The sequence below is a fragment of the Galleria mellonella genome, unplaced genomic scaffold, assembly GCF_026898425.1.
Source record: "Galleria mellonella isolate WM207_F2 unplaced genomic scaffold, CSIRO_AGI_GalMel_v1 utg21, whole genome shotgun sequence".
NCBI lineage: Eukaryota > Metazoa > Arthropoda > Insecta > Lepidoptera > Pyralidae > Galleria > Galleria mellonella.
Window position 1 is genome coordinate 3,832,067 of NW_026442037.1, and position 144,179 is coordinate 3,976,245.

General features: G+C 34.1%; 1 protein-coding gene across 1 annotated transcript; it reads left to right on the forward strand.

Annotated features, from left to right (window-relative positions):
• The first annotated feature begins 42,672 nt into the window (after window positions 1–42,672).
• On the forward strand, window positions 42,673–105,499 carry LOC113516479 (uncharacterized). Its single transcript, XM_026900899.3, has 4 exons — window positions 42,673–43,155; window positions 101,009–101,068; window positions 103,154–103,228; window positions 103,338–105,499. Exons 1-4 carry the CDS (start codon window positions 43,027–43,029, stop codon window positions 104,331–104,333), a joined length of 1,260 nt encoding a protein of 419 aa, XP_026756700.1. The 5' UTR covers window positions 42,673–43,026; the 3' UTR covers window positions 104,334–105,499.
• Window positions 105,500–144,179: the final 38,680 nt, after the last annotated feature.

Here is a 144,179-nt window from a genome sequence, read left to right on the forward strand (position 1 = left end):
GTAAAAAAACTGTCAAACAGGGACAGCGATTTTACTTTATACTAGCGACTTCGACCCGGTTTCGCATGGCCTTTTGTAAATAAAACACATCCCGCATTACTCGTTGATAATGCAGCTATATATATAGGAGGAGAAATAATTTTAAAATTGATTAAGTAATTTTTGAGTTTATATATTACAAGCAAAAAATAAAATCTTTTCTTTCTTTTTAGTTCAAAAGATTATTTTGAGTAATGAAAGTGTGCTTCTTAAGTATTGCCAAATTGTATTACAGTTTGCTCAACTATTATCAATTTGGCATTTATTTAGTATTCGGGATGAAGAAGGCCAGTGGCGTAACTATATCATTTGGGGCCTGTGACAAATTCTTCTGATGGGGCCCTATCAATAAAAAAAAAAAAACTTTTCACGTAAAATAAAATACTCAGGTACAATGCAAAAAAAATTTCTGAGCTCGCGGCTTCTTGAGCCCCCCGGCCCCTTTTGGGTCGGGGGCCCGTGGCATTTTGTCAGCTTTGCCACCCTATTGTTACGTCACTGTTATAGGCTATTTTCAATCAACCAATTTATCCTCTTTACGCAGACAAAGTTGCGGGTATAAACTAGTCAGTGACAATTAGTCGGTCCATAATTTGTGCTCGATCATGTGGAAAATCGTTATTATTTTGTATGTCTGTCAATTTCATGGTTGACGCTTACGTTTCGAATGTGTGGTTTCATTTCTAGCGGGTTACGTTGATTTAACAAAAATAATAACTAATAACAATGCATAAAAGAACAAAAAAAAAAACTTTTTTGGATGAATAATTCAAAATAAAAATTACCTCACAAAGATGTTTCGCTATATTTCTAAATAAATACATGGACGTATTATATATATATATATATATATATATATATATATATATATATATATATATATATATATATATATATATATATATATATATATATATATATATATATATATATATATATATATATATATATATATATATATATATATATATAGAAGGCTCCTTGAAAGTCCTCTGGTTGTATCAGCTGCCCCGTCGTAGCTTTTTTTATCTCATATGTCCCCCAAAGAAGTACCAATTTGGTTTTTTCACACGGGGCCAAATCCGGCGAGGGGGGGTGTTCGGTCACCGTTAATTTTTATCAAAAACTCACGGAACGATTTGGCGCAAATTTTTTTCATTTGAAGTTCGTTTCTTAGAATTTCGTGGACCACGGTTTTGCCCAAATTAAGCTCTTCAGCCACCTGTCTGACCGTTAAACGACGGTCCCCATTAACACAAGTTCGAATTCTTTCCACGTTTTCGTCGGAATGTGAAGTGGAAGGACGTCCTGAACGTGGGTCATCTTGAACGCTTTCTCGGCCCTCTCTGAATCTTTTTAGCCACTTGTGGACGGTTGGTTCCTTCACAGCATCATCCCCATAAACTGTTCTGAGATCGGCAAAAATCATTCTTGCCGAGTTTAACTTTTACGACGCGCTGCTCTTCAACGGAAGCGGGCTCCATGCCGACGGGGTTTAAGGTAACTTCACAGATAACGGCGGTCAGACCAGAACTGAAGCATTGTTAGGGACATAAGGAAGGGGTCCTGCGCTTATAATCGCATTCCAGAACACTTTTATACGAACTTTCCGGACAGACCTGTACTATTGACGAATACTTGAATGACAAGCAGAATTTATCTTGTAATTTATAAATAAATAACTAATTATGAATTGATAATGATTTAAGACATAGCTAAAACTGACATTGCTGAAATTTTATTATCAAACTATTTATTGATTAATTTTACAATATGAATATAAATAATTATAAACTACAGAATATATTAAAGCTTAAATAACTATATAATACTAATAATAATTACGATATGAATAGATACACACCAATACTTAAATAATGAGTAATAATAATAAGAAAATACGTACTTATCGTGATATACTATTTCGAAAGTGAAAAAAGTGTTGTCCTCCTCTCTCCTACTTGCTGTGCCCAACAGGGTCCATAATTGAAACCTTATGTAATAATTATGTATTATGTATTAATTAATTATTATGGAATGCAATAAATAAATAAATAAATAAATAATTCGCCGTGTGGTCCCGGCATAGAATAGGTCACCCCTTCCTTTCCCGTAAGCGTCGAAAGAAGAGACTAAGCGAACTTATGATCGGAGGATGGGCAGCAGCATCTCTCTGAAACTTTGATTATTTTTTCTTTTATATAATTCATATTCTTCTTCCATCTGTTCTCCTTTAACCAAAGGTTGTTTGTAAGAGATTGCTCTAGCGAGAATACCGCCTTTTGTACCTTTATGTGTATATTTCAATCTGTATTTATGTTACTGCATTTCACTTGAATTATTCACTTGTCATTGTATATTTTTGTTTGTGGTACAATAAAGAGTTAAATAAATAAATAAATTATAACAGACTTACTTACACAAGGACCCCACCCAAAATTCTCCACTTCCTTTTGTTCTAGTCCATTTGAGTGGAAGAAAATAATTATTAAGTAATAATGGCGACAGTTTTCGGTTCAATGGAAAATAATTATCATGTCCACAAATTGTGACCACTTCGAGAACTCCGCCTTTGAGACACTGACAATATTTCGAAGCTTAATTTGTCGATGATTAAAGAAATGTGTAAATTTTAAAAGTTATAATTCAATATGATTTTCGTTTGAAAGTTTAATGAATGATTTTAATGAACGGCGACGAAGTAAGAATATAATGGGGTCGACTCGAAGTGACTCTTCAATGATGCATCTATATCTTTCTTGATAGATATTTTAATTTCATTGTTTTACGAATTTACTATTTTGTGGACAATAAAAACAAAATTTATAATAATTGTGAAATTTTTATAATTTAGGAGTTTTCTCTTGTCGTGGTAACTAATTCGTCTATTGTCTTCCAGCCAGTTCTATTCCAGGCCATATCGCTGACATCCATATTTGACGTGACATCTGACATGTGTTTTTCTTTTTTATAAAACTTTATTTAGAATAAATTATAACAATGTAATGTTATATATATATTGTATGTGTTATATATATATATTATATTGTATATATATATATATATATATATATATATATATATTATGTTCAGTTCAGTGGACGTAGTATGACGACGCTTCTGATGGAATGTGAATAACTATCACCTGTGTACATGAATAATGGATATGACTTCAGATAAATTCCTTCGAACCCTAAAATTAGATGAATACTAAAAATAACCAATACACTTCCGTGTGTTTTTTCTCTCTTAATTTAAATCTTTAAGCGGTCTGTTTGATCGACGATGTAAAATAACGCGTACACTTAACCATTGTCGATGGTGAGCCGCTGAAAGCTTTATTTTATTCTAAGCTTTGTTATTGTCAGGATGGGCTTTGATGTACTAGAGATGGGTTTGGAATCGATTTATCGATTTATGCATGCTGGATCTTGCTTATAAGATACAAAGATATTACATAATACAAATTAAACTACGATCCCTTTTATTGGAAACATGTTATTACTCCGTTGATGACTTTTGTTTTAATGATTAAAGCAAATACTGCAATGTAAAATAAGTTAACGTATGTAGAATAGAATAGAGTAAAATAGGCTAAAATAGAAAATATTTATTGCCAGTAAAATTTTAACGCCATAAATATATGTATATATATAAGAAAGGTCTCGTAGCAGGCAAAAGGAACTGGCCCAGCTGATGCTGCAAGTGTCCCAGTGCAATGTGAACAGCTGCACAGCACTGATTCTCAGCCAGTCCTTCTTTTAAAAAAATACAACAATATACTTCATGGGTGTATTTGATACTTTTAATTGTAAAATGAAAATGTATTTTTTATTATTAATAAATAACTTCTAATATTCAATTTAATTTAATGTGTGTTTTTTTTTTATAAAATAATACATAATTTCAGACGGGATGTATATATATTTTTTTTAATAAATAACTAATGACTACTAGCGAGTTGTAGTAACAAAATATCAATATAATAAACACACAACGTGCACGCATGCACGCATGCACACACGCACGCACGCACACACATACACACACAAACGTTCAAGACTAGCAATAAAAGTTCTTAGACCAAATGAAAATAAAGTGCCATGATGGTTTATCGGCAGTAACACAGATATATAAACGGTATTTAAAATAAATCCTACCAACAAATTACAATTTAACGTTTTCCAATATAAAAGTGGGATCTAAAATGGTACTTTGATGATTCGAAGTAAATAGACAATATCTTTAATCTTGAGAAATTAGCAGACATAGTATATAGTGTGTGTGTGAGTGTATGTGAGCGTGTGCGTGAGTGCGTGCGTGCGTGCGTGCATGCGTACGTGCGTGTGTGTGTATGGGAAGAATTCTTATTTTGTTAAATCAGCTGTTAACTGTCCATTGCTGAATATAGGCCTTCCCAATAAGGGTAGTTTTGTTCGTAGTTGACACGCTTGGCAGGCGAGTTAGCGGCTGCAGTTAGACTTTGGTGATGTTTTAAGAGGGACGCTGCTGTCCATCCCTCGAGCATTAAGTTCCCTTAGTTGCCTCTTGCGATACCCACGGAAAAGTGGTGGCCGAGACCACACGGCAAATATGATAGTAATTCCTCTGTTTAATAATAGATTTTGTTTCATAAAGAAGTACTCCATCAAAATAATCAATTTTAACGTTTGAAGTTAAAGTAAACGTCATAATTGATTATTTTGATTAAAAACTACTAATTTAAAATCGGTTTAATCTTGATAAAATATGTTCGAGACCAATCTAAAAGTATATACTTTTAGGATAAAAATATTATAAAAATAATATTTTCTAATTGAAATCACAAATAACAGAGTTCTGAGGTAATAAAGCAAAAAACAACGAAAATTGTCTGGCTATTTTCTATATATAATATACATGTATACATATGTCGTACATATACTGTCTAGTAACCATAGTATCTCTAACTCTTTGTCTGGAATTACTAATATTAAAAAGAGAAAAGATTAGATTTTCTGTATATTTGTTTGTAATTGTTAAACTCAAAAACTACTTAACTAATTATGAAAATTATTTCACCTATAGACATTTACGTTATCAGAGAAATGATATGAATATATGAAATAGGCTATATTTAATTAATTTAATGCAACTTAGAATGACAAACAAACTGACGGTCAACCTGATGGAAAGTGGTAACCGTCGCCTATAAACATGAGCAGTATCATGGACATAACAGAGTATACTGTTTCGCCCATGATACCTCCCATGCGTTGCCATTCCTGAGGACTCAGGTGTTATTCATCTGTACCCAGTAAATTCACAGCCATATTCCACCCTTCAAACTTAATTATCGAAAACTGTACATTAATGAGGCGGGACGCTAGTAACTTCATAAAATTAAATGGATTACAAAATTTTGATCGTTTTAGTATCACGTTACAGACCATCAAACTGACTTATCCTAGGCCGTTAATAAAGGACTATCACATCGATTATAAGATTAACAAACTTCAAAACCCTAAAGACCCCACCTTCCAGCGTTTGATAATATTCGCCTTTAAATTATCGGCGGGCAGCTATCGACGGTAGAAGATTGCAATCTTTCGATGGGCACGTTTAATCCGCAGATTTATAGCTCTAGCTTCCACACTTTAATCCGTTAAAGAGAAAAACTATCTGTTTGCTTTGGTGCCGTGATCGTAATTTAGTGGTTCCAGAAACTGTGATTGGAGGCTTGTTTTTGGATTGATCTGGAGTTGTTTTTACCATTTTAATTAATTACAGTGTTTCAACATCAAAAACGAAATATATCTTTTATTTTTTTTTTATACAACTTAGAATGGCAAACAAGCTGACGGGCCACCTGATGGAAAGTGGTAACCGTCGCCTATAGACATGAGCAGTACCATGGACATAACAGAGTATACTGTTTCGCCCATGATACCCCCCATGCGTTACCATTCCTGAGGACTCAGGTGTTATTCCTCCGTACCCAGTAAATTCACGCCATATCCCACCCTTCAAACCGAAACACAGTCATGCAAACACAACTGCTTCACGGTTGAAACACAAATGGGACAGAGGTACCCAAACAATCGACTTTGTACGATACCATATGTTATACACTTATATGATACGTCCTTTTTTACTTCGCAATAGTGCGTGCGTATGTGTGGGGGTAAATGCGTGTGTGGGAGAGGGTGTGCATGCATGTATACGTACGTACGGGCATGTGTGCGTGTTTTCGTCCCTGTGTATATATGTAGGTGAATGCGCGCGTGTATGTGTATATGTATTTGGTAGATTCACACATATACACTATAATCTTAATATGACTTTTTAAATTTTGTACTATTTATCAATAATAACAGCAATGTGCCTAGCAGAGCATAGTTCTTTGATACGTGTATAACTAACTAGATACATTGACGAGTGTGAAAAAACAGAACTGCGTCATTTCATATCGAATGTCCAAATTCTACTATTACTATTTTACTCAATAAAATCGCTAAATATGTATTGAATATCTGTTTATGGCAATTTTAATATTTTTATGGTAAAACGTTTTATAATTTGAATCTCATGGGAAAATCGTGAGAGACTTCTAGTTAGTGATATGTCGTATCGTTAGAAATGCAGATTCACAGATACGGATACAAATACGGATCCTATAATAGTGTCTAGAATACTAAATACAAATAAGAATCTCTGTTTGTTTTTTACAATTTAATGTATTCTAATTAGTATTTTTAATGTAATTTATTGGTAACTCACAACAATAAATGTTTAAATATTTAATGAACATAAAATAAATGTTTATTTGTAAAATAAATAAACAATAGAGAATAGAAGAAGCAAAATGCTGCGCCATCTTATACGACATGACGACTTTTTAAAGAGCATAGTAGAAGGAAAAATAGAGAGCAACCAGAGGGAGACTTTGTACAAAAGTCGATTGCTTGGGTACCTCTGTCTCATTCGTGTTTCAACTGTGAAGCAGTTGTGTTTGCATGGCTGTGTTTCGGTTTGAAGGGTGGGATATGGCGTGAATTTACTGGGTACAGAGGAATAACACCTGAGTCCTCAGGAATGGCAACGCATGGGGGGGTATCATGGGCGAAACAGTATATTCTGTTATGTCCATGGTACTGCTTATGTTTATAGGCGACGGTTACCACTTTCCATCAGGTGGGCCGTCAGCTTGTTTGCCATTCTAAGTTGTATAAAAAAAAAAAAAAAAAAAAGAGGAACAGGAAGACCGAGAAATAACTACATGGGACAGATAAAGAAACACTAGGCGTCATGTCGTATAGGGAGATAAAGGATATGGCCTCGGATAGAGCTGGCTGGAAGAAAATGCATATATATATATATATATATATATATATATATATATATATATATATATATATATATATATATATATATATAATAAACAGTGGCAAAACGTTGAATATTAGAATTTTAGTTTTTTCCAAAATACAAGTTAATAGAAATGTAATCAATTTTTATTACATCCTATTATATTATTTTTATGATGGAAATCATCAATTGATAGATACATATTAAAGTTTTTCGAAAAATGGCTATTTATGTAAGTATTTGAAGTGAAATACTACATCTGGATATCATTGATCTATGCCTTATCCATAGTTCTGTAAACATAGATATACAATATATAGATAGACCGAAGATAATAGAGAACAAGTCCGTATTAAAGAAACTGGTAATGCTCTCACAAAAGGCACTAATGGCGTTTATAAACTCTTGTAGGAAATTGTTTGCAGTTCCGGTTTTAACTATTAGTTCTTTTACGCTATTTTAGATTAACCGGATTATTCTCATTAGTACATCCTCTTAAGTTTGATGCCATGTTAAATTCTACAGTGAGTCAGAATTTTATGTACCGTTAATTTTTTTCCTGGGAACGACAAATAAGCTAATGACTTGCCTAATTGAATAGTGATCATAGATATCCGTGTTGCTGATCTTAATATCTTAATACTAGCTATGTCTTACGGCTTCGCCCATGTGAATTAGTACGTAAAGTGTTTTATGTACTAAGTTAGGATATAAACTACTTGTCTACCAAATCCATTCAATATTTTTTGAGTGAAAGAGTAACAAACATTCACTCACTTATCTGTCGAACAGTACAAACATATATATATATATATATATATATATATATATATATATATATATATATATATATATATATATATATATATATATATAAAATCCGCATAGCCGGAATATATTTACTTAATTTACTGGAATATAAGTAAATATATGTCTTTCATTTAAAATACCTTAAATAAATATATATAGACACTCTTTATTGTTTCCTCCAAAAGATTACAATAGTAAACTTATTATAAATATAAACAATAATTTATATTCTTTATATTTATTTTTTATATTTTTATTTTTATTATATTTACCTTTTTTTTTTTTTTTTTTTACAACACAGGGGGCAAACGAGCATGCGGCTCACCTGATGGTAAGTGACTACCGCCGCCCATGATCACCCACAACACCAGCGGCATTGCAGGTGTGCTGCCGGCCTTTTAAAAAGGAATATACTCTTTTCTTGAAGGTTATGTTGTCGTATCGGTTCGGAAATACTGCTGCTGGAAGTTGATTCCAAAGAATGGTTGTGCGTGGAAGAAAGTGCCTTGAAAAACGCACGGTGGAAGACCGCCACTCGTCCAGATGATTGGGATGAAACTTTAGTTTGTGGCGGGTTGTACGGTGGTGAAAATCAGCAGCAGGTATCAATCCGAACAATTCCTCAGAACACTCCCCATGATAAATTCGGTAGAAGATGCACAGAGATGCAACATCTCTGCGCAGCTTCAGTGGATCAAGTCGGACAGTAAGGCGTTGACTATCGATAATTCGAGCCGCCCGACTTTGAATGCGGTCTAACGGAAGGAGTTGGTACTGTGGCGCTCCTGCCCACAGGTGAGAACAGTATTCCATATGCGGCCTGACTTGGGCTTTATATAATTTCAGGCGGTGTTCTGGCATGAAATATCGTCTCACCCTATTGAGCACTCCTAACTTCTTGGAAGCTATCTTAGCCTTCTCCTCCAGATGACCGCAAAACTGGACGTCGCAAGATATATCAACGCCCAGAATTCCTAGACTCGACTTTTTATCAAGGGAAGTGCCCTGAAAGTGAGGAGATACGACAAACGGCGTCTTTTTTGCGGTAAACGCGCAGACTTGTGTCTTTTTGGGGTTAAATTGGACAAGATTTTGTTCACCCCAGATCGAAACTTGATGGAGTGAAGTTTCGATTTCAGACACAAGTCTATTCCGGCACTCATCGGTATGTGCCCGCGAGATCCTTGCATGACCGGTATATAATGTATCTCCTGTACTGTCGTCTGCATAGCAATGAATATTACTTATCTGTAACATATCATTGATATGCAGAAGAAACAGAGTCGGAGATAGTACACAGCCTTGCGGGACACCAGCATTCAAAGGTTTTAAATCAGAGCATGCTCCGTCGACTACGACCTTAATGCTACGTTCCTTGAGAAAACTGGCGACCCAAATGCACAGTCTCGCAGGCAACCCAAATGAAGGTAGCTTTGAAAGCAGCGCTCTATGCCACACCCGATCAAAGGCCTTCGCGATATCCAGACTAACTGCTAAGGCCTCTCCCTTACTCTCGATAGCCACTGCCCATCGGTGTGTTAAGTAAGCTAAAAGATCACCGGCCGAACGTCCCTGTCGAAAGCCGTACTGGCGATCACAGATCAGCTGGTGTTCTTCTAGGTACCGGAGCAGTTGACGGTTAATGATGGATTCCATAACCTTCGAGAATAAGGAAGTGATAGCTATGGGCCTATAGTTAGCTGGATCTGAGCGATCTCCTTTTTAGGGATCGGATGCACCAGAGCAGTCTTCCAAAACTTTGGGACTATGCCCGATGAGTAGCTAAGCCGAAAAAGACGCGTAAGAACCGGAGCCAACTCTGGAGCGCACGTCCTAAGCACAATTGGAGGAATACCATCGGGCCCACTCGATTTATGGATTTCGAGGGAGAAAAGTGCTCTACGCACTGAGCTATGCGTGAATTTAATGTCAGGCATAGAGCTCCTACAACACGTGATGGTCGGTGGTGATTTCTCCCCGTCATCCAATGTCGAGTTTAACGCAAAGATGGATCCAAGAAGATCGGCCTTTTCCTTAGCGTTCTGGGCCAACGAGTCATCCTCCCTGCGCAATGGTGGAAAAGATGACTTACAGAAATTCCCTTGTGCAGCTTTGGCAAGAGACCAGAAAGCTCGAGTTCCAGAGGGCAAACTAGCCAATCTCTTGCCAATTCCACTAATATGCTCTGACTTCGCTGTGGCTATAACTCTTTTGAAAGACCTAGAGGCAGAGTATATACTTTATATTTACTGTAACTGTACTGTATTGTATTATCAAAATATGTTTAAAATTACAAAGTAATATACACACATATAAAAAAAATACATGCAAATTGAGAAGCTCGACCTTTTTAGAGTCTCCTAGTCGTAAGAACATTTTATCCCATCACAAAGTGTACAGTCTTACTTTAATCATTGTAGCATTGTGATGGAATCACCGATGGAATCTAACTCGTTGGACATTTGAAATAAAAGGTGATTGTGATATAACGAAGCGGCTACAGAACAAGATTAGTACAAAACATCGTGGGCAGATTGAGGTGTGTTCACACTTTTATATATATATATATATATATATATATATATATACATATACAAATCTTTGAAATTTAAAATATTACTGTAGTCTATTTATTGTATAACTAGTATTGTAGTTTTTATAAATTTTCTTACTAATAATAATATATTATGAATACGCGTGTCGTGGCGGCCTTTAATTGAGGCAGCATTTTACAATGTAACTATATTATCATGTATTTTAAGTAAATATAAATGTATGCTTTGTTGGTTGTCCTTAAATAAATAAATAAATAATAAAATAAAGAAACTACATCGCGAATTCGCATTTCCAGTATTTCCTCATTTAATTTTTACCATAATATTATAAAATAGCAGTGTTCGTTACATAGAAATTTAAAATTTCTAATTATTTTTCTCAGTGTAACTAGTTGGTACCAAACTGATCAATTTCAATATAGAATACAAATCTATGATTTATTAAGTTATTTATTAACCAATTTATTGTACAAATCGTTGCTATATATTTGAGTCCTCTGCACCAATTATTGGTAGTGAAATTAAATAAATAATAAGAAAATTTTGACACGCAAAAACAAAAGTGCAATACAAATAGTTAGAAAAACAAATTTTTGTAAAAATATGTGATGCCAGGATTAAAAAAATAAAACAAAAAAAATATAATACCATAATTATGTACTGCAAAATTGCTGTGTAGTCCTAACATAAAATGAGCCACCCCTTTCTTTCCCGTGGATGTCGTAAGAGACGTCTCATCATCAGCCCATAACCACTGCTGAACATAAACCTCCCCCTTGGAAGGTTTTGCCAGTAGTTGCCACGCTTAGCAGGCGTATTGGCAACCGCAGTCAGGGTTTAGAGATGTTTTAAGAAAGACGCTGCTGTCCATCCCTCGCTGTCTCTTAGTCGTCTATTATGACACCCACGGGAAAGAAAGAGGTGGCCTATTCTATGTCACATGGCCTTGTCACGGTGAAGAGGCGTCTAAGGAAATTTAACCCTTCTTTACATAATGGAGGAATTTTCTACCATAACGTTGAATGCCTAAAAATTATATAAAAGACCAAGTTCACTTTAAGTTGATCGTGTCTGGATATCTTTTTAATGTCCATTGCAAAAAACAAAACATAGCTGTCAAATTTGCTTTTTTAACCATTTTCCCATTAATTTTGAACATGAATTATCACCTTGATTTATTTCACCAATAAAAAAAATTATGCAAAGAAGGGTTACTGGTCGAGGAAGAGGAAAAAGTGTCACTCTTAAAAAATCACCAAAAGCCTAACTGTAGTTACCAATCTGCCTGCCAAGCGCGACAACTACTGGCAAAACTCTCCTTATGGGGACGATCTATGTTTAGCAATGGATAGTTAACGAATGGAAGATTATCCCCATAAGGGGGATTTGCAAATAATTGCCACGCTTGACAGGCGAGTTGGCAAATGCAGTTTGGCTATTTTTGACGCTCCTGCCCATACCTCCACCATGAGTTCCCTTAATCACATCCTACGACACCCACAGGAAAGGATGTGGTGACCTATTCTATGCTGGGATCTACATATTAGTATATATTAGATATTAAATTTTGATATAATATGATATACTGTGTACAAGCCTTTATCATTTCAAGCCCAGAAATGTTCAATGCAGCTATGTCGACTCCAGATATCTTTACGTAACTGTTAGTATCGTGAACTATCAAGATACTGTGAAGGTTTGCAGTCTGATAACGGATACATTTCGATACACGTAACAGAAATAGTTTATATAAAATAAATATTATGCAAATATAGGTAAAGTTATTTATATAAATAAATAAATATGTTAAAGTTAAATAACATTAGAATTTTTCCAGAGGGAGACTTTGTACAAAAGTCGATTGCTTGGGTAATTCTGTCCTATTCGTGTTTCAACCGTGAAGCAGTTGTGTTTGGGTTTGTTTCGGTTTGAAGGGTGGGATATGGCGTTAATTTACATAGTACAGAGGAATAACACCTGAGTCCTCAGGAATGGCAACGCATGGGGGGTATCATGGGCGAAACAGTATACTCTGTTATGTCCATGGTACTGCTCATGTCTATAGGCGACGGTTACCACTTTCCATCAGGTGGGCTGTCAGCTTGTTTGCCATTCTAAGTTGTATAAAAAAATATGTATGTTATCTTTTTTAGAGCATCTTAGTCGTATGCTGAGATTGTAGAAAAAGGAGGTATTTTTTTGATAGGTGAAAATGGAATGTAACCCCGCCTGCGCTAACGGGATACGCTGGCGGAGCACCAGTGAAGAGTGATAGATGAGAATGAAAATAGGCCATTTACCATGATGAATAGATCAGGAATTAACCATGATAGTTTCCAGGGAGAACCGCGAGGAGATCGACCTGGTTGGGTATATTGCTAGCAATGGGATTCTCAGTCTCCATTACTAACAATCCCTTTCACCCCGAAAAGGAGATATTTTTAAAGTACACTTTTTTTTTGGTGTACATTGGTTGCTATACTGTCGTAACGTATTAATTGATTAACATTACTGTCCTTACTTCCTTAGTAATATTAACACGTTAACGGCTTAACCAATCGCTAAGAAATTAGTCATGCTACGTGCATACCTAATTACTTATTACACGGGACCCTTCTTCTATATAGAATGGATACAGGGATTCTTATTTTCATTTAAGAGTCTCCTCTTGTCGGTGCGACTAATTCATGCATCTTCCTCCAGCCAGCTCTGTCCCAGGCCATATCCTTTATCTCCCTATACGACATGACACCTAGTGTTTCCTTTATCTGTCCCATGTAGTTATTCCTCGGGATACAGGGATACGCGTGTTTTTTGGGGAACAATGTTCTACTCGTATTTTATTGAGAAAATACGTAATTAAGATCATAATACTAGGGCGCGTCTAGCACGAAACCTCAGAATTTTTTGTTTTTTTAGAATTTTTTAGAGGGAGACTTTGTACAAAAGTTGATTGCTTGCGTACCTCTGTCCCATTCGTGTTTCTACCATTAAGCAGTTGTATTTGCATGGCTGTGTTTCGGTTTGAAGGGTGGGGATATGGCAGTGAATTTACAGGGTACAGAGGAATAACACCTGAGTTCTCAGGAATGGCAACGCATGGGAGGTTTAATGGGCGAAACAGTATACTCTGTTATGTCCATTCTACTGCTCATGTCTATAGGTGACGGTCATGTCTATAGGTATACGTAAAGACTTCAATTCTACCATATAAGTATGTATACATTTTCAATTATGTCGATTCGCATGCCTATACGCAATCACAACAGCCATGAAACACAATAATATATAGCGGCAATAAAATGCTCTTCTTAAACAATCCGAATGCGTTCGTAAATCCTTCTGCCATATTGAAATAAATTGCTTGTAATCTTATATCCAAACAAATGAGCAATATCAGGTTACTTCGCCGAAAAAGAATGGCAGTGTTTTTGTTTCTTACGTTCCTTTCTGATATTTTGTCATACGATTCATTTATAGGACACGAAAGAACTTAAATTCGATTAAATATTATTATTATTTCACGGCGACGGTTAACCACTAATACCTTCTAACTAATATTTATAAAATAGCAACAAAAAATTTTCAATGTCGCCACGTTTCTTTTCTATGTTACGGAGACAAATATTTATTACAAAAACATATTGAGAATTGATTTTGTAAAATAGATTCGGCATTAGGAGTTTTCTGTATTAGTTAGGAGATATTCTCGATTTGGAAATTATTTTATAATTTATCATAATACGGTATGATATCGTAGTATTTTACCGTTACGGTACAATAGGTAAGCGAAATGTATGCACTAATATGTCACTTGTCTCCTTATTATTGCAATATTATGGAGTTATGTTTACTATTGTAATCTGATGGAGAAAATAATAAAGAGTATTTATCTATTTATTTATTTATCCATTGCGTATATTTTGATCTTTTTGTTAACAAACACTTACATCGTCATCATAGACGTCCATGTTGCGACGTTATCGTGGACGTGACAGGAAATTTTAAAAAGTGTCCATATAATTTCATTTTCTTCACCTTTTATATCGTAACGGTAAAATAGTACGGTTATAGTACGATATAGTATCGTAAGATGATAAATCATACAAAAGTTGCAATCATATACATAAAGTAAATTGTAATTTTAAATTAAATTTTAAAGTGCCTTCTTTTATTTTGGTTTCCTTTAACTTGTATTATAACAATTTAATCGAAAACTCAAGTATCAAAATTGTTCTCAAAATACTTGTAATATCAATTTTTTCATGAAACTCTTAACTAAATTTATTGTGTGTGTTTACGTGCGCTCGTGTAAGCTCGTGTGCGTGCGTGCGTGCGTTTGTGTGTGTGTGTGTGTGTGTGTGTGTATGTGTGTGTGTGTTTGCGCGTGTGCGCATGTGTGTGCATGTGGGTTTGCATGCGTGCATGTGCGTGGGTATGTTTATTATTTGATATATTTGTCAAATTTGATATGATTTTATTTATATTTATTTTTACTTAATTGTATTTTTTTTTTATTGTATTAGATCTTTAATAATATTTTTCTTGCCGTTGAATTTTCCATTGCTTTTTTAACGAAGTTAAATATGAACTTATCGCGACATAAATATCCGATAATTCGATTCTATTTATTTAAATAAGTATATACAATCTAGATTATGCATTATTTAAACTCTTAAAGCGTCGAGGTAGAAAGTGAAATCACATTGATTATTATATATTTTTATTATTATTATTATTATTAAATAAAAACAGTAAACAAAAACAACCAAAGATACAAAAAAAAAGTCCTGAATTTGCATGACATAGTTATTATCTTAAAATACGCGGACAAAGCTACGGAATACTGCAAGTGAATTGAGATAAACTAAAATATAACAATAAACTTTAAGGGAAACGTATCCCTAATTACCCTGTCATTTTTTTAAACCGTCTAAAACTGCTTAATTGGCAAGAGCTGATTATTATTATTATTATTATTATTAAATAAAAACAGTAAACAAAAACAACCAAAGATACAAAAAAAAGTTATTGACATAGATTAAAATATATAAACTTAGCGGCTAAAGTTTATTGTTGAAAAAAAAAAACCATTAAGGTTGGAATTTTTGTATGGAAGTCGATTGCTGCTATTAGCTTCACTAATTATGAAATTTTACAGCCACAATTCGTTTTTATGGCTATTGGAACATTTTCTATTGGTGAACTGAAATACAAAGCACCAGCGGATCATAAAGAAATTATTACAGTATCCCATAATTTTGAGTAATAAAATTGCCCGAGCGAAAATCAGGTGAGGTTCTAACGTTGTGTGGTGGAATTGATGCAATTAGCGAGTACTTATATTAATATTGTACCTAGCCACGACATAATGTACGGTATAGTCCTTACGTTATAATATGGTGAGGGTGACAGCCAGCGTCATGAGCGCCACTGGTAAGATCTGAACTTATTTATCTAGATTTATTTTCTAATATGTACTTATACACATGTAGTATACCAGAAGTTTTTTTTTTATATATATACAATTTAGAATGGCAAACAAGCTGACGGCCCACCTGATGGAAAGTGGTAACCCTCGCCTATAGACATGAGCAGTACGATGGACATAACAGAGTATACTGTTTCGTCCATAATACCCCCAATGCATTGCCATTCCTGAGGACTCAGGTGTTTATCCTCTGTACCCAGTAAATTCACGCCATATCCCAGCCTCCAAACCGAAAGACAGCCATGCAAACACAACTACTTCACGGTTGAAACACGAATAGGACAGAGGTATCCAAGCAATCGAGTTTTATACAAAGTCTCCCTCTGGTAAAAAGTAAAGTATATACTCGTATAAGGAACGATCTCGTCCCTTAAGACAGTATATAAGGGAGGCCTATGTACAACTGTAGATAGATAACAGCTGATATGATAGTAATAATGGTATCAGTAAATATACAGGTCAGTATTACGGCTACAGGAGTATGGGTAGAAAATTTTTGAGCTTGACCCCTAATTAATGGGTATTTTTAACGCTTTGCACTCGAAAAAACTGGGAAAATTCAAGGATGTACTGCAAAGTTAATCTTCTTTTCTGTTTTTTTTTTATCTGCCTTAGTACCATGTTTTAATTGTGTGTACCTGAACCCCAGTAGCCCGTATTTGTATCAACCGTTAACTGTCCACTGCTGAACATAGCTTTCACTATAAGGGTGGTTTTGCTAGTAGTTGCCACGCTTAGCAGTCGGGTTGGCAACAGCAGTTAGGTTTTGGTGTGATTTTTTTTAATTCTCCCTCTAGTAGAAACTTCCACAGTTCTATTGATTTTCTAATGAAGTTTAATCCAAAGAAAACTAATTTTAAGCGCTAAAACATTTTTTTTTAATTTGTTTTAAATAAAATGCATATCACAAAATATAAACCATTGGCTGCTGCGAATATTAAATAAAAAGTTGGCAAACTTTGAATAAGGTAAACGTGGGCGTTCTGACAATGAGCACGTCACTGGCCAGCCTTTGAGCTGTCAGGCCCTTGAAGGAACCGGGGCAATTACATTGAAAACCCCCGCAATGCTATCTTTTAAGAAAAATAATACTAGCATTACAGTGTTGCCAGCGTTCATTGTTCAAATTTGGCGATTCAAATAATTAAAATACAAATAATTTAAAATTTTATTACACAAAAAAATGTATAAACAAGAAAAAAAGTTTCCTTTGTTCTCCAAATAAAATATGCATTTCAATTTACAAAATTTGTATAGAATATGGTTTTCTGAAAAGTGTATTTGATTAAATTTTAATATGGGCAATAAAAAACTTATTGTAAAAAAATTAAACTCGGCTTTATTTCAGAAAAAAAAGATAAGCCTCATCTGTTATAATATTTTACTACCTTATTAATTTCTCGGTACCGTAAACTGAACTGAATTTTATTTATATTTAAATATTTTCATAATTTACAAAGAAAACTTCTTAAATACACAATGGGATCAAAAGTTACAAAAATATATAAAAAAATATATGCACCTGGCAACACTTCAGTAGGCCAACTGACATAAGGGGCTTATTAGCACGCTCGCTGTTGGCTGAGTACGTTTCGTTTTGTCTTAGCCCCATTATTATTAAGCGGTCCTGTTTTTATTTATTTTTTTGTTATATTTTTTTAATCTTTGGAGAGCGTTGTCACCACCTCGGCTCATAATGTAAGATTTAATCGTAATACTGAGTGATGGTGGCAGATGACAAACGGATAAAGTAAAATATTTTTAATTTATTTATTGTAATGAATAATAAAAAGATTTACTTTTAAAACCACGTGATGCTTAGCAGCTTATCTCTCGTGAATAATACAAGTATAACATTATATCAGCATTTAACTGTCCACCACTGCTGAGGAGTTTTGCCTGTAGTCGCCACACTTGGCAGGCGGATTGGTAACCGTAGTTAGCTTTTGGAGATGTTAAGGAGCCTCCTTTAGTTGTCTCTTACGACACCCACGGGAAAGGAAGGGGTGGCCCATTCTATGCCGGGACCACATGGCGTTGTACTATGTTGTAAATTGTTATTAATATCTAATCAAATTAAAAATCATAACAACGTGTTAATCGATATTAATTTTGTTGTCAAAACACCGAGCCTTCTAGAATTATTGATGAACTACCTAAATATTTGATGAGGTAATTGTATGGTAATTCCATTAACACCGTTCATATATATATATATAAATGTAAGTAAATTATAGGAAACCCAATAACTGTTAATTACTATGTAGAATCAGTGAAGCCGTTGAAATTTGGTGTTCGGTGATTGGTCAGCGCGAAGTAGGAGGTTAAACCGAAGCCGGTGTAAAGTCATTAAAATCTCAAATTACCCACTACGCCTTAACCGTGGATCGTGTGACTAATCGGAATTAAAGTTGCTGTTATGTCTTAATTAAATTATTCCCATAATAACCTAGTAATACTGTTTTGGTCCATGAATTTTATAACGTTACAAATTTTATACAATTGATTATATTTCTGAGGCGAATGGAAGATCGGGCGGTGTTCATTGTTAAGAGTAAAGCTATATGTGGAATTTCAGATACCTTAGTGCATGATAGATGAGTTAACTTCGACAATAAAAAATAATAAGGCGTAAATGCTTTAAGCACGAAGTAAAGATTTTATAAAGAAGATGTAATATTACAAATACACTAATAGTTTACATTGGCGATGACATATGAAGGATGAAATGATGAAGATGAAGTCCAACCCAATTTATTTAACGCAACAAATTCATTAGGAATTAATTAGATTGATTTCCAAGGACATCGAAGAAGTTGGAAGTCTAATAGGGTATATTACCAACAATAGAGATACGACTCACTATTGCAAACATTTCATTCCCGTCAATATAATGTACAGTTTATCCAATTTATAAAAATAGCAGTAAAATACAGTAGAAATGTTTTAGTAAAGTTTGACAAATGAGATATGGAATTGTTGGATTGATTAAGATGAGACTAAAGATTTGTAAATAATGAGGGTGGGCTAAGTGCGACTGATCCTCTTAGCATTAGAAGCACCCAAATACAGAGGAGGTCATTTGGCATCAAGCGAACCGTATGCTTAATTACAACACCACTCTTATAGTACGAAAAAATATTGTGTTTGTTAGAGCAAAATTGATTTATGCCGGTACTCCTTAATAGTAATAAGGATTTCTATTACTCATAAAAGGGATAGTTTCGCTGGCTCAACCGCAGGAATAGTCCGGGGAAATAAGGATTCTTTCGACCGTTAAATTTACGACTTGTCCCGGCCGAGACTTGTCTCTGCCCGCGATCTCTTTTTATAATTTATTTGGTTTGTTGCTAGCACGAGCTTGTGTCCCTGTTGCTTCACAAATGTATGTTTGGATGCATTGAAAAATTCACCTCTCGGGGAAATTGTTACTTGTCTAGTTTCAAATATACTGCACCTTATCTTCATTTAATGAAATGAAATGAAATGAAATATTTATTTGCTTTAAACAGACATTTGACATTATAAGGGCCATGTGACACAACTTTTTGGCATCTGTCTAATTGCCTTAAAATTGTAGGCATGCAAATCTAATTTATTCCTTAAATAAGGATACAATTTAATTTATACTAATACATTATTATGATCATAGAATAATAAAAAAAAGAAAACAATGCTCAAACAATAATATGTACATTAATATGTACATTATGTAATATACATAGTTTAGTATTCTATTCGTGTATTATGGAATGTAAATTATTTATTAAACAATTACGTAAAATAAGCTTTCTAATACAGATTTTTGTTTTAAACACAAGGAGCATGCGACTTACCTGATGGTAAGTGACTACCGTTATTACTTATTTTCCTGACTTATATTGTATTCAGGTACAGCACATTTTAATTCTGACTACATTCACTCTGTCAATAATTTCAACAAGACTTACAATGACTGCTCTTTTACGTTAGTTGATTTATAGGTTGCATAATGCATTATATTAAGATTGCATAGTGCACTTGTATTATAGTAAAATAAAGCGATATCCGTATATTTAACAAGTCACGCAAGCGCCATCACATGACATATCCTCATCCAATATTATAGAATGGGGACCATGCTCAGTGTGTGTAAAATTTATGGAAATTGCATACCCACATTATGTCCGCGGGGTGAGACGCTAGCGGGAAAATATTTAGAAGTGGTGGAACTTAGATATATTATTATAAATGTTATGATAATTTTATTTCATACTTATTTTATTAATTTCTTTATTTACACTTTATTACTCTATTTATACCTACTTCCTTTCCCGTCGGTCTTGTACGAGGTGACTAACGGAACTTAATAAAAAGGGATGGACAGTAGCGTCTCTTTTAAAACATCACAAAATCCTAACTGCGGTTCCCAACCTGCCTGCCGATCGTGGCAACTTTTTTTTTATACGACTTAGAATGGCAAACAAGCTAACGACTCACCTGATAGAAAGTGGCAACCGTCGCCCACAGACATGAGCAGCACCACGGACATAACAGTACACACATATACTGTTTCGCCCATGATACCCCCCATGCGTTGCCATTCCTGAGGACTCAGGTGTTATTCCTCTGTACCCAGTAAATTCACGCCATATCCTACCCTTCAAACTGAAACACAGTCATGCAAACACAACTGCTTCACGGTAGAAACACGAATGGGACAGAAGTATCCAAGCAATCGACTTTTGTACAAAGTTTCCCTCTGGTCAACCCCCCCCCTTTGTGGGGGAGGCTTATGTTTACCAGTGGACAGCTAAAGGCTGATATGGTGACGATGACATCATTTACAAAAATATTAATACTATAATATAATATTAGTATTTGAAATCTTTTGATGTTTTATTTTTACTTTCTTGTGTATAACATTTAATAATCTTGATTTAAATCAAGCATCAATGACTATCTTTTTACAATGATTTCCATAAAAACAGCTAATGGTTTTTTTTCTTTGTAAAATATGTAGATAAATTTCAAAAATTCTATGAGTAATACAATTTTGATTTTTTTTTTTTATTATAATGTACTCTCATAACGACAATGAACGATATTTAAAATTTTCAAAACGTAATTTCAGAAAAACAGTACCCAAACACTTAACTTTATTACCTGTATTTCTATTTAAAAGAATATTACTTTCTGTACAAACCCTTCGTCTTAGTTCTATCGTAAATATAGTCAAATCATAAAATAATGGTTGTAAAAACACTAAGGTTATGTTTGTTTTATGGCGGTTAGTTAATAAACTATAATAGAGCCAGACGCCAGTCGTCAATAAAGTTAGGTGTTAAATTAACAAACGTTATTATAAAAAGATGCGTTAGTGAGAGTTCTATTGATCAACAGAGGGATCCGTATTATAACAATAATTATCATCTTCATAAAAGCCTTTCAAGTCCTAAAAAGAGTGAACGAGAAGAGAACATTGATTGAAATAATAGAGAATAGAAGAGATAAAATGCTGGGCCACCTTATACGACATGACGATTTTTTAAGAGCATAGTAGAAGGAAAGATAGGGGGCAAAAGAGGAAGTGGAAGACCGAGGATTAACTACATGGGACAGATAAAGGAAACACTAGGTGTCATGTCGTATAGGGAGATAAAGGATATGGCCTGGGATAGAGCTGGCTGGAGGAAGATGCATGAATTAGTTGCACCGACAAGAGGAAACTCTTAAATGAAAAGAAGAAAACAGAAAAGCTTTTAACTGTCCACTGCTGAACATAAGCCTCCTTCTTGGGAAGGTTTGCTAGTAGTTGCAACGCTTGGCAGGCGGATTGGCAACCACAGTTCGGTTTTAGAGATGTTTTAAGAGGGAAAGCAACCATAGTTTGGTTTTAGACATATTTTAAAAGGGACGCTGCTGCCCATTCCTCGGCCTTCCATTAGTCGTCTCTTACAACACTCACGGGAAGGGAAGGGATGGTCTATTCAATGCCAGGACCACGGGAAATTCTATGAGACCAATCTCAAAATGTATCTTTTCAAATAAAAAAGATTTTTACCAAATAGTTTTATAAATGACAAAGTTATGAAATAACAAACATAAACCTTCAATCTTCTCCTCTCTAGTCATGGGCAATACGGATACCGGTCCGATATCTATGGTATATATTGGGTTTTTCAGGATATTGATGTCGAAAAAAAGTTCTTTACCTTTTTCAATATAACCCGTATCGGTCGGATATTTATTTTCGAATACGTTATAAGTCTGTTATCCAATATTATTTTTTTGATAACAAAATTTTAACATATTCATTATTGGACTATTATTTAGATATTGTAACTAAAATATATATATATTGCTGTATATTATATACCCTTACTCCTTTCTACGCAACACTTAACAGTTCAGTTTCTTGATCTTCGACGAATATCATTTTGAGATTTCAATTGTTTAATTCAACAAGCGAAAACGTTCTTCCCTTGTAATTTTAATGTGGAATAATATTATTTTATCAAAGTACACCCGTTCGTTGCTTTTAAATAGAGAACCGTAGAAAAAACCCCTCGGAGCGATTGCGAAATCTCTTTAAAGTTATAACAGAATCATAAACACAGAGATGCTGCGGGCTGGGGCGCTGGAGTAATAAAAGTGAACTTCATTAAAGTACGCCAAAGATACTCGTACGGATCGAGTAATTCTGGTGGCTGGCCTGTGCGGACAACGGGTTATGTCCCAACTTCAAATTGAACTTACATTGTACCGCATTCGTCTGTAGGTACTACGGGCCCTCTAGTATCTTCTTATAGCTTTTAATTTAAAAAGTTACAATTAAACAAATCTTGGAATGGCATATATACATATGGGTTTAACTAAGTTTTTAAAAATTGTTAGAGATCGAGCATACTACATAGAGGTAGAGTTAGCAGGTAGTGAGTTCTACAAACGAACAGCTTGTACAAAAAAGGATTTGTAGTAGAAAGAGGAATAACTATTAATTCTCCTTCAATTCAAAATTCCTACAAATTTTGAGTTGGAGATTGTCGTTACTATATAAAGAATAAGAATTGCTATCGCCAATAAATATAAAACGTTCTTTTAAACAATGGGATATAGTTAGATTAAAGAGAATTGAACAAGGAAGAGAAAAGATGTACCAGTTGTGATGAAGATGGATAGAGAGCCAACTTATTCGTCATTCAATGCTGAAAGAATAAAAGAAGTGGTAACTATCGCCTATAGACATGAATAGTACCATGGATATTACAGACAATACTGTGATGAATACGGTACCCTTCACACGTTACTATTCCTAAGAACTATCCACTGGTGAACATAGGCCTTCTTTTATTGGGGGGTTCTGCTAATAATTGCAATCCTTGGCAGACGGGTTGGCAGCCGCAGTTAGGCTTTAGTGATATTTAAAGAGGGACGCTGCTGCCCACCCTGGGTTATTAAGTTCACGTAGTCGCCTCTTACGACACCCACGAGAAAAGAAGGGGTGACCCCTTCTATGCCAGGACCACATGCCAACCCACCTGCCAAGCGTACTACTGGCAAGACCTTTCTTATGGGGGAGGCCTATGTTTAGAAATAGACACTTGATGGTAGACATGATGATAATGATTATTGTTGTTTGTTTATAAAGCCGCTGTTTTGTTGTGCAGTAAAATCAGTTTGAAGGGTGGGGAACATTTAGGGTATATTTTTTTTTTCTAAATATAGAAAAAAAAATCTCTTTGAAGGGTGGGGTACAGCAGTGAATTGTTTCCTACAGGTTACAGAGCCATAACACCTTAGTTCTCAGGAATGGCAACGTATTTGGGTATCATGGGCGAAACACTATACTCTGTTATGTCCATGGTACTCCTCGTGTCTATAGGCGACGGTTACCACTTTCCATCAAGTAGACCGTTAGCTTGTTTACCATTTTAAGTTGCATAAAAAAATTAGCTTGTTGAAATCTATATGGCAATACAAATTCATAGTTTTCAACTATAAAGGGTAAAACTAGTAAAGGGTTTGCTAACTGAATATCCGGTGTGGTATCGAAAATATCCGATGCCTCAATTTGTATGCGAATATTGATAACACACGGCGAAATTTTCGATACTACGCTTAGTTGAAATTGAATAAAGTTCCATTTGTATGTATCATTTATAGGCGATTTTCAAATGATAAAGATTCTCAATTAATTCGATTATTTTGTGGCCATCCAACGTAAATGCGTCACCTATTCTGAATTTTATAATTTCTTTATCAATCGATTGGAGTTTTTACTCGTGCATTGGTCCCTAATATATTAATTATGTATCTACTACTCTAACTATTCATCATAAATTTTTTTATACAACTTAGAATGGCAAACAAGCTGACGGCCCACCTGATGGAAAGTGGTAACCGTCGCCTATAGACATGAGCCGTCCCGTGGACATAACAGAGTATACTGTAACTGTCGCCCATTATACCCTCCATGCGTTGCCATTCCTGAGGACTCAGGTGTTATTCCTCTTCACCTTGTAAATTCACGCCATATTCCACCTTTCAAAGCGAAACACAGCCATGCAAACACAACTGCTTCACGGTTGAAACACGAATAGGACAGAGGTACCCAAGCAATCGACTTTTGTACAAACTGCCGGTCCACCTGATGAAAGGTATGTGCGTGGAAAATTTTGCTGGCTAAAATAATATGGTTATTCTACAGTTAGATTAATATTGCAAAGTGTATTTATGTCATATATTTTTTTATATCAGCTGTCACAGAATGAGTCACCCCTTTCTTTGCCGTGGATATCGAAAGAAGCGACTAAAGGAACTAAATGGTCGAGGGATGGACATCAGAGTCTCTCTTAAAATATCACTAAAGCCTAACCATAATTGCCAAACCACTTGCCAAGTATGGCAACTACTGGCAACCCCCCCCCCCCATCCTATTAAGGGTAGGCTTATGTTTATCAATGGACAGTTAACGACTGACATGATGAATTTTTATATGTTCTGTTACGATGATGTATTATTTGGTTAAAATGTATTGTACTGAAAAACTCTAGTACATTTCACATATATAAATATATAACGTATATTACGCTTGAAGTTCACGTGTAAGTAATTTTATCATTAACTATATACATCGTAAAAAAATTTGACCTTTCAATAAACTAATATATATATATATAATATAAAATCACCTTAATCTCTGTCTAATACCTTTGAGATAGAAAACTCTACGCCTTCAAAAAGATAAAGGGCCAAGAAAACTTTTGTAACACGAGTAATTCTTGAAATTCATAATATTATAAAAATCATATTCCTTATTTCTCGTTACAATCATTTAATATACCTACTACTTTTTTTTTAATCCACCCACACTATCGTACAAATTGGCGGACCACCAGTGAGGGATGATAGGTGAGGATGAAATGGCAGGTCTGTTAGTTCATCGCGACGAATTCTTATATTATTATCTTATAATATTATAAAAAATTAAGCACGATGGTTTCCAGGGGGGACCGCGAGAAGGTCGTCCTGACAAGGTATATTGCTTACTATGACCGCTAGTCCTCGTTACTAACAATCCATTCCTTCCAATCATCTGTATTTTTGTAAGTTGTTGTGCCACCACCCCTGAATATGTTTTGACAATTCCTTTTACAATCCATTGATTTCATATACGTATTTATTATTATCCAAATCATTGCAAAGTAAAATTTATGTCCAATGTTCACACAGACAAACACACATACACAGACACACGCGCATAGGCACCCACGCACGCACGCATCACGCGCGCACTCACGCACGCACGCACGCACGCACGCACGCACGCTCGCACGCACGCTCGCACGCACGCTCGAACTCTCGCACGCACAGGCACACTAATACGCACACACATACGCACACGCACATGGACACGCGCACGCAAACGCACACATGCACACAGATAAAAACACACACACACACACACATACAATTTCCTGTTCTAAATTGAAATAATAACGAAATATTTCGTAGACAATGAGTCTCGTAGTTAATTTGTACATTCAATCAGGATTGAAATTGCTTTTGGAAAGAAAATGTTGTATTTGTTCATAATAAACTCATTGTTTTTAATTATCCTTCAAATATGGTTAGTTGGAAAAAAAAGCAGAACATCGAGTGTACTTTAAAATTCAAAACATAACTCGCAATGAGACCGGGGCTGATTGTATTTGGGAATGTCATAAAAATAGTTAAATAAGAAGGCACTGCTCTATTTTCCTTTAGGCGTAACGATCCTGTCTCAACTATACAACTAAATGCAGAGTAATAAGAAATGTAGATACTGAGATCGATTTAAATTAAATTTAATAAAATGTAAATAAAAGAAATAATTGAATCAAACGTAGCAGTCTGCTGATGTCCAATAGTAGAAAAAATCATCATCATCCATCAGGTAGGATGTGGGCACATAAACATAAATATATCATAATATCACCAGAGGGAGACTTTGACATGACATGAGCAGTACCACGGACATAACTGAGTATATTGTTTCGCCTATGATACTCCCCATGCGTCGCCATTCCTGAGGACTCAGATGTTATTCCTCTGTACCCTGTAAATTCACTGCCATATCCCACCCTTCAAACCGAAACACAGCCATGTAAACCCAACTGCTTCACGATGGAAACACGAATGGGACTGAAGTGCTCAAGCAAACGACTTTTGTACAAAGTCTGGTCTTCTCCGGCTATTTCTAAACAACGCTATATATTTTGATACAAGTGCTTCTATTGTTTAGATATTTTGTTACGGTTCATATGTACTTAAAATAAATAATTATAACCTCAGTGGAGTATCTGTTTAACACACTGGTTTACCTATCGTTGGTCGCGAATTCGAAGCGCATATATGTATTTACAAAAAAAAGTAGGCATATCTATCAGTTGTCTATTTAGTACTCATAGTATAAGTTCTACTCGTACTTATGAAACTAGATGGCGTTAAATTGTGTTTATTTATATTATATATGCTAATTTACATCCGTGCAAAGCTAAGGCGAGGCTAATAGACAATAAGGACATCTACCTTATGTGAAAAGAGGATATTTAATAATTATCTTTATAACGCAAATAAAAGGAAATGGACGCAGTAAAATCTTCACGATGTAATTAAAGCGAATAGGCGGTTAGGATTAGATATTATTTTAGGCCATTAAGGAGGCCCATTATTTCGAGCACTAACTAAGATAACACTGTGGGACACGGATAATATTATAATACTGTTTTAAGGTACGACAATAATATATTCCTACTAATATATATTACGTTACTTCAATGCTGAGTGGCGGCCACGTTGGCAATAACAAATGTAAAGGTTTTTTTTTTCTTTTGATAATTTATATAATTTTTTTTGTTGTTGGCAATAAATGTTTTCATTCTTCTTCTTTCTTCAATTTTTATACAACAATGAAAAACCTTAATCTGGACTATTATATAATTAGTTATGATTTATATAATTATTAATTTATATTTATTTATGTACTATGTATAGTTATTTACGAGTATATGTGTATTGTATGTGATTTATGTATGTATATTTTTTGTTATCATAACTTGTTTTTATCTCTCTCTCTTGGTCGCCTATTAAGATGTCCACGGCAAAGGAGCGTGTGGCCCATTATATATATAATTTTTTTATACTTAAATTAATTCAAAAAGAATAACGGTGAGTTATTTGTGAGTATATTTTCAAGAGTAATCAACATTTCGAAATATAAAAAGTTACGATTAAATGTTTGTACTTAAGTCTCTGTTTGAATAAATTTATTAAGTTTTCATTATATTTTATTTTTACTTTTATTCTAGTACTACATACAACTAGATACTACATAATGTAACAACACTATCAACATAGTGTACATTAAAAATGCACGTGGTCTCTGAATTTTTACGGACTGTACCGCGCAGCGGGCACGGCGACTGAAATAAAAATGTTCAGACTGAAGAAATAAACGAAAGTATGCATTATTATGATGACGATTTTGAATTCGGAATGCATAGAAACTTCTTGACTTTTTTTTTATGTTTAATAATATTTATTTAATAATAATTTAAGAGATTGTATTCCACCAAAAAAATACTGACTTCAATTATAGCAACACCATTTATTTTAATTAAATGAATATTCATTTAATGAATTTAATTAAAACCGTTTTAATTAAATTTCTATAGAAGTAATTTGCAGGTATCATTCTTTCAGAAAAAAAAGAAGTTTGCAAATTGGTTTATAACTAACGTATTGCCAGTAATGAAACTACTACATGCCTTTACTAATTATCCCCCCTCCTCCATTTCCAGAGAACAGTGTGGCTGTTTTTTATTATTATTTCAGACATTAACTGTCTTACATACTACTGTTCATTACTGCCTGACTGCTGGACATAAGCCTTCTCCGTAAGGGGAGTTTTGCCAGTAGTTGCCACGTTAAACAGGCGGGTTGGCAACTGCAGTTAGGATTTTAGAAATGTTTTAAGAGGTCGCTGCAGTCCATCCCTCGACAATAAGTTCCCTTAGTTGCCTCTTACGGGAAAGGAAGCGGTGGCCTATTCTATACCGGGACACACATGGCGAAATATGACTGTGTTAATTCTAAAATGTACAAAGTTGTGGCAGCTCCAACGCATTCGCAGTTCTCACAAAATCAATGAAGAAGTAGAGGATTGCGGTCCCCAGTCTCCCGTCGTTGGTGTGCATACTAGATGTTGCTACACACACACACACATAAACACACATTTTTATACACCAACGAGAATGTAGTTTTTCTTTGGGTAGAAACAGATAAGTATTAAGTAACAGTAGTTAGTACCTACGCTGGGGCTATGATATCCCACTAGTATTGGGAATGTAAAAGAATGTAATTGCCTCACTCTGCGTGTTCTACCGCCTGTACAATGGATTGTGCTCAGAGGAATTGTTCAATATGATGCCTACAGCCACTTTCTACCATCGTACGGCTCGCCATCAATAGGGAGTTCATCCTCGTGTCCTACAGCCTCAGAGATGTTTCCTCCCACGAACACTCAGATTGTGGAATGAGCTCCCTGCCGAGGTTTTCCCAAGAGACTACAGCATGGGATTCTTCAAAAGGGGGGTAAAGAGGTTTCTTCAGGGTCGGCAACGCGCGCGTAATACCTCTGGAATTGCAGGTGTTCATAGGCTACGGTAACCGCTTACCAACATGTGAGCCGTATGCTTGTTTGCCACCTCAGTGGTATAAAAAAATTTTCTTGTTCACACAGAATTTATTACTTTTCTAATAGTAAAATTTGTCACTTCATAATTAGTGAAATTATTTGTTTATTACCTCTTTTCGCTTTAACCGATCAATGAATTGTCATGTAATTTAACATATCTACATATAGTATTTTATATAGCGAAGAATAAGCAGGCTGTAGTGGCAATAGGCTAGCTAGCAACTTAGTCCGTAGAACCGAAAACCAATTGAGAAGAAAGGTTCTTGAGTTGTGATTCCATACAGGTAAATGAAGTGTAGGACGACCACTCATTACATGGAATGACAACCTCAAATGCACTGCAGGAAGTGGGACCTTTCCTTATGGCAGTCTATAGGAGAGCGCCATGTTCACCAGTGGACAGATGACGATTGATATGATGATCATAGTGAAGAATATTAAGCACTTTTCATCCTGGTCACGCGAGCAAATTTGTGGGTACACAGTCAATAACAAACATGCGACTAGTATAAAAAATATCATAAGGCGTTATAAGTGTTCTTCTCCACGACAAATCATTGACCTCACCTTCACATCAGTGACTCGTTTTAATAGAGTACATAGGCAAATATTACAAAATTAATGCGGAAGAAATATGAAGGTTAACTGTAAACCGTTTGAAAAAAATAATTATCAAAATACATTTAGAATTAGCGACATAATAGTGGCCAAAAAAGTACAAAAATTTTATCTTCATTTTTAACTACATATATACATGAATTAATGAATTGAAAATAATTGTCTGAAACGACAAACACAGTAAGTACATAAAATTACACATCCTCGATTATCATCATCATCATCATCTCAGCCATCACCTATCAATTGTTGAATATAGGCGACTAGGAGCTATGGTCGAGCGATGGGCAGCAGCGTCCCTCTTAGAACATCTCTAAAAGCCTAACAGCAGTTGCCAACCCGCCTGTCAAGTGGCAACTACCGGCAAAACTCCCCTTATGGGCAAGGCTTATGTTCAACAATGGACAGTTAACGGCTGAAATAATAATAAATTATATATATATATATATATATATATATATATTTAAACAACTTGGCAAACAAGCTGACGGCCCACCTGATGGAAAGTGGTAACCGTCGCCTATAGACATGAGCAGTACCATGGACATAACAGTACACACACATACTGTTTCGCCCATGATACCTCCCATGTGTTGCCATTCCTGAGGACTCGGATGTTATTCCTCTGTACTCTGTAAATTCACGCCATATCCTACCCTTCAAACCGAAACACAGCCATGCAAACACAACTGCTTCACGGTAGAAACACACACATATTGAATAAAGAAGTACATTAGACTGTTTTTTATCGTCGTCAGTGATCATATCCCTGTCACGCGGACAAAGTCACTGGTCAAAGCTAGTTTAATTAGTACTGACCAATTAGATTCAGAGGAAGATCTATGTAAATTTAAATAGATCCAAGACGAGTATATAAAAAGTAATAGAGCAAGTTTTAATTAGAGACGGTCAAGCTTACAGAGCAACTCGGGGCATTAGCAATGGTGTATCTGGATTGCTGTGGAGATTTCAGTTAGAGCAACGTTGCAGGGGATTATGTTGGTACACTGCAAAGGATCTTAGATAAGGGTGCGCTACACTGTAATATAAATTAGCTTTTAATAAGGGCTTAGTAGTGTAGAAACAAGTTTACACTATTGTGCATTTTGTACGTAAGGATTTCGTGGACTCACTTTTGTGTGTAAAATTTTAACACATAGAAACTTGTAAATTTAAATCCACTTTTACGTTATAGTAGATTTTATAATAAATTACAGATATAAATTAAAAAAAAATTAAAGTTAATTAAATAACTTTATTTAATTACTGAAACACTGACTTATTAAAAAAAATACTCTTTACAGGAATATTTAATGTAGATAAATGTTTTTTTTTTTTTTTTTGTATTATTATACTGTTATTATGATAAACTAAAATGGAAAATATTTTTTCATTATTCTATATTTTTAGTTCAAAGGAAATAACTTCTAAAAGATTCTGAATATTATTGTATTTTCTTACATATATTATTAAAGCTATATCTTTAATTACTTTATATTTTTGTTTACATTTACGTTATGTGATATCTTCAACCATTTAACGTAGATTTTGATAATCAACACTAATATTATAAAGAGGAAAGGTTTGTATTTTTGTCTGTATGTTTGTAATGAATAAACTCAAAAACTACTTTGCCGTTTTCAAAAATTCTTTCACCATTAGAAAGCTAAATTCACCCTGAGTAATATATTTATTACTAGAAAAGATTAGGGATCCTTACTAAAACTTTAGTAACGTAACTCGAGGTGTAAAAAATGATATAAAATATCTTTCGTCGCGTGCGCTGCGGAAACTATTGGCGATAGAACAAAAGTATGTTCCACAATATTGAAGAAAATATCAATAACTACAAAAAACTTCGCGATACTATATGCCCAATTATTATAGTTATATCACAATAATAACTTTTTAAAATGTTGTAAAATTGTCCACCCGTGCGAAGTCGGGACGGATCGCTAGTTTCTAATAAATAGAAGAACACACATATTCTCTATTGATTAGCAAAAAGAAAATTATTAAATTCAGACCACGCGGATATGAAAATGTAGCGTTATTTTTACACATAAAATAAATACAAAATGGCGCAGGCGAATTGCGAAGTTCTTTTAATGGTAAATATTTTTCATCTTTGATATAAAAAAAATTGCCAAGTATACTTGGCACGGGGGAAAGGGATTGTTAGTAATGGCGACTGAGAACCCTATTGCTAGCAATATACCCAACCAGGCCGACCTCCTCGCGGTTCTCCCTGGAAACTGTCATGGTTAATTCCTGATGAATTTATCATGATGGACTAACTGGCCTGTTTTCGTTCTCATCTATCACCCTTCACTGGTGCTCCGCCAGCGTATCCCATTAGCGCAGGCGGGGTTACCATTCCATTATCACCCATAAAAAAAAGTATACTTGGCAAGTTTTTTTTATGGTAGTTGATATTCCTTTTTATGCTCCATTAACAACAAAGTTGAAATCTTTTCTTTAAATTAGCCGTAAGGTTAAAATAATTAGTTTATTTTTTTATCAATATTCGTCATCACTGAGTATTGACAAGTAGTATCAACATTAATTGCAAAAGTCAATATTGCGACCGCCCTCAACAGACATCTTAAGAACTTTGACCTTCCAAAACTGTTGTTTTTACGATGGCACTAAACCCTTCACTGGCAATGTGCCTCAAGCCGGTTATAAACCACCGACGGACGGATTGCGTTTGTCAACAATATAAACTTGACGTTGCTTGTAAATAGCCCACACCGGCGAATAAGGGTTTGAATACAGTTCGTGTCAAATTTTCATTATTGAAATTTATTGGTGAGGTTTTATTCCATGCAATAAAACAGGTGTATCCCTTGGGCTTATCCACGCGAATTAGAATAAAACGTGGCCTGTATATTAATCTAGGATATGGTCCATCTATATATTTTTTTATACAACTTAGAATGGCAAACAAGCTGACGGCCCACCTGATGGAATGTGGTAACCGTCGCCTATAAACATGAGCAGTACCACGGACGTAACAGAGTATACTGTTTCGCCCATGATACCCCCCCCATGCGTTGCCATTCCTGAGGACTCAGGTGTTATTCCTCTGTACCCTGTAAATTGACTGCTATATCCCACCCTTCAAACCGAAATACAGCCATGCAAACACAACTGCTTTCCGGTAGAAACACAAATGAGACAGTGGTACCCAAGCAAACGACTTTTATACAAAGTCTCTTCTTGATGTAAAGGTTATTTGGAAGTGATCTCTTTTAGCGATAAAGTCGTCCATTGTCCATAATTATTTCTTGTAATTTTTTATATTTATAATAAGTTTACTATTGTAATCTTTTGGAGGAAACAATAAAGAGTATCTATATATCTATTTAAGGTATTTTAAATGAAGGACATATATTTACTTTTATTCCAGTAAATTAAGTAAATATATTCCGGCCATGCGGATTTTATAAATATATATATAATATAATATATATATGTATACATATATATATATATATATATATATATATATATATGTATATATATATATATATATATTGAAACGGAGATAATGCTTTTGATATGCAATGAGGGGATTTTAGAATGGAAAACTACAGAAAAGTTGAGGAGACAGACTAGCAAAATATATTTTAACAATATGTAAAAACAATATGTCAAAAAAATATATAAATTTCGAATGACAATAAGAATATAAAAATGTAGCAAAGAGTTCGCTACATCCTGCCCCTCGTGCAGAACTGCACCATACTAGTTAAACTGGCCAAGGTCAGACAAACCTTAAGTGGTCAACTTTACTAGTTTTTTAAGGGGGCGCCGTAGCGTACCTCCTGCTGTGGTAACGTCCACTACTCGTGTTACCCCATCTCTGCCGGGAAACAATCTTTCGATCCGTCCTCGTGGCCAAGTACCTCGTGGTAGAGACTCGTCGACTATAAAGACTACATCTCCAACTTGCAAATCCTGCGTTCCTTTTGTTTGGACTCTTAGTTGCATTGTGGGGAGGACTTCCCGCACCCACCGATTCCAAAAATGGTCAGCCAACCTTAATGCCTTTCTCCAGTCCGAACGGCCAATTAGGTCACGATCCTCCAATGGTGGTGTTATTTGGTTTGACGACGTACCAATGAGGAAATGGAATGGTGTCAAGGTGGTTGGTTCATCAGGATCGTTTGAAACATGAGTTAATGGGTGTGAATTTACAATTGCCTCAGCTTCTGCCACAAGTGTCGTAAGTATTTCTTCTTTGGGTGACCTTTCTTTGAGAGTGGCTTTTAATGCGACCTTGACAGATCTTACAAGCCGCTTCCAACACCCTCCAAAAGTTGGCGCTGCTGGTGGAATAAAGCTCCAAGTGATACCTTTTGTAGCCGCAAAATTTTTTACATCAGATGTGTAAAATTCTTTAAGAATGCGGTTGGCTCCAATAAATGCAGTACCGTTGTCAGAAAAGCTGGTGGTTGGAGTTCCTCTTCTGGCAATAAAACGTCTAAGACTCATTATCGCAGAATCTGCGGACAGACTATGCACCACCTCCAAGTGGATAGCTCTTGAAGACAGGCATGTAAATAAGGCTATATAGCGTTTTTCGTGACGTCGCCCAATAGTCACAGTAACTGGACCGAAGTAATCCACTCCAGTATATGTAAAAGGTCGTTGATGATGTGTCAATCTTTGTTGCGGCAGGTCTCCTCTGGCAGGATCCATTGGCAAGGCCCTGCGAATTCGACAAAACGGACACTGTCTGGCTACGGATTTCACAGTATTACGAAGGCTAACTAACCAGAATTTTTGTCTTAATTCGTTTATAACCAACTCATGGTTTGCATGACCTGCACGGCAATGGTAAAAATGTACTAACAAGTGTACAACTGGGTGGCGACCATCTAGCAAAATTGGAAACTTGGTGTCTGGATTAATATCCTCTACGGCTTTAATTCTCCCAGCTAAATGTAAAAGCTTGTCTTCTCCAATAGTTGGTGAAAGTTTGCTCAGGCGACTATTCCGAGGTATTGGTGTAGAATTAAGGATCAATTTATATTCTTCTCCAAAACTATCTAGTTGCGTGCGCTGCAAGATGTGCCTTTCTGCGGTTTTAATTAAATCGGCATCTAATGGTAGCAGAATAGTGGACGTTAAGCGCCGGCGAGAACGAAAGACTTCGCCATTTAATTTAGAATTTCGAATGTTGGCCAAAATTTCTCTAAAAATAGCTACAGCTTGATGAAACCGAGCTGTGGCACGTAATAAACGAGTCCAGTCACTAAAGAAATCAAAATTTGCTGTGACTGGAAAAGCCAAATCTGAATCAAAAGAAGTGAATCCCACCAATTCATGTGGTTGACATAGCTCCTCACGAACTGGTGCGATATTAATTGGCACCTTTGGCCAGTTTTCTGGAGAATTATGTAAAAATGTTGGCTCACAAAACCAACTATGTGAACTATCAAAATTAATAGTCCTACCTAATCTAGTCGCGTCATCGGCTACATTCATATCCGTTGGTACCCATCGCCATTCATTGACGGATGAACTTTCTAATATTTCGCCTACGTGCTGGATATCATGACGCCAAGGCATGCCTACCTCGAATCGACCAGAGGGTAAGCGCCTCGAAGTGATTTCTAAAATATCAACTGCGCGTTGTTCCTGTATATTTAGTTGTGATTCCGTCTTAGAAATCCCTAAAGAATTTATTTTATACTGTTCTTTGATTAACGACTCTAAATTATCATCCTTAGATGACTCTATAAATATACCGTGATTTACAAATTCTACTAATTTTGTTTTACTTGAAGAAGCGCCATATAACGTCCAACCTAGTGATGTTAAACAGGCCACGGGTTCATACTTCTTTCCAACACGAATATCACGATTAATTGATAAATGCCAGTCCTCAGCTCCGATTAAAACGGTTGGAGTGGCATCCTCATATGATAACACATCGACTAAATCAATAAGGTGTGAAAAAGATTCGATATCTTGACGACGAATTGTTTGAGGTTGCAAGGATAACGAATCCATAGACTTAGCATTTTTTACTAAAAATGTCTCTTGTGTGTGTCTACCTTTAATGTAAAAATTAACGTGTGATACCGTAACATGTCGTTCAAGACCGCCAATACCGTTTACAGTAATCTTGCGTTGTTGCCCTGTCGCACCTATGCGCGTCGCAATACTAGAATCGATTAAAGTAGCGGTGCTTCCATCGTCAAGTAGTGCAAATACATCACAACTACCTTTAGGCCCCGAAACAGTGATAGGTATCACCTTTAAATACACGTGAGAACGGCAACTTGTAGAAGGATGTTGTGTACCTGTATGAGTCGTGGATATAAAAATGTTACCTTCAGACGACTTAAAATTGTTTGAAATTGATTGTGTACTTTCTATACCTATAACGTTATTATCTGTAACTTGTGCGACGTTTGCCTTATGTGAACTAGACGGATATTGATGAAGTAAAGGATGATGACGAACATGACAGCCGTCTATATTGCATGGCTTTACTTTACAAGTTTTCCATTGATGTGAATTAGTTCTTAGATAACGATAGCAAACCTTTGCTTGTCGTAACCATTGCCACCTTTCATCTACAGATAAAATTTTTGAAATTTGGAACATGACTTAATATTATGATCTTTTTTACAAAACGAACATACCGTTTGTATTTTTGTATTCTCGCCCTTAATATGCGTGACAGTATTAATATTTTCTCGCCTAAATGATTGTTTATCGGTATTAAATTGTTGGAACGAACTAGACTCGGGTGACAGACCAAACCGAATGTGTTGGTCTAGTTCGCGCCTCAAAAATTCAGACAACAATTCAAGCTTAGGACGTCGAGTAGTATCTTGTGTGGCAAAATCCGTCCACCTAATTTTCATTGTATGATTTAACTTTCCTAGTACGGCATAGAATAACTCAGGAGAGTATAAATACTCTGACTGATTTAACAGTTTAATTGTAGCTAAAGAATTTCGTACCCTATTGGCGAGTGTCGAGAGTTCTTTCAGATCATTGCCCAGACGTGGAAGATTTTTTAAATGAGACACTTCCCTGAACACGATAAACTCTGGACGCGCGAAGTTTTCTTCAAGTGCGCGCACTACCTCGTCCGGGTCATCTGTTGCCATTAGTAGCGTCGCGACGGCCTCATATGCGGGCCCTTTGAGTACGCTCTGAAGTCTGGATAAATTACCTACAGTAGAGAAGTTAGATTTAGTGACGTCATAAATACGTTTGAACTGTAACCATTGTAGTGGGTTACCAAAAAAAGGAAATAACTCGAGGTTAGCAACGCGACCAGAGGCAAGAGCCTTCGCTGCTGCCGCGGTGTCAGCTACAGCTTTTAAAATATTTGCGTCCGTATTAATGAGCGGAGGTGAAATGTCCACCGCTACGGGCACACCATTATTACACGGTTGTGATATACAAGCTATGACAGGGGATGCAGCTGCCCGTGTGGCAGTCGGTGGTAGTACCGAACTACCGGGTAATGGAACAAAACATTGTTGTCCACATTCTACTGCAGAAATGTCCCTGATATCTCTGTCTCCATGACTTTTAATAAATTAAGTGTTTTCTACCCACCTCTCAGTATCATTTACCACCCTAGTAGAGCTCCGATGACTTGCGCGACTTCCAGTACAGCTGCCGTTTGCTTCAATGGCAGCCAACTCTGCTCGCAGTTCGCTATTTTCAACCTCTTCCTGCAAAGCTGCCAACTGTCGTTCACGTTCGCGTTCCCGTGTGACGATGTCTAACTCACGTTCCAAGCGGCGGCGCAAAACCAGTGCTTCTGCAGCAGCCTTTTGTGCTTTAATAGTTGCGGAGGAATGCCTGGACCCACTTTTAGTGGATCTTATGCTATGAGCCGTAGCGCCCTCCACACCACCGATATTAGAGTCTGGGTTGACTTGTGGAACGTAACAACTTGGCGTAGGTTCAGATGACATGACTCTACTCTTACTACGGGTGATCATGAAAACTAAATGACGTGATAGCTACTAGAACGTAATGTAATATGAAAACGAATAAAATTATACTTACATGTAACTAGAAAATGGACTATGACAAATAGGTGCGCTGTAAATATAAGTAGGTAGAAGGACCAAATGAAACGGAGATAATGCTTTTGATATGCAATGAGAGGATTTTAGAATGGAAAACTACAGAAAAGTTGAGGAGACAGACTTTAGCAAAATATATTTTAACAATATGTAAAAACAATATGTCAAAAAAATATATAAATTTCGAATGACAATAAGAATATAAAAATGTAGCAAAGAGTTCGCTACATATATATATATATATATATATATATATATATATATATATATATATATATATATATATATATATTAGATATTAGTTATTCGATCACGTTTAAACATCTGAACCTATTTCAATAGCCTAGATTGACTGGATACCAAACTGTTCAGGATTCAAGTAAATAATGCTTTTCGTTCTTTTGGTATTACAGGCGTTTATAGGCTACGGTAACCGCTTACCATCAGGTGGGCCGTTTGCTTGTTTGCCACCTCAGTGGTATAAAAAAAAAAAAAGATAGATAAATTATTTATTCACCATTACAAGCGCATAATTAATGAAATTATAAAGGAAATAAAAAAAAATGTGATTTTATGTGCCTCTATGGTGGAAAGGCAACCAACTCAGCATGATGTTGCGGAGTACTGCGGTGTCTGGTACCGTCTAATACATGTCATAACTATACATTTAAATAATAATTTAACAGCCACTAAAGTTTACACAAATGTATAATATGTGTAGGACACACTTTGTAATGAAATGAAATGAAATGAAATGAAATGAAATTTATTGCGATGAATGTGGTAAGTTTAGGTAACATTATACATTTTGTGTAACCATGACATTCAGCCAGCTTGGCATGCAACATTTTATATGTATTATTAATAATCAACTATTAATTAGAAGTCATGTTACTAAAGCCACATTGAAGTTCAAATTATTATTGCAAAATTATACATGCATGTCATTATTTTTCAGTAGGTTACGTCCGTCATACATTTACAAATATGTAGGCAACTCTTTCTCGTATCGAGCTGTCCATTTATGGAACAAACTCCCTTCCCACATACAAGAGAGTCCCTCTATTACCTCTTTCAAGAAAAGGTTGAAATCACCTTTTCTTTCCCTTGAGTAATTTTTTATTTTTTTTTATTTTTCTAATTGAACTGTCAAATCTTAAAATCATTAAACGAAATTTCTAATGTAAGTAGTATATTCATTTATTTTAACATTTATTATATAAGTAGATAGGTATTGTATGTATTTATAGTGTATGTATTTATGTAATATTTTATTATATATTTTAATATTTTATTTAACTGTATATTTCTTTATGTATTAATAGTTATAGCACTTCAGCTGCCCGCTAACGAAATGCTTTCTCACTGTACTGGGTTGACTGGAAGAGATCTCTGTCAGAGATAAGTCCACCCTTGCTCCCAACATTTAGAAATAGATTATTTTATATGTAACATACAAGTGCAATAAAGAAATTTAAGCAGACAAAATCCGCGGATTACAGCTCATTTTAAATATACAAGACAATATCTGATAAACGTCTAATTTTATACAACACTATTCCCTAGATATGTTTCCCCTTTGAGATTTACTAGTACTACCTTACACAGCGACAATCCATTACCCTGTTGATGTGATGCAACCCAGACAAGAAACGGCGCAGTGTACAAGTACTCGATGCAAAAAGATTAAATAAAACCACCCCGCAGACTGTACGTGACGGCTTCACAGTACCCTGTGTAAAGACATTTTTCGTTCACTCCAGAATATCTAGGCTCGTTCTATTCAGCTAGACGTCTTTAATCTTCCAATCCCTTGTGCTCCGTCTGCATTGCTAATGTTCTACGTGATTTATTTTAAGGTATACGGATAGAGGTTTGTTCGAAGTTTTATATGTGAAACAATTAAAATCTAAACACGGAAAATGTTAAACCGAAAGATGAGGGGGGAAAGGGATTGTTAGTAATGGAGACTAAGAATCCCATTGCTAGCAATATACCCAATCAGGTCGACATCCTCGCGGTTCACCCTGGAAACTATCATGATTAATTCCAGATAAATTCATCATGATGGGCTAACTGGCCTGTTTTCATTCTCATCGATCACCCTTCACTGGTGCCCCGCCAGCGTATCCCATTAGCGCAGGCGGGGTTACCATTCCATTTTCATCCAATAGAAAAAAAAAACCGAAAGATGAGCAAACTAAAGTGACAATTGACTAGTTGTATAACTCGGAGATTGCTGTGATCTTGGTATAGAATAGGTCAATTCTTCCTTTCCCAAAGGAACTTAATGATCGAGGCATCGCTCGACTATTAAGAAATTGGTGTTTTAAGAAAAACTCTCAACAACACCAAAGCATAATTGCGGTTGCCAACATGCTTACCAAGCGTGGCCACTATTGACAGAATCCTATGGCCTATATTCAGCAGTGGACTGTTATATATCAGCTGTTAACTGCTAATATATCAATAAAAATGACTCGGAAAATCGATAACTTGGAAGAATTTATCATTAACAATAACGCAGTATTATCCTTACTAGATGACGCAACAAATTAAATTATGTTACAGGAAGTTAATAGATTCTGCTCATTTATTATTGTAAGGAATATTTCAATGCAATTCTTTTATTAATAGATAGATAGATAGATACTCTTTATTGTTTCCTCAAAAAGATTACAATAGTAAACTTATTATAAATATAAACAATTACAAGAAATAATCACAATGAGAAAACAACGGACGACCTTATCGCTAAGAGCGATCTCTTCCAGGCAACCTTTGGATGGAGAGGAGTAATCATAAATGTGAAAGTTTTTAATGATAGATGAATGGGTGTTTGTTAATCTTTCACGCAAAAAACTACTCAACGGATAGGAATGAAATTTAGTACACATATAGATTATATCCTAACTTTGCACATGGGATACTTTTCTCCATGAGGTAAGATCATGATAAATTGTGGTACCCTTCAATAGTAATAAAACAAAATTTTATGTACTGATCCACACGAGCGGAGCTACAGAACAATGCTAGTCTATAATAAATAGTCAGTTTCAGACATTACAGATGTTAATTATTTGTTTTTCTAATGATTTTTAAAATTCAACTATTTTCAATAGTCATAGCATTATTATTACGGGTACAGAGGAATAACACCTGAGTCCTCAGGAATGGCAACGTACGGGGGGTATCATGGGCGAAACAGTATACTCTGTTATGTCCATGGTACTGCACATGTCTATAGGCGACGGTTATTACTTTCCATCAGGTGGGCCGTCAACTTGTTTATCATTCTAAGTTGCATAAAAAAACATTGCAATTATAAGAATTCATCATTCCGCCTCTGCAATGATAAGTGATAGTTCCGGTCATTCAAGAAACTGCACTCCCATAGGTGATTGGTTCTTCAAATTAGGTAGATGGCTACATTGCTACTTCAGATAAAAACACAGTTTTGCGTACATTTACAACTGAAACAGGCCAGACAGTGGTCTCAATACAAGTATACAGATCAATCATGAAATTTTACAATTTACACAGATCAATAATTATGAAATACGTCGTTCTATTTATATTCATCATCATCATCATCATCATATCAGCTGTTAATTATCCGCTGCTGAACATAGACCTCTCTTATAAGGAGGTTTTGCCAGTAGCTACCACGCTTGTTAGGCGGGTTGAGAACCGCAGTAAGGCTTAGCTGATGTTTTAATAGGCCATAATTATAATGATGTTAGAACTTTTTGTATCATATTTTAAAAATTTTTAGTTAAATAATATCAGTGATTTAGATTTAATTCAATATTTTGATTCATTAATTTTTTTATAGACCAAAAGAAATTGTGGTACAAACGACGCACTTAAAGCTAAAAGTATCATTCTTTACCAGTCAATCTTTTGGAATGAACATTCAATAATCATATAAGAATAATAGTTTTTATCAAAATTTAATGTACCTTTATATAAATCACAAGATATTCCGAACACACTGAATCAAAATGGAGCAAACTACGACATAAACAATAATAAAATTAAAAATTCATAAACCCTTTTACTATAAAAAAAACACATTATAAATAGTTGATGTGGCTGCCATTAATATTATTAATATGGCTTCACGAAGCGAGAATCATAAAGTTGTACAAACGAGAGAGGCGGGATACTTTTTACCGCCCGGGCTCCCATAAAAACGCAAGCCCTGAATTAGCTCGATTCTTTGTCACCCCTTTTGAACAACCCTAAAATTTCTACTACCACCGTCTTTGTCTAACAATAACCACTACATTCCCATCCGTTAAACTGCATCAAGGAAAAACAACGTGAAACCGCCCGAGATGAAACGAGATGGAATAATATATATGCACTAGTAGAGGCGACAGAGAGCGGCATACGTAGTAGTAGCCATGGACGCAAGCTTCGCTGAGAGTGGAAAAGAGAGGGGAGCGGTGAGTGAGAGGGAAACAAAAATTAACTAACAGAGGGGAGAGGAATCGAGCTTCTTCAAGCGGGGTAGTTAGTACGCATTCGACCGCGCTCACGGCAGGGTCGCTCTCGGAAATCTTTCTACGGATAACGATTCGAGTTGTGATTTTTTTTTATGGTGATTCCTTCGATACTGACTTCGTTTTGTGTTATCGTATAATATTGTACAGACATGTTACACCGTCTCAAGAATCTTGGATCACCTGCTATTGGAATTGTAGAAAAAACTTTTTTCTATTGAATTATGTTAACGTGACGCAAGTGAAGACCGTTTGAAAATCGTAGAAGTTATTATGACCAATATTTTGCTACGATTCGGGTGTCGATTATGATAAGCGAGGAGCTTTGACCGAAAGTTGCAAAATCGAAGCAGGAATACCAAAGAAAATGTGTGCCAAAATGTTATCGTATAGTTTTTCCCTATTTTCTATCTTATTGTGGATTGGAGTGTCAGCAGAGGAGGAAGTGTCGTCTCCATTGCGAGTAGCACAATGCAGAGCCACTTGTTTGCAAAAGGTAAGCTATATCGCATCTGTGTTATCATTCATATTTTACAGATAATCTCTATCATTATTTAAGCCAGTCCATATTCATTAGATTAATAATATACTATTATTTTTGCTGTAAACAGCTTTTATTATTTATAAACACAATCAGTTGTTAAAAATATGGTCCTAGTAACTAAATAGTGTCATACGATTGATATAATGAAGTACTATCATATAATCACAACACAAAAATGAATATTTCATTACGTTGCCTACTATAAATAAAGAAAATTTACAATTCTGTATTGAACAGTGTAAACATTGTTCGAAATAAGTTCACTCGGAAACAAGAAAATTATCCGCAAAGATCTTGTAAACAAAATAAGCGACAGTTCTTGGAACTCTCGGCTTAAATGGAAACTGCGAAGATATTTTGACCAAACTTTTGTAATTGCCAAAACCAATTACGATGGTTGAATGTCAATTTTAATGACAATCTAGCATCAAAAGAAGTTAGTTAGAAACGAAGTTACCAAATACAAATTGTAAGAAGAAATTTTTCAAGTAATAGTGAACGAAGGCAGAAATACAAAAGCGGATACTACTAAGACATCTACTTACGTATTCAAGTTTCATATTTTTAAGGCTTATCTTGGAATGATTATAGCAAAAGAGATGCTTGTCTTACCAAACATGGCGTGTCTTGTAAACCCAAGTTTAAAGCATCCCTTTCCATACAAACTGACGCCCACGTGTTAACCATCATCTAATTTGTATCTCGTTCAAATAACTACATCTAGAATAGAATTAAGGTAAGCCTATTAATATTGTAAACTCTGATGTAATTAAAGCCCGAATATTGTTCGTAAATACAGAATTGGAATAATGGATGAATGTGCTTTGTTCGTTTGTGCCCCAATCAATCACTGGATCCCGCTCGAAAATTTAACCCATATTCCAACTCAACTGGACATTCAATGTATAATTGATATAGTGGATAGATTTTGTAACTAAAATATAATCTGTAAATATTTGTTTCATTTCATGTCCATAAAATAAACTTTTTAATGTTATTTGTAGGTATTTGTTTTATATATATATTTGTATTTATATATTTGTTAGTTTAGTGTTAAAAATTGTTATTTTATTAATATTCTTAAAACGAGTCGATGTAACCAGATTATCAAGTATATGAATTAAGTTTTCAGAAATGTCCATCATTTATATTTCAATTAAATTTACTCTAATACTTAGGCTATCAAGATAAAGCCTTTAATAGGTACCTTTATTATTAAAATTCTTTTAGTCGTTTAGCTAATACGAAAGATTAATGATACACTAATAAAACTCCACTACCTTTAATTTCACAATATATTGTAGTATAATTAAACGTATCTTTATACGATTGCAAACTGTTCACTTTCCTATTATGTGCATGGTAATTTTGACGATATAATTGTGTCAATACGTGTCATGCTACAGTAAAATGCGCATATTGTTTTAATTTTTTTTTATACAACTTAGAATGGCAAATAAGCTGACGGCCCACCTGATGGAAAGTAGTAACCGTCGCCTATAGACATTAGCAGTATCATAGACACGACAGAGTATACTGTTTCGCCCATGATACCCCCCATGCGTTGCCATTCCTGAGGACTCATGTTATTTCTCTGTACCCAGTAAATTAACGCCATATCCCACCACTCAAACCGAAACACAGCCATGCAAACACAACTGCTTCACGGTTGAAACACGAATGGTACAGAGTTACCCAAGCAATCGACTTTTGTACAAAGTCTCCCTCTATACTATCATAATCGTACTCGTACTAACACCAGCTATTGGGTTAAATTAAATGCCACAATAAATATATTGATCATTAATATTGAGCAATATTTACAGACGCAGTTTATCTAAACTGGTTATTTATTTGTTTCCATCGAGCAGGTTACCAGTTGGGTTATCGCCATCGGTCTGTATTCCCATAAATGTAATTTGTGTCGGCTATCCCTTTTAAATTGGAATTAACTTATTTGTTTCAGCTTACGGCTATGGATTAAACAATAAATTATTATTGTTTAGTAATGAATTCTCTTAGTTTAAATCCATATTGAGTATAGTATTGATATTGGATACAGTTTTGTAGATTCTTTTAATGTATTCTTTCTATGTTTATTAAATCATCTTAATATTTGATTGAAGTGAGTGATTTTATAGTGTTTTAAAATTTGGAAAAAAAAATTACGTTTTGTACTATTAAGTTTGATAAAATTCGTTTATTTATTTCAACGATCAATAACGTTTCGTTAAGGTATTTATTTCGGTAACTATCTCATTTGGAATTAATATCATAAATTGTAAAATTAAATTGTTTCTTTCCTCTTATCCTCTTAAAAGCACGGTAATGGCTTCCAAATTTAACATATAATTAATATGAAAATTGAAAAAGGACATAAGTTTTATAGCAGTCAGTATGTTCTGAGGGCATACCATCAAATGTTTTCCGAATTTCGGAGCCAAACGAAACAGAAATTTTATGTTAAAATTACATAATACATACCGTTTGGAAATATTAAAAATGTTAAAATATTGTTCCTTTGGACTTTTATGATAGGATGTATGACGAACGAAATGTTAAACTCCATTTATTGGTCTGATATTGGTATAAACAAAGACACGATTGAGTCCGAAATTTAGGAATTCATTACATTGTATTAGACTGTGATTTATGGTAGCATTTGATATATCATTATTTTAACCATTAGCTACATTTTTGTCCAATGTGACATCGAGTCTTTTGTATTCATATATATGACACTTTTCACGCTAAATACAAAGTCGTTTCAGTTATTAGTGCTGAGTAACTTTATGAACCACTTAAATCCTTTAAGCACCATTTCAATGGAACCATAAATCGGCAGCCGGAGCTCCCATATACCATGTGAAATCAAATTACTTGAAATACTCCCTTAATCGAGGCTTTTGTAGAAGTAAATTAATGCCCTTTGTATACGACTACACATCTACAGTAAATATTATTTACGTATGTTTGGATTTATTTTCGAGTAATTGTAGACTTTAAAATACAATAGAATTACAAAATACAATGTACTTTATGATAGTATTCTTAAATGTTGAAATAATAATAAAAAATGTAAAGTATAGATTTTTATTCCATAACCATAATAACGCATTAACTTTTAGCTACAAGTCTCTCATAAGAGAAAGATATAGCCTACTACTAGACTACGGGCCAAATGGCCAGGTATAAGTTTTTGCTTTAAGTTTTCTTTTGCTTGAACTACTAATTAGATTAAGTACCCTTTGTCGGCTCTATTATTATTATTATTTCATAAGCTTCTGCTTTTATAAACCTAATTCTTGAATAATGCAACTTTTGAAATATATTCATAATAGTGTATTTCACTGTTATTAATTTTTTTTTTTTACTATTATACTATTTATATAAATTTTACAATGCATTCAAATTAAAGGGACCTCTATTACCAATATTCAATACGTCTGTTTACATTCTCAGGTAAAAGATTATAAAAACCAGCACCCGTATCATGCACGTCATCTACATTTCCAAAATCGGCATCTGCTCTTAATCCGCGAAGCATATGGTGTGATCACGCATTGGCATTTTGTTATTTAGCTAATGCATTTTCTTCGTTGAACGTTTTTTAGTAGATTCTACCTGTGACAATGATTACAATGAGTCAGGCATTAGCTTTTTTCACGAGGATGTGCGTGACGTTTCGGGGGGCGGAAGGATAGCCGTTATCGACTGCTGCTTTGTTCGCATCATTAGGATGTCGTGAGGAAATGCGCCAAATTACGACGAGGTTCAGGTATAATCGATATTTTCTACCTGGAGGTGAGCAACCTTTTTTAATGTGACTATAATTACAGATTATGAAATCACTATTAAACCACTGCACTGCAAAAACTCTGAAGTGCTAGCAAAATTATTGCCGGAGGATATGGGCGTTTTTTATTGTAACAATTAATTTTAGGTGCAATTCTTTGTTTTGGGTTTTGCCTCACACTTATTATTCCATGAATATAAATTTCTCAATACTCATAAAATATGCCAGGTTGTTTCAACAGTAATTTAAAAAAATAACATAGAAGCAGTAAATCTTATTAAAATTTTACAAATTCAACTAATTTCAAAGTCCTCATTTAGGTTGACTTCCAAAAAAATGCAGACGCTTTGTAACCATTCTGTCGCCAGAAACTATACGTCTATTGTGTAAGGAACATGGACCTTTTTAAATGTATTGCCTTGTGCTTTTTCTGTTTCTCTTTAAACTTTTTTGATAGCTTTTTTGTGGGAAGCGTGCCTCCCTCGACGCAGGCATCGGTACACGTGATGAATTTTAAAAAGTACCTTAAGTGCCAAGATATAGATATGGTTATGACTACATTAAGCATGTAAGTTGGCTTGTCATGTAAATTTTATGTGTCCCCTTTATACGAATTTGTTCTGAGCGCTTTCTAGCTGTGTGTATTATCATTCAGAAAATTGTTATGGTATGCTTTTAGAATTTGAATTGTGTTGTTTTTTTAAATTATTTGTTTAAATCAGTTATAATGTGCCGTTTAATATTCTATTGCAGTTTGGTTAAGACTCTCTAAACCCATAATATTATCATAAGGAGTAAACTGTTCATACCCACATGTTAAATGTAGTGATTACTAACTATGTATGACAAATATATTATTTTCTTATTCTGTATTACATATATATAAAACTAATTATTATAATGTGAATTTGTGGGTTCAATTCAAAGTTTTATCAAACTTAAAACTGTTGTTCAAAATTTTTATAGCAAATAAATAATGTGAATATAAATATTGGTATACCATATCATAATTTTACCTGTAATTTGTGTCGTACGAATTTATTACCTATTCCCATGAATACATAAAAAGTGGGCATCCATCATTTTACACTTAAAACATTGGGCAAATGACCAATAGCCCTTTTATCATTTTAAAAATACCGTTACACTTTTACATTTTTAGCGAAACCATTAGCAGATTGTTGGCAGTGTTACAAAAAATTGCGTACTTCTATTACTTACAGTTTTTCATTTATTACTGTGCAAATTTTAAACGGTGCGTTATTCATTCCAAAAACAAAAACCGTTCAGAATAGACCTTGAGCCCTAAAATATTGCAAAAAAGAAACCATAAAGAATTGGGTCGGCTGATCGCAAAATAAAAATGTCGATTAGAAGTTTAGGAACGCTCTGGCCTTCGTTTACGGTCCCTTTTCGCTTCAACCTGGGCATTATTATTTTATCGCTGTTCAGCCATGCACAAGACGTAGAATAAAAATTGTCCGTCGAAAAAGTGGAAAAAAAAAACTTCAAGGTTTCGGATGCACGTCCCGAGGCCAAGAAGCGCTTAGAAAAAAATAAACAAGAAGAAAGTCCACGCCGAAATGACCTGCGTTTTTGTCCACGGTTTGTTTTCGTTTTTGTTACGTTTGAGTTCATTTGGAAGTAGCCATGTCTGCTGCTTACTGAATTAACTTAAATTGCCTTCGCTTTTTGTGTTTAAGATGATTGCTTGTTTCTTTTGCCGCTATGTTCGAGGCGGTCGGTATAATTGAAAATATGGTTTAATTTTGTTCTTTCAAATATTGTAATGACATTTTGGATACGGTGGATGTCTCACAATTTTTATTACTTTGCTATAGGTATAATCAATTCGAGGAAATGTAAAAGATATATTATTATCATGAATGGCATTATTGCATAACTCTGCTTTTTTTTCAATTATTTGGTGAATCACTTATAAAATTTTCGTCTCGTATATAACCTTTTAAACTTATACTCGCTATCTTAAATGTGTGTAAGTTTGAATTTTAAAAAAACCAAATATTACAAGATACGAAATCACATCAAGCTGTGTGGTAGTCACTACAGTATATTCTCAAAGTTGATAAGTTGGCTGTCAGCTTGTTTGCTGTTTCAAATAGGATAAGAAAAAGCTTAGACTGAAATGCGAATATTCATTGTACACACCTGTTTAATCACGGCGTATGAGTTGCAAGAAGGAAAAGAGCAAGAGGCTCGCAGGCTCACCTCGCTGGGACTTATCCGGCGAGGCATTCGTAATAGAGCCGTAGACTAGAGGGCACGATTAATGATTCATGACCCCTCGCAGCGCACTGTCATCAATATTATTCTGTTTGTATCCAGCCTTGGCCCACCCTCGCCCGCGCCCCTTTCATACATAAATAAGCGCGACACGTCGTCTTCTCTGATTACATCGCCCCGATGTAGTGAGAAATAGTGTACTCGGATGCTGGGCCCGTCTTTTGTTCAATATATTCCCAAGTGACACAGAATGAATAGTTAACACCGTATGCTCAACGTGCATGTTCACGGTTTCGGGTTTCTTTAAGATTTCTGATAAGGTTGTAGAAATTTATTTGTTTGGTGGCAATAAGCTGTTCCAATCGGCTTTGGTGTGAAGTTATGGGTTTCTTATAACAACTTGATTCGTATCGGTATAACAAAATATATGCTGGTACGCAAAGGTATTGCGCTTTACACCAGCGTGTTCGCTTCGGGATTGTGTTGTTTGTAATAAATTTATTTAAAAATACATTTTAGGAATAAGTTTAGACAATTTCATAAATTAAAAATTACTAGATATTTTAATTTTTTTTTTTATACAACTTAAAATGGCAAACAAGCTGATGGCCCACCTGATGGAAAGTGGTAACCGTCGCCTTTAGACATGAGCAGTACCATGGACATAACAGAGTATACTGTTTCGTTCATGATACCCCCCATGCGTTGCCATTCCTGAGGACTCAGGTGTTATTCCTCTGTACCCAATAAATTCACGCCATATCCCACCCTTCAAACCGAAACACAGCCATGCAAACACAACTGCTTCACGGTTGAAACACGAGTGGGACAGAGGTACCCAAGCAATCGACTTTTGTACAAAGTCTCTCTCTGGTAAATAAGATGAAAATAAAATATTGTCAGTTATAACCTCAATACGGTAATCAATGCCACCGGATAACAGGTTATTATCACTAACTAAACCGAAAGTATTAGATGTTGGTATTGATAAGTAACTTTATTTAAATCATAAATATATTTCATGTTCTTAGTTTTCCATACTTTTTCTCGTAAATCTAAGCATTGTACTGATAGGTGAAGCTTATATTTTTATTACAATATATAGAATATATTTAAATGACAAGGCCACACCACACGGTAATTTACGACGGAGTCATTTTAAAATATTTGGTCAAGAACAAAGATTAAACAATATTTTACAACAAATAATGTCATCATAATTGCTTATAGTGCCAAGATATCTAATAAAAGAAACACATCGTTACCAGAAATTACATGATATACCGTTAGCTGGGCTTGATATAGGGACCGTTGTCACGCAATCTAACGATAAAGCACGATTGAGGCTAAACCAAACTGAAATGTGGACACTGTCAGGATTCCAAGACAAGAATACTAATATCGATAAACTCATTGATAATATTTCAAATCAGTTCAACGAACTCATAAAATTTTATAATGTTGTCTTTTAAAATACAATTTCATAAAACAACAAATTGGACGAACATTAATTTCAATTTATATTGATGTTATTAGGTACTAGTATTAATTGTGATTAATCTATCAATAAATCTCACGAGGACAAAATTAATATGGACGTTAGAAATAAAGTTAATACTTTTATATTACATGTGATTTGTTATACTCGAACACGCTTTAAAATCTACAACAGCAAAAAATGTGTGTGCACACTATATTTTTTTTATTGATCGTACGGTAAATTTAATTGGAAATATAAAAAGGAATGTCTTGTTACTTGGTTAGAGGAAAATATATTTTTGTGAGGCTCGAAGGCGCAGTTAAAGCGCGCGGAAGAGCATCTTGTGTTCTGATAAATGATGTGTCCGCTACTGCTACATCGGTTCGCTTTTAATCCTCGAGCCACCATTGTGTCGCCATCCAATTTTGACGTCGACCGTTCTCTTTTTCTATAGACACCTACGTTATTCTGAGTTTCGTAAATAAGAAATTAATAGCTCGCTTCCCTTATCTATGTTTACAATCAATCAGCCGAATACACGCTTTGTTTACTTTATTCTCATACAGGCTCGAAAATTTTAAACGATTTTTTTATGCAAATAGAAAAAAGAACTCGTATAAACATATCATGAAATTGAAATAGCAGCATTATTGTCCACATTCGTTATCTTTATGCTTTCTACTTCATTACTGTTGCCATAAACAAAGAATAAAGCCACACTGAACGATTCTTGAGGTTGTAAACATTTTAAGTTATGAAACGGTTTATCACTGTTAATAGTTTTGAGCGCAAGCGGCCGTTTTGATTATGCATTTAATGTTTCAGTAAACTATTTTACATCGTTTCTGAGTTGATTGGGATTCGATTAGAGGCAGCTGGTCCCGGTATAATGCGGTCTAAGCCCTACAGGCTGCGATGAAATGGAGATAGTTTTAATGCTCATAAATTTCATTTCGAGACTCCCATAGTCCGATCGTCTCTCCCTTTCGTCGGGTGTTCACAGACGCTTCTAAACTTCTATAAAATGTTTGAAATATATATTTTTAACTTTCCGTTTACTTTTATCTTCTATAGTTTTTGATATATCATTAACAAGATTAAAATTTAAGTACAAGACACGATTCCGTATAAAGATATAGAACCATAGAAAAGATTAGAAAAATATACCTCTAATTCAGTTTGTTTCAATAAAGATCATTTCTATTTATGTGATTATATTTGGAACATCTCTCTTTGAAAGTAAAATATTCATCATAAAACAACAATAGAAAGAAAAACAGTGAAAGTAAATACGCAAATATACAAGCCTAAGTATTTAATCTGATCATCTGATTGATCACAAGTAATAAATTATTGTAACTTGGACATTACGTAATGTTATCTCCTGCATCAAGATTGTAATAATGCTGGAGTCTATTTTAATTCATCAATATTATTGGATTATAGCAATCTTATTAGAATACTAGCTTTTTGATAGGTGTTTCGATGATTTTGATAACGTGTATTTTGGGAGTAGAAAGGTTGTACCGTATATAACCGTACAATCGTACATATTGTCCGATTAGCATTTTTCTTTAATTTAATTTATAATATTCTTAATAAAATTAGTTCATGTAATAAAGTCATCGCGCCCGTGTACTTATACCTCATTAGCATAATAGTTATCAACGTTATATTTTTTTTATTTGAAGGTTTTTATCTTATAAGGATATGTTAGCCGCATCATATTCTAACTTTAAATTTTAAAATCTGTTATTTTACGTCAGTATCGTCTTTTATTTACAATATCTTATCAGCAGCAGTGATGTATGAACCATACAAAGATCAACGAAATAAACTAATAGTTGGTGTATCAAGCTAAAACAAATAGTTTTTGCGTGATCCCGAAACAAACATTCAGACAGACAAGCTGTTATTGCAGATAACATTTCAAAAAAATATTGTTTTGGCCTCTGATAGTCTTAATTAAGACGCCTCATATTATTTTTCCTTAAATATAATTCATGTACGTACTTTAATAAAGTGGGAGACGAACTATGATATAATGTAGTACATAGATCAAAGTTCGTCATGCATTGATGATTGTTGAACAAAGCAAAGAACGATGCCCGCAGTAGGCGGGGCCAAGCTTCGCGATGCTAGTGCGCAAGGGTGGGGGAAGAAACAAAAACGGGGATAATTGTCATTCTCTACAATGTGTTTCGAAGATACACCACATGCTTGAGCATTTCATTATTACCGACCACATGTTGACTTGCGATTGGGTAAAACGAAATAAAAGTTATAAGACAGTAATTAAGAAAGTGCGGTAAAAAAGGGGAATTATACGTTTAATGAAATCGACAAAAACTGCACTGGGACCATTTATTCCTTTAAGAGATAATATAAACAGTTTTTATGTTACGAAAGGGTCAATACAAAAACGAAACAACACAAATCATCTGGAGCGTTTTGTTTTTACGAACAAACAAAGGTGTCAAAATTTATCGTGTCCCCAATTCAAAAATTCCATTCCGTTTGAACCACCCCAAATCTCTTTATCTCGGCATTAATCTCTTGGAGCGTATAAAAAAAAATCTTTGGATCTCAACAAATATTTTGTACCAAATTGATGGGGATACCTCCGTCTATCTAGAGCTTAAATCTATAATGTGACGATCAAAATTCCTAAAGGTGTCGATACAAGGGAAAAGTATGTCACAGATGTAAAAGATATTATTTATTATGCCACTATAATGAATTATTGAGGACCTAAAACATTCTTAGAAATAAAAATTATAAATTCAAACACTGAGGAAGAATTCCGAATGAATTGTTCTACAAGAGTAGACAGTTCTTATAAATTATTCAGTACTACAGCTTTCGTCGTGCGATATTCGGAGTGTAGGAACAAAATGTGCTGTTAATAAATAAATTATATTATTAAACACATCGAGTAGTATTTTGTTATTTATTTTTAAATTTATTATCGATATAGGTTTCAAGATTAATTAAACTAAATTTAAAATTAGGCTACTGTTTATTGGATCGTCAAGAATTTGAAAATTAAGTAAAAAAAGCAAATTTGTTGTCAAAATACGTGTCTGTTAAATATCTTGTCTTGATCTAGTTTTTGTCCGTCAACAGTTATTCTTTTGTTCCTATTGTTGACTGTTTCAATAAGTAGCCAGCAAGAAAACCAGTAAACAACTATTATTTTTATTTGAATTCAATATTTACGTTTTAATACTTTATTTCACAGTTAACGAAAATGTTTTTACAATTTTTATATATCGATTCAAGTATAAATCTTTGTAATTCAATATTCCAGTTTCTCTAACACTTAAAATAGCACTGACAAGGTTTTATTTATTCTCTAAATTAACTTAAAACTTACCCTCGAGAAGTTAAAAATAGTACAAGTAGAATATTTATCACCAGTTGGCTACCACTACCACTTAAAGTGTGAAACTATCATCGTTAGAGACGAAGCCCACGCCGTTGGCAGTCGTCTCACACAAACACGGGACACCCCGTTGTTTTACTGGAAAAAAAAATTAATGAAATATGCCTTTCTATATAGTTTTTTATGTAAAACTCCGATAGTCGTTAAGTTTTGTATTTTTATAGAATAACCCACGGAGTAAATTTAATTTTAGTTGCAGTGGTTTGGTGTAGTGAAATTTTTATATTGGATATCTTTCATTTTCAACCAACTTCAAAAGGAAGGAGATTATTAACACAATTGTATTTTTTCTTTACCTTTGTTACTTCATAACTTCGTCAGTTGTAAACCGATTTGGTAAGTTCTTCTTTTTATCTTTTAATTATTTACATATTGGTCCCATAGATCTCATATCAAGAAGCTCTCAGCAATAAGACCGCCTTACTGTACTTATACAATTGTATCGTTATATTTATTAATTGTGTTGTTTTCCCCCTATATTGTATAATGCAAATAAAGTATACTCATTCATTCATTCATTAAATTTAGTTCAGTTGTTTAATTTAAAAAAAAATAAACAATTTTATTTTGCCATAATTAAAGTTGTTTCTTTCATGGAACACAGTCTAATCATATTTGTCTATAGTAGTAAATTGTAATGCATATACTTGTGTATTATAAGAACTAGTAATAGTATTCTTATGTGATTCAACAGTTCAAGATATATCATCATCATCATCACCATCATATCAGTTTTTCACTGTCCACTGCTAAACATAAGACTTGGGGAGTTTTGGCAATAGTAGCCATGCTTAACAGGCATATTGACAACCGCAGTTAGGATTAGGAGATGTTTTAATTACTTTAGGTGTAATAAATTAACGTATCCAATTAAAAATAAAATACAGTTTTTTTTTTGTTATTTACTAATAGCAATTTTGTTTTAATTACTTTATTAAGTATTAATGTATTTTAAACATTATTGTAGTGGTATAAATAACAATTGTAGAATAGAGATAGTGGTGAAGAACTTAGTGTGACTGTATAAAGGATGATATTGACCGGAGCAAAAAAGTGTGCATGATGACATTACTATAATAATGGACGTAAAATATATATATTCTTTATTGCACTTGTAAGTTACATATAAAATAATCTATTTATAAATGTTGTGATAGGGTGGACTTATTCTAAAAGATTATTAAGTAGTAGTATAAATAACAATTGTAGAATAGAGATAGTGGTGAAGAACTTAGTGTGACTGTATATAGGATGATATTGACCGGAGCAAAAAAGTGTGCATGATGACTTTACTACAATAATGGACGTAAAATATAACCCAAATAATATTGTATAAGGGCTGCAAGAAAAAAAATCTAGAATGATATCTAAACGAATATATATAAAGAAAAGATTTGACTTTTAATTTGGAATGGATAAACTCAAAAAAAAAAAATTTTAAAATAATTTTTTACCTGTAGAAAGCTATATTATAAGCCGGTGACGTGGGCTGTATTTTATTAACAAAAGAAAACGTGTAAAGCTGCGGTGTGACGCTAGTTACTTTAAGAATGATTTGTAGAGTTTAGCTTGCCCTCAAGACTACAATAATATAAGATTTATCTATCAGAGAATTAAAGTAGTATGTCACTATTGATTCTTGCTTTCTACAAATATCAAATAGGAACTAAAGGTCATTGATCCATTCGCTTACTAAATTCGGAATAGTTTTTTATCCAATTTGTCCGGTTGTATCTTATTGAAGATGAAATATCAAATCTTTTGGTTCTTAAAGAAATTTTGTTTGCACCACAATAAATTATAACAAATCGCGCACTAAATCAAGTCTAATTTTAAAGTTTCGACGCATCTGAGTAAACATGAACGATTGTTTGACAGGGCTGGCGTTCAAAAATACTGAAACGATGGGGAGCAGGGCACAAGGCGATCTGTCTCATACAACCGAGCTGTCATGGCCAATAACAGAGATCGGCGGTGCGTGCATTCCGCCGACATTGTACACGCTAATTTTGGAATCCTCTAAAATAATATTGTTTTATTCTATTTACATATCGAAGCCTTGCGCTTGTCTGTTACTTGCAGATGTCTTATTATGTCACATCAATTAAGTAGATTTAATTTGAGATATGTTTTGATTAAAAGCGATCATTTCGGTATTTTGCTGTGTAAGTTTCGGTATAGAATAGGTCACCTCTTTCCTTCCCGTGGGTGCCGTAAGGGGTGACTAAAGGAGGACGAGAGATGGGCAGCAGCGTTCTTCTTAAAATATCCCTAAAACCTAAGTGCGGTTGTTAACCCACCTGCCAAGCGTGGCAACTACAGGCAAAATTCCCCCTTATAGTTAACGGCTAATACAACATACAATATTTCGGAATTATTTGAATTTAGTATAATAATTTGAACTATTATAAATACTGTGTTTCGGTTTGAAGGGTGGGATATGGCGTGAATTTACTGGGTACAGAGGAATAACACCTGAGTCCTCAGGAATGGCAACGCATGGGGGTATCATGGGCGAAACAGTATACTCTGTTATGTCCATGGTACTGCTCATGTCTATAGGCGACGGTTACCACTTTCCATCAGGTGGGCCGTCAGCTTGTTTGCCATTCTAAGTTGTATATAAAAAAAAGAAAAAATAACAGTAAACTATTCAACTGCCGATTTTTATTAAAAGTATCTTCAGCATCTTTATTTGATATCAACTGGTTTACAATTTCTAATTGTCATAATAATAATAGGTTTAAAAAAAAAGAAGGTTATTTCAGTTTAGATTTCTTAATAATGTTCGTACTAAAAAATGTGCTTGATTTTCAGGCTTGTTAATTATATATACGTGCATACTAATTCAGATAATAAATCACATGGAGATACAGTAATGTCGGATTATAAGCCTTCTGCTTATCCTCAATTGAGAAAGGCGTGAGCTTATTATAATAAGAAACTATATCTCACTATCTTTAATACAATAAGAGGCGTAGAGTAAGACATACCTAACATATATAGAACTTGTAAATGTATTGAATTAATTATTAATATTTATAACATATAGTATTAAAATACATTTCTGATTTTATCGAGAAATCCGATGAACATAAAAATTAATGTCCCATGTAAAATTCGTGTAATATCAATTACATTGCCATATTTATAAGTATATTACAGTGAAAAGACAGTTTTATTATTGGCCGAGATATTTTAACGAACTCAAAGTGTACAACGTCTAAAATAAAAAGGGGGATATGTCGGAAGATTTTTTTGTTCGTCGGACACGCCATTTAAGTCAGAATCGTAAATTTTATTGAAATGTCGCAACAGCGATCGCCGCACGAGATGCCTGTCTCCTCTTCTGAGACGAATTTATGCGTAATTCGTAAACAAATTGACGTGCCCGTCGCTCGCTTTGAGGGGACTCCGGCCTCACGATCTGACACGTCTTTTGAATCTCGTCAAGTTTACGAGACGACTGTTATATCTACTGTGAATGTTACAGCAGCATTTGTTTAAATTTATCACCTTTATTCTCGTCACGAGGTTCATTTCTTGTCTAATTGCAACAGATTTAACGTATCGCTTGCATCGTTGAAGACACCTTCGCCGTGTAAGGCTTCGTAAGTCGTATAAACGTGTCATCTTACACAATGGTGACTATTGTGTGCTTTTAGGAATTCGCCACATTCATTCCCATTGTTCGGTTTTCCAATAACAAGATCAAATTACTTGTCCCATTTGATATGTCGATATTTGTTACACGTTATACACGCCTTAAATAATTTTACTCAATTGTCCGATTTTTTATTATATGGAGTTGTTCCTTGTGTAGATTATAAATTGTTATCATTCATTAAATTTTCATTATCATTAATTATACGAGAGAAATATTTTTTAAGCAACTTAAAAGTGCAAACAATCTGACAGCCCACCTAATGGAATGTAGTAACAGTCACCTATAAACATGACTTATGGACATAACAGAGTCTACTATGTCGCCCATGATACCCTGATATCCTTCATGCGTCGCCATTCCTGACGACTAAGTAAGTGTTGTGCCTCTACAAAATATGAATTACCCACTCGCAGACTCCGTAATATTTAATAGCAACGTGAATTATAATTTTTATTGGAGGTCGACAAAGTTTCCAGTTCACGGTACGAGGCAATAAACTTTTTTAATTTGTGGTGAATTCAATCAATAAGAACAGCTGAAGTGTCGTAAACACGCCCGAGGTCCGCGACGCCCGCAGCGCGAATGACGGCGAATGCCACAGGTTCCTCAACATGATCTCCCGCTGTTCCACCGTACCTTCTAAACGGCTATTAGCTACGTTTTACGCGAGACGCGCTGGAGTTCCAACGTGTTTATTCTTAATTGACTCCTAAATATCGTTGTTTTGGCCATGAATCGTGTTAACGGACGTATTTATTCGAAGGCACCAAAGCGCACTGTTAAGTGAGCTGTCTGTATTGAATTTTATAGATACCAGCTTAGAGATAATGTGGATTGCTTACCGTTAATTGGCAAGAATAGTTCTCAGTTTAAATAGTCGAAGGTATTAGACTCTACTAGTATTTGTTCAGTACAATTTCTGCAACAAAATCTTTGCCTATTTATCTTTGTTTTATTCAGTTAATTTTATGCGAACAATATCTGTGACTTTTAATGATCATTAATTAGTTGCAGGAAATATTATCCAAAGATTGAATAAAGAGGTTTATGGTGATTGTAATAAAAGATTCACCGTATTTATAGCGGGCAATAATCCACAATAATACGCCATAAAAGCTTATGCTTGGAAGCTTAGCTTATCTGATCTCGTAAGAGGTATCCAAACCATCGCTGCGTCAGACGTTCGCCGTCTCCCTCCTACTTATCTGCACACTAAATAAAAGCTTTTCCGATCGTCCAATGGCCATTCCTCCTTGGCTCTCGTTTATCGCACGTGACGTGACAATTCTTTTATCCCTGACACTTTGTTACCATATAAATTACTCCGTTGTACGGCTACCGAGGCTAACGCTGTTGTGGCTTTCTCCTCGTTCCTTTTGCATTCCGCCATCTGTGTTTGCTCATTGTCTCTCCATTTTAAATTAAAAAGGATTTTGTTTTTTCCGGAGGAGGCATCCTCACGAGTTCGTGTGACGTCAACGTAGGAATGGAGTATTCTTATTGTTGCAGCGCACCTTTACGCAACAGTGCATAAATTATTAGGGGTTTTATTTTAATTAAAGGTATACGAGGAGGACGTTTGTCTTCGTTCTTGATTTTCATGTTGTTTTTTGCATAATTTTGCATCTTTAAATACGACTTTGTAACTTTGACATGGTGTTGTTTTGTATTTTATTTTTATTCTTTTAATCAATTATTTACGAAGATTTATTTTTCCTTAGTTTATGAATCATATCTGTTTTACTATAGATTTTGTTCTATTTAAGTTTTTAATATTTATCACTTAGAATAAAACACGATATTTTATTTTCTGTCGTTCTATTTGATCCTTCTCAAATGTATGTACTTTACATGTATTACCTATAAATTCCCTTTATCAGAGGGGATTGTTCTCTGCATGTTACTGCCGTTAAGTTGCTGTCCTTGTATAACTATCTTTCTCTTTATAAGACGCATAACAGTAAAATTACAGGGTATGCACATATAATACATGCATATTCCTTCTCTGGTATAGAACATATGATGCAACATTGGTTTTAAGTTACATTCTTATGGTCAACATAGTACTTACTATCCATAAGTTTGTTTGCTATTCCAAGTAGCATATATTAAAGATACTAATGATGAATTTTGTTACCTTTTTAACTTATAATTACATACATAAAAGCTTTTAGCTTCCTGCTATCCGTTAACTTATAGCAATCACAATTCAAAGTCACGCCCGGTACCGCACGTCGTCGTACGCGCCTCGCCAGCCAATCAATCCATCCAATTATTAATTCAGTACACGATTTTAATAATAAGAACTAATAAATCCCTGCCTTGCTGCTTATATAGCGTACTTTTTGATTAATTTGCGAAACAGTGTTATGTTAGGTACGCATGTGATTTATTCATTAATATTTCTCTTTGTCAAATACGAGTATAGGGAAGAGAAAATATCAAGATAGTTATAGTGAATTATAGCAAAAAACTCAGGAAATAGATTTTTTTTTAGAATAAAACGCGTTAGTTTGTTTTAAACATATAATAGATATATTATATATGTAATATAATAGATGTAGATAGATATCTAGAGATTGGATTGCACAAACTCGATTCATTTTTGACGTAATCGAAGTGAATGAATTTAATATAATATCGAATAGACATCAAGTAGTTACTACTTTTATACCGTTTGAGATCCATTTGTTGTGATTTTTATTTAATCACGATTCCATTACGTCTAAATCAGTTTGAGCAATAAAAACTGCAATAATTTGTACTAATATTTTAAAGAGTAAAGATTTGATTGTTTGTTTGTTGTTTTTTATTTGTAATGGATTAACTCAAAAACTAATTAACCAATTTCAAAACTTCCTTCTGCTATAGAAAGTCACATTTTACGTGAGTAACATACATTATGTATTATATTAAAAAATTTTACCTACTCATGCGAAGTCGGACTGGGTCACTAGTCGTTTATAATTTTAATACTCATCGATCATTGCTTTTTTTATACCACGGTGACAAATTAGCATACAGCCTGTCTGATGGTAAACAGTCACTGTAGTCTATGAACACCTGTACGACTAGCAGTATTAGTTTTTGAATGGTTTTAGTGAAGGAATAGCACGACACTGTGTTGCTATTTTATTTTATTTTATTGGTAAAAGCTGTCATGTAAGTACCATGATTTGCGGGTAATCAGTAATTGAATATGTCAATGTAAATTTTTTTTTTTTTTTTTTTTTTTTTTTTTTTTTTTTTTTTTTTTTTTATACAACTCAGAATGGCAAACAAGCTGACGACCCACCTGATGGAAAGTAGTAACCGTCGCCTATAGACAGGAGTAGTACCATGGACATAACAGAGTATACTGTTTCACCCATGATACCCCCAATGCGTTGACATTCCTGAGGACTCAGATGTTATTCCTCTGTACCCTGTAAATTCACGCCATATCCCACCCTTCAAACCGAAACACAGCCATGCAAACACAACTGCTTCACGGTAGAAACACGAATGGGACAGAGGTACCCAAGCAAACGACTTTTGTACAATGTCTCCCTCTGGTAAATCCGTGAAGTTCCACACAGGCCTACCTTCACAGCAGATTGAGCTCGACGCGACCACTAAGGGGATTAGACGCTAGTTAGATGTGTGGACGGAAGGCCTGAATTAGGGTTGCCAGATGCGAAATTTGATTTTTACCCAAACGTCAAGTTTTTTTTTCTCCTAATCGATATGATTTTGACACAAATCATATAGTTGTATAGTTTTTTACTACGTTTTTCCATGTGCCGCAAAATTAAAGCAAAAAAAATCTTCCTTTAGCTTATTTATCTTCCTTCTTCTGTTATCCTATTCTCTGTTCAGTTAGTTACATTCATATTTTACGAGTACTATATTTATTTATATTTTTATACGTATAAAAATTGTTTAAAGAAATTGTCCAAATATTGCCGTACCCATTTTGCTTTTCTCCAAAAATCTAATTTCTCCGAAACGAAATTTTGAAGAAATGAAAATCTGAATAGAATATTTTTACCCAATATTGCGAATAAAAAATAACCAAACTGGCAACACTGACCTGAATACAGATTAGAAATATTATTTGTTTATGTTTTTGACGGTGGAGAAATTGTTGGCCTACTCGTGTTGTATTTAGTACTAGTTTTTTCCTGCGACTTTGTTCGCGTGTCTTTGTACGTTAAATGTTTTTGGAAATATAGTTTACCGGTGTACTAGTAGTTACTTATTACTTTTTCCCTGTAAATGAGATATATTTATTCATCATATCAGCTTTTAACTGTCCATTGCTGAACATAAATCTCCCCAGTGGTATTTTACCAGTAGTTGCCACTCTTGGTAGGCAGGTTGGCATTTACAGTTAGGCTTTAGTAATGTTTTATGAGTAAGAGGGACGGTGCAGCCCATCCCTCGACCATTAATATTGTCATACTGTTATATAATTTAAAACAATAAAGATAAGATAAAGATATTTTTATCTAAATTTTAAAGCGAAAAAATTTAAAAGGGGACTCTGCCAGTAGTTGCCATGCTTGGCAGGCGATCGCTTAAAAAACTATATTATTACAATTTAATAACGTAATTTTTGAAGTCAGTTAAAGTAATAAACTAAATGTAACTGGAATGAAAAGGGGAGCAAATGTTATCAACCCTCGCGCTACTCATAGTTACATTTCATTAATGGACCCGGTGTGTCCCGGGGCTAAGATAACGGTACGACGGTTCAATGACCCCGCTCCGAGTTCTCGATCGGTGTAAATGAATGCAATTATATCATAATCACGTCTTATTTATAATGCTACTCCTTGTTGTCTAGTGTTTAAAGGTGATATTGGGATGAGAGAGTTTTTCATTCCATTTTCATCCATTTAATCCTTACTAATGTTATAATATGAATGTGACTTTGTTTGTTATCTCTTAGTATCTCAATTGCTGTGAAATTTTGTGTAAATATACTACTTAGGCTGCCATAGAATAGGCCACCTCTTCCTTTCCTGTGAGCGTTAGAGGTGACTGAGGGAAGGTAAGGGATAGCCAGCAGAGTCCCTCTTAAAACATCTTCAATGCCTAACTGTGGTTGCCAATCCTCCAAGCGTGGCTGTTACTAGCAAAACCCCCTAAGGGGAGGTATATGCTGGCGAGGCACCAGTGAGAAATGATAGGGGAGGTTGAAACGAGGTCAGTTAGCTCATTGCGATGGATTCAACAAGAATTAATCACGTTAGTTTCCAGGGGTAACCTGTATGGAGGTCGATCTGATAAGGTATATTGCTAGCAATATAGATTAACGACTACATTACTGATTAATATTCTATGTTTTATAAAAAAAAAAAAAAAACACTAATAAATACTACAATAATTTTGGCTCGAAAGATGGGATATGGCAGTGAACTAAATGGAGAATCATTTTTTTTATGAAGTCGGTCAAAAATCTGTAAAAATGTTTTTCTGAAAAAATTGATGGTTTTATTAACTTCTGGATATTATTATTGACAATGTTGCTGTAGTTTTCAATAGTATTTGTTTTGTTTTAATTTTGTTTAATTTAGTATTGTCTAATTTTGTGTTTCCTTTACTTGTATTTTATTTGTGCAAGTTTTAGTGGTTGCAAATTACTATTTAAGTATATAATTGTGTATTGTTCTAGCTGTTTGTTTGTCTTAAATAAATAATTAATTTTCAACTGACTTTGAATAGAAAGAGATTCTTAATCAGGTTGTATTTTTTTGAGTTTGTTATCTCATAATTCCGTCAATTCTAAACCGATTTCGTAAATCTTTTTCTATCTGAAAGTACATTCTTACAGTTTGATCCCATAGAAAGCTTATCAAAATTATTTCAATAGTTTAATTTTGAAATCAAATTAACAGATTTTTTCGCAATTAAAATCATTACTTTTATGTGCCAAAATCTTTAATTTCATTGTAAAAATGACTTAATCCTTGAGTAATAAGTCCTTTTCCTCAAATCGACCTTATAATTTCGATATGAATTCAACAATTTTTTTTGTATTGTTACAATTCTGGCAAGTATTTGTAGCTGTAGCTAGCTGACGAATTCATTTCCCATTAGTTCCGCATTCGGAACGCGTAAAATTAACTTGTGATAATACGAAAATAATGACGCTGAAACGTGGAACCAATGTAAATTTGGTACCTGTAAATACACAATACGTGTGAACTTTTTTAATATTTAAAAACAACCTATATAAACTTCTACACAAATTATGAATGGTAATAAGTCAATCTAAATTGTTTTCTCCATAGAAAACGGCATAAATTTTAACTCTTCTTTAATCTAAGTTACCAACTGAACACACTATATTAGTATTTGTATTTATACAACTTACAATTGCAAACAAGCTGACAGCCCATCTGATGGAAAGTGGTAACCGTCGCCTATAGACATGAGCAGTATCATGGACATAACAGAGTATACTGTTTCGCCCATGATACCCCCCATGTGTTGCAATTCCTGAGGACTCAGGTGTTATTCCTTTGTTGTTTGTTCTATTTCTTAAATATCTTCAATTTCATTATTTTTTTGTTTAAAATGTCAATAATTACGAATACACCTTTCGCTCATTGTATCTTTTAAACTTGAGTTTTATGCTTTGTCCGAAAACAAAGCACTGATTACTAAGAATATGCGATATTTAACTACAATCTCTGGTGGCATAACAAACCCAGGACCAGGATTACTTCCCACCACTACAGTCAAGTGCCTGAAGTACTCTAGCTTTATTACTACTTTACTTACTGATCAATATTAACCACTATCATAAAGCTTGGAATAATAAATAATTGTTTACAATATGTTGCAAATATTCAAAATTCTATACCATGTGGTTCCGGCTTGGAAAGGGTCCTTTTTTGTGGGCGATTAAGGGAACCTAATAGTTGAAGGATGAACAACAGCATTCCTTTTAAAACATCACCAAAAGCATAACTGCAATTGCCAACCTGTCTGCCAAGTGTGGCAACCACTGACAAAATCCTTCAAGGGGAGGCCAATATTCAGCAATGAACAGCTAATATGATGTTAATGACTCGAAATTGTAATTCCTTCGTTAAATCCAATTTTAGATAATTGTATCCAATTTTATTCTTAATGATAAACAAGAGAAGCAATATAAGCAGCGTTTTAAATTTTTATTGCGCGTTAAATGAACATGAATTTGCGTCGTGGCCCAGTTCGAGGCTATACCATATGTCTATCAAATGGAAGTGCGCACGATTTTGACAGATGTTACCGGTTTACCGCATTCGAAGATTGTAAAACCGAAACAGCTGGTATCAATACCGAGGGACATAAAATACAATGCAGAAACACATTTTGGTCGACGTGTCATTACTACTCTAAATAGAGGAGTCGTCCTGTATTACGAAATGTGTTTGTGCCACAATCCATTTGGATAGGGTCGCAGGATATTATCGCGCCAATTTGAAAAGAGAAGCTTTTATTATTAAGCGTAATGTTTCTCGCATTTGCATTTTACATTATAACATAACACGTGGGGTTATATTAGACGTCTATTGTATTATTATTATATATTATATCAATGAATGACACTCTGTTGTAAGTACCACATCCGTTACATTGAAAAATTGTAGCTAATGGTGAATTTTTGTTGCAGGTATATCAATGGCAGGAAGAATGACTTCCTTCATTTTGTAATCGCAAATTTATTGTGAGTAATTTCATTGTAACACACGAACACCCGCCGTTCCTTAATACGTAGCTGACAATAATTTGTCCTTAATAAAAAACACAATACCATTGTAGTAACATTACACGAAAGCTATTCGCAAACAACCATTTTATAGAGCGGAAATCGCTAGAATCGAAATTGGACGCGCCCGTGACAATGTCGTATCCACAAATAAAACTCTTTCAGGGATCATTTCAATATGAGTTATTGTATCGGGGGATCACAATGGCACAGGAAGAGATGTGAGCGTGTGCATTGTAGCAAGTGGACTGTTTATAATTTGTGCATTGTTAGCATGGGACGGAACGCGTCCAACGCCGGTCGATCTATTGTGTACAGACACGAGGCCCATGCTTCTTTCTAATTGGCTTTTTGCTGGATACGGTCGATGCTAAACGGTTTTAGTGACGGGATAATCGGCCGGATGGATCGCAACTCTGTTATTGATACATAAAGGTCCCGTAGTTCCTTTTTGATTAGATACATTTTAATAGTAAATATTAAGTAGTTATTTAAAAATTAAATATACTTAAATCTGTCTAAGAATAGAGTCAAATAATAATTGGAATCGTCAAGTGCATACCTGTATACATAACTCTTTAAGTGGATGAAGCAAAAGATGTAAGCAAGGTTAGAGTGGTGTGACTCTTGCAAAGGACTTATCGTGAAGGGAAAGTGATTGTTAGTGGTGGGGTTCTAATAGCTCTATTGCTAGCAATGTCCCCTATTAGATCGACCTCAAGTTGGAAACCATCTTGGTTAAATCTTGCGGAATTGATCATTGCGGAATAAATCACGATGGACCAACTGGTCTGCTTTCATCCTCACCTATCCCGAGTCAATATTTAGTGTACTTTGTCTTGGTAAATGAAAGTACAGATTTCTAATTCAAGTGCACTAAGTGGTGAGCGAAGCAGCTATTAGTAACATAATATAAAGTAAATAAAACCTTTCGAAAACATTCCCCGTTCAGCTGGTAGTGTTTGCATATCTTTTAAATATCATTCAAACTTGACACTTGTTTCTGAATCAATATTTATATAAAGTATTGGAAAGTTAATTTGTGGGAAATATGCACGTAAATTTACTGCAAAATATTTAAAACTATCTGCTTCCCAACTTCACTCGTGTTCCCAATATAAAATGTAGCCTCTGTTCTCCTCCACATCAAATATGTATGCCAGTTTTCTTAACTTTTTTTAAGTAGCTAAAGTGCCAAAAGTCAACAAATAATTTCAATTTGGACATTAGGAATTTTTTCGATATACTTTTGATTTGCTTTTTTAATTCTTTTGTGTAATTCCAAAAGTTTCAGTAATAGATTAATAAAAATCTATTTATTTTTCAATGTATTTTGGTTTAATGGTTCTAACCATTATAATTAATCGTTCAAAAGTACTCGGAACTTTTGATTTTATTTATTTGCTAAGTCTTACGGAAAGCAACCTTTTAACAATTATAGCCAGCAACTTAGCTGGAGCACTCAAGATCTAAACAATAGAACATCACGAGAGTATAATAATGTGCACTTACTGCTCAGATTACAATGGCCACTGCCAGAATTCCAGATAAGTAATCGCATTACGTCTATAAATAATTAATTCTCAGATATTTCTTGCGACGTAACGGACGTTATCAGTTCAATCTGTAGATATTTGATACCAGAACCGATACTTCAAACCAGTTTATAATGGCTCGTTCGGTGCTTTATTTGTTTGGCGAGATGAAACAATGTATACATTTCAAGGATCAGTGTACACCGGTTGGATTTTACTATCACTTAGCGTATAGACCTCCTAGTGGGCCAATCGTTAAATTGTTTATGTGTATTTTATTGGCGTTAGTGAACTTTATTAAAATGTCCTGTTAAAATTCTGAACGCGTGATACTGTTACGAGCTGCGAACGCCTGCACTGGATGCCTTTCCAAATTTCTAAATAACTGTTTTGATTTTTCGTATTCTGATTGAACATTTAATGAAAATTAATTATTTTTAATTAAAGTTCTAATATTTAATGAAAATTAACTACTTTTAATGAAATGTCTAATATTTAATGAAAAATAATTACTCTTAATGAAAAAAAGTCGTTAAAAAAGACTTAATATGTAGTTTTTATATCTCGTTCGTAAAACATATATTATTTTTTGAAAATGTCGTTGATCTATCAGTATTAATAAATATGTATGTCAATAGAAAAGCGAAATATTAAAAAACATTATATATATTTTTGCTAAACAAAAAGTAAATAGGTATTTGGATCGTGACAAAACACACTCAATCAATATCAGTAGCATTCGTAAGCACATTTGATTGGAAACATACCATAATTGATTTGTTTTCAACCGACTTCAGAAAAGGAGGAAGTTGTGAAATTGATCAGTTAATATTTTTTTTTTGAATACTCAGTTATAAACAGATTTAGAAAATTATTTTTTTAATCCGAAAGGAATATATTTTCAAATTGATCTTATTGAAATTTTAACAAAATCGGTACAGTAGTTTAGTCTTTAAATTTAAATAACTCGTTTTACCACAATTGAAAAAATTTTTAGAATGCGGAATCGTATAATTATATATACCTAGGTAAGAGTAGATTTTATTTAGAATCAAACAATTGTTTGTTGTCATAAAATTAATATCATACAGGATACCAACATTACAACATGGGACTAATTGAATAAATCCAAAAAATGTTCAACACTGATAGCCACAGAAAGGTCATTCAATTAAAAGATTTCAAAGTTTAATAAATTAATTAAAAACAAAATACATTAAACGTTTGTTAAAAAAGAAAAAAAAATAAAAGGCAAATTCTTTCTAAATTATGAAATAATAAAAGAACAATGTATTATTTCACATCCAACTACTGACTATAACCTACGAGTCTTGCTTGTCTATATAGCGTCGCCTCGCCAGTGACGTCATACAGCCATTTGTCAGGATGAGCTGGCCGCATTGAGCTCGACTTATCTAAGAAAGCTGGATTTACTCCCGTATCACCGAGTATCCGCTTCGGTACCACTCAAAACGTGTTATGTGCCTCCATTTCAAGCTTTACAGCTGCTACTTTGGGAGATAACGTAAATTATGTAAATTGGATATCTTGACCAGTAATGTTAATTCTTTATAGACTTTTATGTTTAAATCTGTTGTAAATAAAATATATATTCCATTTTAATATGTTAGTTGTATATATTGCATTAATGTATTCAGTGTTTTTATTACTATCTCACAAAATATAATATCATCTAAATTGGAATGAATGCAATTTAGATGCATCAAATGTCTTCCAGTCATTTCATGCAAAAGTCTTCCAGTATGATAGAAAGTTTTGTAATTTAAATAATAAATTAATTGTGGCACAAAATCATTACACAAAGTAATTCAATCGTCACTACTTTGACATAATGTCACTTATCTATTTTCTTGTCTATTTAGTTAAGAAGGTCTCTACAATAATCTTTTTTTTTTATCCCACGTATAATTTATTATTTTCCTTCTTTTCAGAGTTTCCAAGAATTATATTACGGTCTCATTAGGAATCTTCATGTAGAACCTAACAATTCTAGTTCTAGTGATTATGTAGTTATGCGTTAATATAATAACAGTCGGACAGTTCATTCAACTTTTTTATGTGATAGGTTTAATAAGATATATTAGGTCATTTCTCCTAATTGCTAAATAAACAACATCAAATTGCTTTGAAATAAGAATCTTTCTTTTAATTATTGGAATTTCTGGTGCTGGAAAATTGAAACCTTCAATTTACTTTAATCATTTTTCTAGAATTTTTTTTTATGCAACTTAGAATGGCAAACAAGCTGACGGCCCACCTGATGGAAAGTGGTAACCGTCGCCTATAGACATGAGCAGTACCATGGACATAACAGTGTACTGTTTTTGTACACAATCATCGTTCACGTGTCTCGCTTTGCTTTGTTAATGTTATTGATTTTGTAATTGCTTAACACTAAGGGATCTTTGTTATTAAAAACTATTACAATATTATGTCACTTATTATTTGTAATATTTACGAGTATTATGGAAATTACTGTTGATACATTAAAAAGGTTAATTTATTCAGTTTTTTCGCATTTCCCATAATCAATGTATGTACTGTGTTAATTGTAATTATACTTTTATTAAACGATATAATATTTATAATATATTAACTCTTTGCTATTTTACTAGCTAAAGCATCATCTATGAATACAAATGTATCCAATCCAATCGCATTCTCGTAATGCGTAAAATTATTTTATAATCTGCTCATAAAGTCCAGTGCTCACTGCCCAGACCCTTCCATCTAGTACGTGACTCATGCCACCTGTAACTTGTATTATATCTCGGATCACTCAAAGGCCCAGTGCACAATCTAATTTATTCCCATCACAGTCCCTTTGAAGCTTTAGATTAAAATCTTGGAACTTCTGAATAGTATTCTTTCTAAAAACAATTAGACCGAAAGATGTTGAAATATAAATACTATGAATACTCGAAAGCTCTTTGAGTGAAACGCTCTGCTTTTATAGTAAAAGCTAATATTCAGAGTAATATTTAAAGTGACTTTTAAATTCAAATGCGATTTTCTAAAGTCTAATATAATAATGAATTTAATAAAAGAGCAATATTGGATTTTAACAATATGAGATTTAGTACTACAGTTCTTTGTAATTTTATTTACGCAACTTAGAATGGCAAATAAGCTACCAGAGTGAGACTTTGTACAAAAGTTGTTTGCTTGTGCACCTCTGTCCCATTTATATTTGTGAAGCAGTTGTGTTTGCATGGCTGTATTTCGGTTTGAAGAGTGGGATATGGCAATGAATTTATAGGGTACAGAGAAATAACACTTGAGTCCTCAGGAATGGCAACGCATGGGGGCTATCATGGGCGAAACAGTATACACTGTTATGTCCATGATACTGCTTATGTCTATAGACAACGGTTACCACTTTCCAATAGGTGGGCTGTCAGCTTGTTCGCCATTCTTAGTTACATAAAAAAAAAAAAACTATCAGTCTAGCTGATGGAAACTGGTAAACATCACCTATAGACATTAACAGTACCATGCATATAACAGAGTATACAGTGTCACCGGTTATACTCTTCGTGCGTTGCCATTCCTAAAAACTAAGCTATTATTCCTGTGTATCCTGTAATTTCACTGTCATAACCCACCCTTTAAATCGTAAGATAACTATGCAAATAACTACTTTACAGCAAAAACACGAATGGGGCAGAGATACCCAAGTAGACGACTTCTGTACAAAGTCTTCCTCTGGATCATTTGTATAAGAAGGAATGTTAGAAGTACATAACACTCATTCTAGTTCGACTACCCCGTTGCCATCGTTTTTGTTGTCGTCTTCTCGGATATTTTAATTAGAAAGTACACAAATAAGTGGCTATTACGTATACAAACGGTGTTGAGATTCGTTGCGTGACGTAGCGACAAAGGATGGTGTTCAGATGGCCAAGTAAATTGGATGCCGCCGGTCCAACCGTGACAATTCTGAGCCACAAAAAACTTCTAAACCTTTATGTAATTCACGGTACAATGAAACAGGTTTCGGTTCCGCCATTGAAAGTGTGATATTGGGAATTAAAGTCTTTGATTCGTTTGATGGGGAGGATGTTTTGAAATGGTGAAGATGAATTAATGTGATAAACAGAACTACTATAGGTGACTTCTTGAATTTTAATCTACATTTGTCCAATTCTTATAGTGGTAAAAATAAAAATGTATATTATATTACGCAGCTAGCAATTGCTTCCACATCTGTAGTAGATTTCAAACTTGTCTGAGTATTTGCTACATTGTTGTACTATATACTACAGCTATGCGGCAAAGTGTAATAACAAAGGTTAAGTTCCATCCCAACCATCTGGATGAGTGGCGGTCCTCCGCCGTGCGTTTTTCAAAGCACTTTCTTCCACGCACAACCACTCTTTGGAATCAACTTCCAGCAGCAGTATTTCCGAACCGATACGACAACATAACTTTCAAGAAAAGAGCATATTCCTTTTTAAAAGGCCGGTAACATATCTGCAATACTTTAGGTGTTTTGGGTGATCATGGTTATAGTCACTTACCATCAGGTGAGCCGCATGCTCGTTTGCCTCCTCTGTTTATAAAAAAAATCCACTATATGATACCTAAATAAAATATAGATTATTTAAAAATGGTTTAATTTATACTGTGTCATTTTTATATCATTAAATTGCCTTTAATAGCACAGTGTTGTTTCCATGTCTTGTATATTACTCTGCACTATATGTTTATCAGTAATTATGGATTGTTCATGTTGAACACTGGATGTGTAATTGGTTAACCTAAATAACAGTAAATTGATTATTCGTTTTTGAACGGTTCGTCAGTATTAATTATAGTAAACTATCTGCTTCAAGTAATTACATCAAATTTAACTTCTGCAAGTAAATAAGCATTAACTATCGAAAGTGTAATTTCATAGTTTAAAGAATTTCTTGTAATTATTAAATTATTTTTACTATTTATCTACTTAGTTTCTTCTTCGAGCCAAGTCTCATATGTGACAAGTAATATCTTGCCTTGAGGTCATTATTCTTTGGAATCAACTTCCAGCAGCAGTATTTTCGAACCGATACGACAACATAACCTTCAAGAAAAGAGTATATTCCTTTTTAAAAGGCCGGCAGCACACCTGCAATGCCGCTGGTGTTGTGGGTGATCATGGGCGGCGGTAGTCACTTACTATCAGGTGAGCGGTATGCTCGTTTGGCCCCCGTGTTGTAAAAAAAAAGGTCATTATAGACTTGAGGTCTCTTAAAAATTTTTAGTAGTAAAAACAACTACGTTGCAAGATTTGGAATTGTTTATACTTTTTATATATTTGATGGGGTAATTCTAAGAGCACCTGAGTAAGAAATAAAAAACAAGTGTCTGCCTGAGTTTAGATAAATCTCTATAGCCTTCTACTACATTATGCAATTTAGACTTGTTGTATTCCTAAATAGGATTGCATTTTTATTTTATAATTTTCTACACGGTTTAATGATTAATTACTGTAAATAAATAAATTTTTGAAATGATTTATTAAAGTAATAGACCTTTTACATGCGACTTTGTTCGCGTGACTGAGATATATTTACTGACCAGGATAAAAATTTGCCTATATATCTCTCTATGTCATGTAACGTATGTGTTTACCAAATTTCATAGTAATTGGTTAAACCGTTAAGGCACTTACCGGTAACAAACAGACTCTCACATTTATAATATTAGTAAGGACTATCCGCGACTTCGTTCGCATGACCGAAGTTTGTTCACTAACTGGGATAAATTCTATCTTTTTCATACCATATAGTAGAAAGAAAAGAAAGAAAGAAACTTTATTGTACAGAAATAAGCGACTACACCCACACAGGGGTTAAAAAAATTAAGAATTATAATAACGAATCTACACACAATATTTATATAAACATATAGTACATGTATACTAAATTTTATAGCAATTAGGCTATTAAGACGTGTAACTTTTTAGTTACAAACAAACTCACATTCATAATAACATTACACTTTTATAACATTGCTTAATTTGCATCATATATCCGATTCTAAAATAAATTCCCTTATTTTTAATGTACAACTTAATATTCATAATTATATTAACACCGTAAATGATAATAACTGCACAAAAGCTTTCCACAAGTCTTTAGCGGCCTTCATTCGAAATATTTAAATTCGAAACTTTAGCGCGACAATAAGCCTTTCGGGGAAACTTTCGGTAACAATCTTCAAAGCTTTATAATCAAGCTATTCCGGTACATAGTTCCCAAGATTTCTGGGTCAACAGTTTCACTTTGCAGTGTTAAGGAGTGCCTTTAGAGATTAGCGGCACCGTAAAATTTTGTACAGGTCCTATTCTGAGATTTATCTCAAACCAAGTGGAGTAAATGTAGCACCGAGGAAAATATCCGAGGAGTGTTGCCTACTAAACTCTTCCTATTGATTTATTGTTGGCTGTTTTAAAAGCTAACTTTTTATACAACTCGGAGCCAGTTGTTGCCAACTGTCCGCAGCATCTGGCTCCTTTACAGTTTTTAGTTGTTTCGGCAACTTTGTCATTTTAAACTTCGCTTAAGTGATTTTAAGGCGACGCAAAATGTCGCGTTTGACTTTTTAATGTTTATAACGATAACTTTTATTCACGAGTGAAATTTTTATTTTTTATTATGTTGCAAAACATATGCTTTTATAGTTATAGTTGCTTGTTACTATTATATCGTCGTTAACATTTTTATCTTCACCATTATCATTATATTTATTCCTCCTTATCTCTCGTATTTCTTGTCATACATTCATCTCGTATACGATTTGTGGATCAACTCGATTCTCTGGCACTGCAGGAGATGTTGCGTCTTTTATCGCATAGATCATGAGGTGTGTTTAGAGGATTTATTCGGATTAATACCGGCTGCTGAATTTCGTCCCCGTACAACCTGCCAAAAGTTTCATCCCGACAATCTGGATAAGTGGTGATTCTCCACCGTGCGTTTTTGCAGGTATTTTCTTCCACGCTCAGACAAAGTATGGAACCAATACTCAGTAGCGGGGGGAAAGGGATTGTTAATAATAGAGACTAAAAATCTCATTGCTAGCAATATACCTAACCAGGTCGACCTCCACGCGGTTCCCCCTGGAAACTATCATGTTTAATTCCTGATGAATTCATCATGATCCATCCATCCATGAATCCATTTTTATCCAATAAAAAAAATACTCAGTAGCAGTATTTATCAAACAATGGAATCTTAAAGTAAAGCGTATACTCCTTTTTTAAAAAACCGGCAACACATCTGCATTTGTTATGATGTTGCAGATGCCTATGGGCGATGGTAATCATTTACCATCAGGGGTTTTAAAAAAATAACTAAGTACTAATAATGTTATAAAAAAAAATACCAAATTATATCTTCTAAAATTCTTTAATATAAAAAAAAAAACAAATTTCCTAAATTTATCAATAACCAATTTAAATAAATCAAATGACACTTGAATAATAGTCTATAGACACCAGCCATTGATAAGGCGAATACCTCATGGCTTCGACCATAAATCCTTATTAATCCTCATTTGGTAGTCATTTCAATAAGCAACAATAAAGGGACAAGACTGCCTCAGAGCTATAACTCTACGGCTTTCTCAGTAGTTGGTATAAATCAAATACTCGTGTACTTGTCATCGACGTTGCATTATCGGCTTGTGCTATAAACCGGAACTGTTTAAAAGCTCTGAAAGCCGACAGCAGTTAGCGTTGAAATTGTGTCTATAGAAATTTGCAGTTTATACAGAGTACATACGACGTAATTGGTCAAGCATGTTTCTTTAAAAAGTATATTAAAGCTTAAAATGGCTTCTAAAAAAAGGAAGGCATTTTTGTGGCTATGACACGCAGTTTTTTTTTTGATGGGTGAAAATGGTATGGTAATCCCACCTACGCTAACGGGATACGCTGGCGGAGCACCAGTAAAGGGTGATAGATGAGAATGAAAACAGGCCAGTTAGCCCATCATAATGAATTCATCAGGAATTAACCATGATAGTTTCCTGGGAGAACCGCTAGGAGGCCGACCTGGTTGGGTATAATATTGCTAGCAATGGGATTCTCAGTCTTCATTACTAACAATCCCTTTCCCCCCTATGACACGCAGTTATGCTGCTAATTCTGAATCAATTTTCACAAGTCCTTTTGTAGATGAAAAATAAACTACAATGCTAGTTCATTTAAATACGTAAGAACAGATATATATTAAAAATATAAGATCATCCATTTTATGGAACTGCTTGCTCGCGAAGTAATGTTTCTTTGTAACTATGCAATTTTACGTTCTAAATTTAAATATTCACAATACGAGAACAAGTTTTCTCCGAAACGTCTTCACAATTACTTTTACGTGGTGCAAAACATAATTGTTTGAAAACAATATAATTGTTTAAATTTCAAAAATAGAACTCCGTTAGTAAAGAATACGCGAAGGAGAAAAGTTAATTATTTGAATAGAACAGAAAGCAAGATAGTATATCAGATCTCGCACAAAGCCCATTTATTTCTACAATATCACAAATGCACATCAAAGACGAGATACTATCAAGAAACACATTTATATTTTGCTCGTGCTAATAAATAGCAATAATGTCTCTGGATGTTACGAGAATATCCCATTTATTTCTGTTTGGCCAACGTTATTATTTTTAATAAGGTAAAAAATATATTGAACGTTTTCTTTGTAAATAAAAACTAAATTATAAGTAATGATGATAGATTTAATCTCCGAATGGAATCTATTCACATAACTAGTATTTAAAATAGTATTTTTAAAACTTATGTTTAGTTCTTATATCATTATCTTCATATTACTTTGTACAAAAGTCGTTTGCTTGGGTACTTCTATCCCATTCGTGTTTCAACCGTGAAGCAGTTGTGTTTGCATGGCTGTGTTTCGGTTTGAAGGGTGGGATATGGCGTGAATTTACTGGGTACAGAGGAATAACACCTGAGTCCTCAGGAATGGCAACGCCAGGGCGGGTATCATGGGCGAAACAGTATACTCTGTTATGTCCATGGTACTGCTCATGCCTATAGGCGACGGTTACCACTTTCCATCAGGTGGACCGTTCTAAGTAGTATATAAAAAAAGCCGTTATCTGTTCACTATTGAACCTAGGCCTCTCCCATAGACTGCCATAAGGAATGGCCTCGAGTCACCTGCATCCACTCACTGCAATGCATTTGCGGTCGTTGCTCTAACTAGTGGGGGGTCTGTTCCTATATATTAAATTGAAAAAAGGGAATTTAATAAACTTATTATCTTGGTTATCGAAACTAATGTTATACAGGGGAAATATGTGATTCAATTGTTATGAATATTTAAAAAAAAATCGATTTTGAAATTTCTTTTACCTGTATAAAGTACCTGGTAAGTAATATCGCCTGTATTTAAAAAAAAAAAAAAAAAAACAATGCGATATCGTAACTGGTTGCTAGTTCCTAATAATTATTTTGTTTAATTTAAAGTCTTTTTTCAAGATGCGTATTACCTATGTTACTTATGACTTAATGAAATTAAAACAGTTGTTGGAAAGGATAAATGTAATATTTTTTAAATTCCAGCTCTTGAGCTACTTTTTTTTTGTCTCAGGAAGGAATTCACAGACAAAAAAAGTAAATTATTAAAGGACATAATAATTTGAAAACTTATCTTTGTTTGGCTGTCAGTTTGTTTGATATTGAATATCAAAAATGGTTTCTCTCACGAATGCTCAGGTTATGGAATGAACTCCCTGTCGAGATTTTTCCAAGATATTATAGCATGGTTCAAAAAAGGGGTAAATAGGTTTCTTTAGGGCCGGCAACTCGCGCGTAATATCTCTGGTATTGCAGGTATTCATAGGTTACAGTAACCGTTTACCATCAGGTGGATTGTATGCTTGTTTGCTACCTCAGTGGTATAAAAAAAAATCAGTGGAAATCTTTTTATTTATTTATTTAGGTCCACTAACAATTGTTTCCACAAAATAATGTAAATATATATATACAATTATGGAGCTTAGAACTAAATGGTATAATAATCAAACCACCAAATAGTAATAAAAGACTTGACCATTTATATACTTGATAAACTAAGTGAGTATATATAAAACCACTAATGTATACTGTAATTTTCATTATACAATTAGCGGTTTCAGCTTCAATAAAACATCCAAAACACAAAGCCCTCGCTTACCGTTATCAAATTGCATGAGGTACTAGAATTCACTGGTAAATCGTGTTACTGTTACTGTGATCTATCTTCAAGTCGATTTATTTAGCTAAACACAAGTTAATTGGCTATAAATTAAAGCCGCTAGCGTGCCTTAAGCCTGTAGAGTATTTGCTTTGCAGCCTTGTTGCAAATGTAATGCAACTGTACTGTTAAGAGGATTGTAAACTATTGTGATTACATAGATGATGGTTTTAGAGTTAATAACGTAAATTTCGATATAGACATATATATATATATATATATATATATATATATATATATATATATATATATATATATATATATATATATATATATATATATATATATATATATTGTAGTTTTAATATATATTCGACCCAATAACGAATATACTAAATATATGTCATCCAATACATAATATCGAAGTGATAAATCCGATCGAAATTTAAATGTATAGTCTTGCTTAATATATATGGGTAAAAAAACAAATCTGCCATCTATATCCAGAGAAACCCCAATAAATAGATATAGGAGATATCAATATTATCCACGTCTAGCAAATAGATAAGCTTCTTATAGTTTATATTTCGAACTAGCTGACTCGACAGATATTCTTTCAAAAGCTATGAACGGTTTGTGCGGACAAAGTATAATGGAGTTTTTAAGATTTTCCATGCAATTATTTCAATTGTTCCCCTCATAAGAACCTTTAATGGACTACATTGAATATTTGGAAAAAAATAACCAAGTCGGTCTTTTTTTTTATACAACTTAGAATTCCAAACAAGCTGACGGTCCACCTGATGGAAAGTGGTAACCGTCGCCTATAGACATGAGCAGTACCAGGGTCATAACAGAGTATACTGTTTCACCCATGATACCACCCATGCGTTGCCATTCCTGAGGACTAAGGTATTATTCCTCTATGGCCTATAAATTCACTGCCACACTCCACCCTTCAAACCGAAACACAGCCATGCAAACACAGCTGTTTCACGGTTGAAACACGAATGGAACAGAGGTACCCAAGCAATCGACTTTTGTACAAAGTCTCCCTGTGGTAAAACCAGTCTAACCATGTTACCCTACTTCCTAAGAGGGATTTCAATAACTCTTTCTTATAATATCATATTAGGAATTTTAATGCAAAACTAAAAACATCAAGCTCTTGTAGTTATAATTATGCGTTGATATAATGACTTTTTCTTTATATAATAAACGGATTTCAGAAATAGGAAACCCAATGAAACAGACAACTTTTAGAGGGCGTATCGAGATGAAACATAGACCAGAGTTTAGGGATACAACAGTGAAAATCATACTTAATTCGGTACAATAATTTTTGTGTGATGCCGAAACAAACAAACAGATAGTATGATAAAATATTATTTTGGTATCAATTGGTCTTTTAAAGAATCCTTAAGATAGTGTTACACTAGTTGTAAAATATAGATAAATCTAATTGAAATGTTTGCAAGATTCCCTTCAAATGGCTTGAGGCTGATTAAGATTGAGTTCTTATAGGATAAAAGCCCTAAAATTGAAATAATAAATAAATCTTATTGCTTATCTTGAGAAGCGATTGGTAATTCAATATCGAATTAAACTGTGTCCTTCGCATTAATTTTCATAATTAAACAAAATAATTCAAAGCAAATAACCAGGTGGGAAAGGGATTGTTAGTAATGAGGATCTGACGACCCCATTGCTAGCAAAATTTTTTTTTATACTACTTAGAATGGCAAACAAGCTGACGGCCCACCTGATGGAAAGTGGTAACCGTCGCCTATAGACATGAGCAGTATCATGGATATAACAGTACACACACATACTGTTTCGCCCATGATACCCCCCATGCGTTGCCATTCCTGAGTCTCCATTCTGACTCAGGTGTTATTCCTCTGTACCCTGTAAACCAATATATATGTTCTGCCAACTGACCTGCTTACATTCTCATCTCTCATCCCTCACTGATGCCCTATCAGCATATGTCATACCGGTAGCGTAGACGGGGTTACCATTCCATTATCGCCCATTGGAAAAAATCAAACAATAGTTTGATATGGTTGAAAAATTACATTTAAAATTTATAATACCCCTTTATTTGTACTTTTAATTCTTTGCTAATTTTATACTTATGTAAAAAGGAGTTGTCCTGAACGCTTGATGTGTGTTTGGATAGGTACAGGCATATTGACGTGCAGATAAATACACAAGTACGTGTAAGTATGATATATGTATATACATATATCACATATTGACGTTATTAATAAACATGTCTGTATTTATTAACATGTTTAATCATATTGCTTCGTCCCCATTTTCTGGACGAGTTGGCGGGGTAAGCGTCACTCGATTTTGATTCATAAATATTTATCAATCATGTTTTCTATACGCCATAGCTACAGGGGGTAACTGTATGGTTTACTTCTCATTTATGATTTAGATAGTGCTGCCCTTACTTCCTTATTTCTTGTCTAAATAAATTAAGGTACTAAGTTACAAGAATATTTTTGTTAATGGGTAAAAATGAAATGGTAACTGCGCTGGCAAAAATTTGGCGGGGCACTAGTAAATGACGATATGTGAGAATGAAAGCAGGTCTTATTTTTTATTAATAGATGATAATGGAATGGTAGCCCCGCCTGCGCTATTGGTATACACTGGCGGGGCACCAGTGATGGATGATAGATGAGGATGAAACAGGTCAGTTAGCCTACCGTGAAAAATTCAACAATAAACCTATCAAGATGGTTTCCAGGGAGAACCGCGAGGAGGTCAACCTGATAGGGTTTATTGCTAGCTATGGGGTTGCTAATCCCCATTACTAACGATCCCTTCCCCCCAATGAAAGCAGATCAGTTAGTCCATCGTGACAAATTTTACAAGAATTAAACACGATGGTTTCCAGGGGGACTGCGTGGAGGTCGACCTGATAAAGTATCTTGTACACACTGTCAGGTCGACCTCCACGCGGTCCCCCTGGAAACCATCGTGTTGAATTACAGGTGTATTCATCATGATGATCACACTACCTGACCTGTTTTTCCATTTTCACCTATCATCCCTAACTGGTGCCCCGCTAGCGTATACCGTTACCACAGGCGGGGTGGGGTTACCATTCCATTATCATCCATTAAAAGAAAGACATGGAAATAAATAGGTGACTTTTATTCCTCGATCACGTGGCCGAAGACGTGGCCAGTATTAGAACTTTAATAAAAACTGGCTCTCTGACAGACAAACATACACGTGAAAATATTACAATGATTCTCAGCCTTATTTTTAAAGTCTCACTTATGTGAGTCACGATACTTTATCCCTATTTGTTACTTTGAAGTAGAGCGAGACAGATATATTCCACGGTGAATATAAAATGAAAAGCAGTGACTCGACACGAGCAGGTGGAGTTACAATTAGACAGTACTAAAGTACCTAAGTGTACTGTGTTCGTACGCCCACTAGTTTCATGGGGTTGCTTAGTATATTAAGGGGAAGTGCTAGTATAATTTCATATTATATTTTAACATTCAACTAAAAGAAATATTTTAACTGTAATGAGAATTTAGTTTTTATTTGATATTTAGATTGAAACATAGAATGGCAAACAAGCTAACGTTCTAACCGTCAGTTAACTAACCGTCGCCTGTATATATGTACAGTACCATGGACATAACAGAGTATACTGTGTCGCCCAGGTAGAAGAAAACTACAACATTACTACTATTATCCATTATTTAGTATATTAACTGGCAAAGACGTCTACACATGTTAAGTACAGTAAAAAATCCAGCATACTAGCCACAATCTGGAATGAAACCTGGAACCCAAGGTTTACAACTCATAGCCTCAAACTGTATGGCATCTTTCATATATGTTTTATTAATATTCATTAAAAAAGCGCATTCCAGCTAAATGCGCTCATTGTATCATAATTTTATGGAGAAAAACACATCAATTATGGTTCCTCTCTTTAATAGCTGTACCGGTTATTCGTAGTCATTGTTTTACAAAACATAAATACCACTTCCATTGCCTTTAATGGCAATACTACACAGGTTTCATACGTATCAGTTAATAATGATATTACCAAAGATAAAAGTACAATACGAATATAGAATAACTATGAAAATATTTCATTTATTCTCTAGCTATTTATGGTAACAGATAATATATTATGACAGGTAAAAATAACGTTTTTACCCACCTTTCTAATAATACATACATACATACATATCTGTCACGCCTGTCTCCCATTAGGGTAGGCAGAAACAATGGAACGTCAAATGCTTCGATTCAAACAAACCTCTTTTGCTTCTTCCACATTCATCAATCTTTTCATACACGCTCGCCGGTTACGGGCACTTTTAATTTGGCCCTTCTTCAGGACGTCGCCTATTTGGCCGACATACGTCCGTCTAGGGAGGCCCCTACCGACATCTCCATTCATTCTTGCTCGATAAATCTCTTTCGTAATTCTTCTTTCATTCTAATAATAATAATAACAATTTTATTTGCAATGATTTTGGGTATAAAACATTTGATCTTATAAATTAAAAGTACCTTACAAAATCTACTTACGTCAAGTGTGCAAATATTAAAAACAAAAATTTGATTTAATTTTAAATTTTTTTGTACCATTTAAACATTACGAAATTATATTATAATAAAATAACATTAATTAAAATATTAAGAAATGCAATACAATCTGCAACACATCTATTGATGTTTTAAACTTATTGCAAAAGATAAGTTAAGTGTGAGTAGAACATGCACTATGGATGTTCTGTAACGTTTATTTTTTAGTAAAATCAAATTCAAAAATAATATTATAATTGGAAATTAATAAAAATCACAATTAATTAAAAAATAATAAAACAGAAACAAATATGTTTGACGTATCTGATTGAGCTTCTAAAATGTATTTTAAATTTAATAACAGAAATTGATTCCTTTTTAAAATGTTGAACAATTTATTTATAAATTATCAATTATATTTTAATGTAATACCCACCGGTTTAATTACGTGTAATTAAATCGAGAAAACTCAACTAGTTTCGGGACCGTTCCGGTACCTTAATCGAGAGCGGATGTGAAGCGAGCGCGAGTCTGACTGCGCGCATCATTCCGCTGAGCGCAAGTTAAAGGTATTAGCGGCACTGTCACAGATAAGAAAGATGGTGTTCGGAAATCTTTTATTATAATTATAAAACATAAATATCTTCATTGATAAATAAAGCTGGTGACGTGATTTTCTAGGTAATAATTATGTAGGTACAAAAGTAGATAATATCTTAGCAATTTTTGCTAGCATTTTTGTTATACATATCTAAAACATCTATCTGTCTGTTTACTGTATAGATAATCTGGTAGTATTATTTTATTGTAATCCTACTCCCTTTGGCCGCAACAGAATATCAGTGCTTTGCTCTTTTGAGGGCGAAGCAATAAACTGAGTTGTGACCATTTTGCATTGTTATGACACACGTACAAAAGGAGAAATTGTATTTAGCTTTATGTATATATTTTTTTGTAATTATTTCTCTTATCTCGCTTTTTACGTATATCTGTATCAGTTATAATAAGTAATGCAAGTAAATTATCATCTATCTATCCATCTATCTCATTTAAGTTATAAATAAATTCACCCCGTTACACACAATTTACTATCATGCACGGGTGTTGTCGAAATGACTAATTACTCCCATTTTCTGTCCCAAACGTCCCGTTGACTAGGTAATTACAAAACGACTGCCCCTTAACTAACCCTCTCTCTAGGAGGGATTACCTCACGTTACGCGTTTATGCGCTCCCAGTTGCCTCCAAGCTGAGAGGCACCACTACTTGTATCTCTGTCTAGTAAATTCTTTCACCTTGTTTACATAAGATTAACGCTTGTCTTTGTCCCTACATACATTAGATCTATTTGCACAAAGTTGAAGCTACATACATGTATTTACATGTATTATGTATGTATATCTATGTATGCTTTACTTAAATGAATCAGTACATAAGTATCCTATATATTAAGTTAGGATATAGCCTACTCGTGTACCAAATTTCATTCGAATCCGTTCAGTAATTTTTGCATGAAAGAGTAACAAATATCTATCCATCTTTCACATTTATTATATATAGGATTTTTTTTCATACAATTTAGAATGACAAACAAGCTGACGGCCCACCCGATGGAAAGTGGTAACAGTCGCCTATAGACATGAGCAGTACCATGGACATAACAGAGTATACCACCGTTTTGCCCATGACACCTCCATGCGAATAACACCTGAGTCCTCAGGAATGCCATTCTTGAGGACTCAGGTGTTATTCGTGTTATTTTTCTGTACCCTGTGAATTCACTGCCATATCCCACCATTCAAATCGAAACACAATCATGCAAACACAACTGCTTCACGGTTGAAACACAAATAGGACAGAGGTACTCAAGCAAACGATTTTTGTGCAAAGTCTCCCTCTGATAAAGAAGAATATAGTCTACGCAGTTTTTATCTAAGTCAGTTAACATATTCCGATCACGCAGATGACGTCACGGGTAAAAGTTAGTAAATTATAAAATATATAGAATAAAAATATTAAAATCATTTCGAATAAAATTAATAACAATAAACTTTAAGGTTCTTTTTGACTGTATTTTCATATTTATATTATAATATTAGGCCAGGATAAAGATAATATTTAGTACCAAGTTCTTAGCTTCATTTTAAACTTAGTTCCAAATTATGTATAATGTGAACGCGGTACAAGTCCAGCGCTACTGTTTGCTTGGCCTCTGTAAACATTTGTGATAGCGGCTCTCTAGTCCGGTACAGTACGTGTATAAACTCCTCTAAATAGATACAGATACGCGTAGAAAATATGGCTTTGATAATTTTAAGGTCGTCGTAAAGAACTCATAAAACTGTTTTGTGGCTGATTGACGGTAGTTCCACGCCGACATTTCACGTACGCTGTTTGATCTTGTAGGTATAAAAAGATGAAAAAATTCGGTACAGATGATTTGAAATATAATTTCTTGTGTCCACTTTCGCTTTAATGTTTATAACTTACGATGAAATCTCAAAGTACTTAGTGGATGCAATGAGAATGTGTGGATAAAATAAATAGGCGTTTTTATTTTCTTTTTAACTCTCTGATCGCGTATTTTTTTCACAACAATAAAACACATCGCTTTGACAACAAATAGGAGTATGAGTATTTAGCCATCTAGCGAGATTCTAGGAAACCAAATCAATCTACCAAAACAAAAATCGCGGTATAACAACGTCAATAAACATAAAAAATGCGAGCACGTCGAAATAGCGGGATGCGTTAAATTAAACTACATTGTAGATACTGCACGCGGATATAGAGGGATGCTCTGTCAGGGAGTTAATATATGTTACCCTATAATTTCGTCAGTTGTAAACCGGTTCGAAAAATTCTTTTTTTTTATCTAAAAGCACATTCTTACAGATTAGTCTAACAGAAATTTTATCAAATTCGGTTCAATAATTTATTTTTTTACATAAAAAAAACTAGTTTTGCCACAACTAAAGTCGGATTTTTTAACCGATTTCGATAAAATTTCTGTGGGAGCAATCTGCAAGTATATTTTTTCAGATAAAAAAAATCCCAATCAGTTTATAACTGGCATAGTTATGAGGTAATAAACATGAGAACACTATAACATAACCTTCAAGAAAAGAGCACATTCCTTTTTCAAAAACCGGCAGCACACCTGCAATGCCGTTGGTGTTGTGGATGATTATGGCGGTAGTCACTTACCATCAGGTGAGCTGCATACTCGTTTGCCTCCTTTGTTATTAAAAAAAAAAAAAAACTAGATTGGGAGCTTCCCTCTGTTTGGAATCAGTTGAAAATTAAAGTAGAAGCTATCTGCTTTTATATAGGGGAGCTGTTTGTTTCTTGAAATTTATTGTTTGATCCTATTCTGAGTTGATTGGAACTCTAAATACGGTTTCTACACGGTATCCATTCGAAATGCAATTTTGTTTAACTGTACATTTCATATAATATCTATATTGTTCATAGGATTGGACGATATGTACAGTCAGTGACAAAACGAATTCGAACATTTAATTTAAAATTTATATTTATTCTCTTTTATTATTAAACGAACGGAGGCGTTTTCTTTGACATCGTTTTTTATAATCCAGGTCAACTTGACAGGGTATAGTGCTATCAATGGGGCAGTTAAACCTGATCTGTTCCCCCCAATCTGTATCAGTCAAATACATAATGTTCAGCAGTGGTCAACTAACGATTTGAAATTATGTTATAACAATTTTATTATTGTACACAAACAATCCATGTGTAAACAATACAAACATAAATTATTCTCTGCTCCTAAATGCAATAAATTGATTTTTACGATACGGATGTATTATAATTACAAACACACTATATTATAAATATCGTTTATAGTCGATATATTGTCGTACAAGGCGCATTTTTCAAACATAGCGGTGGGCTTTATGGTCCCTGACTGTTCATAGTGGGTACTAAATCTGCTTTATACTGTTTGTTTAAAATAAACTCCGTTTATCTGTTGTGGAAACTGCGACAGTTAACAAGATATTGCAAACGGAGTTTTGGTAAATGTTCTAGAACGCATCTTAAATTTGTTCACTTAAAAAAAAAAGGTTATCGATTGAACTCTATTGTTTGGGCGTGTGTTTATATTACGCGATGTTTTCATTAATTATATAACAATTTTGATGATTTCTACTGCAATTGTTAGGTATTTTAGTTTCATAATAAGTTTGTCACAATTCAAATGTCTACTTGTATTTTTTAAAGAACATAATCTTATTATTATTCGGGTGACTGTACAATGGACAACAGAAACTGCTGGGCCTTAATCCGAGTAGATTTTGATTCCTTTATATATTTATATTTAGGATAATCTAATACTAAGCTAAAAAAAAAAAACTAAACCACATTTTTTATCAAACAATAATATATGCCTATTTGTAAAAAATCTGAAAACCATTTATTAAAAGTAACACTAATATTTACGAAGATCAAGAAGATCTAACAGTCTGCTTGCGTTGCAAGCAAAGTTTTCAACTATATTAAATAATCAAGTACATATTAGCATCCTTCACTTTTCTATATAACTGTACACACACACACACGTTTGTAATAAAGCATTGCACCAATCACGTCTAACGTAACCAATTGTAACGGTCGTCCTATTCAATACTAACCCAATAATACGAACAAGAAACACTCACGGTTCAGTTGCATTTACAGGTTGCTATCGATCATCGAAGTTAAGAAACATTCTGATCATATCTTACGTTACTTCACCTCGTTGTCATACCTTCATCATGTTAAAAAATGTCTATACTTTGGAAAGTATGTTTAACCTAAATTCGACCTGTGTTTTTAGTTTACGCTGGCCAGGGATCATTGAGTGATAACAAGGGATTGTTAGCAGTGGAGTTTGACAGCCCCATTTCTAGCAATATGCCCTATTAGGTCAACCTCCACGTGGTTTCCCCTGGAAACCATCGTGAACAATTCTTGTTGAATACGTCACGATGGGCTAACTGACCTGCTTCGTCTTCTTGGTCCTTCGCTGGTGCCCCGCCAGTGTATACCGATAGCGCAGGTGGGGTTACCATTTTATTATCACCCATTAAAAAAAGCCCATTGTGACGAATTCAGGAGTTAAATACGATGGTACTTAAGAAACTGTGAGGAGATTAACCTGATAGTAGGTATATGTTGCTAGTACTGAGGACGCCAATTCACATTACTAGAGAGTTAGAGTTTGATAACATTGTTAAGACAAGAAAGAATTATTCTAAAAAAGGTAACAGTATAGCTGACAAAGATAAATCGAGTACCGTTGTTCATCTATATTTTTACAGTCATTCAAATTGGTTTGAATTTTAATAAATCCAGCTTGAAAACAACAACAAACAAGAAAGATGATAAAAAAGATATTATGTATCTATCTGCTCAAAGGATATTTCCAAAAATTGAACACGTGAATGCACATTACGAAAACAAATTTATAACTCTCAACATGATGTTCGAAACAAAAAACATGGTCGATGGTCAAATAATCAAAAATTGATTGATTATCCAAGTCTTGCTTCGTTAGCGTCCCCAACCAAGCGCACATCTGTCGCATGCTCCACGGAACTTTAGAGACTTATAAAAACAGACACTCCGGTCAGACAAGGATGCCTATATTACACAGCTGCTAGTAAGACAAGGACGTCAAGACTCACCCTAGTATATAAGGCTTGGAGTGCGATGGATTTCGACGAATTTTCATCAGACAAAAAAAAAGCTTAATCAGAAATCACGAGTTACTGTAACCGATATTGTCTCAGTATTCGTTGATTGTTTTGCATGTGTTAACTTTTGGCAAATATTTTTATTTTGCGGTTTACGACCCTTGTTCCTTTTTATAGATTTATATTTTTTGTAACAATTTTTTCTTTAACTTAAATAGATACGTTCTGTTAAATAAAAACTTGTTATTCTTTAAACATATTACCTTTGATAATAATATATTAGGTTACCTGGTCAATGACGTACTTTAGCGTATCGAGTTGGAATGTGTTGTTGTTAACTTTAAATGTGCCTTATAATTAATAATCCTGTTGCATTGCTGCAATAATTACTTATCAATAATGATAAGTAATTATATAAATGAGCACTAGATTCGTTTGTTCCAGAAAAGTCTTTGGAACTGGTGATCATAACTGAAATATACAGATATAAAACAAAATATAAATAAAAATGGGTGAAACAAAATATATAAAGTAACTTGGGTACTAGATTACCTCTGCTAGTACAGTAAAAGATTTGTCATGAGTCAAGACGAGTATCCGGGTTGATATTATATTTACGTGTTTTTTTATTAATGGAAACCGGAAGGTAAAAGCCGAATAAACATTTCTTAAAAATTATCCTCTGCACAAAATAAACTTTATTTGAAAGTATATACTATATTAATAAATTCATTGAGTACTTCTGATTATCTCCACAAAACAAGAACCAAACCGAAATCCGGCTATAAACCAAAGAGTTCCAAATCTGAACAGTACAATAATAGTTTCATCTAATCCTTTACATCGCAGACGTTAAGAGTATACTATAATAAGATTTGTGACTGTCTTAATACAAAATAGATTCCAGTTCGTGCTTTCAAAGGATTAAGAAATTCCAATGCTACAATAGACATTTGGAATAGTATAATCTTCCTACCGGTTATGGATGTAGCTATATGGTCCATTTTGCGCTAAACTAAAATGAATTTGAATTATACCAAACAAGCGAATCTTCAATCTTCTTTCTGTATTACTTTAATTTTTGTTCAACTTGCTTTCAAGCATTCTTTAATTGCTCGACTGCATACGTAAACAATTGTGTACGTTTATTTTTATATAGTGCTTTTATTTCAACACAAGTAGGTTTTCTATGTTCTAGCTCTTTTCGTGCTCTCTTAAACTTTTAATCTAGCTTTACCTGAACATTTTACAGTAAATGTAGGTTAAACGGTGAAGCCAAATGAGTTTCACAAAAACTATATGTAGCAAAAATAATATATATATTTATTAAAATATCGCGAGCAAAAAAAAGGATTGAACCAATTATGATAAACTTGTGCAAATTGACAGTAACACAGAGATGTTTCTTTGTGTTGTTACATTACAATAATATTATGGAATATGTTAAATTGTAAAAGAAAAAATGACTTACAACTTGGATGAAATAGTTTTGGTCATCCTAGAATAATAATAAACTGAACTTAAGAATGTGAATGCCCTTTCATAAGATAGTTAAGGTGGCAGTTAATCATATTATATAACATTATCATCATCATTTCAGTCATTATCCGTCCACTGCTGGATATTAAATATGTAGTAGAAGAAAGCTCCGTACTACTCGATCTTTGCAATAATTGTTCGTATCAGAATTGTATTTATCGATATTTTATTTAATAAGTAAAAATATTTTTATTAATTTTCAATAAATTTGTATTTGAACAAATAATCATACGACTGTAAATAGAATTATCTAAATTAATACGTGATACATAGTTGAATCGTCAAGTTCCTACTTTTTGATATCGATCGATAATCAAAACAATCTTACATAATTTAAAACATTCCATGGGATTTTATTACATAGTTTCTATGGTTACCGGTTCAATAAAAAATTGTATTTATTACAGTAGCTTTAAATGGGACAAACAGAGGTCTATTATTGATTGTTCTCGTTTTGAAAGCATTAACATACAGTTTACCTACATTTCGCCAGTACATTTGAATACAACGCAGCATGGGGCGAACTAACCGCTATCTCTTGGAGGGAGGGGAAGGGATTGCTAGTAATGCAAACTACCAGTCGCATTGCTAGCAATATTCTTAGTCAGGTTGACTTCTGCGTGGTCCCTCTGAAAACCATCGTGCTGAATTACGAGTATATTCATCACTATGCTAACTGACCTGCTTTCATCCTCATTTATCGTCCCTCACTGGTGCCCCGCCAGTATATACCGTTAGCGCAGACGAGGTTACCAATCCATTATCATCCATAAAAAAATCCGCTATCTCTAGGATTCGTTTGATTCATGTATTTATTTTTACCTAATCACCTATTTCGGTATCGTAAGAGAGTAAGTACAAAACATCAAAAGCAGGTTTTTTAGTGATAAACAGATTTCAACTAACAGCTTTTGCATATAGCTCCTAGTAATTCATTTAGCTGCACACATATCCGTGTAAATAGGCTTTAATTTACTATAACGTGGTGTTAATTGCAAATAAAAGCTAATAATACATGTTACAGACTTATAAAAACAAATATACATGTAGTAGTCATTATAAGTAGTTTTCTTTGTATGCTTTACCTTGGCATAAAGAATGATACTCCCCTCCGGCACCATACAATATATTATTAGACTTTAATAGCAAAGTTTGCGCGTCTTTTCTCTCGGTTTCTCCATTTCTCGAAAATAATGTTTTACTCGAGAAAATTAAATGTTGAAATTATTGTATTATTTGAACACCAGCACCACTGTTTACTGGTTATTACTAACAGTACAACAACGGCCGTATCATTTACTGTCCACAAATTGCTGCTTAATGAATAAATTGTGAATATTACGGTACAAACGAAATATTGTTTTCGTACGCTACTAATTCCAAAACGTTTTACAGCACCAATAAAAATGGTCGTTTTATTTAACATAAACTATTTGAATTTATCGCCGTTGTTTCATCTGTGACAGTGTGCTATGTTGACTATAAAATCAGCTGGTTCATGACTTTTTATTTATTAACGTATTAATATAACACTGTCGTTTTAGAAAGTAGATTCTGTATTGTGTATGTACATTTTAGGTGAGTTAATAGCGAATTTGTCACTACATGTTTCTAATATATCATTGTAAGTAAAAACAGGCCTGTTTGCACTAAAATCTCGTGACATTTTGTCGCTTGTCACAATGTTGATATATTTTATGCGGCCGCGTCTCGTAGTGTGTAGGTAGGTGGATTTGCTTACATTAGAATTCTATTCGTTTTTTGTGTTTAGTCTAAAAATATAGATTTCGTTATATTAATAAATATTATTTTTTATATTTGCTTATTAATTTATTTAAAATATACAATTAATGTAGTTAAACTATTTTTTATAGTAACTCTCTCATACAGCGTATAGTTAGCACATAGATTCGTATATCTTAAATAGTACGCTATATTTCATATTGACTTAGATTTACGTAAAGCATAGAAAAAGTATGTCAATATATGATTGATATTGAAATACTTTTTCTATTGACTATTTTCTTATATTATATGTACCTATAATCCTGTATTTATTAATAAAGTTTTATTATATATATATATATATATATATATATATATATATATATATATATATATATATATATATATAAAATTTATTTGATATATATATATATATATTTAACACTTATCATTTTGTGACTTATTAAGCAGGTTCATACGATTTCTTAATTGAAATAATTTATGAACATAAGTGCAAGGTATTTATTTTATAACAATTTAATAGCTTAATCGCTATCTCCGGAACAAATGGAGGCGAATGCTGAAATACAACGGCCACTTAAAGCGAGATCGGGTTTTCTTGTTGCAAGTGTAGGCTATTGTCTCCGGAGAGATATAAAATACAGATATGAGCCGACGTCTTCCTTGCAAGAAATATTCAAGGGATACAAACCCACACTTTTAATAGCGGTTACATCATTTCCACACAATGAGAGAGCCGTCCACACCCATTCTCTGTCCGTACGATTTGAAATTATAGCACCGTTTTATTTGCTCGATGCCACAATGTGCCATACCATTATATGTTAAAGCACCTAGAGACGCGACATACTGCAATATACACATGTCGCAACACCCGACCCTCGTGTGGGTGGTACAATGAACCAGTAATTTAATCCTTGATTGTGTTCCCATTTAATTTATTCGCTGCATGATCAAATTTGGTACGTGTTTGCGGCCATTTACATCATTGTATGGCCCGATTTAGTGCAAGCTAAGTCTCTTCAACGAAACGGGAGGCGAGCGTACTCAAACAATAAAGAATCGTTCCTAATTTACAAAATGGCCAGTACGTTAGTTACTGTATTATTTATACAAGATTATACATTTAATTATTTTTTTATACAACTTATAATGGCAAACAAGTTGACGGCCCACCTGATGGTAAGTGGTAGCCGTCGCCTATAGACATGAGCAGTACCATGGACATAACAGAGTATACTGTTTCGCCCATAATACCCCCATGCGTTGCCATTCCTGAGGACTCGGATGTTATTCCTCTGAACCTTGTAAATTTACGCCATATCCCCAAAACCCTTCAAACTGAAACACAGCCATGGAAAAACAAGCTTCACGGTTGAAACACGAATGGGACAGAGGTACTCAAGCAATCGACTTCTGTACAAAGTCTCTTTCTGGTAATTACTGCAACAGTCCTCATTACAACGTATTAGTGTATGCATCACTCGTTGCTTTTGTAAACAAAAAGCGGATTAGGCAGAGATTTCTCAACATTAAAGAAAGATATTAGTATCCGATGGCCACGTTGACTAGTCAGCTTATATATGATTGCATCGCACTTTTTTCTCGTGCACTTGGTTATTGTACCTTGTTGCAGTGACACATGATGTTCTTACTGCAACTTCATCATTAATCATTAGTAGTGATAGCAATCATCGTAACCGATAATACTGTAATATTGATCACTTAGAATACTTTTACACCGGTAAGTAACATTATTTCTATATTTTGCTTGCTCTTAAACATCTGTATAAGCTAGCTTAGATCAATCTCCACTATCCGTGTACTTACGTTAAAACAAAATTCTATCTGTATATTCATTACTATTTACGAACACGCTTCCGTGGCATTCAATCAATAAGAATGAGCCGGTTAAAAGTACTGTTGCTAAATGCAAATAAAGATTTATTATTTTCCATGCGGTTACACAGCGCCCGTACCAACAATTTTATCTCGAGACGTAATTACTTCATGAATATTTCACTTAATTGCAACAATTTCCATATTTTACATTATAAATTGTTTAAAAACCACTTTTAGATTTATGACTTGGCGGGTACCAATCAAGCCATTGAGCCGGTAATAGGCCCAAGTCCTTTTGTTACTGGGCCAGATTTCAGGTTGTATAATTTAAAAATAGTTTAAGGACTCGCATAGTCATAATTATGGGCGGTCCGTAAGAATAGTATCGGTTATAAAAACTTAATGATGCTATAATCCAACGTCAATAAAGTAAATTGGCAGGATGCGTTCATAATAAGTAAACGATACCACACTCAGCACGGTACCCTTTGTGAATCCTTACCCGATAAAGGTTTGAGCGTTGTAATAGGTATGCTCTTATTAGCTGGGACATTGTTACAGAACGTAATGGATTTTCAATCACGCACGTCGAAACACATTTTATGGTCTTGTTCTAAAGGAGATAAAATCGCGGTACCTCCGGAACGCGCAAAAAGCCGAGAAGGGAATGGGATGATGAAAATAATACCGATTGCTGGTACATTCTTGCTGTGCCAACGCCTCTGCGACTCCATATTTCATGAAAAATTCATATGGCAGCCGAGCCCTAATGATGGCAGTGCCATCTTTTATTGCCATCAGGGACACATTTTTCATTAATCGTTTATTATGACGCCGTAAGCTTTTCTTATACGGTTCAAGGAATCGCATCATTGTTCTATATGTGTCGTCTATAAAGGTGATGTTATTTCTCAAGTCGTAAATTTATTTGTTTGTATTATTATTGTTTTCGTTTTGATTTTACGATAGAATATAGTTATATTCTTGATTATTACTTGGCGATGATATTTATATTTATAATCAACAATTTGTTATTACAGATTAGTGAAAACACTTTTCAAGTGTTTGTACCAATAAATCGTATAATATATCAAACATCGGTCTCCTTTGTTTTATATAAAACGTGCCAATTTATATTTAAATTTAATGTGTTTACAAGTTTAAACAAAATTAATTATTTACATAATTATTAATTACACATTTTTTTATGTAGTTTAGAATGACAAAAAAGCTATACACATAACAGAGTATACTGTGACATTCATGATACCGTTCATGCTTTGCCATTCCTCAGGATTAAGATGTTCAGTTTCTGTGCCCTGTAATTTAATTGCCGTATCCCACCCTTCAAACTAAAACACAGCCATGCAAACACAATTACTTCAAGGTAGAAACATAATGATACATCGTTACCCAAACAGACGACTTTTGTACAAAGTCTCCCTCTACTACGTGTATACTACTAGGTCTCTTTTGTTTTATATATAATGTTCTAATTTATTTTAAAATCTAAATGAATCTACAAGTTAAAATTAAATGAAGTACTCACATATTTTTTTTACCATAGATAAAATAAATAATAATTTAAACAGAATGGTATTAAATGCAATGGATCAATTGACAATAATTCTCCCCATTTTGTTCCATCTTTTATCCTTCAACGTACCTACTTTCAGAACCTTGGTTCAGTGAAATTCAATTTGTACTTGTAAAAACGGACCAATAATTGAGTTTACCTACAGAAGATCAGATAAAATAACAAACTAGCACTGGGGATAACGTATTTGTTGGAAAGCGTTCCTAGACTGTTTGATGAAATTATTGGTGTCGCATTAGAAAATATTTGTCTAATGAATACGTCTTCACTTTCTACTTTTACTGAATTACAAATTGTTTTTCGTTTTTCTTTATATTTTAAGAGTTTATTCTCCTCAGGACAATTAAATCAAATGTTTTCTTTTAATTGTCTCTATCCTTGGCTACATTCTTTACCTTCATATACGACCTGATACCTAATTAGCTTTTCTTTTATCTTACACATATAAGTGTTTTTTTTTTTATTTCCCCTTGCTCTTCTACCTTTTTTTTTTAAAATATTTTTTATAAAATATGTATTGGTACAACATATTGCATTTTCTATTCATATTTTTGTTTAATAAAATCTAAATCGTAGATAGAAAAAATATTTTCATTCATACTATTAGTTACAAATGACACACCATTTTTTCAACGTGCATTTTAATCCAACTCTTCCATTACGAATTCTCGTTTCAACACGGAGATCCTCGTGAGAAAATTACATTTTTTCTTCGCCATTTCGGCGCTAGCTTAGATTGTATTTTATCTTTATGCGAAATCATAATTCATGCTCTTGTTCCACCCCTGGAGGCTGTTAGGTGTTTAATGTTTTTGCTTGTATCTCTGTTACATGTAAATGTCGCACTCGCCATTGTTTATTGTTGTTGATAAGATCTGCAATTTCTGATAGTGCTTAATTGATGCCTTTGAACTAGGCGTGGGTGTGCGAGTTGGCAGGTCGGGAGAAGTAATTCATAAAAGCTATTCGTAGAATCGTTTGTTAAAAATTAGGCATGGCAAAGGCACGCGACACATTTCCTTGTTTGACTACAAAAATAACCAATAAGAATGTTATTAATGGAATTTTGAATAACAAGTAATCTTTGTAGCTTGTGAATATTAACAAGATTGGGGGAGTTGCCGAAGTTTTGTCAGCCTTCATAAACATATATTATAAGTTTCCAAGTAGTAAATTATTTGATTTAAACTTGTCTTCGTCGTCACAGCATGAATTAGTAACTATTGGTTCGAAGACTTAAAATTTTAAAACTTCCAGAAGACGTGAGCTTTACATAGCATTCGGAGTAATCTAAAAACTTTACATAAGTAATTAAATTCAGAAGCGAGTGGAACCGTTAAATGTTGTTTACATATCGCATTTCGTAAGACTGTGGCATTTATTCTACGGACCTTCGATTTGACCCCCAAGAGCGAGCGCCCGCTACCCACAAAACAAAATGATAAATGGAGATCATCGGTAGTTACGTTACACAAACGCTGATGGATTGATTGTAAACGACCATGTGTGCACATCGATCGATTAGTTCCTGCCCAGTCGCTGCCCGCGGCCAACCCGGCGGACGATTATCTTTAATGGATTTTGTAAACTTTTAAGTGTTGGTATGCGGGGATCCTGCGTCGTTTTGAATAATATAATCCATCTTTGAACCCTAATTTTCTATTCGGGTTAACAGACGACTTAGAATAATCGCTCCGAAGCGTGTTAGTAACGTTTAACATTGTACTTTATTTTCTTTTTTAGGAAATGACCGCTTCGTTGTGGCTTCGTATAATTTTTTTTTTTGTTCAATAACACTTGAAGTGTTAGTTCGTCGATCTTTGTAGAGTTATTAAATTTTTTTCTTACATATTTGTTTGCATATTAACAATTGCATTTAGCAAGCTACGACATACTGATGTATTCACTAATAGGTACATATTAGTACAGTTATGAATATATATTCAGTAGCTTTTAACTTTTAGACGTCTAATACAATTATTTATACGTGGTGAAACACATGTTATATCAACTTTAACTTAACCATTTCGTAATAAAATCCACTAACTCTCGACCGAACTTTTTTCTCCCCGACGGCATTTGAAGTCAAATACGAAAGATTAATTAAATAATATTCAATAAACGTTGTTTGATTAACAAAGGCTTAATCTTCGGCGGCATCTAACATAAATACAAGGCCACTCGTCGAGCCATGTTTTCAATCAGCATCATTCATTATTCACTCACTTCCCTCTACATTTGCCGAAGTATTCACCAGTTTTGTTTTGTTTAACTTTCATATTTCAAAACTCTTAGAGGCAAAGTCGTGCGATACAATTGTAATAATTGAATTGGTTAAAAGTTCTTTGTTGGCGTATTTGGAAAGGCGAAAGTTGATTGCTTTGTGTTCATTAGAAAAAGTTTTTGTTTCTAACACTGTCTCTGTTAGGTCTTGACAGGGTATTTGATGATGACTACAGTCAGTCAGTTGTATAACTGACAGTTTGCGTTAGACTTGTTATAAGTACATTATGTTTTACATACTTCTTTTTAAGAAGTAAATCTTCTAAATTCTCTTATATCTGAAAATGAGATTATTGTATGGAAGTACATACTTCCATACAAGTATAGGGTTCTTCAAAAAAAGGTGTATTAAGATTTGTTTAGGTTGTACAACGCATGATATCCCTAGCGTGATATAGGTGTCAGTGACCGTTTACCATCAGATGGCCTGAATGCTTGTTTTTTACCTTTACTATATAAAAAAATATATTTAACTTTGAATAGTTTACTAAACAGTGTGAAAATTATAATATTTCAATTGTAGCTATCCTATTCAGATCAGATTATCCTATTTCTGATATTACAGGATATCTAATTTGGAGAATTAAATTGTGATATTATATAATGATTGGACAGGAAGTTATTGTATGTGAGTTAGTAAATATTCTACTTTTACGTTGTCAGAGAATACGTTTAAAAAATTCAATTAATAGTTATTACTTATAAAAAAAAGTGTTGCGTAATTATCACGTTGTTTGCTAGTCAGTGTTGAAGAGAGAGAGGATTATTTTATTAAATAAAAAAATATTATTTTTAATTCTATCAAAAAATTCCATTACACCAATATCGAATTTAAGTGCACTTGGTAATTTGCTAGTCGGTTTTATTGACGTGAATCTGCTCCCACTTAAGGAATTTAGCGCGTGACGCATTAAGCTCAGTGCACGAGTGAGTCTATATATTTTTTGTTATCATTAGTTGACGTGGAATAACACTCTTGAGTAGTGCTTCCAAAAAAAAAATTGTGTGAAAAATTACGTTGATTACATGTAATAACGGGCGGCCGGGGCCGTTTGATGGCCCCTGCCACAGATTGGCATCATTAGCTACAATGATACTGACCTAAAAGAGTAATTTTGTTTTCTTTGCTACTCTTTGTTTGATGTTCTGCTTTCTAAAGTGCTGCGCATTGTTTATGTTCGACAGCACGCTTTTGTGCACTTTTCTGTTAAAAATTATAAGATTCATGTATTACGTAAGTGCTACCATCTTTTGAGAATGGAAGTGAGTAGTTTTTTCTTCTTTTTATTTAAATTAATTTGTTAAAAAGAAATTTAATAATCGAATTGATATTTTAGATTTGATTGGTTATATCAACTTGTACTGGCAATGTGTTATGATGAGTTGTGTAATTTTAGTTATTGAAGTAATCTATAATTAATTCTTTTCACCTACCTGGAATTGCTGTATTAATCATCAATTTCCAACCGTTTTACCTCTAAACGAGACATCTTCAGACAAATTAATACTACTTGGAATTGATATTAGCATGCAAGTATGTTATAACATAACAGTTATATACGGGTAATTACTGTTACCCGTAATTAACTAGTATAATTCCTATATTAATACAGTTGTACAAAATTTTTAAGTTAGGACAATATATTCATAAAATCTAAAATGAACAAAATTTCTTAATCATATACTTTTTAATTAACATACTTAATAGAAGTACAGAATTAGAAATTACATACTCTGTTAAGAACACAAATATACGTTTGAACAACTGGCAAGCGATTCTTATTATAATATTTATAAACACAATTTTATAAGAAAAATACAAGTTCGAAATATACAGCAATTTAATTAATGAGCAACTTGGGTAAAGAAAAATTACCAGTAATTTTGGAGGCGATATTAATATCCGGTGAGGAAATTATTTAATAATAATAACGTTATCACAAAAAAAAACAAGCAGAACGAGCCGATTTTGCTTGTACAATCTTATTCATAACGGTAATAGAATAAATTTATTTATAAAGCTTTATTTGTTCATTAGTTTTAAAAAACATCACAAAGAATACTTATTAAAAAAAAATTAGGCATTCCCAGTAATTTCTTGGCTAGCGGTTTCTCATGTAATGATTTTTAATATTTTTTTTTTCCATGGCGATATTAATACCAGTGAGGAAATTATATTAATAATAATAACGTTATACACACACCGCAAAAAACAAAAATATTGCTCTTTTTATTTTATATTTATTTTAATTATTAGAACTCTCAAATGGGTTAAAGCTGAAAATCGTGTTTTGCTGAACAATGTTAAAATGTTATTCATCAACGGTAATACAATTTTATAAATTTATTTATATTCTTATGTACATGTTGTGTGTGATTAGTAACAAACAAATAAACGATATATCTATCTATCTATTAAAAATCAACTTATATTCTTACACTTTTTGTATATAAGATTTTTTTTTTAATCTCCTTTCTTAGAATAGTCGATGTTACTTATAATGAAACTTTCATATTGGTTAAAGGTTATTGAATTATAGGCTTTTATTTTAGTTGATCAAAATCATTCTTAACTTAACAATCCGTTAATGTTCAAAGGAACATTAACAGATTTTTAACATCCAGTGCTAGTAACTACTAGATATGTCTACTACATGCATGGATCCCTTATTATTTAAAATTAGAAATCTTATTAAAGGAAAATATTAGTCTACGATTAGGTACAAAGGCCAGGTATTTTGTCATGAGGTTTTATTTTAAATTTACCTTCTCTACCAACATACTGAGCATGAAAAGCAGTAACGACACGTTTGATTCTTCGTCACCATTGAGTCCTGATGTCCAGTGATTTTATTGTCATATCATTCGTTCTTAATTTATCACCACACCATTTAGTCTCAATATCTAGTAATTTCATTGTCATGTTATTCGAATTAGAATACAACGTATAAGCAAGATAATTAGCAAGATAGACAATTTTTTTACTATAACACGATATCTGATTACTCCGTTTCGAGCGAACACAGAGACGACATGGTCCATGAAAACAATTAATCGAAAAGAGAATGTTCTACTCCCAATGGTTAGTCGAACTATGCCAGATTACTGGATTTTAAAGGATGAAAAAAACATGTCACGGGAGAGATCATTCTATATTGTTACGGTACGGTTCACGTAAGAGTTAGTAAACTTTTTTGTACATAAGTGCGAGCGGTCTACTGTTTATGGATGCAGTCGTATGCCCACATTCGTACTGCAGAATCGAAAAGGAGAAAGTGGGATAAGGGAATGGAGTTCTTTTGAGTACTCCCTATGGAGTAATACTTAAAGCTTCTCTCTTCTAAAAACGAATTTTGTAAACAGAGTAAACCAGAGTAAACCAGAGTAGCATACAATCTGCTTAGAGAAACAGATGACCTACGTAGACGTCTTCGTAAACTTTGTACAAATCTTCAAAAACCATTTCGGCAAAGGCACTATTACAGATAAATAATAACACTGCAAATATTCAACTTGCTGTTGCTTTAATCAAATGTCACTCAACTCAAAAACCTTTGGCATTTGAGCCACTGTGCCGTCATTGGCATATCTGGCAATTAAAGCGGTTGAAACCAAACGGCACCCAGATGCCTGTCTCTTTTATCAAATACATTAAACTGGTTACTCGATCCGAACATTTATTCCTATCGTCTTTTTTTTTTCATTCGGGCATAAAACCCTCTCGAGTGCGATAACGAGTAATGTATTGGAGCCCCGTCGAATAATTAAACAGACCTTTTTGTAAGTTCGAATTAAAGAGCTGAATTAATAAAACATCTATAGTATGAATCATAGATATTGGATGACAGCTGTATGCTAGATTTTTATGTTGGTGAAACGTGACTTTAGAATTAACAAGTGCTAGAAGTAAGATCAGTAACGGCAAAGGTTTTGATAGTATATAGCTTCTATATTTGTTGTTACAAAATCTGTAATGGAAAAAGGTTTTCTTTTTATTTGTATGTTTTTTTTTTATACAACTTAGAATGGCAAACAAGCTGACGGCCCACCTGATGGAAAGTGGTAACCGTCGCCTATAGACATGAGCAGTACCATGCATATAACAGAGTTACAGTGTCACCGGTTATACTCTTCGTGCGTTGCCAAAATCAGTCGAGCAATTCAGAGTAAACGTTGAAGTAACGATTGAGACATATTTATAGATGTATCTCATGTATTTGATAGTATAACAAGAAACGAATAAATACCAACATAAGGACAAGACACTTAAACTAAAAATAACATCTATCACGCAACAATGTTTGTACATGTACCAACTTTATTTATAATTGAAACTTGTAAATATCTACACAATTATAATAAAATAGATTTGACTGACGTTTTGTATGTTTGTTCGCAGTTTGCGGCGCCGCGACCCGGTGGGGAGTCATCGTGTTTGCAAGGCCCCGACTGTTTTATGGTGAGTGTTCGAATATTCTTATAACGCTAAAAGAAATTCAAGAAACATTTTGTCTCTTACTATTTTCTTATAACTGAAAAGGATGAAACTATTGTTCGTTGTTGGCATTAACTATGAGATAGTACAAAAATTATTTTAGGCCAATGACCTAATAATCTGGAATGAAAAATCTAATCAGTAATACGCATGATTAATGTAATCAATTATATAAAAAGTACATGAAATTTGTTAGCATTTGAACATGTTAATGAAAGTAAAAGAGGGATTCAGTATAAGTCTGATTCTCTGTCAATATACGAGGATAATTATATATTTCAACGGAAAAAGACATGACTTAATTCTGTAATTACCTAAATAAAAATAGAAACAATGACTATACAAAGAGATGTACTTAGCAAGTAATTATAGACTTAGTAGATATAGACCTAAATAAATATGCAGGATATTGTATTGTTCAATTTTATCGATCAAATAATGTTATTTTCATAATAGAAAATCATGTATTATTAAAACTTAAAATTAGTGAGCAGTGCAAAATAGAATCAATTTCAAGTCATTGAACTTGATTTTCTTTAAGATTTTCTACGAACAATTATTTGTGAATTTACTATTTACGTTCAAGGGATGAGCAAAACATGCTACGGTTTATGACAGAAGGTAAATACTTGCCCATAAATTTAAATGTTCCGAGTTACTATATGTTTTAACTTCCATAATCTTTAAACCGTCAACTTTGAAACAAAACTTTCTGTCGTTACGAAAGGAATATAAGACGAGAGATAAATAACGGCATGAGAATACAGCTCCATCTTTATTACAGATTGTAAATCAAGGTAGAGAAAGTTGTAATTATTGTAACAAAGGAGATTATAATTTTCCACCATAATTTTAAACCAGTGATAAAATTGTAAAACGTGAAACTTCCAACAAACTTACCTAAATAAAAGAAATAGTAACAAAAAATTTGAAAGCTCGTAACGGTATAAGCAGTAAAATAAACAAAATATCTTCAAAAGCGAGGATCGAGACTACGAGACGTTTTGTCAATACTTGGTAATTAATAACTCAGCTCTGCTCCGGTTCTTATAATTATTAAAGCTTACTGACTCGAGAACGGGCGTCAAGTTAACGTCAACTCCAACTAATGAGTATTTCCAATGACAAATGCTGCATTTGAGTCGCCTCAGTACCAAAATTCAGCTAGAAGTGCCTCATAACTCATTGTTGGTAATTGAGATCGGCGAAATGAAACTGATAAATCTGTTTTAAAGATTATCTGTAATGTCTGCTGTTTTAAGTTCCCTTGTTCCTTCAGATTTATTAAAACTTTTAATTGGTATATCAATATTATGTGCAATTTATTATATGAATTTACTATCATAGTTACGATTTTATGTGCAACAAATTTATTGTATTTTTAATGTGATCATTTTTTATTTTTAATTGCCTCCTACAGTATTATTTAGTCTATTACAATTTTTTTAGTTATTACATTGAGAAAATTTATGGTTATTGCGTGTAATATCAACTTAATAACACAAAAGCTAAAACTTCCTAGACAAATAATTCTAATAAAAATGCTAATATCAAACATTATATACATTGGTTTTGAGAACATATTGAATTGTTAATAAGTTGGTATTCCACAAACTTTTACAATTACGACGAAAGTACGGTGAATGGTCTCAATTTGAATTAGATCGCCTACTTAAGAGTTTCAAAAGGAAAGTTAGGAAATATCTGTAAGCGTAACAAGTCCGTGTCGTTTCTAGATGTGTCCTCATTCTGTGGAGTTATTATAACGAGCTCGTCCCAATTCCTAAAGTAATGACAAACGATTGTATCTACCAAGTCGCCACCCGACCACCCGATAACTTTGACTAATTTGACGAAAAAAAAGACTCGTTACGTTTGAAGTCACTGCCTGTTCTTTGAGTGTGAAGTTTTGAATTTGTTACCGTCAGTGTACTGCCCATTTGTACTTAATGACCCTCAACAATAAATCATGAGCAGCTATGCTTGTGACAAACTCATGAAATGCTCGTCTAAATTTTATGGATCTTTGATAATGTCGTTTTGTTTCAGTGTTGGGAAAATTGTGAGCTGCTACAATCCAACTATCAAGTTTGGGGCGCAGTTTGTGACGAAAAAGATATTTGTGTAAGTAAATTAAATTTTTGCTGTACTTATTTTCACTTTTGCCATTTATTTTATGTTTTTTAGATCATTACGTTTAATTAGAAAACTTATAATATTTTTTTTTGTGCAGTTCCCCGGCTGTAAGGTTGCGTGTGAATTCCACATGGAAGCAGCCAGAGCGGCACAAACGCAACCTGTCATCCACACCAAAGGTGAAGGTGTGATGCGAGTCAGCGGAGCACTAGCTCGTTGGCCACCACCTGCACCCCGTGCCGCATCTCGGCCAGCTCCTCTAGTATACGTCGTGATGCGCCGGGCAGCAGAAGGTCCATGGCGTCAAATTATACAAACTCAAGCTCTGGCAACAAGAGTACCTTCCAATAATGAAGGCGCTCTCCTGAGAGTTTTAGTGGTTGATCCTCAAGGCCTTGTTACAATCTATAGCCCAGATGAGACTTGGGTGGCTCACGATACAAATACATCGAACCATGATGAACATAAATGGACTTTGAAAGAGATTTCTCTGATTCACCAAAAAGTTCTTGTCATTGGAGAAATTGCTTGGGAACCTAGAATAGCGAGAGGTGTCTATCTAGTAACATGGGAAGTGGATGGTGGAGGTTTGAAAGGAAATCTTTTCACAGATTCGACTCGTGTTACATTGTCTCTATGGCCTGATACAGTATACCATATACAAGTAGAGTTAGTTTCTCGTACGCCTGGTGTGGATAACGAAAGATCTGAAACTATGACAATTGACACAAGTCGTGCTCAAAGGGTTTCAACCGAAAGTGTTCAAGATGTTCAAGTTAGTGAAGGTGATCGTCTCATGTCAGTATTGGTTAGTTCCATGAGAGGAGAAAGGGTTCCGGAACGGGCTCCTGATTCAGAGTTAGTATTAGGTTGCTTGTCAGCTATGATTGCCTTTGGACTAGCAGTACTAGCTGCAATTGTTTGGAGGCGAAGGAGGCGGGGCACGTTTCCAGGCACTAATGTCTATGTAGGATCATCTTCTGTCCTCAAACGTAAGTTAGTGGAAGATTTTGCCCCGGCGGCACACTGTTTCCAACCCGTTTTAACTCCAGAAGCTTCCAATAATGTCACAGCTCGTGATGTGGTTGTGTGACGTCACAGCTTTGATATGCTGTCGATCGAAGATCGCGCCTTCAGTTCCTAAACGTTTTGAAAGAATTATCTATTTGTGAAAAACGATCTTAATCGGACTAAGTGATTTAATTCACATGTGATAACCGAGAACTCAAAGAATAATGTATGGACAAAACTATGATAAAGTTTTATTGTGAAATTATTTGTGTTTATCAGCTAAAGAACTTTTCAGAACTTATTGTAAATGCTGCTGTAATAAATATATTGTGAATTTTTTGTATGTAGACATAGGAAATTGTAAATTGTGAAACTATTATAAATGTATTTATGAAACACAGTAAGGTTAACACCAGAAAATTTAGCAGTGTAAATATGTTAAGCAAAAAATAATGAACCATAATTTTCTAAAAATGAAAATTAATTTATACTACCTACTTGTACATAAATGGCCGTAATGCAAAACATGAGATCACTTGTATGTTTGATTCCCAGATTATTTGTAACTGTACCACGGGATCTTGATAGAGTTCATGTTTTATAGTCTTATCAGTATAAATATTAACTAGAACCTATTTTTACAACTAGTCCATATTATCGTTTAGTTACATAGTTAATAGATATAATTAACTATTAATAATTTCGGTGAGTATTTTACTCATTCTAGTGAACTTTATGATGTCTTCTTCAGCAATAAATATAGGTATGTATGTATTTGTAAATATTCGAAGCATTTATTGTAAAAACAGAGAAATTATATTTTTCTTGACCGTCAATGGAAAAAATGTTTATATGAAAGGAAATGTTCATTTCGTGTTACGAATTTTAATATTCAAATTGTTTTATGCAGAACAAGTTCAACAACAATATTTTCTTCCTTGTAGCTACCCAATGCAATGTCATAATATAGTCATATTGTTTAAAGATGATGTTAGGCTTTAAACAGCGTACTTAAATAACTTAAGTTTGTCGTTTAATGATATATAACAAAACAATTTGTTCTGTGTCAAGAGGAAAACATCGTGGATTTTATTTCAAACCAAAATCCTTGTAGTGTAAGTTAAGAGGATTAAATTTATTTATTTTTGTGATTAATATTGTACCTTCACTCGATCTGTAAATAACATTACTTGCTATAAATGAAGCTGAACTTTAACGAGTATAAATAAATATGTCTGCCAAATTAAATCTGTATTTTCATTTTAAAATACATTTTAAAATAAAAAGGTGCATCGTAAACAGGTATTGTTAAATTCCAAACTTAGAGATTCCCTTTCGACAAGGATCTGAGATGCTTTATTGATTCGATCAAATGTTTTGATACAGTAAAAACAAATGATTCTATAATTCAGAAAATATAATCGATTCAATACGGAATGAAGCTTAACGAACCGTCGACACCTCAATGGAGAAGTTGGAGTTTTTATGTGCATTCACGCCACCCAATGTGATCAAAACATGTTCTAATGTTTTTATCTACTTATACCGTTTGAATAAAAATATTAGTCTAAGGAATCAGTATATTCTATATCAGAATTTTATGCTTCTAATTCTATACAATTTAATACTTAGTCATGAAATATAAAAGTTTTCATATTTTTGCATTGTTTATTTCTATTTCTGTAGGCAAATATTTGAAAAAAAAAAAGTATAAAAGCATTTGAGCAAAAAGAAATTTTAAATAAAAATCTACGAAACATGAATTTGACACATGAATAGACACGACTGAAAGCAATAATTCGAAGGAAAGCTTTTAAACAAATATTAACTCAGAGATTTAACATTAAAAGGATACCGTTGGCTGGCCCGTCATTTGGGCCTGTGTCGGATAAAACGCCACCATTGTCTAAGGATTAACGTCAACGAATTTGTTGTCAACAAACGCCTGATCAAACAAAAAGATTTGTGCGTCACGGTACCTAAAAAGACCCTTCGTTTCGATGATTGTTGTCAACCCGACCATATAAGCTTAAATACTTGGCCATTCCTTCAAATAATAAGAACAAACGATGATTTCGCCATTGAAGGTAAAAGCACCAGAAGAAAAATTAGAGATGACGGCGGAGACGATAAAAAAAACTCTGAAAGTAATCGTAAATTTAGTCCTATCTTTTTAAAAGCCAATTACTGAGTTTGGGTTTTATTAAATTGAGAAATCCATTAAGCTAATCGCTAAGTAGGGAGCCACCGACGTGACGATTATGAAAAGGTTATTCGAAATGCAAATGCAGAGGCATCTTAATGTAAATCACTTGTAAATGTAGAGCCAAGATTTTGAACTACATTCATGGATCGCCATAATTCACGTTTCTAGATAAGATTAGAGCTTTTTGTTTCAACTCCGTTAATCCGGATCGTATTTTGTAATCTACGAACGGCTACCATTGATTTTTGATTTGGTCCAATTCAACATCGTTAACCAAAAATCTGTTACGTTTACTTTAGAAATCTATGATTATGGGAACATACGGTCATTTATTTTAGTTACCCATTTTATTCTTGGCCCGCGGTTCTAGTATAAAGCATAGCCTCATAAATAACGAGGAAAATAGAAGGTGAACGCTTCCACGAGTATCCTTTTGGGAGCGACCAAAGCATTCTTTTAAGATTTATTACAGAAGTTGAGCACATTACTTATTCCTTATGTGCCTTCTGAACCGATAGTCCCTTGAATGTAGACATTTTTTCGTTTCCTTTTCGTTTGCTTTAATGAAATTATTAGTGATTTACCATGGCTGTGATCTTTCAGGTTAACTAGAGCTATTTTTTTTCGGTGCAGGCATTTTTTTTATTTATTTCTTTTTTTTTATTTCAATTTTGCCTAAAAACAGTTGTTTATTGACTTATTACGCCAAAAATACTAAACATAATAACGTGTATTTTCTTTAGAGTTTAGTGCCTATTTATTGAAATTCTTCTCCTTTGATATCGATTGACAATCAAAACCTACAGACTTGACGTATAATCTTAATATATAAAAATCTTGTGTCACACTGTTCTTTGACACTAATCTTCGAAATCGCTCAACCGGTTTTGATGAAACTTTGTAAATGTGTAGTTGCTCCAAATTAAGGGGTAAGATAGTTTTAATTCCATCAATTAAAAGTGGTAGATAGTGGTAAAGTGTAAAATAGCATTTGGCGGATCAGTTAGGAATGCTATTAAATATTTGAGTCAGTTCAAAGTCAGAACTTATTCTCTCAAGTCAATCTAAAGCTAGGTTTTTTTACATATTCATAATATTTAAAATTTTTAATTAATGTTGACATGAAAAAATCTAAAATACTACTAAATTTTACTATTACTATCATGAGGTAGTGAAAATTATGAAATCTTTATTATACAAATGTTTTATAATTGCTATTTGGATATAAATCCCAATAGCAATACCTACGCCAAATATTTTATAGCAAATTATTTACAAGTACGTATCACTTGCGGTGGCTACTTCGGACAGTACCAATACAGTAACTTGAATATCTGCAGGAATTGGTAAATAGGCTGTGAAATAGAATGCACTCGCTAACAGCGTGTACTAACATGCATATTTTGTCTCAAAGATATGCACATGAAATATGATATGAACTAATATATTTGTAATTTTAGACTAATAGGTATGTAAAATTATTTACAATACTTAATATAATAAATAAATACAATTTACTTAGTATAGCATTTTTACACCACCTGTTGTCAAATAAATTCTATAACTACATTACCTCATATTAATTGGGTTTAAAAACAAAAAAAAAATACAACTCCTATTAGAAAATAGTTTTTTAAACTTAACCAATAAACAAAAAGAAAAGTTTTTACATAAATAAAATCTAAAATAAACATAGGTTACTAAAATTGTCAAGGTCAGCAACGCGCGTTTAATATCCTTGGTGTTACAGGCGTCCATAGGTTACAATAACCCCGTTTACCATTAGATGGGCCGTATGCACATTTGCCATCAAAATCGTATACAAAAAAAAAAAACAATAAATTAAATAAAAAAAAAAAATAATAAAAAAAAAACAATAAATTAAATATTGTAGTAACAAACAATGTTTCTAGTATTTTAGACGTTTATAGCGTACAATAAATTCTTTCAAAAGGTGTGCTAAAAGTTTTTGTTTAAATTAAACAAAAAAGTAATTATTTAAAAGAAAAAACTATTTATTTATTTCTTAAAACCACTTCGCCACATTATATCTAATGCAATATACTAATTTATCGGTGAATGCAATAAAGCAATACGTGTATCTAAAGAAAATATATACCAACACAAATATATTAGGCCGTATCTAAATGGTAGATGCAAAGCTGTCCCAGTCAGTCTTTCTCGTTAACGATATATAAGACAAGAATCTTTACAATTGAAGATAACGTACTCTCTGGTTTATATCTGTGGCTGATAATGCTGATTCAGTATTAGAGAAATGGACTATAGTTTATTATAACGAATACAGATAATGTGATTTCCTTTCTAATACTGGCCGTGGACTCGATCGTTGAAATAAAATCAAGACATTTCGATTTTATGAACTCAATGGTGCAGTTTGAACGAATTGTGTTTGAGCTGTGTATTGAGTTATTAAAAAGTAGAAGAGGTGATAAAAAATTTGCACAGATGTTTTGTATAGTTGTTAGTTTTAACCCGCGACTTCGTCTGTGTAACCTTATGTTGATTAATCGGGAATACAAAGTGATTATTTAACTTTATTTTGCTAAAGTCCTCATCACTGATTTGTCGATTTATATCATTTTATTTAATACCGCTACCAATAGTATGTACGACTGCCAACATTTAAAATTTGACTACTATTATTGATGGTAGTTCTAAGATTTTATATATTAGTCTTTAACTTCCGACCGTTATTTTGTCCACGCGTAGGTTGCGACTCGTGTTTCACCTCTAAACGAGGCATCTTCAGGCAAATTAAAAGTGGGAGCGTAGTGTTCTAGTCGGTCTTAGTATTGTCCCTCGTTTAAAGTTGAAACATGTGTAGCAACATGTGTGTGGATAGAATAACGGTCGGTAGTACTCAATCTTTAAATGTTGGCAGTCGCACGCATATTATTGGTAACGGAGTTAAACAAAACAATTTTAAGTGTCTAACCAAAATAGAACATAATATAATATTTTGGCGTTCCATTGTTTCTGCCTACCCTAATGGGAGACAGGCGTGACAGATATGTATGTATGTATATACAATAAATCATAAGCGATAGTCTATGTTATCCATCACAAATACTACCTACGTGTGTATCTAATTTCATGGAGGTTGGATGAACAGTTAAGACGCCAGAAGGTAACAAACAAACAAATCTACTTTCAAACTTATAATACTAGTCTTCACCTGCAACTTCGTTCGCATGACAAGAATTACCACAGGGAGACTTTGTACAAAAGTCGTTTGCTTGAACACCTCTATCTAATTTGTGTTTCGACTGTAAAGCATGCCTTTGTTTGCATGTCTGTGTTTCGGTTTGAAGTATGGAATATGGCAGTGAATTTACAGAGTACAGAGGAATAACACCTGAGTCCTCAGGAATGGCACCGCGTGGGAGATATCATGGGCGAAACAATATACTCTGTTATGTCCATGGTACTGCTCATGTCTATAGGCGACGGTTACCACTTTCCATCAGGTGGGCCGTCAGCTTGTTTGCCATTCTAATTTGCATATATATATATTGCTTGATATCCATAAATATTAGCCTATGTCCTTCCCCATCAATAAATAGTAAATTTATGTATCTAGGCGATGTTTACCACTTTTCATCTTGTTTGTTATTACAAGTATCAAAATTTACATATTATTTTGTCTTCTATTGTTATTGTTTAAACACGATTTGAAATTGATATACTGTGACGTGAAGTTTTTGTGCGTCATGCGTTGTGTTTAGTATTGTACATATTAAGCTATCTGTTTCAAAAAACAGGAGCAGATTTTCAATTCGATTGTATTTTTTTTTATTTTATTTATATATTCATTATTTCAGAAATCCATCATTTACATACGGATTCTGTTTTGTATTTATTTATGTCAAGATATAATAAGAGCGTTGAGTTTATTTATTTATCTACACTAATATTATAAAGAGGAAAGATTTGTATTTTTGTGTGTATGTTTGTAATGAATAAACTCAAAAACTACATTGCCGATTTAAAAAATTCTTTCACCATTAGAAAGCTACATTCACCCTGAGTAACATAAGCTATATTTATTTGTAGAAAAGATTAGGAGTCCTTACTAAAACTTTAGTAACGTAACTTAAGGTGTAAAAATGATATAAAATATCTTTCGTCGCGTGCGTTGCGGAAACTATTAGTGATAGAACAAAAGTATGTTCTACAATATTGAGGAAAATATCAATAACTACAAAAAACTTCGCGATACTATATGTCCAACTATTATCGTTATGTCACAATAACCACTTTTTAAAATGTTGTAAAAATGTCCACCCATAAGAAGCCGGGATGGGCCGATAGTTTATTTATAGGAACACCAATAGTATATTACATTATAACATATATAAAATACAATGCAATATTGGTGCACATGGTTTTTGAGTTGGAAAATAGGCATTTACAAATTTAAAATTTGAGTAAAGCCAACACAAATAATTACAATATAGTATGACTCACGATAGTTAATATTCCTCAATTATGTTTTTATATATAGTATTTAGTACTTTCAAATTAGTTTCATATAAATTTCATCAATATCAGTTCAGCAGTTTAGTTTTTAAATAAAACTAACTTATTTTGTCACGAATAAAGTCGTTTTTTTTTTCTGTGAAAAAAATTCTTGTTATACCTACATATGTAGGCTACCAACCCATTTAGAACCTACGAACGTACGTTTTAGAAAAATAAATTGTGACGTACCTAACAACGCTCTTGTCTTTTGTGTTAGTTTTATTGAAAATATTTTTGTATCGCGACATATGTATCTCTGAATTCATTTAAATATTATTACTGTAAATATTATTCCTTATATCTTGTCGTAATAAATATATCTTTTTTTCACATCTATATATATATATTAACCCTACATCTATACCTACTTTAACTGATAAAAAAATATACATACATATATTTATATAAAATTATAAAAATTATATATTTTTATTTATTTATTTATACCTATCGGTCTTCTCAATTGTAAAGACATTTTATTTATTTATTTTCAACTATAACATTTAAGTCGATTGGTACACATGTATGACTGTAACTACTAATGAACTGTCAGTTTGCACATATTGGGTTTGCTGGAAGAAATCTCTTTTTGTGCACTATTATGTTTTTTTTTTTATTGAATGAAAATGGAATGGTAACCCCGCCTGCGCTAACGGTATACGCTGGCGGGGCACCAGTGAAGGGTGATCGATGAGAATGAAAACAGGCCAGTTAGCCCATCATGATGAATTCATCAGGAATTAATCATGATAGTTTCCAGGGGGATACACGAGGAGGTCGACCTGGTTGGGTATATTGCTAGCAATGGCATTCTTAGTCTCCATTACTAACAATCCCTTTCCCCTCCGCACTATTATGTTTGTTTTTCCATTTCAATAACCTTTTGTGTACAATAAAGAATAAAAATAATATTTTACCTAATTCAAGATTAGAAACAGTGAACGCAGTTGCATGACGTTCACCACAGGGCAGTAAATGTAACATGCTTCCCACCAGTGATTGCAATAAATATCCATTAATATAATCGCTGTATGCAGTCAGACGGACCGTCGGAAGTCCAAGTTAGCAATTACGGCCGAGTGAGAGACGTCCGGGGGCTGTGGACGGCTGCCTTATCTCCGTCCACGGGACATTTATCAGCATTCAAGTCTTACAGCTTGTGTTGTCAAATCGCAATCAATATTTGAACTTTAATTGGGAATTTTCATTTTATTTGTATAAAAAAGTAATAATAATAATAAATAATCTTTATTTCACTCTTTGTTACAATATAGTTTGAAGTCCCTAACTCCCGAGGTAGGTATGAAAAAACCTGTGTTTCAGGAGTTAATGCTCTCTTCCATATTCCTAATCCATATTATAATATATCCAAATCAGTATTTATTTAAAAGGTTGGTGATGTGAGTATTGTGGGTGATCATGGGCTATCACTCATTTATGGTCATCAGTAGTCACTTACCAATCAGGTGAGCCACATGCTCGTTTGTCCCCTGTGTTGTAAAAAAAGAAACTAATGACCTCCGATGAATTGCATGGATCCAGTAATCATTAAACCCTTGCAATTGCAACTGTTCTTTATAGTAGTCTGTATAGTAGGCCCATGTACAGTAGTGGATGATGTATATATGTATTTACAAAATAAAACGTGTTTGTCTGTCTGTTATCTAGTACCCTATGATGCCTGATAAGTTTTTCTTCTTAAAATACTGCCCATTTTATAAAGAGCATAGTAGAAGGAAAAATAGAGGGCAAAAGAGGAAGAGGAAGACCGAGAAATAACTACATGGGACAGATAAAGGAACACTAGGCGTCATGTCGTATAGGGAGATAAAGGATATGGGCCTGGGATAGAACTGGCTAGAGGAAGATGCATGAATTAGTTGCACCGACAAGAGGAAACTCTTAAATGAAAAGAAGAAGAAAATACTGTCAATTTATAAAAGCATAAAATACTATAACTAATATTACTATACTTATTGGATAAAGACATTCAAATCTAGTTTTTCTTTTACTTTAATCTAGTTTTAACCCCGTCTGCGCTATCAGTATACACCGGCGGGGCACCAGTAATAGATAATTAATGAGAATGAAAGCAGGTCAGTTAGTCCAACCTGACGAATTCAACTAGAATTTGCCACGATGTTTTCCAGGGGGAACCACGTGGAGGTCGACCTGACAAAGGGGGAAGGGATTGTTAGTAATGGGGTCAAATAGCCCAATTACTAGCAATATACCCATATTGCTAGTAATTGGGCTATTTGACCCCATTACTAACAATCCCTTCCCCCTTCAATTCTAGTTACCACAACAGCGACATAATATATAATCTTTGCTTATATTATAAATCGTCATAGTGGTAGAATACTGACGGATCTGACAAATATTACATATAAAGATCCGTCAGTATTCTACGACTATGACGATATGTGAAAGTTTGTTAACTTATAGCGCTTAACCAATCACTACTCATGCCTCCTACCAAATTGTTTATAATTACCACTCTCCATCTAAAGGTTGCCTGGAAGAAATCGCTCTTAGCGATAAGGTCGCCCATTGTTTACTCACTGTGATCATTTCTTGTAATTGTTTGTATCTATAATAAGTTTACTATTGTAATCTTTTGAAGGAAACAGAAAAAGTATCTATCTATCTATGAAATTTATTTTTTATCCTAGTTAGTGCGATCAAAGTCGCGGGTAGAACACAAGCTATAAGTACTAACTCATAATTACAATCTAAGTACACAATAATAGTAAAATACAAATCTCTTACGTTTTAGTTCTTATTAGACTGCAAACTGACAGTACATTTCTGCGAAGTCTCCAGCTAATACGAAGGCCCAGTGCCGTAGGGAGGCGCAAGCGCATAATAGCACGCTGTCAGAGCGTGGGCGATCTTGTGAACATCATCTGTAAATAGTCAGTAAATATTTGTCTTCCACGTAATTACTGTAATTATTCAAATGTTCCGCCTGTCCGGTTGTTTGTGGAGGAAACTGCAGGCACGTTTGAGGCGTCGAAGGAAGCGAGACGCGGAATAATGTGCTCCGTCCAAATGTAAAGTGGTGAAATTAATTTTGTTCAAATATTTATATGTTGTGAATCGTGGAAGAGATTCGAGCTTGCCTGTATTATGAAGCTTTACTAGATTATTTACCAGAGGGAGACTTAGCACAAAAGTCGATTGCTTGGGTACCTCTGTCCCATTCGTGTTTCAACCATGAAGCAGTTGTGTTTGCATGGTTGTGTTTCGGTTTGAAGGGTGTGAATTTACTGGGTACAGAGGAATAACACCTGAGTCCTCAGAAATGGCAACGCATGGGGGGTATCATGGGCGAAACAGTATACTCTGTTATGTCCATGGTACTGCTCATGACTGTAGGCGACGGTTACCACTTTCCATCAGGTGGGTCGTCAGCTTGTTTGCCATTCTAAGTTGTATAAAAAAAATTACATACTAGCATTACGGTACGATTTCAGACAGATCAACTGGATTTTCGAAAGCAATATATAGCCTCTATTACTCATTTATAATGTAGCTTTATACAAGTGAAAGGATTTTAAAAATTGGTTGCATAGCTTTTGAGAATTTTTGACTTTATCAAAAAAATCAAAAATTCCTTCTTTATAATATTAATATAGATATAATTTTAAACAATTTTTGAATGCTTTTATTCTCATAAAAGTAATTTTGTTTATTGAAAATCTTTATTTTATCTTTGTTTAAAATACAATCCATTTTAATTGTAATGTGAACCTACCGTGCAAATTATAAATGCGTTGCAAAACAAATAAATGGTACACGCTTTCAAGAGATTTCTTTCGTTCCCCGTTGCGAGATTAAAGCCAACTAACTCCTCAAATAATACATGGTATCCTGCTGACAGGACTTTGATATATCTATACAGTTTACAAACTACGCTGGATGCACCTAGAACCGGTTCGCTTCCAACAGATCAATCATCTATTCGCGGAAGCCGAGTATCGACTCGATGTGGACGATTATTGAATCGATCTTTCTAAATACAATGAAAATGTTTTATGTAGGAATTATATTCGATTTTGCAATACGATTTGATAAATAATTATTTAATTAATTACTAACTTTCACTCACGACTTTTAACTATTATGTCCGTCTTCATTGTATGTGGTACGTGTATACCAATTTCCATAGTGATTGGTTAAGCAGTTGAGTTGAGGCGCCAAGAGGTAACAAACAAACTAACTCACTGTCACATAATAAAAGAGATTATTAACGAGAAAAAGGTCTTTTTGAATGTAAGTAATAGGCGTTTTGCTTTTTCTGTTTAACTTGCATTCCATTTTCTTTTTCTTGTAAGTTGTGTTTTGTTTCTACATTGATAACAGTGTAATATATGTGTATAAAGACTTCTTTTGGTATTTAGTGACTTCCATGGCAATCCGAAGCCCCTAGTTCAATTCTCGGTCGGGTCAGTTTAGAAAATGGACTTTTTTAATTGGCTCGGATTTGAGCGTTCTAGACTGTGCCCATAGATGTTCGCTGACAATGTGACACAGGCAACAAATTATTATGGTATTTATTATTGATTATGGTAAAGCTTAGTAAACAACTGTAGTCAAGTTTTTTTTCCTAATTTGTTTTTTCTTTAACCTTTTTCTTTCTTTGTTTTTTTCCACTCGTAAAAGAGAAAATAAGTTTTAATAAATAATATTGTGTTCTAAAAAAAATTGACTTCAACTAGAGGGAGACTTTGTACAAAAGTCGATTGCTTGGGTACTTCTGTCCCATTCGTTTTCAACCGTGAAGCAGTTATGTTTGCATGGCTGTGTTTTGGTTTAAAGGGTGGGATATGGCGTGAATTTACTGGGTACAGAGGAATAACAACTGAGTCCTAAGGAATGGCAACGCATGGGGGGTATCATGGGCGAAACAGTATACTCTGTTATGTCCATGGTACTGCTTATGTTTATAGACGACGGTTATTACTTTCCATCAGGTGGGCCGTCAGCTTGTTTGCCATTTTAAGTTGTATAAAAAAAACTGTGGCTAAATGGCAAGATTACTTATTTTGATTTAATTTTACTAAACTGCTGAACGGATTTTAATAAAATTTCTATGAAACTAATTTGTAAGTTACTACATACTTTCAGATAAAAAAAAAAGATTATCAAATCTGTTTACAATTGAAGAAGTTATGAGGTAACTACATACAGAAATAATACAATTGATTTGTGAACTTCCTTCTTTTTAAAGTCGATTGAAAAGGCAGTGATTGCTTTACACATAGGTAATAAGTCATATTCCCAGAACAATTGTTTTAATGATATTAAATGTGTTTAATTCAATAATCGTATGTAAGAAAAATACAAAAACATATAATAGTGTGGCAATAAAGAGACGAGGCAAAAGTGGCTGTATATTTTGTTATTTTAAATTCACTTATCTTGAATATAATAAAGAATTTTATACATGGTGGCAGTCTGGCTAACGGAGTGTAGTAACGACGTTGGTTTGCCGCCAACTCTGAGTACATGCATATGATATATTTTGGCAGTAAAAAATAGATTAGTAGACGTGAGATTTTGGCGAAATGGATCTACTCTTTTGAATTTGTTTCGCGGCAAATGAAACGATGTTTTCAATTGAATCATAAAGATATATTTAGTTTTAAAACTTTCGCATTGTTTACACATTTTTTTTTATACAAAAAGTGTGAAGTTGTGTGTTTGAAAATCTATGTTTATAAATACACAAATACACAAAAATATTTTTGTGGAATTAAAAACTTCATAGGATGTTTTTAATTCCACATAATTATGTATATTTTATGTTAACAACTACAAATAGATTTTGTGGTAAATATCAAAGGGAAGAAAATCCTAATTCGTCTCTCTTCTTTATGTATTTATTGTACGATTATATTACCAATTCCAAATGGATTTTGATAATTTTTTTTATTATGGTTTTGATGTTATATAGAATATATTTAATGAATATAGAATGAATGAATAAAGATAAATTAATTTAATATATAAGAACAGACATCCCACTAGATAGTGCGACGACCTCGAATGCACTTCAGGGAGTCAGTGGATGCAGGTGGCTTAGGACCGTTCCTTATGGTAGTTTATGGGGAAGCCTATGTCCAACAGTGGACGAATAATGGCTGAAATGATGATGATGACGATACTAGACTATACAGATTTGCTTTATTATATCTATTGTTTTTAGAGATTTTAAAAACATTTTAAAAAGTAACTTATGATTCACGAATGATGTGCTAACTATAGATACATGCTCTCAAAATCCATAGTCATTTACCAAAAGGTAGGATCACAAATAATTGAAATGCGCTCCAAAACTATTCCGTTTAATGTCCCCCACAGGTGGCGCCATCATCGTTAATTGCAACCGGTTGCTAACAACCGGTTGTAATTAGTAGGGGCGTTGTGGGCGTCGCCAAGTCGCCGAGGCGTGGTCGCTTTTCGGCTGCTCATGTATAATTTAACACGCCGTGAAGTGTCATAGTTGTTTAGCCATTTTTCTCTACCACCAACGAAAGCAGGTTTACGAAATATCAGTATCCTTCTACAAGTGGACTTTAACATTTTTCCAAAAGAAATATGAGTCAGGAAATGCAGAGCACGGCGCGTCCAGCTGTCCAGTTAACATGGGAAACATTAAACTTTTTATAGTTTTTTTAACCTGTATTTCTATGGGAAAAATATTACGGTTCATAAGAGATGGTAAATAAAATAAAATTTATCCTACTGATAAAATGTAAAAGGTGTTTGTATGTTATTAAATATTACTTAAAATCAGGCTGAACGAATTTTAATTAAATTTGATACATGGTTAGGCTAGATCCTAATAAAACATTTGGAATATTTTAAAAACTGATTAAAGCAAGCAAAGTCATGTTAAATAAAGATTAAAAATATTCAGTTATATATACACACACACATATATTACAGAAAATAATCAAAATATCTTATCGTAATATCTTAAGAGAGTAAACTCATATCGCCTAGTGAAACATTATTAGAAACAATACAAGTAGATTTCATAAAAAAAAAAGAATCACTGAATTCGATCGTCGAAATAAGTTATTTTATTAAAAAACTAAACTACTGGACCAATTTTGGTGAAATTTCAGTGGAGTAAAGTATATTATTTCAAATAAAAAAAATCCAAACCGGTTTATAATTGAAAGTTCGCTGTTAATTCCTATCAATTATAGAAATTTTGAGTGACAAACATAAAAAAGTACAACTAAATTGGGAACCAGAGGGAGACTTTGTACAAAAGCGTTTACTTGGGTACCTTTGTCCCATTCGTGTTTCTAGTGTAAAGCTGTTGTATTTGCATGGCTGTATTTGGGTTTGAATGGTGAGATTTGGCAATAAATTTACTAGATACAAAGGAATAACACCTAAGTTCTCAAGAATGGCAACGCAAAAAGGGAGGGGGGGTATCAGTATACTCTGTTATATCCATGTCTTATTGTTTGCCATTCTAAGTTGCATAAAAAAGCCTATTTATTTTTTGAAGTCGGTTAAAAATTCTAACAGAGTAATATCAAATGTAGCCGGCACTAACATTCTATGTAAATTTTTTTCCAACTACACAAAAGACCGAACGTTGGCAATAAAAACAAAGATTTGTACACACACCGGCACGGTCACGCGCTGTGTACACGATGTGCGCACGCGCACCGCAAACTAAGTGGAGTTTAGTAAATTGTACGTTGATTACAACGTGATACGAGTGCTTTATTGTTTTTGTACCTTAACTACATCCATTATGTATAAAGCTTTGGAGGCAGCATTCTCAAATTGGCGCCGTCGTGGTGACAGATCGGTCGGAGAACGCGTCACTGCGGTTTAAGGATCTTAAGCATGAATCCTAAACTAAACCTCTAAGTCAACTTAGAATGAAATGGAAATGGAATCCTAGGAACCGTCTTTTGCCCACTGTTGAACATAAGCCTCTCTCAAAAGGACGGTTTTGTCAGTATTTGCAGCCGGATTTACAACCGGAGTTAGGCTTTGGTAATGTTCTAAGACGAACGCTGCTGCCCATCCTTTAATCAATTACTGGTAAAATGCGTGGTGATGAATAATAATTTAATCAAAAAATAAATTAATAATAGTTATTGCAAGAAATTACAAGCGTGAAAGTCCAAACGTGGCAGGATGTATATCATCGTTATCCAGTAGATTGCGTGTCTGTCTATCCATAGCCCAGAGATACTGTGACACAAGCGTTATAGTGTCGGTACTTTAATAAGCGTAAATAACTAGTACCGCTTGGATGTTATAATGAATACAATTATATATTTATACATATAGAAAACATTTGAAATGAGATTCTCATGAATATTAATGAATTATGATAATTATTTGATAGTTTATAGCATAATAAATAAAACGATTGGCTAAAATCAGGACAAACTTTTTTTTTACAACACAGGGGGCAAAAGAGTATGCGGCTCACCTGGTGGTAAGTGACTACCGCCGCCCATGATCACCCACAACACTATTATTGCAGGTGTGCTGCCGGTCTTTTAAAAAGGAATATGCTCTTTTATTGAAGGTTATGTTGTTGTATCGGTACGGTAATACTGCTGCTGGAAGTTGATTCCAAAAAGTGGTTGTGCGTGGAAGAAAATGCCTTGAAAAACGCACAGTGAAGGACCGCCACTAGTCCAGATGGTTAGGATGAAATTTTAGTTTATGGCGGATTATTCAGCAGCAGGTATCAATCCGAACAATTCCTCAGAGCACTTGGAGGGATGGGATTGATGGGGAGCCATGATTAATTCGATAGAAGATGCTTAGTATACTAGCAAAATAAAGGGAAATCCTATTAAGTGGAAAAGAATCGACAATGTCGGTGCAGAATTGGCAGAAGGAGGAGCATACACAAAAAAAAAGAGCTGAATTGATAACTCATACTTCTTTTGAAAATAATTGACATATAATACTAATAAGAATCTGGAGAAATATCATTCTCTAAAATTTTTTAATATTTGTAATTAAAAAAAAAAGACTGATGATTTTTTGAGGTTTAATTATAGAGAACTATAGAAAAGGCTATATTTGAACATTCTTTGAATGATAAATTTCAAATTAAAGATATTCCTGATAAAAACAAAGTTCAATCAAAGAACGAACAATCTGAAGTAGCAATAGGCCATCGATATAGTGACGAATCAGTACCCAAAAATATTTAATCTACATTGAGCAATAATATCATAGTACCTATATAACGTAAGGATTTATTGAACAGAGGTTATACAGAGACATTGCTTATAAATTTTTGGGAAGCTCACGAATGAATGAATGTATTAATTATTTTTATTGTTCCTCTCAAAGAACATATGCCAAAGAAAAGAAACTAACTAACTGTATCTTTGAGAACAGATACTAATAATATAATATAAGACGACTTCTCTGTATCTTTGTGAACAAATACTCAAAGATGCAAAGTACATAAGCCAAAAATCATAATTTGAAGAAGCAAGATAAAGTGGCAAAAAATCTTAAGTTCAGGAAGCAGGATAAAGAGGTAACAAGCTTAAGTTCAGCAATGAACAATTAATGATTGAAATGATGACGATCAATTGAAACAAAGTTGTTTTCTTTGTACAATGAATATATTCATCTCTTATTAACCGCGTAACAGAGCCCCGGCCCATAAATATAAAGTAATTCATATGCAAGTTAAGCTGCCTACACATTTCACTGTACCATCTAAGACACCACAGCGGCCAGTGAAGATCGTATCAATAATTGGCGTATCTGTAAACCGACGGTAGATCATTTAATTTTCTTAATAATTTTCTATCGGAGCTTGCCTCAGGCAGTCCGCGCCGGTCTAGCAGCCTGCTCGTTTTATACTTTTTATTAGTCCTGTATAATCAATCTCTGTACAATGCTTAGGCCTAGGAGCAGTATATGCAAAAAGTTACCAACACTAGCTTAGAATAGGTTACTTTATTCATCTTTATGAAGACTTTAGTCTAAATACTTGAAATGGGGGGAAAGGGATTGTTAGTAATGGGGTCAAATAGCCCCATTACTAACAATATATCCTGTCAGGTCGACCTCCACGTGGTTCCCCCTGTAAATCATCGTGAACAATTCTTGTTGAATTCGTCACGGTGTGCTAACTGACCTGCTTGATCCTCACCTATCATCCTTCACTGGTGCCCCGCCGGTGTATACCGATAGCGCGGGTGGGGTGGGGTTACCATTCCATTATCACCCATTAAAAAAAAATACTTGAAATTAGAATGATAAAATTTAGAAACATACGAAATGAATTAAAAGAACATATTAAGTTAGTGGATTATTAAGAACGAGTGATGATTAGTCAACCTCTAGTCAAGAGTACAGTTAACTAGAATTTAAAGAGAGTCATCGGTGCATTTTGGAAAAATGAAAAGAAAAAAAGATTAGAAGTGCCACTTTCAGGATTTTATCTGGAAGAAGTGTCTAGGCAAACTAACTAATTCAAATCCATCCGGATTGATTAAAAAGATTCGTTCGTCGATTGATATTAATTCAGTGAATTTATATTAATTATTATAATACTTTTTTTAATTCCCAAAGAGGGTTGACGTCAGGCAGGTGGCCGGTCGTAAAACAAAAAACCAAGTCTTTTTGTAATATGGATAAAATCATATTACGCTGACCCCAAATGATTGGAATAAGGGTAGGAAGATGATGAATCCTTTTTTTAATTTCCTGATATTTTAAATATTTAGTTCACTTTAACATATCTAGTACACTTTGACGATTTCCTTTGACACTGTGATGAAAGATTTGAGGGATTTTCATTATATGTCGAAACATTCATAAAATAAAATAATATAAAAATTAATAATGTTGTAACTCCTAGAAATAGGAAAACGTATAATACTATAAATTTTACCATTAAAATTGATCAGAGTAAAGTCTATACAAAGTATGCTCGCAAGGTATACTGCGATAATCTGGATCCGTTGCCAGTACCAATGATTTATTGCGGAGGCGAGACGCAACTAAAGTTCATACTAGTCTTTTAGGTTTATATTGGCTAATAAAGGTAATTTAGTTACAATGTGGACGAACAAAATGTACTTTTTATTATTTTAACATGTATCAACAAGATTTTGGCATTTAAGATAACAATCTTAAAAAAAAATTGTAGTAAAGTAAACAGACTAATTTTTTTTTTTTATAATCAGGTTAAAGAACTTAAGCAAAATTATTATGAGACTAATATAAAAATAATAGTAAACGAGAAATGTCTTGATAAATCCTGAAAGGCCGTGTGGTCCCGGCACAGAGTAAGCCACCCCTTCCTTTCCCGTGGGTGTCGTAAGAACCGACTAAAGGAGAGCTAGGGATGGACAGCAGCGTCCCTCTTAAAACATCTGCTAAGCCTAATTGCGGTTGCCAATCCGCCTGCTAAATATGGCAACTGCAAAATCCCCCAAGGGGGATCCTTATGTTCAACAGTGGATAGTTAGAAGCTGATATGATGACAATACATACTAAAAATACCCAGCTGTATCACTATAAATGTAAGTATTATTTAAATTTATTATGGTTATGATTTGTTTTTATATGTCTAATAAATAAAATAAAATTTAAGATCGTGTTCTCCAAAAAAAAAGACTTTAAATGTGGAAAAACCACTTATTTTGAATTAATTTAACTACGTAACCGTTTAACTTACTACTAACTACATAAAATTGATAAAAATTCTACGGAACCAAAGTTAAAGTACATTCTTTTAGATAAAAAAATAAGTTTAAAAATCGATTTATAAATGTTATGAGATGACAAAAAACCAACCCATTTTTTGAAGTTGGCTAATAAACATTTGAGTGTTAAAATACCTTGTTCATCTAATATTGCACAAGTCTCCACCGCTAAATATAATTCTCCCCAAAGATTGCCACAAGGAACAGCTTTAAGCCACCCACATTTCATTATACATACGTTTGTTTGCACAAAACGACACGATAAAAATCATCGAAACAAAACCTGTTTTTTATGTCATTAAAAATAGATTGGTGACATTAATAACATCTGTATCTATTTAGGGACATCAAACATTTCTGTTTTACAGCTATTTTATTGTAATTAGCATCAAATATATCAAACTGTGGCATTATAATGAACCAGTCCATATCCTGTAAAACATCCCATTTGGCTAGCTCGACATACAAAACGTATAGTATTAAATGAAATAGCTACTACGGCGCACTTTAACTAGATTAATTCAATTCGAATTGCTTATTAAGTTGATTGACATATGTTTTAATCTGGCGCAATAAAATTTTAATCGAATTAAAGTGCTAGAGAACTATTATATGAATTTTAATCCGGCGGTAATCGGTCACAAGATTTAGTTGATAACTGTGATGAACGATTGGAGATATAGATTGAATGGAAACGCCGCGGTATTTTAAGATCTTGATAAAATTATCTCTAAATTTCCCATTTAAATAAATGGGAAATTCAGAGTTTGCTTTGTTTGTTTCTATTGCCCAGCAAGAGAATGAATGTTATGTAATGCATAGGAGGTTAAAGACATTGTATACTTTGGCGTGGCTTGCCATGGCTTGGCGTAGTTTTGCGTGGCTCGATATAGCTTTGCTATGTCTGTTAATACGAAATACCGTTTTTAAGATGTTAGCTAAGTTCACAAAAAAGGAGAAGATTATAAATATTCTTCAAATCTGAAAAATGTTGATAATTTTTTTTATATAGAAAGAGCTCTATACTAATTTATTCACAAAAAAAAAAAGATTATTTCGTATAGTGTTTTGTGTCTATTTTTTTTTTGTGAATGAATCATCATCATCAATCCAGCTTTTAACTATCCACTGCTGAACATAAGCCTCTCCCTCGGAGAGTTTTGCCAGTAGTTGCCACGCTGAGCAGGCGGATTGGCAACCGCAGTTAGACTTTGGGGATATTTTAAGAGGGACGTTGCTGTCCATCCTTCGCCTTCCTTAATCACCTCTTACGACATTTACGGAAATGGAAGGGCTGGCTTATTCTATATCGGGACCACATGGCCAAGAATCTTTATGGACAGTTCTAATGTAATGTAATGTAAATAGGACTCTATTTTCCGCGCTTCGCCTCTTCACAGTTTCTTCTTCTACAGTTCTAATTAAGTAGCACTTCCTTTTAATATTAATCCTTGGTTTTGATGGTACCGTTTGATATGTGTTCTCGAATTCATTTTTATATGTCTTCGACCCTGAGAGGAGCGGATGTGTATATCCAAATACAAAAATATTGCCTTGTTTGTGAATTCCCTCAACTTAACAGTCTGTATAACATTTTATGTGGCATTTTGTTTTATTCGGTAAAACAAGAATTGTATATCGGTCTATCTCATTTTGTGAATGTAATTATAAAGCTATAGCTGATCCAACATCTGTGATATTTCCGAATTTAAAAAAAGATTACGATGGACAACGTATATAATGGAAAGAAAAAGTAGTAGGAAGAAGCCTTTGGCCATGAGTGGGACTGAATGAATGAATACACCATATAATGTTGATAGATGAATTACGTATGTAAACATTTACACATAGTTTGACTCATTTCGTTAGATTTGTTATTTTGCGCTACTGTTGAGATATGGTAGAGATGAAACAATTTTTATTTTATTTATTTAACTCTTTAATAAATATATAACTGTGGAACAGGCTACCTGGTGACGTACGGGATAGTCCATCCATTACTTCCTTCAAGAGAAAACTGAAATCACATCTTTTAACCAATTGTACATGATGATTCTGTGCACTTATACATTTGTATATATATTTATCTATTTACTTATTTATTTATTTATATATTTAAATCCTCCCTTGCTAACAAGTTGTTAAACTAATCGTCGCATGTATTGTTTAAGTGCAATAAAGCATATTCACAAAGAATATATATAAAAGTTTATAATGAGAGAAAATTCAATTAAAGTACAGTAGGACAAAGTACAGTTTAAATTATGCACATAAAAAGGTACAAATAGCGGTCTTATCGCTAAGGTTATCTCTTACAGATCACCGTTAGTTAATGGAGAACAGGTAGAAGTGACGCAAGAGCGAATTATTATTTTTTTACATGCATAAAATGTAAAACCAATATTATACATATATATCAAATACTTATGTATACAACTATACTAACATCAACTAAACTACATATTATAAAAAAAATATTTATTTTTGTTATATATCATAATGATGTACAGTCATAGCAAATAAAACACCAAATAGAAATTCAAATAGTAAAATAAAATATTTATAGGAAAAATTACATTTAAAACGCTATTTCAATAAATTCGGATTTCTATTAACTCTATCCAGTATGTTGTATCGACTAAAAAATTGTTTCAATGCAATACAGGAACGCAAAAGTAATTGTGTACGGAATCCAAACTAATTCAGCTCCCGAACTATTTTGTTTCACACGAGGCATTCGTGATATGTTAGTATTTAGATTGGTCTCGTGACAAATAAATTAATACAAGCTTTAAACTAAGTTTTTTTTTCAATGGATGGTAATGGAATGGTAGCCCTGCCTGCGCTAACGGTATATACTGGCAGAGCACCAGCGAGAGATGATAGGTGAAGATAAAGAAGCAAATCAATTAGACAATCGTGATGAATACGTCTGGAATTCAGCACGATGGTATATTGCTAGCAATGGTACTTATAATCCGCATTACTAACAATCCCTTCACCTCCAGTTAAGCTCCTTTATCTATGAGCAATCTTATGAAGGTGTTGAACAAATTCAAAAAATACTTATTCGTATATCTGTCACGCCTGTCTCCCATTATGGTAGCCAGAAACAATGGAACGCCAAATGCTTCGATTCAAACAAACCTCTTTCGCTTCTTCCACATTCATCAACCTTTTATTACATGTTTGCCGGTTAATCAACATCAAATCTTCACAGATTTTGACAAATTGCAATTGTAATAGGCTACAGACTCTTGTGGGTTCCATATTCATTCTCTTACTATTAAAGTTAGTATTTCGAGGAAGAAATTCTTAAATGAGGTACATACTTATTATTGAATACAGGAAATATGGTACGACATAGTGAATAGAGGACTGTCCAATAACAATGTCACTCTTTGTTTGTGCCAAAATGGAGCCAGTTTTTAGGTTAATTGGCACAGACAATTCGTAATCCAATATTTTCGTAACAGAATATTTTCGACAATATATTATATGGAAATTGAGAACATAGCACAATATACTACGCACTATTTTATTCTAGATAAAAGAGGGTTATTTCTAATTAAATTCATAAGTTTTGGTTGACAACTTCAATTCCATTCCATTAAGCCTGAATTTTGTTGCCTTAGTTTTGTTCTATAAAAAATAATCTATTCTTACATGTTTTTTTTTATGCAACTTAGAATCCAACTTGGTACTATTTGGGTTCAAACTACCCTCCCAAAATAATTGTATGATTTTTTTTTTTTGTTATAATGCATAATTTACAAATATGTGCATTTTGTGTTTATTTTATGATTATAATCAATAAGTTACATCATGTAATGTAAGTTTTTTATGTTGTGTAGATTTATAGATACTTGTATCTCTATTTTAAATGTTTGAAGGAGTGTATATTACTCGCCAAACGATTTATGGCTGATTGTAAATTCTAGGCTTACGTACACTGGAATTTATTATATTTGTAAACACTTATGATAAATAAAGAACTTTTGAAAACAAACAAAAAACAAACTGACAGCCCATTTGATGAAAAGTAATAACCTACATGAGCAGTACCATAGGCAAAAAAGTTTTTTTTTTTATACAACTTAGAATGGCAAACAAGCTGACGGCCCACCTAATGGAAAGTGGTAACCGTTGCCTATCGACATGAACAGTATCATGGACATAACAGAGTATACTGTTTCGCCCATGATACCTCCCATGCGTTGACATTCCTGAGGACTCAGGTGTTATTCCTCTGTACCCTGTAAATTCACGCCATATCCCATCCTTCAAACCGAAACACAGTCATGCAAACACAACTGCTTCACGGTAGAAACACGAATGGGACAGAGGTGTCCAAGCAAACGACTTTTGTACAAAGTCTCCCTCTGGTAAATAATGAAATAATGTCCATTGTAACCAATCATGTATTGCTATTTCTGTGAACTAAGATGTCACACCACTGTATCTATTAAAATACAGCCATAAGAACACAGCTACTTCAGAGCAGAAATACGAGTAAGAAAAAGCAATAGCCTGGGAATTATTGACAACCGAAGTAAAGTCTTCAGCGAATACAGAGATGCCCAAGAAAAATAAGCAATGACTTAAAGTATTGCTGAGTTTCAGTGAATGCATCGCTCAAGACTGTCTCCTATGACAGACATAGATTAGCCAATATCCGACAGTAAACTGTAAATGGCTGAAATAATGAGAATGGTGATGCTGCACTTTGTAAATATTTAAATACTTCAAGCTTAGAATGGCAACGCATGGGGGTATTATGGGCAAAACAGTATACTCTGTTATGTCCATGGCACTACTCATGTCTATAGTCTATAAAAAAAAGGTTACATCAATCACCATGACTTTATTTCGTAAGTGTGGATGGATGAGATACACATGTTTACTTACATGTTAATCTCCCTTCATTAGGCCTTCCATTGATCAATCACTAACTGTACAAGAAGTAAAAACATACTCTAGTTCTAACTGTACCGTAAGTTATAGAACTCTCCACTTATCAAACACTATCATGTTAGTACAAGAATGCTCACGTTTTTCATTGGCTTGCTCGAAATAAAGGCGAGCGAGTTAGGCGCACGTGACACAGCGACAAAAGATCGGCCGACAGGTTTTGGTGGACTCGAAATTGGATAGTAATCGATGCGTGAAGCTCCGCTCGCTCTCGTGCGATACGGCCTGTGTAGATGTTGAACAGAATGAGTTTGTGATACACACAGAAGTTACGCTGGAATAGCTTTTAATGTTTTTTTTTTTTTGATAGGTGAAAGTGGAATGGTATCCCCACCTACGCTAACGGTGTACGCTGGCGGAGCACCAGGGTGATCGATGAAAATGAAAACAGGCCAGTTAGCCCATCATGATGAATTCATCAGAAATTAACCATGATAGTTTCTAGGAAGAACCGCGTGGAGGTCGACCTGGTATATTGCTAGCAATGGGATTCCCAGTCTCCACTACTAACAATCCCTTTCCCATCAGCTTTTAATGTTTCTTAACAAATTTACTACAGTAAAAAAGCAGTGACTTTAGTTATAACATCGTTATATTTTCTAAAATGGCTACAGGTAACGGTTAGCCTAGCAATCTTAGATGGTTGCTAATTGAGAGAAGACAACCTTATTTTTCATTCATTCCAAGTTTAATTAAAAAGTTTTATACCTGCAGAAGTTAACGGCAGGTTCTTAGTCTATTATATTATTATTAAGCTATTTATTTGTATTTCATAATTATAATTCCCGTGTAGGTACCGGGATAGAATAGGCTACCCCTTCCATTTCCGTGGGTATCGTAAGACACGACTAAGGGAGCTTATGATGGAGGGATGGGCTGCAGCGTCCCTCTTAAAACATCACTAAAATCCAAACTGCACTTGTCAACCCACCTGTAGTAGTTGCCAAAACTCCTTTACGGGGAAGGCTATGTCCAACAGAGGAGTTAACGGGTAATACAACAACAAAAAAATAAGCTCATGAACGAATCAAATGTATTCGGGATAGAAATAACATTTTAAATATTTGAAATTAGAACGGGGAATTCTGTGTCTCTAAGTATTTCTCTAAAATAAAACAACGGCATTAACGTAACAAAAATAGGTAATAGGGGATTATTTTTTAACGGAACACAATCTTAAATTGTTTCATTATATCTCGTCTTTACGTTGTTTATTTTCTATAAATAGTTATACTTATAACTATAAATAATCTGGATATTTTTAGTAAATATAAAAATAATAAATTAAAAATATATTCTAGAATCGAATGCTTATTTCGAACGTTGTCAAAGTATTCAGAATCTGAATCTGACAGCTTTACGGTAAAGAAATAAAAAAAAAAAAATTGTATTCATTCTAATTTAATATTATTTTAAACGTTACAAAAGTATATTTGCCTTCTACAAGAGTTGGATGAAATATCTCTTTATACAATTGAGTTGTTTTAAAACATTCCTTCCGCTTTATCGCGAAGAAACTTGAAAGTTTCGAAGCTAAAGAAAAAGTTGTATCCGAAAATATTCCAATAAACAAGCAACAACTTAAAAGTATTTCGATCGCGATCAAGATTTTGCGAAATGCTTTGCCTTTTACAATATTCATCATAGATGTTTTAACATAATTTTTTTTACATTTATAAAAAGAGAGTTCTTTTAATTTATTTTTTTATTTGTATATATAAAATTTTACGTTTTTTAGTCGGTCTGTCTAGCCAAATAACATACACATATATAGCTAAATTATGATAATATATCTGTCGGTTGTTACGGTGATACATTTAAAGTAATTTATTTTAAACTACCTATATCCTGCAGCTTTGGCCGCGTGAATCAGTATGTAAAACATTCTGTACGCTAAGTTAGGATATTATTTAAACGTGTATTTAATTTAATTCAAAAACGTTAAGTAGTTTTTGCTTGAAAGAGTAACAAGCACCCATCCATCTGTCAAATTAAAATCATCATACAGGTCATTCAGCTATAAAATTGACATAGGAAGCTCAAAAATGCGTCGTCCGAACTTGATCCGTTTCTCGACAATTTTTTTTTTTATTTTCATGTTAAGTTTCACTAGATTTCTTTTTAATATATTGGTATATTAATTTGATACTGGCACTAGGTAAAATTTTGAAATAATCATTATAATAAAAACTACTTGCAGTATCTCCACACGATCGGGTGTGGCATAGGGCACTAATCTCAAAACTACCTTCGTTTGGGTTGCCTGCGAGATTGTGCAGTTGGGTCGCCAGTTTTCTTAAGGAACGTAGCATTAAGGTCGTAGTCGACGGAGCATGCTCTGACTTAAAACCTGTGAATGCTTGTGTCCCGCAAGGCTGTGTACTATCTCCGACACTGTTTCTTCTGCATATCAATGATATGTTACAGATCAGTGATATTCATTGTTATGCGGACGACAGTACAGGAGATGCATTATACACCGGTCATGCAAAGATCTCGCGGGCACATACCGATGAGCTCCGGAACAGACTTGTGTCTGAAATCGAAACTTCGCTCGATAAAGTTTCGATCTGGGGTGAACGCAATCTTGTTCACTTTAACCCTAAGAAGACACAAGTCTGCGCGTTCACCGCAAAAAAGACACCGTTTGTCGTATCTCCTTACTTTCGGGGCACTTCCCTCGATAATAAGTCGAGTCTGGGGATTCTTGTATAAAATATATACGTTAAAACATCTACCCGCCAGTGGTTTGTTAGAATTGGTATACAATAAACAACAAATATTCATAAAAGCTAGAATTGGTCAATATATCTAGCGACGTCCAGTTTTGCGGTCATCTGGAGGAAAAAGCTAAGATAGCTTCCAAAAAGTTTTTCAATAGGGTGAGACGGTATTTCACGCCAGAAAACCGCCTGAAACTATATAAGGCTCAAGTGAGGCCACACATGGAATACTGTTCTCACCTGTGGGCAGGAGCGCCACAGTACCAACTCCTTCCGTTAGACCGCATTCAAAGTCGGGCAGCTCGAATTGTTGACGATCGGCGTCTTACTATCCGGCTCGACCCACTGGAACTGCGTAGAGATGTTGCATCTCTGTGCATTTTCTACCGAATTTATCATGGGGAGTGTTCTGAAGAATTGTTCGGATTGATACCTGCTGCAGATTTTCACCATCGTACAACCCGCCATAAACTAAAATTTCATCCCAACCATCTGGACAAGTGGCGGTCCTCCACCGTGCGTTTTTCAAGGCACTTTCTCCCACGCACAACCACTCTTTGGAATCAACTTCCAGCAGCAGTATTTCCGAACCGATACGACAACATAACCTTCAAGAAAAGAGCATATTCCTTTTTAAAAGGCCGTTTACTACACGATTCGTTTATTCAAAGTACAGATATTTATGTACAGACAGTAAAAACTATCTTTTTCAGTATAAACAATTTTATTATTATATTAGCACTTAACAGTTTTCTAGTTCATCAGCATTTCCATCTGTATGTATCACTCTATTCTTGTGGTTGTATCAAATGTTTGTTCTCCAAACTACGTGGCAATGTGTCCCAAACAGTAGGTAATAAGAAATCGGCCGGCCGGTGCTCTGGTGCCCTTTATGCGCAAACGAAGGTCATTACGTTCGGATATTCAATTTACTATTACGCTGATTCAGCAATAATTTACTTTTAAATCGATTTGTGGCGTTCGAAGCCGGTTCTGTAGATTTGTGCTTGTTTTGTTGGTTTCCGATGTTGTTTGTTGGTGGCTGGGCTGAGTTTACGATAATGCTGATCTGAGTCGCTACTTATCTTTAGTTTACAGGAAGTTAAAAGTAAATAGTTACCAGAGGGAGACTTTGTACAAAAGTCGATTGCTTGGGTACCTCTGTCCCATTCGTGTTTCTACCGTGAAGCAGTTGTGTTTGCATGGCTGTGTTTCGGTTTGAAGGGTGGAGTGTGGCAGTGAATTTACAGACCACAGAGGAATAATACCTGAGTCCTCAGGAATGGCAACGCATGGCGGGTATTATGAGTGAAACATTATACTCTGTTATGTCCATGATACTGCTCATGTCTATAGGCGACGGTTACCACTTTCCATCAGGTGGGCCGTCAGCTTGTTTGCCATTCTAAGTTGTATAAAAAAAAAAGGTGGCCAATTCTATGCCGGGGCATATGACGAAAGTGCATTTACCTGTTCGTAATATTTACATAGATCTATCGTTTCGTTCGTCTTTGAAATTTCCGCTGGTATTTCGTAGTAGCGCACCTTACACCCGCTTGCGTTCTACCTCGCATGAGATCACCGCACGTCAGAGAACTAGTTTCTGATACATAAATTGCTCGACTTTACTACCGGACCCATCAATAAACATCTCCAGATTCGCCATTTTGACTAATTTTAATTGCTGTCCAGTTTTTATGGTGTACAATTAATGCGAGAACTATATTTCACATAGTTTTTATGACTTTTTACCTCTCTTAATGGTATTATAATTCAACGTTCCTTTTTGTCTGCTCTTAAGCGTAATTGTATTCAATTTAGCACTTAAATTCAAGCTTTTTTTTTTATTTACAACAATCATTGTCATTATAATAAACTTTAACTGTCCACTGCTGAACATAAGCCTCCTCTTGGGAGTCTTGCCAGTAGTTGTCACGCTTGGCAGGCGGATTAGCAACTGCAGTTTTTTTTAATGGATGATAATGGAATGGTAACCCCACCCGCGCTATAGGTATACACTGGCGGAGCACCAGTGAGAGATGATAGGTGAGGATGAAGCAGGTCAGTTAGCCCATCGTGACGAATTCAACAAGAATTATTCACGATGGTTTCCAGGGGGAACCACGTGGAGGTCGACCTAATAAGGCATATTGCTAGCAATGGGGCTGTCAAACTCTATTGCTAACAATTCCTTTCCCCCCTAGCAACTGCAGTTAGACTTACTAACTGTACTATTATATCGCTGTGTGTGCTTCGGCATAAAATGGGCCACCCCTTCCTTTACCGTGGGCGTCGTAAGAGGCGATTAAGGGAGGGCTAGGAATGGGCAGCAGCGTCCCTCAAAAAAGATCACCAAAGGCCTAACTGCGAACCCGCCTGCCAAACGTGGCAACTACTGACAAAACCCCCTCAATTATGGGGACTGTAACACAATCTGTCAAAGACATCATGCGATATAGATGTAACCAAAAATGCAATCGTAATCAGAACCTCGTTTTCAGAATCGTTTGACGATTAAAACACATCTCTCACATTATCCTATCGTATTAAATATTACATGCAACATTAATTTATTAACATTCAATGCTCACATGTTATTCGATTGTATAATCGAATATCGATTCCGATGTGTATAGTTGTCACGATTCGAAAACACGTCGCCGATGCAAGTCGCCGCGTCGGTGGGCGTGACTTACTCGCAGTTCGTCGTCTATCATACGATATGACAAATTTAGAAAGATCCGAGCCGATTTATATTCCACTCATATTTTATGCATTAGCCGTGAACGCTGTTGCAATGGACACCATTCTTGTAGTCGCTTTGGAGCACTGGTTCTCAAAGTTGGCGGTGTCGCCTCTCTGTGGGCGATAGAAGGTTACAAGTTAAAAGAGGGAGACTGTACAAAAGTCGATTGCTTGGGTACCTCTATCCCATTTGTGTTTCAACCATGAAGCAGTTGTGTTTGCATGGCTGTGTTTCGATTTGAAGGGAATGGATATGGCGTGAATTTACTGGGTACAGAGGAATAACACCTGAGTCCTCAGGAATGGCTACGTATGGGGGCGAAACAGTATACTTTCCATCAGGTGGGCCGTCAGCTTGTTTGCTATTCTATAATGTATAAAAAAAGATTATGTTTTAGACTACTGAAGTGGCAAACAAGCATATGGCGTACTTAATAGTAAGTGGTTACCATAGCTTGCAATACCAGGGGATATTACGCGTACATTACCTACCCTGAAGAAATCTCTTTATCACTTTTTTAAAGAGTTTTCTTAAGGATGTTAAAGTTTTGCTAAAATATCTTAAATAAAAATCCCCTGTTACGCTGTTCGTTCATATTGATTTCCGAATCTCCTCAACTGATTTTGAATGATCGCAATAGGGTGTAAAATAACGTATGCAAGGACAGCTGATTGTTACATAAATTGTCTTGTGTTATTTTTGCTCTAATTAGAACAATCTCATGTAAAATGTAAGTTTGAACTCAGAAACAAGATAAGGCTCAAATGTGATATGCCATAATTTTTAAGATATAGAAAACTTATAAATTTTAATGGATCCTAGAGAGCAATTCTTAAGTGGGCGGTACATGAGCTAAATTTGAGAAACTCTGTTTTAAAGTGATAGTAACTCGCATTGACATTTTAGGGTTGTCACTCAATTCGATTATCAGTCGATAGGAAAGGGACATAGATATACAATTAAATGAATATCGCGTTTGAATGTAATTCGCGCAGCTTAAGAAATGTATTAAATAGATAAATGTAATGTATTAAAAAGATTTAAAATCTGGATAATTTTCATTTCATTTTTGTATGAAATTTGTAGAAATATAAAGTATATTTACATATAATAACATAGCGTTGTCGAAAAGATTCGGTGCAGAAAGGGTTTGCTTACAATAAAAAAATTAAATGACAGCACTGTAAGCAGTTTAAAAGTGGCGTGCTTAAATTAAGGTATTCGCGTCATCTAGCTCTGTGTTCATAGTGTCTATGTTAATAGGGAAACAAATAGATGTATGGATCAATTATCTATACTAATATTATAAAAATATATATAATAAAATATATATATATATATATATATATATATATATATATATATATATATATATATATATATATATATATATATTGTGTTTGTTTGTAATATATAAACTCAAAAACTTTTTAATTGATTTTAAAAATTCTTTTACCTATAAAAAGCTACTTTATTAGATAGTAACATGGATTATATATTATTTTGAAAAAAATTAGAGATCCCTATGAAAATTATAATAATGTAACCGTGTAGTTCTTAAATACAATAGACCAACACTTCCTTTCGTTGGTGTCGTAATAGGCGACTTAGGGAACATAATGGTCGATGGATGGGCAGCAGCGTCCCTCTTAAAACATCACCAAAGCCTAACTGCACTTGCCAATCCGCCTGTAAAGCGTGGCAACTATAGGCGAACTCCCCTTTTTAGGGACGCTTATGTTCAGCAGTATATATGATGAGACGGCTGACGTGGTGATGATGATGAATCCAAAGTATTAAAAATTTACCTATTATAGCGAATAAAAATACTTATATGTTTTTATATATGCCAACTACCCATGCGAAGTCGGGGCGGATTGTTTGTTTATATTATAATAAGAAGACTAGTTTTTGATTGTAATTTACAAAAATATTAACAACCAGGTTGAAGAGGGGGGGGGGGAGGGAGTGTTACTAATAAGGTTTAACTGCTCTATAGGTAACAATATACCCTATCAGGTCGGCCTCCACGCGGTTCTCCCTTCAAACCATCGTGATTAATTCTTGTGGAATTCATCACGATGGACTAACTGACCTGCTTCCATTCTCACCTATTATCCTTCACTGGTGCCCTGCCAGCGTATACCGATAGCGCAGGCGGGGTTACCATTCCATTATTACCCATTAAAAAAAAATACTAAGTTGAAGGCATTAAACATCGTTAAAGAATCTTGATAATCTCGTGTCTGCTATCCGATTACAGGCTTCTTTTTAATATTGCTCAAATATTTTTTTACAAATATATTAGGTGTAAACAAAGTTATAATTAATATATCTAACAGTCACTCCATCTATCTATTTACATGTCTATTAATTTAGTTACTGCAATAATTAAGTTTTTTTTTTTTTTATTGGTAATTAAAATATTTAGCAAAATATTAATATGTTAATTAATATATCGATGTAACATATGAAAATTGTTGAGTGTATTGATTAATTAAGAATTCTAGTGACAGTAGCACGAGTCTCTCGTAAGGTCTCGATCACACCGATGCTTATTTGTAATAAAAAATGTAAAATATACGATTGTAACTCTAACAATTTGTTTAAATATTTTTGATATCTTATCTTGACATATTAATTAACATTTCGATTATTGAATATTTTGCAAAATATTACAAATGTTAATAAATATATCAAGATAAGAAATCAAAATTATTTATACAAATTGATGGAGTTATAATCGAATATTTTACAATTTTTATGACGACAGCGCGGGATATTCTTGTGTAAGGTTTTGTTCACACCGATGTTTTTTTTGTAATATTATGGAAAAAATTAAAATAATAATTAATATGTCAAGATAAGGAATCAAAATTATTTATACAAATTGATAGAGTTACAATCGTATATTTTACATTTTTTATGACGGAACAGTACGGAATATTCTTGTGTAAGGTTTTGTTCACACCGATGCTTATTTGTAATATATTGCAAAATATTAAAATGTTAATTACTACATCAAGATAAGAAGTAAAAATTATTTATACAAATTGATAGAGTTACAATCGAATATTTTACAGTTTTAATGGCGACAGCACGAGACGTTCTTACGGAAGGTTTTGTTCACACCGATGCTTATTTGTAATATTTTGCAAAACAATAAAATTATAATTAATACATGGAGATAAGAAATTAAAATGATTTAATTATATATATAGAGTTACAATCAAATATTTTACCGTTATAATGACGACAGCACGAATTATTTTCGTATGGTCTTGTTCACGCCGAATCAATAATTTTGCAAAATATCTGTTAAAATACTATTTAATACATTAATGGTTATATATCGAAATTGTTTATACATATTAATTAACGTATTATCAAATATATTACGGTTTTAATGGCATCGGCAACTCGAGATGTTGTTTCATAAAGTTTAGTTCACATTGACACTTTTTTTATAATATTTAGCTTTTTTTATATTTACGTTTATTCAATATAAAATTAGCTCATCGTATATGAAAAACTAAGCAATTACATTTTTGTTGTTCCGATACAATTGAGTTTTGTTGTGATTTTCTCATAAAATTTTATATTTTTGATAGAATTAAAAATAAACAGTCGTGTTTGCATGGCTGTGTTTCGGTTTGAAGGGTGGGATATAGCGTGAATTTACAGGGTACAGAGGAATAAAACCTGAGTCCTCGGGAATGGCAACGCGTGGGGGATATCATAGGCGAAACAGTATACTTTGTTATGTCCATGGTACTGCTCATGTCTATAGGCCACGGTTACCATTTTCCATCAGGTGGGCCGTTAGCTTGTTTGCTATTCTAATTTGTTAAAAAAAACATTACTACTTCAACTAAAACTGTCTTTAATCATATATCATTTTTAATAAGCACTACTAAGAAAATACTGCTTGTATTTTAAATTATTTTTATAGTATACTAATTCAGTCTAAGAGCTGTCAGTGTGAACATCACTTTACGTGATCCAAGACCCGTTTCGTTTCGTATTCAGTTACATATAAATCGTATCTCGAGCGTGATATATCGTCAGACAATCGAATCCCGGATTTGTTTCTCTTACATTTTATAAGAGGATCTTTATGGATAATAGGTAATAAAAATAAATATAAATCAAGTAAATAAAAGCTGGGACTTGACACATACGTAGGAAAATACCGGTTGAGTATTTTTTTTTAATAAATGATAATGAAATGGTTACCCCGCCTGCGGTATCGGTATATACTGGCGGGGCACCAGTGAGGGATGATAGATGAGGATGAAGCAGATCAGTTAGCCCATCTTGACGATCTCGACAATAAATCAGTCAGGATCGTTTTCGGGGCGAACCACGAAGAGGTCGACCTGATAGGGTATATTACTAGCAATGGAATTGCTAATCTCTAATACTAACAATCCCTTCTCCCCCCAGTATAGTATAAAAGGTATTTATGATCGGAACTTAAGTATGTTAGGATCTTGAAATTTGTGATTTGAAAACGAGGGATGGGCAGCAGCGTCTCTCTTAAAACAGCTAGCTCCGAAGCTTAACAGCAATTGGCAATCCGCCTGCCAAAAAACATCATGTCGTATAAGGTAGTCCAGCATTTTGCCTTTTCCATTCTCGATTGTTTTTATTAATGTTCTTTTCTCATTAAGTTATTAAATTTAAGTTATTTATTTTATGCAACTTAGAATGGCAAGCAAGCTGACAGCACACCTGATGGAAAGTGGTAATCGTCGCCTATATTTATTGATATATATATATATATATATATATATATATATATATATATATATATATATATATATATATACATACATACATACATACATACACCTGAGTCCTGAGGAATGGAAACGCATGGGAAGGAGGATATATATTCTGAGATGCATAAAGACAAAGAAGCATAAGCTTTAACTGATAGCAAGCAATAACTGTAGTCCATGGTTAGCTGCCATATCAAGGGGCATTGCGTGCGCTTTACCGAACCTGAAGAAACGTCTTTAGTTATTTTTTAAAGAACCCCACGTCTCTTGAGACAACCTCGAGATATCCACATTAATATTTTTGAGAAACTCTAAGTTTTTCTAGTATTAGTGTTGAGTTTTAGTAGTTTTTTATTTGCTAACTTATTTAGAGGTTCCAGAGGCAGCTTTTGAATAAATGAGTGTTTTTTTAAACGGTTTTATTTAGCTCGACCTGTACGGTATTTATTTATTTGGGTCAAAATTAGAAATTGGAATTTAAGCACCTTCCCATTGTCAGATTGATCTGAAATTTGGTACACACATTTAATTTAGATGACAATACAATATAATAAAATCAATAACATTATAAATCTAAGATGGCCGCCGATACAAAATGGCGGATTACATATTTTTCCTTAACCCCGCAATATGGGTATCAAATGAAAGGGCTACACTAGTAAAACACGATGATTATGTCAAAATTTAAAATTCAAGATGGACGCCGTTCCAATATGGCGGACTAGGTACATATTTTTCCACAACCACCACAATATGGGTATTAAATAATAGGACTATACTGAGACACCCAGACACTAGACACTCGGACACTAGACACTCAGACGCTAGACCCTCAGACACTAGACACTCAGACACCCAGACCCTAGACACACAGACACTAGACACTCGGATACAAGACACTCAGACACTAGACACTCGGACACTAGACACTCAGACACTAGACACTCGACACTCGACACTCAGACACTAAACACCAGACACTAGACACTCAGACACTCGACACTCAGACACTAGACACTAGACACTCGACACTCGACACTCGACACTCGACACTAGACACTCGACACTCGACATTCGACACTCGACACTCGACACTCGACACTCGACACTCGACACTCGACACTCGACACTCGACACTCAGACACTAAACACTAGACACTAGTCACTAGACACTCAGACACTCGACACTCAGACACTAGACACTCGACACTCGACACTCGACACTCAGATACTAAACACTAGACACTAGACACTCCGACACTCGGATACAAGACACTCAGACACTAGACTCTCAGACACTTGACACTCAGACACCCAGACACTAGACACTCAGACACTAGACACTCAGACACTCGACATTCGACACTTGACACTCGACACTCGACACTCGACACTTAGACAGTAGACACTCAGACACCCAGACACTAGACACTCAGACACTAGACACTCGGATACAAGACACTCAAAACTCGACACTCGACACTCGACACTCGACATTTGACACTCGACACTCGACACTCGACACTCGACACTCGACACTCGACACTCGACACTCGACACTCGACACTCGACACTCGACACTCGACACTCGACACTCGACACTCGACACTCGACACTCGACACTCGACACTCGACACTCGACACTCGACACTCGACACTATCGACACTCGACACTCGACACTCGACACTCGACAGTCGACACTCGACACTCGACACTCGACACTCGACACTCGACACTCGACACTCGACACTCGACACTCGACACTTAGACACTAGACACTCAGACACCCAGACACTCAGACACTAGACACTCGGATACAAGACACTCAGACACTAGACTCTCAGACATTTGACACTCAGACACCCAGACGTTAGACACTCAGACACTAGAAACTCGACACTCGACATTCGACACTTGACACTCGACACTCGACACTCGACACTTAGACAGTAGACACTCAGACACCCAGACACTAGACACTCAGACACTAGACACTCGGATACAAGACACTCAGACACTCGGATACAAGACACTCAGACACTCTCAGACACTTAGACACTAGACACTCAGACACTAGACAATCAGATACCCAGACACTAGACATACAGACACTAGACACTCGGATACAAGACACTCAGACACTAGACTCTCAGACACCCAGACACCCAGACACCCAGACACTAGACACTCGGACACTCGACACTCGACACTCGACACTCAGACACTAAACACTAGACACTCAGACACAAGACACTCAGACACTAGACACACATCTCACCAGATGGATGGTGATGATGTGGTCTTAGACGAAGCTTGTGGACCCGAGAATAGCCTATTCACAATTGCTTTAAATTAGTTTTGATTATTAAACGGTTTTATTTAGCTCGACCCGTACGGTATTTATTTATTTGGGTCAAAATTAGAAATTGGAATTTAAGCACCTTCCCGTTGTCAGATTGATCTGAAATTTGGTACACACATTTAATTTAGATGACAATACAATATAATAAAATCAATAACATTATAAATTTAAGATGGCCGCCGATACAAAATGGCGGATTAGATATTTTTCCTTAACCCCCGCAATATGGGTATCAAATAATAGGACTACACTGCAGAATACTGTCATTATGTCAAAATTTCAAATTCAAGATGGACGCTGTTACAAAATGGCGTATTAGGTGGGGGACATGATTAGTCGTATCGAGAACAGTTGCGTCTAAGATTGTGTGACGTTAGAGGGGCAAATAAAAAAAAAATAGGTAATTAGATACCTCGTTAGTAAGCGGTAGTTATACCACCCAAATTAAGGTAATAGGTTAAAACGTGCCGAGAACTGTATGGCATTAGGGTGGATAAAAATGTAATGTCGTAACCGCTTCCTCCTCAAGATTGGGCGCATCTTGTTGTATATTAAGCCTTGCCCCTTTACTGGACTGCGGGGGGGGGTCGACCGTCAAAATGCCCCTTAATGGTGGGTAACATGGTAACAATAAACAAAAAATACCAACAAATATAAATAAGACTGGAGGCTTACCATCAGTACTTGAAATATTTGTAGGTGCAAAAGTAATGTAGCGGTCCAACATTGACGTTACAAAAGGATTGGTAAATGACGCTATAGGCCACATTACAGAAATTTTTTGGCCTCAGTTCCGTCGAACCCAAATGTACGAAACAGATATATCATCAGTTTTAATTGACTTTGGCACAGACGGCATGCACGTTATTTACCCTAAAGCCATACAGTTTCCAGCAAAATTCAATTATGGTACGGCTGAAAAAAGGATGTTGCCCTTAGTTTTGTCATGGGCATTCACCGTCCATAAAATGCAGGGCAGCACCGTCGACCATGCAGTAGTATATTTGGGCTCAAAATGGTTTGAGGAAGGACAAGCATACGTGGCTCTAAGTCGAGTCAAGTCTCTGGAAGGGCTATGTATTGAGGAATTAGATTGTACTAAATTATCAGGTAAGAAACCATGTAATAATGATGCACTGAATGAATTAAATAGAATGAGGAATATTCGGTAAACAATTTCACTACTAAAAACTAAAAACAAGAAAATAAAAATCGGTAAAAAAACTTTTAAGTTAAACGGTTTTATTTTATGTGCACTGAAAACTACAAAATAAATAAATAGTTAGTTACCTATCAACCTACGTAGGTGATCTCGGTCATTAATATCTCTGATGGTAGTGGTTGTCATAACATGAACCATGTCAGCGGCCGAAAGGCAGTTCATGAGAGAACACTAACACCAGGGTTTGCTTGGTAGGTAAACTAAGCAGCCCACACTATAACAAGTAGGTATTTTGACCTTCTAGTTCAGAAATATTTTAGTACTAGGCAGAATAGCTTTTAGGCATATTAGACTAAAATAAAAACGTGGGGCCCCTCTGAAATCATACCTATAGCAGAGCATATCTTATACTTTGTTATATCATGAGCTTGGCGTTCGCTGATGAAGCCGTAACGGCTGGTTATTGATGGTCAAAACCTCCAGTTACGATTATAGTAAGTCGATTCAGCGGACCCTGGACTCCGGAGCTATGAGGTTTCGGATGCGACCGGGATAAACCGCTAGGATGATGATGATGACGATTATAATAAGTCGATGCAATCCACACTTAGTATAGTAGAAAGTAATACAAAAATAGTTAATGGGCCCCACGTTTTTATTTTAGTCTAATATGCCTAAAAGCTATTCTGCCTAGTACTAAAATATTTCTGAACTAGAAGGTCAAAATACCTACTTGTTATAGTGTGGGCTGCTTAGTTTACCTACCAAGCAAACCCTGGTGTTAGTGTTCTCTCATGAACTGCCTTTCGGCCGCTGACATGGTTCATGTTATGACAACCACTACCATCAGAGATATTAATGACCGAGATCACCTACGTAGGTTGATAGGTAACTAACTATTTATTTATTTTGTAGTTTTCAGTGCACATAAAATAAAACCGTTTAACTTAAAAGTTTTTTTACCGATTTTTATTTACTATAAAAATTATTATTTTGAGCTCCCACTTTGGTTTTAAGTTTGGTAAAAACTTTTGTTGTTCTTATGTTAAATGTTTTTATAGTCTGTGAAGATTTGAAATATTTCAAATAGAACGAATGTCGGAACATATTTTTGTTGTAGGTATATATAATAATAGGGTTGGCAAAAATATGAAGTTAATATTGTAACTTAAAATAATTTACAGGATCTTTTGCATGGATAATACAGAAAACTTAAAAACTGTGCCAAATAGAATTAATTAATATTTATCTTAATAAGCAGTTTTATTTTAATCCAAATTATATCTTATTGCTTATATTAATAGCTTAATAAAGAATGCTCACATTTTTAACAAATTTAATATATAAATAATAAATGAGATAAAGGTACCCAAGCAAACAACATATATATATATATATATATATATATATATATATATATATATATAATATATATATATATATATATATATATATATAATATTATTCGGTATATTTATATGTACCAGAAGGAGACTTTGTACAAAAATGGTTTGCTTGGATACCTTTATCCCATTCGTATTTCTAACGTGACACAGTTGCTCGAATGGTTGTGTTACGGTTTGAATGGTGAGATATGGCAGTGAATTTACAGAGTACAGAGGTATAACACCTTACTCTTCAGGAATGGCAACGCATGGGGGCTATTATTGGCGATACAGTGTTATATCCAGGGTACTGCTCATGTCTATAGGCGACGGTTACCACTTTTCATCAGGTAGGCCGTCAGCTTGTTTGCCATTCTATGTTGCATAAAGAAAATATTGTGTAATTTGTATTAATAAGTAAATATAATTTTTGTGTAATATATGTATGTTTGTCATCATTGCTATTAAACGCTATTTGTATTTAATGGTAAGCTGGTAAAGAATGTAATATGGTATCAAATGAACAATAAATAAAGAAATAAATAAATAAATAATACTTATATATCGTTGACAATGCCTTTAAAAGAGGATAAACCGGATCAAGTTATAAAATATAGTTAAAAAAATATGTAATTAGCACAAATGTATGTAGAAAATATGTTTTTTTTTTTAGAATGAAAAAGAATATTAAGTTGAAATGGACAAAAGAATTTGTGGCAACCCTACAAATATTTTTCCCGCCATCACGTCGACGGCCATTTAAAAATGTCACAATACGAAACAATAAATACCTGTGGCAACACAAATAGACATTACAAAGTCTGTGTGGGTATTTTGCTAAAATTATAATTTTATTTCGCCTCACTCAGCAATAAGGTACGACTCACGTAGAACTGAATCGGCGAAAAGCACGTATTTTTCGCATTATCGGTTAAATTATTGTACACTAGCGCCCTCGTGCGGCCGCTATCGATTTTTAACTTTTGCTGTTACAATGTTTATTTTTTTTAATATATATTCATTACTCATGTTTATTGTTTTCATATATTTGGCATTTGTAAATGCGAAGAATCGTTGCAGAAAATGTTATTTAACTAGCTTTTACCCGTTACTTCGTCCTGTGACTGGGGTATGCCCAAAAAGTATATCAATTCAAATACATCATCATACGGCTCGCCATCGACAGGGAGTTCATCCTCATGTCCTACAGCCTCAATGGTCGCGCACTGCGCGGTTTCAGAGATGTTTCCTCCCACGAACACTCAGGTTGTGGAATGAGCTCCCTGCCGAGATTTTCCCAAGAGA

Excerpts from the sequence above, each read along its gene's own strand:
- LOC113516479 (XM_026900899.3), top strand. The coding sequence starts at position 43,027 with ATGTGTGCCAAAATGTTATCGTATAGTTTTTCCCTATTTTCTATCTTA. Across the intron at positions 43,156-101,008 it reads GAGCCACTTGTTTGCAAAAG|TTTGCGGCGCCGCGACCCGG; the intron begins GTAAGCTATATC and ends GTTTGTTCGCAG. Across the intron at positions 103,229-103,337 it reads GTGACGAAAAAGATATTTGT|TTCCCCGGCTGTAAGGTTGC; the intron begins GTAAGTAAATTA and ends TTTTTTGTGCAG.